The 113,804-nt window shown below is 40.7% G+C and overlaps 5 protein-coding genes, 1 long non-coding RNA gene and 2 pseudogenes across 6 annotated transcripts; 5 read left to right on the forward strand and 3 right to left on the reverse strand.

The window, feature by feature from the left end:
• Positions 1 to 10,121: 10,121 nt before the first annotated feature.
• On the reverse strand, positions 10,122 to 22,348 carry LOC141338179 (ATP-dependent RNA helicase DDX42-like; annotated as a pseudogene).
• Positions 22,349 to 26,151: 3,803 nt separating this feature from the next.
• Positions 26,152 to 28,128, reverse strand: LOC141338180 (zona pellucida sperm-binding protein 3-like). Its single transcript, XM_073843734.1, has 8 exons — positions 27,568 to 28,128; positions 27,368 to 27,489; positions 27,189 to 27,292; positions 26,945 to 27,122; positions 26,606 to 26,723; positions 26,441 to 26,532; positions 26,289 to 26,371; positions 26,152 to 26,219 (listed from the first exon to the last, which is right to left on the reverse strand). Exons 1-8 carry the CDS (start codon positions 28,126 to 28,128, stop codon positions 26,152 to 26,154), a joined length of 1,326 nt encoding a protein of 441 aa, XP_073699835.1.
• Positions 28,129 to 30,682: 2,554 nt separating this feature from the next.
• LOC141338181 (zona pellucida sperm-binding protein 3-like) lies at positions 30,683 to 32,659 on the forward strand. The gene is made up of 8 exons (XM_073843735.1): positions 30,683 to 31,243; positions 31,322 to 31,443; positions 31,519 to 31,622; positions 31,689 to 31,866; positions 32,088 to 32,205; positions 32,279 to 32,370; positions 32,440 to 32,522; positions 32,592 to 32,659. Exons 1-8 carry the CDS (start codon positions 30,683 to 30,685, stop codon positions 32,657 to 32,659), a joined length of 1,326 nt encoding a protein of 441 aa, XP_073699836.1.
• A 12,697-nt stretch (positions 32,660 to 45,356) lies between these two features.
• Positions 45,357 to 52,919, forward strand: LOC141338182 (ATP-dependent RNA helicase DDX42-like; annotated as a pseudogene).
• Positions 52,920 to 56,750: 3,831 nt separating this feature from the next.
• On the forward strand, positions 56,751 to 58,730 carry LOC141338183 (zona pellucida sperm-binding protein 3-like). The gene is made up of 8 exons (XM_073843736.1): positions 56,751 to 57,311; positions 57,397 to 57,518; positions 57,594 to 57,697; positions 57,764 to 57,941; positions 58,153 to 58,270; positions 58,344 to 58,435; positions 58,505 to 58,593; positions 58,663 to 58,730. Exons 1-8 carry the CDS (start codon positions 56,751 to 56,753, stop codon positions 58,728 to 58,730), a joined length of 1,332 nt encoding a protein of 443 aa, XP_073699837.1.
• Positions 58,731 to 65,664: 6,934 nt separating this feature from the next.
• On the forward strand, positions 65,665 to 69,544 carry ahsg1 (alpha-2-HS-glycoprotein 1). Its single transcript, XM_073844952.1, has 7 exons — positions 65,665 to 65,920; positions 66,038 to 66,145; positions 66,270 to 66,354; positions 66,491 to 66,657; positions 68,406 to 68,522; positions 68,712 to 68,786; positions 68,883 to 69,544. Exons 1-7 carry the CDS (start codon positions 65,708 to 65,710, stop codon positions 69,402 to 69,404), a joined length of 1,287 nt encoding a protein of 428 aa, XP_073701053.1. The 5' UTR covers positions 65,665 to 65,707; the 3' UTR covers positions 69,405 to 69,544.
• A 23,056-nt stretch (positions 69,545 to 92,600) lies between these two features.
• Positions 92,601 to 97,854, forward strand: fetub (fetuin B). Its single transcript, XM_073844953.1, has 7 exons — positions 92,601 to 92,856; positions 93,301 to 93,414; positions 93,502 to 93,589; positions 93,675 to 93,841; positions 93,929 to 94,042; positions 94,139 to 94,225; positions 97,077 to 97,854. The coding sequence occupies exons 1-7, from the start codon at positions 92,659 to 92,661 to the stop codon at positions 97,767 to 97,769; spliced, it is 1,461 nt and encodes a 486-aa protein (XP_073701054.1). The 5' UTR covers positions 92,601 to 92,658; the 3' UTR covers positions 97,770 to 97,854.
• Positions 97,855 to 103,026: 5,172 nt separating this feature from the next.
• Positions 103,027 to 108,284, reverse strand: LOC141338437 (uncharacterized). Its single transcript, XR_012355853.1, has 3 exons — positions 108,157 to 108,284; positions 106,919 to 107,000; positions 103,027 to 103,198 (listed from the first exon to the last, which is right to left on the reverse strand). It is a non-coding gene; the product is annotated as an uncharacterized lncRNA (long non-coding RNA).
• Between the last annotated feature and the right edge of the window lie 5,520 nt (positions 108,285 to 113,804).

Here is a 113,804-nt window from a genome sequence, read left to right on the forward strand (position 1 = left end):
AGACATATTTATGTCGATTACACTATATATATATATATATATATATATATATATATATATATATATATATATATATATATATATATATATGTGTGTGTGTGTGTGTGTATTTCTTCCTCAAAGATGGTCTATTGCAAAACAGTTTCACTCTCTCTATCTCCCTTTCACCCCTCCCCCCTGCACTCTCTCACTCAGACTGTAATTCTGTGGTGACTGAACACACACACATAATGACATTCAGCCTGCTGAGTGACAGCAGGTTTCTGATTTATTTTTTAATTTTCTTTAATTCATAGAAGCTTGTATAAAATTTATATTAACAGCACTTGCTCAGAATGATAAGATCTCTGTGTGAAAAAAGTTTTAAAGAGTTTGGATGCTGCACTTTAAAGATATAAAAAAAAACTACGCTCATCTTTTTTACTATATCTTTAAAAAATCACCACGTCAACACCGTTCAAGATATCCCAAATCCGCTCGCAATTTAACATCTTCAGAATCTTCTCTTCATGTTAAAAAAGTTTGGTGTGAAAAGCTTGTTGTTCTTAGAAGTAGTGTGAATTTGTTTACAGCCTGATTTTCAAAAAATCCACATTCAAATCAAAATAGCCGGCTTCCTGTTGGTCTTAGCTAATGAGTTTGATTTAGAAAGTTGTCCAGATTGATGAGAACAATATATGTACAGATTTTGGTGACTGTAGGAAAAACTAACCCCCCAACTTTTGTCAAAAGATGGCGCTATAGAGTGCCTGCTCCACGCCCATTTATGACCTTTCGCCAGTGTCTAACTATCCTTAATATTGATGTGTGTGTTGAGTTTCATGAAATTCTAAGCATGTTATCTGCCTCGAAAAGACAGGAATCTAATTTTAAAGTTTGACACGTTGCCATGGCAACAGCATTCGATTTATCATCGACCCCTTTACATATTCTTATCGGCCGTGTTTTGACATGATTTTGATGAAGTTTAAAGAAAATCGAGTAAAATTAAGAGGCTGATTTCAAAGCATTTTGAAAATGACACACTTCCTGCTCCCAGTTGGTGGCGCTATAACTTTGACTCATAATAGTCACATTTATGGAATCGGCATCATACAAGGAACAAACTGGTGAAGTTTCATCAGAATCAGGCAATGTGTGCAACAGTTATTAGACACTTCCTGTTTCTCATTTCTCGCCATAACTTTGTCGCCTTGCCACGGCCAAACCGTTCGAGATATCAAAAATCTCCTCGCAATTTAGCGTCCCCAATGTCTTGAGATCATGCTGACCGAGTTTGGTGACAATCCCATGGAATTCCTGGGAGGAGTACGTTAAATTCCAGAGCATGCACTTTTTAAACAGCCCTAAATATCTCACTTCCTGTCAGGTGGAGCCTATGACATAGAGTACAAAAGTTGTTTGGCTCAGTGAGATCTATATGTGTACCGAGTTTCATATCAATACATGCAAGTATGTGTGCGCAGTACATCAAGTTTTCAAACTGTGTTCCAGGGGGCGCTGTAGAGGCCCTGAACCATGCCCGGGTCCCAGCCTCTGTGGCGTCCTGATGGCCGCAGATTCCGACGTGTGTGCAAATTTTCAAGAGTTTTTGAGTATGTTAAGGCCCCCAAAAGTGCCCGGAAGGTGTAAAAAAAAAAAAAAAAAAAAAAAAAAAATTAAAGCTGCAAGCAGCGTTGACCGGGCCCTCGCCGTCTGGCAGTCGCCATCCCGATAGCATCAGGAAAACGGTGCCCAGTTGGCACATGCATTCACAATAACCCTTTGGACTAACCCTAACTGTCTCTCCTCCTGTCTGACTCTTTCTCTTACCACCCATCCCACCTCCTTACACTCAGCCACTTACCACACAAACACACACATAGAGTGCAGAGCAGAGTGAGATCAGATTTGTTTTTTAATTTTCTTTCATTCGTGGAGTTTTGTATAATTATGAAATGAACTGTGTTTAATCAGAATGAATAGTTATTTGTATGAAAAAAGTTTCAAAGAGTTAGGATGCTGCACTTTAAATATATAATAAATCATTGAAAATTGAAAATGGAAAATAAAATTCTAGGCACGCTATCTGCCTCAAAAACACAGGAAACAAATATTTGAATGTATTTTGTATTTTTATTTATTTGCCATGGCAACAGCATTTGATGCATCAGGGACGCCTTTACAGACTCTCATCGGCCGTGTTTTTACATCATTCTGATGAAGTTTGAAGAAAATCGAGTACAAATATATTGTTCGTTGTTCGTTCGTGTTTGTTAGTTCATTAACCATTGTTAACAAAAGAGACCCTATTTTAAATATTTACCATGTTTTATGATCTACAACCATTTTTAAATATTATTTTAATGATCTATAAGCATCTGTGAAATAATTATAAACAAATATGTTAAAAATAAATACATATTAACTTAGTTGATGTATTTGTTTCTCATTCTAATTAAGTGAACTGAGCAGTATAGTGTCATACTTATAAGATTTTTTGTTCTATCAGTGAGAGTGTATATATGTATTTAAATATATAATTTTTCCTTAAAAGATGAAAAAAAGATTTTAATGCTCTTTAAGCACCTATACAAAATAATTATGTATAAGTACACTGACAATACAGTATATATCAACTGATTCTATGGATTATTGTCATTCTTATACACTGAGAATGAGCTAAATAGCATTAGAGGTCAAACGATTCCTTATCTTATGAGGACCTCTAGTGTTCATCCCTGGTACTAGAGCTTTAATTAGACAAATTTATATGACACTTTTAATGTTTTTGGGGCCTCTGAGCATGATAACATTTTGAAACTACACGTATTTCCTAAGAATTTCTTGTTCTTATTATGTAAAAAGTTTTGATGAGTTAGAATAATGCAATTTAAAGATATATGAATATAACTCTTCATCTTTTTTTAAATCACCACATCAACACAGTTCAAGATATCCCAAAGCCGTTCACAATATAGGGAAAATTTTCCCAATATTCTGATGATGACGATAAGAACATGTAATTCATGAGGATAACAAAATGTTATTATTGCTTGCTTTACGTCCACCACTTCTGCTTAAATGTCATCGTTACCTATCTGTTCAATATGTGTGTGGATATTGCTTTGCAGGTGACTCCTGTTATAAGACATCACTTTTAAGCGCTACATAACTAAGAATCAATTAGGAAAACGGTGCCCAGTTGGCACATGCATTCACAGTAACCCTCAGCCAGTTTGGATTTAAAGTTTACAGAATTGAAAGGGTTACATTTTAAAATCAACACACAGACACATACACACTAAATATACAATTTTACCATCCAGTTTCATTTGTTAACATTGTTAACATGAACAACAATTAAATAGCATTTATTAATGTTAATTAATATTAACCTAAAAAAGTACTCATATATTGTTTAAAGGTAAATTAGTATCTTTTAACATTAGTTTATGTACTGTGAATTAACATGAACATGAACACAGTTCATGTGGGTGTACAGCAATACACAATAAAGTGCTCAATAAACGCTTCATTCTTTCAAAATATCTTTCAAAATCAAGTTGGGTATTGTAATGGGGCGATATATAAATATAACTCATCTTAAAATGGTACAATTTTCAGATGTTTCGAACAGATAACAGCAAAGTTTGTTTTGTTGTCAAAGTTTGTCTTGAAATTGTTAGTGTTTTTTTTATTGAATCTAAAATTTAAATTATGAAAATAAATGTCTATCAATGAAGATAAATCGCTCATGCTAAAAAGTTGTATGTTTCTTAATCTTTTGCTATGTGACTGAATAGGACAAGTTCATGGTACAGTTCAGTAAAAAATAAATAAAAAAACAACAACTGCAATATACAAAGAATGAAAGAGTTCGTGACCCTTTATATTTTCTCAAAGATCAGACTCTCAAAGTTCAGACATATTAATGTAGATTGCACATTGCACATTGCTGTAGTTTAATGTGCATCTTCCTCAAAGATGGTCTTAAGCAAAACAGCATGTTCCACTGGTCTCTCTCCCTTTCACCCCTCCCCCCTTCAGTCACTCTTAGTGTCAACACAGACTGTCAGCCCAGTGACAGCAGGTTACTGAGTTCTTTTTTTAATTTTCTTTAATTCATAGAAGCTTGAATAAGTATTACATTACCAGCACTTGCTCATAATGATTAGATCTCTGTGTGAAAAAAGTTTTAAAGAGTTTGGATGCTGCACTTTAAAGATATAAAAAATTAGGGTTATGTTTTTTACTACATCTTTAAAAAATCACCACGTCAACACCGTTCAAGATATCCCAGATCCGCTCGCAATTTAACATCTTCAGAATCTTCTCTTCATGTTAAAAAAGTTTGGTGTGAATACCTTGTTATTCTTAGAAGGAGTGTGAATTTGTTTACAGCCTGATTTTTCAAAAAATCCACATTCAAATCAAAATAGCCGGCTTCCTGTTGGTCTTAGCTAATGAGTTTAATTTAGAAAGTTGTCCAGATTGATGAGATCAATATATGTACAGAGTTTGGTGACTGTAGGTAAAACTAACCCCCCAACTTTTGTCAAAAGATGGCGCTATAGAGTGCCTGCTCCACGCCCATTTATGACCTTTTGCCAGTGTCTAACTATCATTAATATTGATGTGTGTGTTGAGTTTCATGAAATTCTAAGCATGTTATCTGCCTCGAAAAGACAGGAATCTAATTTTAAAGTTTGACACGTTGCCATGGCAACAGCATTTGATTTATCATCGACCCCTTTACATATTCTTATCGGCCGTGTTTTGACATGATTTTGATGAAGTTTAAAGAAAATCGAGTAAAATTAAGAGGCTGATTTCGAAGCATTTTGAAAATGACACACTTCCTGCTGCCAGTTGGTGGCGCTATAAATTTGACTCATAATAGTCACATTTATGGAATCGGCATCATACAAGGAACAAACTGGTGAAGTTTCATCAGAATCAGGCAATGTGTGCAACAGTTATTAGACACTTCCTGTTTCTCATTTCTCGCCATAACTTTGTCGCCTTGCCACGGCCAAACCGTTCGAGATATCAAAAATCTCCTCGCAATTTAGCGTCCCCAATGTCTTGAGATCATGCTGACCTAGTTTGGTGACAATCCCATGGAATTCCTGGGAGGAGTACGTTAAATTCCAGAGCATGCGCTTTTTAAACAGCCCTAAATATCTCACTTCCTGTTGCGTGGAGCCCATGACATAGAGTACAAAAGTTGTTCAGCTCGATGAGTTCTATATGTGTACCGAGTTTCATATCAATACGCGCAAGTATGTGTGCGCAGTACATCAAGTTTTCAAACTGTGTTCCAGGGGGCGCTGTAGAGGCCCTGAACCACGCCCGGGTCCCAGCCTCTGTGGCGTCCGGACGACGGCAGATTCCGACGTGTGTGCAAATTTTCAAGAGTTTTTGAGTATGTTAAGGCCCCCAAAAGTGCCCCAACGGTTGAAAAAAAAAAAAAAAAAAAAAAAAATAAGAATCCTTAGAAGAACAATAGGGCCTTCGCCCTTTTGGGCTCGGGCCCTAATAAGAACCCTTAGAAGAACAATAGGGCCTTCGCCCTTTTGGGCTCGGGCCCTAATAACCCTTAGAAGAACAATAGGGCCTTCGCCCTTTTGGGCTCGGGCCCTAATAATAAACGGAGCAATTCCAATAGGGTCCTCGCACTGTAGTGCTCGGGCCCTAATAATAAACGGAGCAATTCCAATAGGGTCCTCACACCATCGGTGCTCGGGCCCTAATAAACGAAGCAGATCCAATAGGGTCCTCACACCATCGGTGCTCGGGCCCTAATAATAATAATAAACGAAGCAGATCCAATAGGGTCCTCACACCATCGGTGCTCGGGCCCTAATAATAATAAACGGAGCAGATCCAATAGGGTCCTCACACCATCGGTGCTCGGGCCCTAATAATGATCTCATTACAAAAGAAAAGATAATTTGTTGCCTTTCTTACCTGTTTGAAGGTGTATATGCATCTAGTGAACGGGGCAAACCGAGCCTCGCAGGTGACGTCACTGCCGTAGAAGATGCTGCGTGCTATTTGTACGCATCTGCTCTCCACAGAAGTTAATGGGAAGGATTGGCGTATCATATGCACGCGAAATTGGACTTTGGCGTATGTATTACACGCAACTGGAAAGTGTAAAGTCGTGTTATTTATACGCAAATTGATGAGAACGGGTTGCATCATCATATAACTCCAATATGTCATATGTGTATTGTAAAGTGTGTGTTTCCTCCTTTTTGCTGCCATTGTGTTACTCCTAACTAGGTTAGGAGACCTCTCCAACTCTCTTAAATAATTTAGGAGCTGAGACCTAGTCTTAACACTTAAGAACTTTTATGAATCATTCTTTATCTTAAGTCCAGAAATAAGAGTAAAATGACGTCACTCTTAGAATTTTGAAACACTTAAGACTAAAATTTGACTCTGAGAAGCTTTATACATACGGCCCCTGGATTGTGCAATACTGCTCTTGGAGAGCTGGACCCGTAATCACAAAACATTTTATCTTAGCACTAAGGCTACGTTTACATTAATCCGGATACATTTAAAAACGGAGTTTTCATTTTAAAACGCTCTCCGTCCACACTAGCGTTTCCAAAAGTTTCTCATCCACACTGAAACGTAGAAAAACATCAAATTCGCCTTACTGCGCATGCGTAAAGCCTCCAAAATTATACAGACGTAATAAGTTTTCGTGCAATTCTTCTGGCGGGATAATTATGGAAATATCTCATCATCCACTGACGCATATATATATCGTGCTCATTCATATTTTATCTGAAAAGCAGTTGTCGTCATATGTTTTGCAGGACAGCAAAAGTAAATTTTCTGTCATAATTCTAGGACTGTAATTTGAAGAGTGTACAAGGTAAATCTCTTTAGCAGCAGTGTGACAGTGAATAGCACAGGCACAATTAACGTTACTGGTGTAAACATAGATATCTATTGGTACAATATGCGTCACATGACTATAAATATGCGTCATCGTTTTCAAAAGCCTCCGTTTTCACAGTCCACACTACAATGTGAAAACGGCGTTTTCAAATTTATCCACTTTGGCCGGAGTTTTTAGAAATAATCGTTTTCTGTGATAAAAACGGGGTTTTCGTGTAAATGAGAGGCCAAACCGCAGGGAAATATCTGTGTCTTCCCTTCGTGTAAACGGGGTCTAAGACTTCTCCTAAATAGCAGTAAAAGTTTTTGGCTAAGAGTTTTCTCTTAAAACCTATTTACAAAGCTGCTGAGACAAACTTTTACTAAGGAATAGAGAGAATTCTTAAACTAAGAGTAAGGGTGGGGTTGACCTCGTTGCTATGGATGATGTCAGCAAACCTACTAACTATGCACACTGTGATTGGCTGATAGGGAAGAGGTCAGAGATTTATTTTTATTTCATAAAAAAATATTGTAGAGCACAATATTATTTTGCCAAATTCAAATAAAGTTTTAAAAATAAAAATGTGTTTTTAAAAATAAAGTTTTTAAAATGCAGGCTACATGTCACTTTAAACAACTATATGTTCAGCTAATTGTCAGCCTCTTAAATGTGTGCTTCTCGTAAACAATTTGAAGATATATGAACACCCTTTTACTAATAGTAGAAGGATCATTGCTGAATGCATGTAAACGTAAAAGACAACCAAACTGGATGCAAGGACAATTGTTACGCCAGACCCTTGCAGACTGAGTCCGAATTTGTTTTGTGTGCATTTTTTTTTTTTTTTTTTTTTTGTTTGGTATTCATCATTTTAAAAAATTGTCACACACTGAAATATTTCACACTAGTCACATAGTAAATCATTCATTGCAAAAAAAAAAAAAAAGTAAATAAAAAGTCAAATAAAAAATATCGCAAAACAATACAAAATGGAATGTTCAAGCAGTGAGGATGATTTTGTTGTCCACTTTCTTCTTAAAAAGAGAAAAAAGAAAGGAAATAATGGGTCCGTCCAGTTATAAGATATAAAGAGGAAGGAGAGAATACTTTGTGTGTGCACCTTCTCGAAGGATCTCTGGGATTTTCCTCAGGTAATTCAAAGTTTACTTAAGAATGTCAGTAAACTTTGATGCTTTGCCAGAATTACTGGAGCCACATATTATAAAGAAGACCACTAATTTCTGAGAATTCAAGTGTACTTTGTGCTTCAAGACCAAGTGGATGAACTTGTCAGACTCATTTCTGGATTTTGGTGTTCGCTTGTATGGTGGCTCTAACTGACAAGACACATCTCAAAATGCTTGCTACGGATGCAAAAACCCCAGAAAATCAAACCCGCTCCGATTTTTTTTATTTTTATGATGGACAAAAAATGTTTTACCCGATGAAAATTCCGGACAATGACCTTTCAAATGGACAAATTTGGAGATAACCTCCAAAATAAAATAAAAAGATGCGTGGAAAAACAGCCTATGTGTGCAAATAAATACAGTGTGTTTATAAAAAGTTTACATTCTGAGGCATATTACCGGCAATAGCCAATTTTGGATATAGGATTTGGTCTTAGTGACTTAGGAGTCCTCTTCACTACTCCTAATATTTCACAGGTTTAGTAGCTAGTTTTTTTGTGCTAAAATGCTTTGTGAAATACTCTTAGAGCAAAAATTTAGGAGTCCTAAATTTAGGACGGATACGCCCATTATTTTTAAGATTTTCTCCTAAATCAAGCTACAGAGTGTAGCTTTAACTTGCCTCAACACAACTGCCGGGAAGTTTCTAGTATGCACTTGCTTGGCTGGTTCAGGTGTGTCTGTTTGGGGTTGGTGCTCCAAGGATCCTTCCTGATTAAGTTTAGGCACCCCTGTACTATATATACTAGAAACACCCAGGCAGATGTTTTGAGGCAAGGTGCAGCTAAAGCAGAACCCCGGACCCCCACGACCGAGTTTTGGAGACCTGAGCTGAACCAAATGTTTATTTTATATTCAAATGACTTCAGTTCTCTGAAACACAACCTTTAAGCCTTTTTATGTCCTTCTTTTTTTATTATTAATTCATAAACATGACAACAGATAGAATTGTACACTAGAGTATCCAAAATAATAAAGATTATGATGTTCTACATTGTAAATGTTTAAATTGTGACACAATGTTCCTCCCTTCAGCACATCAATCTTCACAAGAGATGTAAATGGAGCAAATTCAAGATCATAACATAGTAAATATATTTTATTGTAGATTCACTGATATATTTCCCCCATTGCAAATGTGTTATGACTAGGCTGATCAGTGTGTGGATTTACAGTAGACTTATTTTTTTCAACTTGAGCTGTACTATACACTGGGCAGCTCAGAAAGAAAATCTGAACAGAGGACTAAAAAAACATGTCAATTCAAAATATTAACAGGTATGAGCAAAAGCTAAGCTCATTAATGGACATTAAGAACTTAAAAAATGGTATTTGAAACATGACAGCACACATTAAAACACACTGGGAAATCTTAAAGAAAGACTCCAAAAAATATACACCGGGTGGGCCATTTATATGGATACACCTTAATAAAATGGGATTGGTTGGTGATATTAACGTCCTGTTTGTGGCACATTAGTATATGTGAGGGGGCAAACTTTTCAAGATACGTTAAAACCAAGCACACCATTGTTTTTGTTTTTTGTGAAATTCCCAATAAGTTTGATGTGTCACGTGACCCTCTTCCTATTGAAAAAACAAAAGTTGGATCCAAGGTGGCCGACTTCAAAATGGCCACCATGGTCACCACCCATCTTGAAAAGTTTGCCCCCTCACATATACTAATGTGCCACAAACAGGACGTTAATATCACCAACCATTCCCATTTTATTAAGGTGTATCCATATAAATGGCACACCCTGTAGTTCACAAAGAGTTTGTGAAGCAGCACACAGTAATAAAAACTATTAACAGAGTTTTCAAATCAATTTTGTTATTATTTTGTTACACAGCCAGAGTCAATATTTATCATCCTATTAGTTTCTTCAGAAAGAAACAATTTGTGTGCCTACTTTAACACAACACTTAGGCTCAAGGTGCATGTTATTAATCTAGCCAATTCACAGATCTAAATGGCTGAAACAGCCTATATTGGATGTATTTATTTCTTTTAAATGACAAGGGTGGTTGAGTTTCCCAGCTTCATCTCACATATGAACAAAAACACAAGCAGACAGGTAAAGACACTGCTGGGGAGGCTGATCTAAGAACAGTAGTCCGGTTCTATCCTGTACACTTTTATTGTCCCATCTGCTTTTCTTACGTTTGGGGGGATCAGGAACTGCAAAGCTCTCTTTATGACTCCCTGACCTCTCACCCCCATCTCTTTCTGACCGTCCCTCTCTGTCCCTATGGCTCCCTTCACCGTTTCAGCTATCGCTATGACAGTCTCGGTCACTATACCTGTCACCATGACGATGATAATGACTATCTCCTCTTTTGAAGACGAGCTAGAGTAAGAGTCTGAAACTGAGCTCAGGGAGCCTGCACCACTGAATCCACTCATTTTGGTGCCCGAGCTCAGGGCAGGAGGCTGCGGCATCAGGGAAAACGAGGAAGAGGGCGATGGTGTGTAGGACAGATGAGTTCTGTCAGGCCCCTCTGGTGCTCCTGAAGGCAAAGAACTTAGACTTCCCGCACTGGTCCACCCAGAGGAGCTGCTGGACTTTGTGGTGAGTTTAGGTGGAACACCAGATGCTGTCACAAAGTGGTTTTTATACTGAGCCTGAGAAAAAAAAAAAAAAAAGGTACATACATCTATATATGTTTAGTGAAGAACTTGAGGAAAGCAAAGAAAACTATTAGTTCACTCCTGAATTAATTTCTTGATCCTTTACTCACCCATGTAATCCAAGATGTTCATGTCTTTTCTACTTTAGTCAAAAATAAGTTGAGGAAAACATTACAGGATCTTTCTCTATAAAGTGTACTTCAATAGGGATCAACGGGCTGAAGGTCCATATCGCAGTTTCAATGCAACTTCAAAAGGCTTTGCATAATCCCAGCCGAGGAGTAAGGGTTTTATCTAGTGTAACGATCAGTCAGTTTCTGAAAAGAAACATTTTTATACCTTTTTTAACCACATATGCTCTGCGATGCATGAATCAATTATGTTGGAAAGGTTACGCACAATTAGTTCTTAGTCTGTGCACTCTATTTCAAAAAAGTAGGGTATGGCGAAAAACTCTCATTTTCTTCTCCAACTTCAAAATAATCTGACATCATTGTTTTAACTTTTTGTAAAGGCGGTTTGACTTTCTTTGCATGTCAACACTGGGTCGGGTACTTCTGCCTACATCACGCATGAACTTTTCAATGTGATTACGTAATGTGTAAAGTCAAACTAGTGCAAGACAAGCATTTGTGTTTAAAATTATACAATTTTCTTTTCTTTTTTTACAGAATGACAGATCATTTCGCTAGGTAAAACCCTTACTCCTCGGCTGGGATCGTGTAGAGAAAAATCCTAGAATGTTTTCCTCAAAAATCTTATTTTCTTTTCGACTGATGAAAGAAAGACATGAACATCTTGGATAACATGGGGTGAGTAAATTATCAGGAAATTTTCATTCAGGAGTGAACTAATCCTTTAAGACAAAAATGAAAAACTAGGTAGATTGTTTTACCTGAAATGCTTGCTTTAGGGCAGACATACGGTCTCCCATTGCTCCAGTAGAGGGTTTGTAGGCTTCATAAATTACCAAGAGCAGCAGCAGCACCACTGCATTCCTGCAATCGCAAATAAGACAAAAAAATGTTTTACTCTAATAAACTTTTTAAATTAATAAATAAATGAATAAAGCAAGCAAGCAACAGCCAAACTAACAGTGGATTCAGATCCAAGGCCTGGTCGCTCTCTGTAACCCAGGCCTCCACCTCCAATATTTAGCTTCTTCCCTTTCCCTCCCTTAAAGCGGGATTTCCTGAACCAGGGATTCTAGAAAAAAAAAAAAAAAAAGAAAAGAATAGTCGATAAAGTCTGTGAAACATGTTGTACTATAAAAGGTGTGTGTATTGTAATTCAGGTCATTGTTTTACCTGCATTGCCAGGTCCATTAGGTATTTTGAAACACTCTGATTGGCCCCCTCTAAATTTCGAACCAAGTCACCAGCAAATGAAGTGTCTTTAGTGGTGACCAGTGTGTAAGCTACACCTTTCTCTCCTGCACGACCAGTTCTACCAATTCAATGTGTATCAGAATCAGAATCAGAATCAGAATGAGCTTTATTGCCAGGTATGTTTGCACATACTAGGAATTTGTTTTTGTGACAGAGCTCCACAGTGCTACAGAATGACAGTGACAAGACGATACATATTATAAAAAGAACAATATACAAGTATACAAGACAGACAATGTGCAAAAATAGCAAAGACATTTGAATGGAAGTAAGTATGTGCTTTAAATAAATAACGGAAAAATGAATAAAGAATGTATAGTGTTGTATGTTCCACGATCAAGTGTTCATGAGATGGATTGCCTGAGGAAAGAAACTGTTTCGGTGTCTGGTCGTTCTAGTGCTCAGTGCTCTGTAGCGCCGACCAGATGGTAACAGTTCAAAAAGTGAGTGTGCTGGATGTGAGGGGTCCAGAGTAATTTTGGCAGCCCTTTTTCGTACTCTGGATAAGTAGAGATCTTGAAGGGTAGGGAGGGTTGTACCAATGATTCGTTCAGCAGTCCGGACTATGCGACATAGTCTTCTGAGATCAGAATTGGTAGCTGAGCTGAACCAGATGGTAATTGAAGTGCAGAGGACGGATTCAATGATGGCAGAGTAAAACTGTTTCAGCAGTTCCTGTGGCAGGTTGAGCTTCCTCAGCTGGCGGAGGAAGTACAGCCTCTGCTGGGCCTTTTTCACAATGGTGTCTATGTGAATGTCCCACTTCAGGTCCTGAGAGATGGTTTTGCCAAGGAACCTGAATGACTCCACTGTGTTTACAGTGCTGTTCATGATGGTGAGTGGGGGGAGAGCAGGGGGGTTTTTCCAGAAGTCTATGATCATCTCCACAGTTTTGAGCGTGTTGAGCTCCAGGTTGTTATGACTGCACCAGACAGCCAGCTCTTTTACCTCCTGTCTGTAAGCAGACTCGTCACCGTCCTGAATGGGGCCGATGATTGTGGTGTCGTCTGCAAACTTCAGGAGCTTGACAGAGGGGTCTTTGGAGGTACAGTCATTAGTATACAGGGAGAAGAGCAGTGGGGAGAGGACACAACCCTGAGGGGCGCCAGTGCTGATAGTACGGGTGCTGGATGAGAATTTTCCCAGCCTCACTAGCTGCTGCCTGTCTGTCAGGAAGCTGTTGATCCACTGACAGAGAGCGGTGGGCACAGAGAGCTGAGTTAGTTTGGGCAGGAGGAGGTTTGGCATGATAGTGTTGAAGGCTGAACTGAAGTCCACAAACAGGATCCTCACATAAGTCCCTGATTTGTCCAGATGCTGCAGTATGAAATGTAGACTCATGTTCACTGCATCATCTACAGACCTGTTTGCTCGATAAGCAAACTGCAGGGGGTCCAGTAAGGGTCCGGTGATGTCCTTCAGATAAGCCAAAACCAGTTTTTCAAACGACTTCATGACGACAGATGTTAGCGCCACAGGTCTGTAGTCGTTACGTCCTGTTATTTTGGGTTTCTTTGGAATGGGGATGATTTCCGAGCGTTTCAGAGAGGCGGGGACTTCACACAACTCCAAAGACCTATTGAAGATCTGTGAGAAAATGGGGGCCAGCTGGTCAGCACAGGTTTTCAGACAGGCTGGTGTCACACCGTCAGGGCCTGGTGCCTTTCTTCTTTTGTTCCTTTTGAAGACCTTGCGCACATCATCTTCACTGATTTGAATGGGAGTTGCAGGAGTGGGGGAGAGGGGTGATGTTGGAGGTGTAAATGGTGTCTTTTCAAACCGACAATAGAACTCGTTCAGATCGTCTGCCAGTTGCTGATTCTGCAAAATGCTGGGGGATGATGTCTTGTAATTGGTGATGTGTTTTAGACCTTTCCACACTGATGAAGAGTCACTGGAATGAAATTGGTTCCTTATCTTTTCGGAATAATTTCTCTTTGCCACTTTGATCTCCTTTTCCAGTGTGTATTTGGCCTCTTTATACAAGACTTTGTCCCCTTTCCTATAAGCATCATCTTTGGCATGACGAAGCTGTCTGAGTTTTGCAGTGAACCATGGTTTGTCGTTGTTGTAAGTTAAACGAGTCCTGGTAGGAATGCATAAATCCTCACAGAAACTGATATATGAAGTAACAGACTCTGTAAGCTCGTCCAGATCAGTAGCAGCAGCTTCAAAAACACTCCAATCAGTACAATCAAAACATGCCTGTAAAACTTGCTCTGTTTCGCTGGTCCGTCTCTTTACAGACTTTGCTACAGGTTTAGCAGATTTAAGTTGTTGCCTGTAGGTTGGTATAAGATGAACCAGGCAGTGATCAGAGAGTCCCAAAGCTGCCCGTGAGACAGAGTGATATGCATTCCTTATTGTGGTGTAACAGTGGTCCAATATATTACTATCTCTGGTCGGACATGTGACGTGCTGTCTGTATTTTGGCAGTTCACGGGAGAGATTTGCTCTATTAAAATCCCCAAGAATGATTAAAACAGAGTCCGGGTGTTGTTGTTCTGTCTCTGTGATGTGATCGGCGAGTTTCTGTAATGCCAGGCTCACGTGCGCTTGCGGTGGAATGTACACACTCACGAGAATGAACGAGCAAAACTCTCGCGGCGAATAGAACGGCTTACAGTTTATGAAAAGCGCTTCAACATCAGAACAGCATATTTTCTTTAACACTGTTACATCAGTACACCACCTCTCATTGATGTAAAAATGTATGTGTATCAATGTCTGTACGGATAGATGGAATATCCAACCCACGAGCTGAGAAATACAAGATAATTTTTAATTAATACAAAAAACAAAAAAGAATATTTATAATAAAAGTAACAAGTAGTAACAAATGTGACCCTGTACCACAAACCCAGTCATAAGGGTAAGTTTTTAAAATTGAGATTTATACATCAATAAATAAATAAATAATCAATAACTATTTGAAAATCTGGAGGGTACAGAAAAATCTAAATATCTCATTTAAAGTTGTCCAAATGATGTTCTTAGCAATGCATATTACTAATCAAAAATTAAGTTTTGATATATTTGTGGTAGGAAATTATTTAATATCCTTATGACTTTTGGCATTAAAAAAAAACAAAACAAAAATGTTGGCCCATACAATCTATTGTTGGCTACTGCTACAAATACACGGTGTGCATAATTATTAGGCATGTTGATATTGTGGTCATTTTTTTCCCCAAGGACATTTGACCAATTCCAAACCACATCAATCTTAATAACTATTCAGTTTGTATTTAATTATTATATTTATAAGTGATATATAATTGTCCATGAAGGCTGGAAATGAAAAACTCCCTATATTCCGGTGTGCAGAATTATTAGGCACATTTTCTTTTACAGATAAAATGAGCCAAAAAAAAAAAAAAAAAGAGATTCACCTCAAAATGTAAAAAACTATTAAATGCCCATGAGAAGGATGCAATACTAATGCAATATTGGAATTTGCTAAGTTAAAGCATGACCACCGGACAGAAAAACGCTCGTTACGTCTGCATTGTCAGAAAAAAAAACAAGTGGAGGAGAAAAGATGCATGTTAATTGCAAAAAAAAAGAAGAAAGAATTAATGTTAAGAATTAGATATGAAACCATCAGGAACCATTTAGTCTCCAGTGTAGTGAATTTTACAGGAGACTCATTTCATTTTAACTTGGCCCACATAAGGATGCCAATTATGTAGTGAGTTCTGCTTTCGCCCACTAGGAAGGCGAAATAGTGTAGTGATGGGTACTCGTATCACCGATGACGTTATGATTCTTGGATCACATGTCACTTAATGTGCGGTTATGAGTACATCACATAAGAAAGATTGGTGGGATATCTAGCTTGTAGAACCTCTCACTGTATTATCAACACAAGGAAGACACAAGTGTAATAAAATAAATTTATTAACAAATGATAGACAAGAGTAATCAACTATTAAATGAATACAATAAATGCAAAAGGAATAAAGTGCATAAGATGCATAAAATGTGATTCAGTTGGGTGTTACTATGTCATAGCTATGTTATCTTATGGAAAGATAAACTGTTGCTACTCTGAAACAAATAAGGTGAAGAACCTTATTTTGCATCAAACAAATAAATGAGCTATTATTTGTTATCAACTGCAATCAGCTATACACTATCTAATGTAAATTAGAAAAATCATATACTGATAGTACACAACAATGCCAAGGTCTCTGGAAGAGGATTGGAAGTGATATTTACGTTCTCTGTGGTTGATTTAGCAGTCCGGTAGCGGTGAATTCTTCCACTGGTTGTGCTGGGAGCAGTCAGTGGGAAAAGGAGCAGGAATCCGTTTCGACAGCCTTGAGCATGAAGCGCTGTAGGATGCTGTTCTCCTGGAGCACCAAAGGGTCCTAAGATCTGGAACACGCAGATGTGGCCCTGGTGTAGGTGCTGAAGGCCCTTAGCTTGGAACACGCAAGCAAAGGTACCTGAAGTGAAGGTTTGCTTGCTGGAGCTCAACCTTGTTGCAAATGTCTGTTGGTCTTCTGCCTCTCTGGGCTAGAGACTCAGAACTTGTTCAATCCGCTTTGTCTCTCTCGGATGGAGACTTAGGACGTGCTGCATCTGTTGTTGCCTCGCTGGACGAAGACTCTGAACGTGGAAAATATCTCTTTCTTCACAGACAGAACGTGGTCGTATCTGCTGCTGCCTTAAAGCTGGAGACTTGAAGCGTGGAGCATCTGTTTCTGTCTGTCTGGACAGTAGGCTCAGAATAGTTGTGTCTGTTAGTGTCTCTCTCTTGTGGAGCTGGAGACTCAGAATGGAGGTATCTGTAGCTGCCTTCCCAGTAACGGGCCACAGACTCAGAAAGAAGTTTGATCTGTTACTTTCCCCTGGACATGCTGGAGACTCAGAATGGAGGTGTAACTGTTATGTCTTTCCCCGACGGGACTCAGACTCAGTACTTTGTTGGTGCTCTGTTAGTGTCTTACCCTGCCTGGGCTCAGACTCAGAACCGTTATCTGTTGCTGCTTTCCCTGTAACGGGCCGCAGACTCAGAACAAAGTTGCTCTGTTAGTGTCCCTTCCCCTACGGGACTCAGACTCAGAACTTAGTGTAACTGTTATGTCTTTCCCCGACGGGACTCAGACTCAGTACGAAGTTTGATCTGTTAACGTCTTACCCTGCCGGGCCTCAGACTCAGAACAAGGAGTGTCTTTTGGAGAGGTACCTTTATAACTTTTCGATGAGGAGGAGATTGCAATTTGGTGCTTCTCCATTTCCATGCTGTGATTGGCTGGTTCCATCAGAGCGGGGGGACATGGGGTAGCCCACCCTTCTTTCCTCTTGTGGAAGTAATTTGCATAGTCCAAACACAAAGTTAAAAAAAAGGTGTCAATAATGTTTTACTGGTGCATTTCTCATTTTCCAAAACACAATCAGAAAACATTTGGTCATGTAATGAACACATTAAGTCCAAACATGATGGGAAAAGATTGAACTGTCATGCATGCATTCATTTGTCCATTAACAGCTGAGTTTGTGTAAGATGTTGCACTACACATCGCTGTCAGTGAGAATACTTATTTCTCTGAATAAGTATAAGATGTGTGTGTTATGGTTCGCATCAGTTCAAGGTTTGAAAACATAGTTATGAATGGATTTGGATGGATCTTTGTGATCTCTCTTTGTTTCCCCCACTGCGTGCTGCGTCTGGAGATCCTAAGGAATTTTTATGGCCACCACAGGCCAAACCTTAGGAAACAGTATCAAGGTGGGTGAAGGGCAGAAACTGCGTCTTGACCAATAGGAAGTTCTGTTCTTCCTGGGTTTTTGTCCCAAAGGTCTCTTCTTGCCCTCTAAGAGGTGTCTGGCAGTTGTCCTGGCATCCTTATCTGATGGCGTTGGACAGTTTGCATATGTTAGTCCACCAAGATCCAATCAAAATGTAGCAAACCTTTGTCCACTATTGTGGCCAGGGAGGGGCCCTTGCCCTAAACTGGCCCTGGAATGCGTGGTCCACTACACCAGTGCCACCGTTTTCCAGAACTGCAACCTACCTTGAGTCTCCAATGTGTAAGGTTCTCAAAGACTTTGCTTGGGCAAAAAATCTTAAAAAATGACCCTCAAATAATAAGAATAACATTCTGAAGTGTTGTGAAATACATAAAGAGGCTTTATAGACAGATGAGTTGAGAGTGGCTCTTGAAGGACCAGCACCACATCCTCTTGTAGCACTCTTTCGAGTTTATCCTCCAGAATCTGGCAGTAAGTTTTGGGACTTCAGTTTTAGTCCATCTCCTATCCTGAAATGTCGGTCTTGCAGGGATGGAAAATGAACTCTTAAAACTTGCTGCCAGATTCTGGAAAACATTTTTGAAAGAGTGCTACAAGAGGATGTGGTGCTGGTCCTTCAAGAGCCACTCTCAACTGATCGGTCTATAAAGCCTTTTATAAAAAAAAAAAAAAAAAAAACAACAGTCTCCATGTATTTCACAACACTTCAGAATGTTATTCGTATTAATTGAGGGTTAATTTTTAAGATTTTTTGCCCAAGCAAAGTCTCTGAGAACCTGACACATTGCACTTCTGGAGACTCAAGGTAGGTTGCAGTTCTGGAAAACGGTGGCGCTGGAGACTAAATAGTCCCTGATGAGAAGACAGACGAGAAGACAGGTAAGTAATCAGAAGGTAAGCATTCAGGAAAGTTCGATAGAGACTTGAGACCACTAGAGTGAATCTCAAATGAGTCCGCTTCGTGCAAACGAGCCCGGACAATGATGGTTGTGTGTGAGGTGCTCTTGAAGTGCTTCGGTGATTGCGTGCAGGTGCTTGGCTGATTGACTCCAGGTGACGGTGATCGGTGATGAATTGCTAGTTGAGCCTGGCTAATCCGTAACATATCGCCCCCCTCCCGGAAAGGCGCGTCCTCGCGCCTAAAAGGATACAACAGAGGAGGGTGGGTGGGGGTTCAGGAGGCGGGCATGAGGCAGGTGAAGAACAGGCGATTGAACAAGGGTCAGGACCATATAGCCAGGGTGGAGTAGACGGGAGGAGCCAGGGAGGAGCCAGAAGCAGGAGGAGCCAGATGGTGGTCCAGAGTCCATCCAGGATGACGCCTCAGGGCGGAGTCGAGGGAGGGAGGAGCCATGGTGGAGAGCTAACCAACGACACCCTGGGGCCGAGCGACGGAGATGAAGCCTCTGGTAGCAGTGAGCCAGGTGCGGCCGAGCAGACGGTGAGCCAGGGTGACACTGCAGGTCTGGAGGGCTGAGGTAACGCCGATGGCTCAGGGGACCGAGGCAGAGCTGGGGCTCCGGAAGACCGCAGTGACACCGGAGCGACAGAGGACATAGGCGGAGCCGGAGGGAAGGAGGAGCCTGACAGAGCCGGAGGGACGAGGCGGAGCCGGAGGAATGGAGTCTTGTGGCGACGGATGGTCAACGACTGACCAAGGCGGAGCAGGAGAGTCGAGGGAGCCCGGTGGAGCTGGTGGGATGACGGGCCACGGTGGAGATGAGGGATCCAGGAGCCAAGGCGGGGCCGAAGGGTCGGAGGACCGAGGTGGAGTCCAGGACTCGGAGGATGTAGGCCGGGACTGGGGAACGACACGCCTTGGCGGAGCTGGAGCCTGGATGTCCCACGATGGAACCACACTCCTAGGTGGTGCTGCCTGAGGGTGAGCTGTGGGACAGACAGGCTGTGGCAGAGACAGGGCTGAAGGACTGGCTGGCTTGCGTGGAGGCGGGAGAGGGAGGCTGGGTGGGAACTTCGGAGACATAGACGAGCTGGACGGAACCAGCGGAGATTCTGGAAGACAGGGTGAGACTGGCGGAGATTCTGGACGGCTGGGCGGAACCAGCGGGGATTCTGGAAGACAGGATGAGACTGGCGGAGATTCTGGACGGCTGAAGGGAGCTTTCGGAGACTCTGGAAGACTAGATGAGACTGGCGGAGATTCAGGACGGCTGGGCGGAACCAGCGGGGATTCTGGACGGCTGGGCGGAACCAGCGGGGACTCAGGACGGCTGGGCGGAACCAGCGGGGACTCAGGACGGCTGGGAATAATCTCGCAAAAAAAGGGAAATAAAATCCACTTCAAAAATTTCTAATAACTTCTCATAATAGCCACCACAGCTCAGTTGCAGCTCACCCTCAGGATTAGGAGTGTGGGCGGGGCTTCCCTCTAAGCCCTCGATCTCCACAAGGACTCCCACGGTGACGCACATCTCAGCCGGCTCACACACCTGGTCAGTCGCGATGTCCTGTCGCTTTAAGAGCGGCAGATCGTGGCGCTGCGGCGGGCTCTGGCTGGTGCTCCGTGCTGCAGGGTGGTGACAGCCGGCTGGGCTCTGGATCGGGGTTGCACATGTTGCTCTGCTGACACTGTATTGGTCCGGGCTTCTGTTACGGAAGCAGACCAGAAGACAGAGGTAAATGATAATATCAACAGGTTTATTCACAGCAGAGCAGGATGACGATGATAGCGTGCAAAACAGGGTAAGTAAACAGTCCAGGGATGTGATTCTTGAGATTCAGACAGGTCGGGATGACTTTGATACTTTTCCTTTCCAGGAACGACGGGAGGAGGACCGGTGAAGGTTGACACACTCACACTGCTTGAGTTCAGTAGACAGACTTATGGCTGACACACCGTTGACTGGAGACAGAGACTTGACTTAAACTGGAACAGACGAGAAGACAGGTAAGTAATCAGAAGGTAAGCATTCAGGAAAGTTCGATAGAGACTTGAGACCACTAGAGTGAAGCTCAAATGAGTCCGCTTCGTGCAAACGAGCCCGGACAATGATGACTGTGTGTGAGGTGCTCTTGAAGTGCTTCGGTGATTGCGTGCAGGTGCTTGGCTGATTGACTCCAGGTGACGGTGATCGGTGATGAATTGCTGGTTGAGCCTGGCTAATCCGTAACAATAAGGAGTTTTTCACTTCCCGCCTTCATGGACAATTATATATCACTTATAAATAAGTCCATACAAACTGAATAGTGGTTATTAGGATTGATGTGGTTTGGAATTGGTCGAATGTGCTTGGAAAAAAAAAATATGACCACAATATCAACGTGCCTAATAATTATGCACACACACTATAACTGTGCAACTTATGACTGGTTTTGTGGTCCAGGGTCACAAACGTACATACTTCATTTGTCCTGAACAGATGCAGCTAGACAAAATAAGCCCTACGAACCAGCAACATCAGTAACTACTAATACAGGCAGATTTTTCTTCTTAAAGTCAGCGATGACTTTGTTCCTCTCACTCTGATCCATGTCTCCATGCAGCAGCCCTAGGCTATAACCTTCTTGATTGAGATTTGTAGCCAGCTCCTCACAGCTAGCCTTTTAAGTGACAAAGACCAGCACGGAGCCAGCTGAGGTGAACTCAACCAGCCTGCGTGTCAGCCAACCCCACTTCTCCCCAGACGGCAGCACTTCCACTATCTGAGTGACATCTTCATTAGCCTGAGAAGATCAGACAAAACGTTTAAACAGACTTTCAAAAACAGTGTGCATATTCAAATACTTGTATAAGAAATTAAGTACACACCTCTCCTATGTCTCCCTGCACAACATGAATAGGGTCAACCAAAATGTCTCGTGCCAGCTTTTCAATTTTCTTCCGAAATGTTGCGCTGAATAACAGAACTGTGAGAGATCAGAGGTCATGAAGAGCATAAGTACAATAAATGCACTGGATTGGGTTAAAGCTGGAATACAGAAATTATTTAAAGCAGCACATTAATATAAATATGAGATAGTCTTACTCTGACGATCAGGTCTAACATGGCTGGCAATGGATCTCACTTGGTATTCTGTATAAAACAGATCAAGTTTAAATGAGACAAGTTCATCACAATTGTACTTATGTTCCTTGAAGGAGAAGTTCACTTCCAGAACAAATATTTACAGATAATATACTCAATCCCTTGTCATCCAAGATGTTCATGTCTTTCTTTAGTCATAAAGAAATAGTTTTTTGAGGAAAACATTTCAGATTTTTTTTCCATATAGTGGACTTCTATGCTGTCTGCAAGTTTGAACTTCCAAAATGCAGTTTAAATGCAGCTTCAAAGGGCCTTAAATGATTCCAGCAGAGAAAGAAGGGTCTTATCTAGTGAAATTATAATTTATACACTTTTTAACCTTAAGTGCTCGTCTTGTCAGCTTCTTCCTTGACTGGGACAGGATGACGCAACTCAAAAGGACGATCTGGCTGTTGTGGTTCTTCTGGTTGTGTTGGAAAGCTCAATGTCAGTTTTGCCACTGGACCCATCAACTGCTCTTTTGACTAAACACCAAAACACCAGCATCTTTTAAAACCTAATGGGATTCTGGAAGTTTTGACCAAAATGTTTTTCTCAGTTGCTTTGGTAGCCTACATTTCTCAGATCAGAATTGAAATTTGCAAAACTTTAAGTGCATTTCTCAAAACATGTGTACAAATAGCAAAACACCATGGATTGCCTGCAAAAGCCAGTCTCTTCCTCAAAATCCTTAGTTCATCTCTCAAAAATAAATATCTGTGTCAATGAACATGTCAGTGCCATCAGAATGACAAGTCCTTTTGTCATTGTGTACGGATAAGACAGTCAAATTGGTTAGTCATATTGTCAATATAACAACATAACAACATGTACTCTGGAGGGATGTTCTGATGTAAACTATGGCTAAAGTTTTGATGACAATTTGTTTTTCTGAATTGCTAAAACACATTTTTGAAACCATCACTCATTTTCTCAAAACCTTAAACACAAATACAAATGTTCAAACCAATTTTACAGAACCCATGACTCTCCTGGCAAAATCAAACAATCCCTTAAAAACCATTTCACCTGTACTCAAAATCAAACAAAGCTTTCAAATCATACATACACACATTAGTCAATACTATATGCACTACAGGTCATTCACTACATCAAACGTACACGGATCACAGTGTCCAGTGCATGTAGTTACAAAAAAAGAATGTGTGCAGTATATAGTAATTACTTTTGCAAGAAAAAAATACATAAACACTCTAACAACATACACATACTCGAAAGAAATCAAGTTTGTTGAATATACAAAAAAAATAATACACACACATATACTGTATATATATATATATATATATATATATATATATATATATATATGTATATGTGTGTGTGTGTGTGTGTGTGTGTGTGTGTGTGTGTGTGTGTGTATATATATATATATATATATATATATATATATATATATATATAAATCTGAGTCAGACCAGCGACTCCCCGCGATACGATGCAACATGGATGATATCACCACCTTCCTGCAGACAGCAGCATCCACCAACAGGTTGCTGAAAAAGCTTGAGGAATTGTTAAACTGTGCCCGGATGAAGATAAAACCAGCCAAGTCACACAGGGGCGCCGCTCGCAATTTTTGGGTCCTATGACAAAATATGAGGTTGGGCCCCACCACCACACCAAAGCAGATCTTTGGGGGCCCCTAAAGGGCGTGGGCCCTTATAATTGTCCCAATTTCCGATGGCCTGGAAAAGATTGATCAAAGCTTACTGCCCAGCAATCTAAAGGTTTGGTGTTACCAAATTTACCTTATACTATCGCTTGATGTGTCCCCTCAAACTGTGCGACATCGTCTCATCAGTAGTTCAGAAAATGACTCTACAGCTAACAACTACATTCGGAAGTGGCTGGGCCTTCCCCGATGTCTGTCAAATGCAGACCTTTTCGGAAGCGACACCTTGAGGCTCCCATTGAAATCCATCAGCTTGGGCTACAAGCTAGAGAAAGTGAGGCTGGTGTTCAAGATAAAGGACTTACCAGATCCGACAGTGCAAAACACCAATGCCCAAGTAAAGACTGGAAAGAAATGGAAAGCAACAGATGCAGTGCACCAGGCCATTAACTGCCTGAAACATCAAGAAGTTGTTGGTTTCGTGCAACAAGGCAGAGCAGGCCTGGGTCGGGGAACATCACCTAGGATGTGGTCTTAAGCCTCAAATTCAGAAAGGAATAAACTGGTGATATCCGAAGTCGTGAGGGAGGAAAAAGAGAGGTATAAGATCAAGGCCGTAAGCCAGTCCCAACAAGGGAGATGGACAACCTGGGATGCTGTTGTTGACAGGGTTGTGACGTGGACGGATTTGTGGAGAATGCCACAAGCAAGGTTGAGCTTCCTATGAGCAACATATGATACTCTCCCAAGTCCCAAGAATATGCATCTCTGGTACGGCGCAGAGGAAAGCTGCCAGCTCAGCGGCCATCCGAATCCCAGTTTACAGCACATCCTGGCCAGCTGCAAGGCAGCATTGAGTCAAGGACGATACAGATGGCGTCATGACCAGGTCCTGCGGAAACTAGCAGAAGTCATCGAGGCTCGCAGACTGGAAGCCAACAGGGCCACACCAGTAACATTTTCATGGTCTTTTCCAGTTTGTGAGTGCAAGGGGTGAGGCGCTTAGCAGCACCACAAAGACGTGGTTGCTGCTGTCACCTGGAAGCAACTGGGAGTTGAGAGCAGATCTGGATCATCAGCTGAAGTTCCCACAGCAAATTGCTATAACCTCCCTCCGGTCAGATATTTTGCTCTGGTCCACCGTCGCAAAAACAGTCATCATGGTCGAACTAACAGTGCCATGGGAAGACGGACTGGAGGCTGCGTTTTAGAGGAAGAAGGAGAGATATGCAGACCTTGCAGACACGTGTAATGATGCAGGGTGGCGCGCTGTCACTTATCCAGTGGAAATTGGCTGCCGAGGCTTCTCTGGAACCTCCATCCAACGGCTCCTGAAGTCTATTGGTGTCAGAGGCACCAAATTATCAAGGGCACTAAAAGAGTTGGCAGAGGAGGCAGAGAAAGGGAGCTTCTGGCTATGGCTTCAGAGAAAAGACAAGTCATGGGGGAGAGAAGGATCCTAGGGTTGCCTGCAGGGGGTGGTAGGGAGACATCCCTACCGCTGCTCCACCACCCCGAGATGTTCCACGATTAAAGGGGCGAAACATCAACGATGGGAGGCTTCCGGCTGAGGACCCTGCAGCCAGCCTAAATGGCACCGGTGGAGGTGTGTCAGGCAGAAATGCCTTGCAGGTAGTCCTACCTGTGCTGTGAACATAGGACATTCTCCTTAGTGAAAACTGTACATGCAGTGCTGTAGGAATTACAGTGCAGTCTTCCTACACCTCCTGACATTCCTGTCTGTTGGGCCACAAATTCTCATCCACATCACAACAAACATCTTCTCTTGCAATGCAGCGTGGAAAGAATCACAGGACAGATTTAGAAAAAAAAAAAAAGTCTAATGGAAATGTATAGAAATATGCTTGACATGAACTTGTTCAACCATTTTGCATGTAAAGACTTATATGAACCAATGCCTAAATGTTGTGGGGGATGAGACTATTCAACAGAGACCCATTATAAACACATTTTGATCAACATGACATAAGCAATTGATAATATAGGAAACAGTGAATTATACATAATCATTTGCATGGATGTACCAAAGCATTTGCAACTTGTTCAAAGAAATGAGAAACTGCTTTTTTGATGTGCACAAGTGACAATGATCTGGAGATTGAACTAATTGAGAATTTCAAAAAAAAAAAAAAAAAAAAGCAACTGAGAAAACCTAACAAAGTAGCACCTTGTAAACCTTAAACTAATAAAAACCCTGTCTTTAACACTTTAAGGTACATCAATTTTGTGAAACCAGAGCTTTTTTTTTTTTTTTTTTTATAAATGTGGCAGCCTCGCAAATGTAGCCAGTGACTTGTGTCTGTAAGTATCAGGGAATTACGGTTTATGGCAACCAGTAAAGATATTAGTGCATGCATATTTTCTAGGTGCTACATTTTTGTGGAGCACTGAGAACACTTGAAACTAAAACCCAGTTGCCACATACACAAATGCAGTACTCACTGCTCGCTAGTTACAATGCACTTCAAATGAGGCCTTATCCAGTATGCTACATAAGTTAGATGGTCACCATTAGTCATCAGTCCCACCCCATGTCCTTCTAGTCCCATTTGTCAGTGTACAAGTAATCAGAAGCTCACAAAACATTAAGACCAATTCTTTTTATTAAGTCAACAGTTATGTTCGGCCATAGCCGAATTCCTTAACATTGATGGGTCCAACAGAAGCTCTTTCCCACCGCAGATCTGAGGAACAAACCAAGTGAGAAAAGCAGTGCATGACAACCATAAAATGTTAAAAAGTTAATTCCAGACCTTTAAGCAGTTGATCACTTCCGACACTACAGATGGTGTCACAGCAGGCACACACCTGGTCAGAACCATCTGCAGAGACCCAACTGACAAGACAGAAACCCTTAGGTTAAGGCAAACCTAACACCTATACACTTATTTATGAGCCAACATACCCATTAGCAGAGAACGAACAAGCTTTCTTTTCAGGTCTTGTTAGAGTAAGGCTAGTTGCTGCAGCCACGTTTAAAAGGCATGTGATGTAGATCTGCAAAGACAGTAGTTTATAGACCATTGTAGCGTAACATCATATGAAGTGTTGCACAACTTGTTACACATACCAGTCCACTGTCTGCTTGTTGGAACCTGAATGCCTCCAGCTGAAACTGCAGCTTATTATCTTGAGTTCGGGGCATAAAGTGAGACCTGGCACCTGTGAGCTTGGCATCAACCAGGCACCTAGGAAAGAACCCAGTTAGACAGCTTATAATACTTGACAAGCAGGGCAACTGTCCTACAAACTCCAAATCAAACACCTTTAGCTTTCTAGTGATCTTGAAGACATTGATTAGCTTGCTCAGGTTTGATTACGTTTGAAGCTAAACTCTGCAGCACAGTGGCACTCCAGGACTGATGTTTCCCAGCCCTGTTCCTGAGGGAACGACATGGGCACCACTTACCCATTGTTCTCAATAAAGGAGTATCTGGGGACAGAGGTGACATCAGGAGTTGTTGTAGCCACACAGCTGTCCACAAACACACGGACAGGAACGTGATTGTATGAAAGCACAGATGCTTCAAGATTGAGCAGGTCACCCAGGAAATACTGGTTAGAAGGCCTCTCAAATTGCCAGTCATCTGCAGAAACAACTTTTAGCACAGGTTCTCAAGCACTGGAGTGTTATGAAAGCCTGTTATACCAACCAGTCATAAGCTTGAGGGAAAAGACAAAGACCTCCTCTGCAACTTCAGTAGATGCATATGGAACCCAAGTGGGCATCAAGGCGTCGCTGCTCACATTATTCAATCTGCAGAGAAATTGCATAGTCAAGTCATCTTACGGTGGCCTTCATACAGCCAGCAAACTTGAACTTTGCCCTCACCTTGAATAGTGACACTCGATACCAACCACCGCACTACTACTCCTAACAATAGGAACGCCATATGAAACCTCTTGTGGGGTGTAGAGAAGGTTGAACGAATAGACAAGCTCCTCTTCAGTCACCTAAATTGCGTGGCATGTTAATCATGGAAACCATTCAGAAGCATAAGTTGTTAAGAAGAAGAAATTTAAACACCTCACCGTTATTGTACTACCACATCCATGCAGTTCAGACTCAAAGATGAGCACTTGAGCAGAAGGGTCTTCTCCAGTTGCACCACAGCCTCCCAGTGTGAAAGCAGATGAGCTCAGTATCTTCCCAGTCCCAAAGAAGTCTTCCATCACCTCCACATACACAGAGCTCTCAGCACACTGAGCTGCCACACTGCTGGCAGGAACAGGATGACGCAACTCAAAAGGAATATCTGGCTGCTGTGGTTCTTCTGGCAGGCTTGGAAAGCTCCATGTCAGTTTAGCCACTGGACCCATCATCATCTCTTTTGACTGAACACCAAAGAGATCTTGAGAAGGCCTTCCTGCTGGTGCTTGGGCAGAAAATAGAGCAGGAAACCTTTGTGGTGCAAATGTAGGGCTACCAGGGCCATATCTTAGAGGCATCCCAGAGTCAGTCTGCGGAACCTGTGACAGCGACCTAGCTTTAATGTTGACTGGGGGCAAATTGTTTGCTGCTCTGGCTCTCCATTTTGTGTCAGAGAAGCCCAGTGCAAGAAAAACCACCAATCCAACATGCCAAAACACCATTATTGCTCAGCTTGTAGTTCAATAATGCACTAGGGCTCTACCATCCAAATTTATACAGCTGAAAATCAGCATGGCTCCACCTCTCTAATGACAAGCATAATTGTTCTCTGGGCCTGCTAATTTACTTAATCAATATGCCACATGTGAAAGTCATTGATTCCTTGTTACTCAGAATAAATTAGACGTCCATATAAGGACATGTTGTATTATGAGCTATACCAGGGGCCGTATGTATAAAGCTTCTCAGAGTCAAATTTTAGTCTAAAGTATTTCAAATTTCTAAGAGTGACGTAATTTTACTCTTATTTCTGGACTTAAGATAAAGAGTGATTCATAAAAGTTCTTAAGTGTTAAGACTAGGTCTCAGATCCTAAATTATTTAAGAGAGTTGGAGAGGTCTCCTAACCTAGTTAGGAGTAACACAATGGCAGTAAAAAGGAGGAAACACACACATGACATATTGGAGTTATATGATGATATGGAGTTGATAAAATTATACAATCGTGACCATCAAGCATTCTTTAATGAATTTATTTTTGTAATTGACCAAGTAATAAGAATAATAACTTAATCCACTCTACAAATCAATGCTCTAGCTGCAATAATATGTTTGTTTGTTTATTTATTTTCACTGGAAAATTTGAAAGATTGTAAAAATGCAGCAAAGCACTGGTGATGACACAGTAAGCAGGGTCTTAAATATTGTGACCCTAACCTCACCAAACACATCAGTGACCAAAAGTGATGTGTGGAGGGTTTTAATGACCTCACATTTCACTTAAACCATCAAAATATGAAAAAAACACTGATCAATGTTGCTAACTGCTTTCAATTGAAAGTAGTTAAAACAGTCACACAATGTAGCTGATGAGGATGAGGACATAATGGTGAGTTCACTGATCTATATAATATAAATATATCAGTGGGAGAGTGTTGTAATCTAAATAAGGTTTAGTCTCAAAAGGGGGAAGGACGTAAACTGTCAACATTGACATTGAATACAACATAATCAGTTATTAATTTTGTGTTGGGCCTCTCTTGTTTTTGCATGTGTTCATAATTTCTTTTTAGGACAGCAATGCCAAAAAATATGACACATTTTACTGCATTATTATCAAAAAAATTAAAGTAAAACAATTGACTCCAAGCAAATATGCAATATGCTTACAAAATCAGTAACACTTTTTTCTCTCTCTTGGCCACAACTTAAAGGCAGTTTATTGACTTTCCAACTGACCGTCAAACCATGCTGCAAAACAAGAAACTTTTAAGTTTGTGGGCTTTCTTTGAGTTCTTGGAGCTGTTCACATCATTGCTCCAACTGTAAATGAGGAGACATGGATTTCAAAGCATTAATAATAATTTGTGATAATTTTCCACAATGCAAGGCATTTGTTTAAATACACTGAAATATTAAATAGTGTCTTAATTAAATGTTTGTATTGAAGTTCCATCAAATAATTGGTGTTGTGCTGCTGTGACTCACATGAGCAGGCTCACTATTGGCTGATTCAGAGCTCAAGGGCAGCCATTTTGTGTTTCAATCATTGTAGTCCTTAATTTACAACACTTAAGTCAGAACTTAAGAATCAGTCTCAAACTTTACTGAAAGCTGCTTTTAGATGCTTTATAAAAGCCTCCTACTCTTAAAAAAGTCCTACTTCTTACTAAGAATTTTTTGACACTTAAGTCAAAGTTTAAGACTACTCTTAAAAGCATTTCTTAGAAGTTTTATACATACGGCATAAGTTTTTGATTAATTTAAGCTGACTAAAGTCATAATCGAAGTAAACACAAATCGAATTAAGACAGATGAAGTATTCCTATTTTAGTCGCATTATCATAGACATGTACAAACCTTAATCACACTATTCCCATTGTGTTGGACTTTTTGCCACATTTTGTGACAGGATACACACTAACGCTCATAACCTATCAAATACATTAAATACAACATTAACAGCGGGATAAATAAAAATATATATAAACATATCAAATATATAAACTTATATAATGTGTGTGTGTGGTAGTGCGGTAAAACAGGAACAATTATGCCTATAATTTCAAAGTGAAGGCTTAAACTAGACCCTACACTTAAAAGTGCTCTTTTATTTCCTTCTTGGACAACCAACCAATCACAGCCTTCAAAAGGCTGTGTCATAGCTAGCAATAGGATCAACCAACTAAGATAAAAGTTTTTGTCTTTTCTTTACTCAGAGTTGCTCTTAGATTGATCCTGAATCACTCTTAAGCTAAGACTCCTATGTAGGAATTTTTAAGCTAAATTAAAAGCTTTCTGAGACGATTCTTAGAATCTTTAAGAATACTGGCCCTGGTATAGCTCATAATACAACATGTCCTTATATGGACGTCTAATTTATTCTGAGTAACAAGGAATCAATGACTTTCACATGTGGCATATTGATTAAGTAAATTAGCAGGCCCAGAGAACAATTATGCTTGTCATTAGAGAGGTGGAACCATGCTGATTTTCAGCTGTATAAATTTGGATGGTAGAGCCCTAGTGCATTATTGAACTACAAGCTGAGCAATAATGGCGTTTTGGCATGTTGGATTGGTGGTTTTTCTTGCACTGGGCTTCTCTGACACAAAATGGAGAGCCAGAGCAGCAAACAATTTGCCCCCAGTCAACTTTAAAACTAGGTCGCTGTCACAGGTTCCGCAGACTGACTCTGGGATGCCTCTGAGATATGGCCCTGGTAGCCCTACATTTGCACCACAAAGGTTTCCTGCTCCGTTTTCTGCCCAAGCACCAGCAGGAAGGCCTTCTCAAGATCTCTTTGGTGTTCAGTCAAAAGAGATGATGATGGGTCCAGTGGCTAAACTGACATGGAGCTTTCCAAGCCTGCCAGAAGAACCACAGCAGCCAGATATTCCTTTTGAGTTGCGTCATCCTGTTCCTGCCAGCAGTGTGGCAGCTCAGTGTGCTGAGAGCTCTGTGTATGTGGAGGTGATGGAAGACTTCTTTGGGACTGGGAAGATACTGAGCTCATCTGCTTTCACACTGGGAGGCTGTGGTGCAACTGGAAAAGACCCTTCTGCTCAAGTGCTCATCTTTGAGTCTGAACTGCATGGATGTGGTAGTACAATAACGGTGAGGTGTTTAAATTTCTTCCTCTTAACAACTTATGCTTCTGAATGGTTTCCACGATTAACATGCCACACAATTTAGGTGACTGAAGAGGAGCTTGTCTATTCGTTCAACCTTCTCTACACCCCACAAGAGGTTTCATATGGCGTTCCTATTGTTAGGAGTAGTAGTGCGGTGGTTGGTATCGAGTGTCACTATTCAAAGTGAGGGCTAAGTTCAAGTTTGCTGGCTGTATGAAGGCCACCGTAAGATGACTGGACTATGCAATTTCTCTGCAGATTGAATAATGTGAGCAGCGACGCCTTGATGCCCACTTGGGTTCCATATGCATCTACTGAAGTTGCAGAGGAGGTCTTTGTCTTTTCCCTCAAGCTTATGACTGGTTGGTATAACAGGCTTTCATAACACTCCAGTGCTTGAGAACCTGTGCTAAAAGTTGTTTCTGCAGATGACTGGCAATTTGAGAGGCCTTCTAACCGGTATTTCCTGGGTGACCTGCTCAATCTTGAAGCATCTGTGCTTTCATACAGTCACGTTCCTGTCCGTGTGTTTGTGGACAGCTGTGTGGCTACAACAACTCCTGATGTCACCTCTGTCCCCAGATACTCCTTTATTGAGAACAATGGGTAAGTGGTGCCCATGTCGTTCCCTCAAGAACAGGGCTGGGAAACATCAGTCCTGGAGTGCCACTGTGCTGCAGAGTTTAGCTTCAAACGTAATCAAACCTGAGCAAGCTAATCAATGTCTTCAAGATCACTAGAAAGCTAAAGGTGTTTGATTTGGAGTTTGTAGGACAGTTGCCCTGCTTGTCAAGTATTATAAGCTGTCTAACTGGGTTCTTTCCTAGGTGCCTGGTTGATGCCAAGCTCACAGGTGCCAGGTCTCACTTTATGCCCCGAACTCAAGATAATAAGCTGCAGTTTCAGCTGGAGGCATTCAGGTTCCAACAAGCAGACAGTGGACTGGTATGTGTGACAAGTTGTGCAACACTTCATATGATGTTACGCTACCATGGTCTATAAACTACTGTCTTTGCAGATCTACATCACATGCCTTTTAAACGTGGCTGCAGCAACTAGCCATACTCTAACAAGACCTGAAAAGAAAGCTTGTTCGTTCTCTGCTAATGGGTATGTTGGCTCATAAATGAGTGTATAGGTGTTAGGTTTGCCTTAACCTAAGGGTTTCTGTCTTGTCAGTTGGGTATCTGCAGATGGTTCTGACCAGGTGTGTGCCTGCTGTGACACCATCTGTAGTGTCGGAAGTGATCAACTGCTTAAAGGTCTGGAATTAACTTTTTAACGTTTTATGGTTGTCATGCACTGCTTTTCTCACTTGGTTTGTTCCTCAGATCTGCGGTGGGAAAGAGCTTCTGTTGGACCCATCAATGTTAAGGAATTTGGCTATGGCCGAACATAATTGGAAATGCCATGTCACTTCTGTTGACTTAATAAAAAGAATTGGTCTTAATGTTTTGTGAGCTTCTGATTACTTGTACACTGACAAATGGGACTAGAAGGACATGGGGTGGGACTGATGACTAATGGTGACCATCTAACTTATGTAGCATACTGGATAAGGCCTCATTTGAAGTGCATTGTAACTAGCGAGCAGTGAGTACTGCATTTCCCTGCTGAAAAAACCAGCATATGCTGGTTTTTTCAGCAGGGTTGTGTATGTGGCAACTGGGTTTTAGTTTCAAGTGTTCTCAGTGCTCCACAAAAATGTAGCACCTAGAAAATATGCATGCACTAATATCTTTACTGGTTGCCATAAACCATAATTCCCTGATACTTGCAGACACAAGTCACTGGCTACATTTGCGAGGCTGCCACATTAAAAAAAAAACAAGCTCTGGTTTCACAAAATTGATGTAGCTTAAAGTGTTAAAGACAGGGTTTTTATTAGTTTAAGGTTTACAAGGTGCTACTTTGTTAGGTTTTCTCAGGTGTGTTTTTTTTTTTGTTTGTTTTTTTTTTCTCAACTAGTTCAATCTTCAGATCATTGTCACTTGTGCACATCAAAAAAGCAGTTTCTCATTTCTTTGAACAAGTTGCAAATGCTTTGGTACATCCATGCAAATGATTATAATTCACTGTTTCCTATATTATCAATTGCTTATGTCATGTTGATCAAAATGTGTTATAATGGGTCTCTGTTGAATAGTCTCCCCCACAACATTTAGGCATTGGTTCATGTTTTAGTATGGTTTCTGTTTGTATTCAAAACTTTATGTGAGACCAGTGTGGTGTGTATCGACAAGGGGAGGTGCCAATAAAAGGTCCGTACACCATACTAATCAAGCAATACAACTGTTTATTCGATGTAAAATACAGCTGATCAGATTATGATAATAATAATACTCAATAATGAAGTCAATAATAATCAACAAGTAAAAGCATAAAAGGATAGACAAAGCTGGATAGTTATATGCTGAACCCCAAGCAAAATAGGAAAATAAAGCCCATATTTACAACTCAGAGACGTGCCATCATCTCCACTCTCTAAGACTGGGGAGCCCGTTGCAGTCACCGTAGAAGACCAACACGTATGTCCGAGAAATGCCGGGCGATGTGCACTAATCCCACGGCTGAGCTTCCACTGTGCCAGCAAGAAGTCCCATCTTATATACTTTAAATTTAGGTGCAGTTAAAGACAACCTCCAAGTGAGAGAGAGCATCAAGTTGATCAGGCTTGATCATCTCCCCACGTGGGTGCACATCATTCTAATTTCAAGAAATGATGGTCCGCTACTGGCTATTTCAAAAACCTGTAGCCATACCCCATAAAGCGTCATAATAAACTGTTTGTTCTAAACTAGTGATAAGAACTTATCTACCCGAGGGCCGAGGCCGACTCTTTCCCAGGAGGCCAGATGTCCTCAGGAGAATAGCGGTGCTGATTTGCACCAGTCATTCTCCTTGAAGCCCCCCTCCCACTGTGCTCACACTCCTTTCACATTGTTTATCTCCGTTGAGCGCACAGAAGCACACAGAAGCACAGCATAAAAATGACCCATCTCTTACATTCGGTCCCTCGCTCAACGGAGAATCAAACTACGAATACATTTTATGCGTATTCTCCTAACATAACAGAAAATATAAAGGTTAAATGCTGTGAGTAAAACAAAAAGGATTAATACAATTACTATAGGGTGAATCACTACATTAAGGAGATGTCGTGCCCGTGGAGACCAGCCTTCAAAGATGGACCACCAGTTATCATAAGCAGTATCCTCAATCACCTTACTCAAATGGGCAATCCCATCAGATGTAATTACGGTGCTAATCACCAATTTAGATACATTATGAAAATGTTGCGTTGCCATGTGTTCCAATTCAACTGACGCTTTTAATAACTGGGCTTGTTTTCCCAAAGAGATCCCTAAATTAGAATGCAAAATTTTCCACTGAAAATGCGCCAAATTATGTGTGCTGGTCGAATTGGTTAACCAATAAGTCTTATTATGCCAAGTCCAGATGTATACATTTTGAAGACATCCGGAAAATGGAAAATAAGGTAACTTAGGATGTGGATTCAATGTGGTAATACATAGAGTATGAGGTCCAATTTCAAAGAGGATATCAGTTGGCATGGAATGGTCCCACTGACAGACACCAACTTCATCTGTAAGGCATGGATTAGAATGACCTGTTTGCAAGGAGCAAATCATTCCTTGATCAGTGTTATCACAATCAGTAGTTTCATAAGTTTGATTATCATAAGGATTAAACCAATCACCATTCAAATGCATTGTCCAGTAAAATCCCTTAGCAATAACAGGTAGGACATGATATTTACATAGTACGTTAACCTCAGTTACATTAAACTGTTCCCATTCCCCAACACACATAGTATCATTACAAATGGTACTATGGGCACTTAACTTAAGCCAATATTCTTGACTGATGTTCCACAACTTCCTCCAAGCATGGTAATTGGAGGACATCACTATTTGTTGTACATTACGAAGTTGCATTTTTGCTGAAAGCATATTGAGATTGCATTCTGTCCAATTTAACCATTCTGATACATTATTCCAGCGGAAATCATTAATAGAATGTTTCAATATACGAGCAGAAACCATATCCCAATAAGCTTGATACTTTTGTGATTTCATCCCTTGTGGCAGCCATTGCCCTATTTTCTGTAAGGCATCATGTGTGTATTTACCCACTTTTGACAATTTGCTAGCGGTTACCTGTCCATCAATAGTATTAAGGACTCCTAAACCAGCACCTGCCCCTCCCAACACCGTATCATACCATGCTCGTTTGTTCCTACACTTCGGCATTGGAGGGAAAACGATGGTCCAAAATACAATTGTGTGCTTGGTGGCATGAGCAACCTGTGTACAGGTGTGTGGTATCGGTATAACATGTCGGTCTAAATGTTGTGGTTTACGAACCCATGGTATTACTGTGGCATAAGTGGATCTATTGTGAATTTCAGTTGAATTTAGCAGTACAAATGGTCTTGTATTGTTGGTAACTATACTTTGTGACCCTGTAAAATTCAAACCATCACATTTCCATTCAGCATACTCTGCCACACACAGTGAAACATTCGTCTGTACCTCTACTGAAAGATCTGCTGGGCAGTCAAATATCCAGCGATTACACTGATGCAAAAGACAGAGATTAGACTTGTATATCATACAACCCCCTGTTGGCTTCAATATGCCAAATGGACATGAAGTATTGGCAGCACAAACAATATCATTCTGTTGTTTGGGTCGCGGACTCGGCTTCCATCGTAAGATCAGTCCTCCATACGAGTGTACTTCTACTCCAGGTGCTCGAGCTGAAGACCTAGTAATTAAGCACAAGTCAATTAGTTCAATCAGCAAAATGATGATGATGATGATCCTCATGGTGACCCTGGTGTGTTTTCTTTTAACCAATGTTTTATGGGCAAAATATCTTGCCACAAAACGGAACCTGCAAGACTGATTTGAACAGGTGTAATGATTGCAGATCTGTATGTAGACCACGCACGTCGCTCTTTGCCTCTGCCCACGATGACTTTCAGCTCTTGGCGCACATGAACAACGGCAGACTTTATCAGGATTCCCGTGCTGTGTGGATAGGTGTCTTGTTGTTTCCACCACTCACTCTGTTGGACGCAGTGGTATCGCATCACCTTCCACACCTGATGATTAGCCAGCCTCCTCTGGTTACGCCAAGTGATGTTGTAGTCGAACTGCAGCCTCTCCCTCTGGTTACCCACAGCTCGGGGTGGATTGCATCTCATCAGCAGGATGAGCCCATCCTTGTGTATCGGCAACAGCGGTGGCAGGTCAGTGGTAGATTGGATCAGCTCCGTCCCTCTTTCCTCTTCCAGCCACTCATAAGGTTCACCTCCGGACATGCTCAGGTATCTCGCCAGTCATCATTTCCTGCGCACAAAAGAAAAAAGACACACATCCTTTTCCAAAGGTTATTATGATTCTCTGAGATAACATTTACTAGCAGGGACATTTTTCCAACATTCTTCTCCTGCTCCCATCACTGCAACGGTGTTGTCTTTTCCCATTGCTATTATTTCTGCTGGTTTTGGGGGACCATCATGCTGTTCAACCCAAACTTTAGCACCACTTTTGTCAGTTGACCCAAATCCCCCCTCCCCCCTTGTTGTTATCACTGAGGGTTTAGGTATTTCTGTCACACTTCCCATATGAACTGGTTTAATGAGAATTTGGGCTACTTTACTCCCCTTGTCTAAGGGTAGTGGCACTTCTGAAGTGTTTTGGAGGACTACTTTAATAGTCCCTTGGTAATCAGAATCAATTACCCCCGCCAACACAATGATCCCCTTCAAAGCCAAACTTGATCGAGGACAAATTTGTCCGTAGTGTCCCGGAGGACACTGTACACCCACTCCAGTCTCCACTGTGGTAACTTCCTGTGGATTTAAGGTTATGGTGGTTAGTGAAAACAAATCTAAACCTGCTGAGCCTGGTGTACCCCTGATGGGTAGTCTCGCCTCTGAATCAGTGAGCCAGAATCGAACAGGTTGTGATTGGCACTCTTCCACAATTACAGGTTGGACCTTAAGTCTCATGAGAGGAGTCTGACCTTTAGTAAGAGGGCGATTATTTAACACCATTACAGCATCTCCTAAACGGTCCCTCCACCCTGTCAAATCTCCCTTATCCCCTGACATTTTCAGTTGTTTTTTGAGCAATCCATTAAGCCGTTCAATTAACCCTGCGGCCTGCGGGTAATAGGGTGTATGATACACCCACTCAACCCCACGGCTTGATGCCCAATCTTTTATCTTATTACCTGTGAAGTGTGTACCATTATCAGTCTGAATTTGTATAGGCATACCGTAATACTGTTCAATCAACCGTAAGGTGTTTAAGGTGGAAACCTGATTCGCCTTTTTGCAAGGGAATGTTACCAGCACCCCTGAATATGTGTCTACGGCCGTACACACATATCTACACCCTTTGCTGTAAGGTAAAGGACCTATAAAATCCATTTGCCACACCTGTGCAGGTTCAGCGCCTCTGGATATCTGCCCGCTGACTACCTGTGGCACATCTTTCTTAGTGTAATGCTGACAGATGGAGCATTGATGAGTAACTGTACGTGCCTCATCCATAGTGATACTGATACCTCGATCTGTGGCCCATTGATAGGTTGCAGCTGCTCCCAGATGCCCACTTTTCACATGAGCCCATGTAGCAGCTGACAACCCCATGGTTGGAGGTTGAACCGTGTTCGAATTAATTCTAGTGTGAGCATCAACTGTGGCATTAAACAGAGCTTCTGCGGACTGTTGTACAGTGTGAGCATCAACATGTGAAACATAAGTCTTTACAACTTTCACTTTTTCCCATATCAAATTCCACAAATCTTTGCCCCACACCTCTTTTGTCCGAATTTGCCAATTTTGTTGCTGCCATGTACCCATCCACACAGCCATGCCATTAGCAACTGACCATGAATCTGTGTAGATGTGACACTCACTAATTCCCTCCTGCTCTAACACCATAGCCACTGCTTGTAATTCAGCCCACTGACTGCTCCGCCCCTCCCCTGTCATTTCTAAAATCTGCTCTTTCTTGGGGTTGAAAGCAACTGCTTTCCATCGTCTTTTGCCCCCCACATATTTAGCAGAACCGTCTGTGAACCAAGCATGATCTTTTTCCTGGTCTGTCAACTCATTATATGGTTTTCCCCATTTCACTGGGGAATCTTGCACAGGGGTAAGTGTAACCATCTCTTCCCCTCGCTCTGGAGCATCAGCTACTTGCTCATGCAATACTGAAACTCCAGATTGCCCTGGCTTTGCTCTGTCTGATACATACCACTTCCACTTCAGTATGCTGGACTCCTGAGCTCCCCCTATCCTATGGGTTTTTGGATTACTGTTAACCCATGACATGATAGGTATTCTTGGTCTAATCAAAACAGTATGATTAAGAGTTAGCTGTTCAGTTTCTAGGAGGGCCCAATAGCATGCCAACAATTGCTTTTCAAATGGAGTGTAACGTACTCCAGGATCAGGAAGTTTGCGAGACCAAAACCCCAAAGGTCGTCTCTTTCCCTCCTGTTTCTGCCACAAACTCCAATTAGCATACATATCTGAAGCTGACACTTGCAACTCAACTGGACCGTTCATCAGCCTGGCAAGACTCATTGCTTGCTGTATGGCCTCTTTAGCTAGATCAAATGCCATCTGCTGTTCAGGGCCCCACACAAAATCATACTTTTTCCTAGTTACCTTGTAAAGGGGACTCAAAATCTGAGAGAGATGAGGAATGTGGTGTCTCCAATACCCAAACAGACCGATAAACTTCTGCACATCTGTTTTGGTTTGTGGAGTGGCAAACTCCGTTATCTTCTGTCTGGCCTTGGGAACAATCTCCCTCTCTCCCTTATTCCACTGAATTCCTAAAAACTTAACCGTTTGAGCTGGCCCTTGAATCTTGTTGGAATTAATTTCCCACCCCTTAGATTTCATGTGTGAAATTATTTTGTCCAACTCTGACTGCACTACCTGCTGGCTAGTGCCCTGTATCAAAATATCATCAATGTAGTGTGAAACTTGCACATCAGGAGAACAACTTACTTCATCCAGATGTTCAGCCACAATTCTGTGACAGATTGTTGCGCTATGTAAATAGCCTTGGGGTAAGCGAGTAAATGTATACTGCCTACCATCCCACGTGAATGAAAACTGTTCCTGTCTGTCTTCAGGAATGGGTATGGTGAAGAAAGCATTAGCTAAATCTATCGCAGCATACCACTCCCCTTCATGACTCTGAATTCTTTCAATGAGGGTGATCGTGTCTGGTACTGCAGCAGTCAGAGGAGGAGTGTGTTTATTTAAAACCCTATAGTCTACTGTCATCCTCCATGACCCATCTGACTTTCTTACAGGCCAAATGGGATTGTTCCATTGTGTAGTTATGGGTTTCAACACCCCTGCTGCTACATAGTCTTTAACAGTATCTGTTATTTCCTGATGACCCCCAGGAATTCTATACTGTTTCATTTGTATCACTCTGTCTGCCAACGGAATTGGAAAAGGTGGCATTTTTACTTTTCCTACTTGAACCGGTCTAGCTTGAATCATGCCCCCAAATTTAAAGCATCCATCATCAAGATGCAATGTCATCCCCCTTAAAATATCCATCCCAATTATCCATTCCCTAACAGGGGTGACGAGTACTTCATATTCACGGGTAGGTAAATGACCTATTTTTAATCTCACCCGAGTGGCCACCGCCTGTATTGGTTTTCCTCCTATCCCCATCACAATCATTCGTTCTCCCTTAAATTTAGCTGGATTCCCATGTATCAGAGTGGCCTCCGCCCCCGTATCAATAAGGGCCCTAACATTTTGGACATTTTTAGTTTTCCAATGAATTTCAAGGGGCACATAAGGTCTGATATCTTCCTGCGACCAAGCAGTCGCACGAATTGCGGGGGCTCGACCTGATTCCTAGTAGTGACTACGCTGAGCTAATTCGCTCAGTTCTTTACACGGGTAAAGACTCTTTTTCTTATTTTTCCCCTTCTTACCTTTCTTTTTCCCTTTCGCTTTCACTTTGGACTCAGGGACTTTTTCTTCCTCCTCCGACTCCCTCTCCGAGGAGGAGGACTCAGAGGAAGAAGAAGAAGAAGGCACCCTTTGCTTCTTTTTCGGCTGAGAGACAGAGTGATTACATTTGCAGACAGGTTCATTAAAGGACATGCGCTCACAACACTGCACCATGCTTATCTGTTTCACTGGCTGTGGCGGATCCCCCTTAACCAGCCCTTTTTTGCGAGCCATCCTGATTAACTCACTAGTAGGCTTCCCATCCATACTATCTCTACTAACCCCTGCCTGCCGTAACAAAGCCCATAGCTGTCTTCTAGAAAGCCCTTCCTGAGTCCCCTCCCCAGTATTCCCTGCTGTGTTACCGTTATGGGGAGTATGTCGTGGTTTTTCAACCTTTTCCCATTCCCCTAAATCACCTAACTCCCGCAATTTGGTGACTGTAGCCCCTATTGTCCAGTCCTCCGCTGCTAAAAGGACAGCCATCACCGGTCCTTTATACTGTAAAGGGGCATGCTTTATGATGGCATTTCTCAATGTAACAGTTAGCGGAGTATCATCCAAATCTCCCGCATGCCCTGTCAAAATAGCTGTTCGAATCGCTAGCTCTCTCAATCGTGAGACTGCCTCATTCAAAGTATGCCATTGTCCTTCCTTAGAAGGCCAACTTCCCTCATCTGGAAAGCGCCGATACATTGCATTAGCAATAATCATTAGCAAGCTAGTGTCACCTCCATCAAGAGCTTCTGCTTCAGTTTTCATACTAGCTCGGACAACGGGATCATTACACAGATCCAAGAAATGCATGCTATCAACACCATCTACTCTGACCTGATTTGCTCCCTGATCGTAAAGGCGCACGAGCCAACGATCAAGAGGTTCGCCCGATTTCTGCTTCATTCGTTCTCTTATGTCTGAAAGTTCACTGTGAGTGTAATCTTCCATTACATCTTGCCTGTTATTACCTAGCGCTCCCTGCACTAATCTCCTTCTCTGAATAGGTTTAGCCTGAACAGCTGGAGGGTCGATTTCAGATCCCTCATCGGGACCGACATCTTCGTCCGGTCCCGTGTTATAATCATCATCAGAATCCCAAATATTCCCATCCCAAGTGGACGGGTCCCACCCTTCTGCATTTGCATTAGCTACGAATGCTCGTACCTTACGTACATTTGGTCTACGTTTCTTTTTGGCATTAACTTTGGCTACCTGTAAAGCAGCTTTTTCTGCCACACCAGTCATTTGACCAAGACGCTGGCGTAAAATTTCTGCTTGACCTTGCGCTAATGAGGCGCGCCCTAAGGCATCAGACATTTCTTTCATCATATTTTCAATCTCTTTAGCTTTCTGATCTGCACGCTCATGCTGCTTTCTGTAAGCAGTTAACACGATCCACAAGCGGCTCTGCAAGCCCTTCAATGGATCCTTTTCCGAGACGGCAACCTTTTTCAAGCATTTCTCAACTTGATTCGGGTCTGCGTCCCTTAGCGCACCAGACCAGTACTGAGGTAACCCTCCGCCCTTTCTGAGTTCTCTGGCCACTGACTCATACAAAGTGTCATCCCACTCGGGAAGCACATCAGGCTCGGGCTCCTGCCCTTTCTTACGAAACATCTTATCAAACTACTCTCAAACCACCCTTGAAACCACCTCTTGTCTAACACCAAAATCACTTTAAAGTCTCACAAAATTCTTTTTATCCTGCCGACAACGCCAATAATGTTTTAGTATGGTTTCTGTTTGTATTCAAAACTTTATGTGAGACCAGTGTGGTGTGTATCGACAAGGGGAGGTGCCAATAAAAGGTCCGTACACCATACTAATCAAGCAATACAACTGTTTATTCGATGTAAAATACAGCTGATCAGATTATGATAATAATAATACTCAATAATGAAGTCAATAATAATCAACAAGTAAAAGCATAAAAGGATAGACAAAGCTGGATAGTTATATGCTGAACCCCAAGCAAAATAGGAAAATAAAGCCCATATTTACAACTCAGAGACGTGCCATCATCTCCACTCTCTAAGACTGGGGAGCCCGTTGCAGTCACCGTAGAAGACCAACACGTATGTCCGAGAAATGCCGGGCGATGTGCACTAATCCCACGGCTGAGCTTCCACTGTGCCAGCAAGAAGTCCCATCTTATATACTTTAAATTTAGGTGCAGTTAAAGACAACCTCCAAGTGAGAGAGAGCATCAAGTTGATCAGGCTTGATCATCTCCCCACGTGGGTGCACATCATTCTAATTTCAAGAAATGATGGTCCGCTACTGGCTATTTCAAAAACCTGTAGCCATACCCCATAAAGCGTCATAATAAACTGTTTGTTCTAAACTAGTGATAAAAACTTATCTACCCGAGGGCCGAGGCCGACTCTTTCCCAGGAGGCCAGATGTCCTCAGGAGAATAGCGGTGCTGATTTGCACCAGTCATTCTCCTTGAAGCCCCCCTCCCTCTGTGCTCACACTCCTTTCACATTGTTTATCTCCGTTGAGCGCACAGAAGCACACAGAAGCACAGCATAAAAATGACCCATCTCTTACAGTTCATATAAGTCTTTACATGCAAAATGGTTGAACAAGTTCATGTCAAGCATATTTCTATACATTTCCATTAGACTTTTTTTTTTTTTCTAAATCTGTCCTGTGATTCTTTCCACGCTGCATTGCAAGAGAAGATGTTTGTTGTGATGTGGATGAGAATTTGTGGCCCAACAGACAGGAATGTCAGGAGGTGTAGGAAGACTGCACTGTAATTCCTACAGCACTGCATGTACAGTTTTCACTAAGGAGAATGTCCTATGTTCACAGCACAGGTAGGACTACCTGCAAGGCATTTCTGCCTGACACACCTCCACCGGTGCCATTTAGGCTGGCTGCAGGGTCCTCAGCCGGAAAACACCCATCGTTGATGTTTGCCCCTTTAATTGTGGAACATCTCGGGGTGGTGGAGCAGCGGTAGGGATGTCTCCCTACCACCCCCTGCAGGCAACCCTAGGATCCTTCTCTCCCCCATGACTTGTCTTTTCTCCGAAGCCATAGCCAGAAGCTCCCTTTCTCTGCCTCCTCTGCCAACTCTTTTAGTGCCCTTGATAATTTGGTGCCTCTGACACCAATAGACTTCAGGAGCCATTGGATGGAGGTTCCAGAGAAGCCTCGGCAGCCAATTTCCACTGGATAAGTGACAGCGCGCCACCCTGCATCATTACACGTGTCTGCAAGGTCTGCATATCTCTCCTTCTTCCTCTAAAACGCAGCCTCCAGTCCGTCTTCCCATGGCACTGTTAGTTCGACCATGATGACTGTTTTTGCGACGGTGGACCAGAGCAAAATATCGGGCCGGAGGGAGGTTATAGCAATTTGCTGTGGGAACTTCAGCTGATGATCCAGATCTGCTCTCAACTCCCAGTTGCTTCCAGGTGACAGCAGCAACCACGTCTTTGTGGTGCTGCTAAGCGCCTCACCCCTTGCACTCACAAACTGGAAAAGACCATGAAAATGTTACTGGTGTGGCCCTGTTGGCTTCCAGTCTGCGAGCCTCGATGACTTCTGCTAGTTTCCGCAGGACCTGGTCATGACGCCATCTGTATCGTCCTTGACTCAATGCTGCCTTGCAGCTGGCCAGGATGTGCTGTAAACTGGGATTCGGATGGCCGCTGAGCTGGCAGCTTTCCTCTGCGCCGTACCAGAGATGCATATTCTTGGGACTTGGGAGAGTATCATATGTTGCCCTGATTAGGAAGCTCAACCTTGCTTGTGGCATTCTCCACAAATCCGTCCACGTCACAACCCTGTCAACAACAGCATCCCAGGTTGTCCATCTCCCTTGTTGGGACTGGCTTACGGCCTTGATCTTATACCTCTCTTTTTCCTCCCTCACGACTTTGGATATCACCAGTTTTTTCCTTTCTGAATTTGAGGCTTAAGACCACATCCTAGGTGATGTTCCCCGACCCAGGCCTGCTCTGCCTTGTTGCACGAAACCAACAACTTCTTGATGTTTCAGGCAGTTAATGGCCTGGTGCACTGCATCTGTTGCTTTCCATTTCTTTCCAGTCTTTACTTGGGCATTGGTGTTTTGCACTGTCGGATCTGGTAAGTCCTTTATCTCGAACACCAGCCTCACTTTTTCTAGCTTGTAGCCCAAGCTGATGGATTTCAATGGGAGCCTCAAGGTGTCGCTTCCGAAAAGGTCTGCATTTGACAGACATCGGGGAAGGCCCAGCCACTTCCGAATGTAGTTGTTAGCTGTAGAGTCCATTTTCTGAACTACTGATGAGACGATGTCGCACAGTTTGAGGGGACACATCAAGCGATAGTATAAGGTAAATTTGGTAACACCAAACCTTTAGCTTGCTGGGCAGTAAGCTTTGATCAATCTTTTCCAGGCCATCGGAGATTGGGACAATTATAAGGGCCCACGCCCTTTAGGGGCCCCCAAAGATCTGCTTTGGTGTGGTGGTGGGGCCCAACCTCATATTTTGTCATAGGACCCAAAATTGCGAGCGGCGCCCCTGTGTGACTTGGCTGGTTTTATCTTCATCCGGGCACAGTTTAACAATTCCTCAAGCTTTTTCAGCAACCTGTTGGTGGATGCTGCTGTCTGCAGGAAGGTGGTGATATCATCCATGTTGCATCGTATCGCGGGGAGTCGCTGGTCTGACTCAGATTTTTTTATATATATTTATACACACACACACACACACACACTGGTTTACATGTTTTATGGGGACATTCCATAGGCGTAATGGTTTTTATACTGTACAAACCGTATTTTCTATCGCCCTACACCTACCCTACACCTAAACCTAGCCCTCACAGGAGATTGTGCAAACTTTTACTTCCTCAAAAAAACTCATTAGCCGCGTTTCCACTGTCGGGCCAAAAGCGGGCGTGCTAGTGCGTGCCAGGGCCAGTCGCGTTTCCACTTTCACTTCCGGGGGCCTAATCGTGCCTCGTCGGTGCTTCCTCAGGGCCAATGGCCCGGGTTTTTCGGAAAAAAAATCTGAAATGTTTTCCTCAAAAAACTATTTCTTTATGACTAAAGAAAGACATGAACATCTTGGATGACAAGGGATTGAGTATATTGTCTGTAAATATTTGTTCTGGAAGTGAACTTCTCCTTCAAGGAACATAAGTACAATTGTGATGAACTTGTCTCATTTAAACTTGATCTGTTTTATACAGAATACCAAGTGAGATCCATTGCCAGCCATGTTAGACCTGATCGACAGAGTAAGTCTATCTCATATTTATATTAATGTGCTGCTTTAAATAATTTCTGTATTCCAGCTTTAACCCAATCCAGTGCATTTATTGTACTTATGCTCTTCATGACCTCTGATCTCTCACAGTTCTGTTATTCAGCGCAACATTTCGGAAGAAAATTGAAAAGCTGGCACGAGACATTTTGGTTGACCCTATTCATGTTGTGCAGGGAGACATAGGAGAGGTGCGTACTTAATTTCTTATACAAGTATTTGAATATGCACACTGTTTTTGAAAGTCTGTTTAAACGTTTTGTCTGATCTTCTCAGGCTAATGAAGATGTCACTCAGATAGTGGAAGTGCTGCCGTCTGGGGAGAAGTGGGGTTGGCTGACACGCAGGCTGGTTGAGTTCACCTCAGCTGGCTCCGTGCTGGTCTTTGTCACTTAAAAGGCTAACTGTGAGGAGCTGGCTACAAATCTCAATCAAGAAGGTTATAGCCTAGGGCTGCTGCATGGAGACATGGATCAGAGTGAGAGGAACAAAGTCATCGCTGACTTTAAGAAGAAAAATCTGCCTGTATTAGTAGTTACTGATGTTGCTGGTTAGTAGGGCTTATTTTGTCTAGCTGCATCTGTTCAGGACAAATGAACTATGTACGTTTGTGACCCTGGACCACAAAACCAGTCATAAGTTGCACAGTTATAGTGTGTGTGCATAATTATTAGGCACGTTGATATTGTGGTCATATTTTTTTTTTCCAAGCACATTTGACCAATTCCAAACCACATCAATCCTAATAACCACTATTCAGTTTGTATGCACTTATTTATAAGTGATATATAATTGTCCATGAAGGCGGGCAGTGAAAAACTCCTTATATTCAGGTGTGCAGAATTATTAGGCACATTTTCTTTTACAGATAAAATGAGCCAAAAACGAGATTTACCTCAGACTGAAATGTCAAAAACTATTAAATCCCAATGAGAAGGATGCAATACTGGAATTTGCAAAGTCAAGGCATGACCATCGGACAGAAAAATGCTCGCTGCGTCTGCAGTGTCAGAAAAAAATGGGTGGAGGAGAAAAGATGCATGTTAATTGCAAAAAAGTAAGAATTAATGTTAAGAATTAGACATAAAAACCATCAGGGACTATTTAGTCTCCAGTGCCACCGTTTTCCAGAACTGCAACCTACCTTGAGTCTCCAGAAGTGCAATGTGTCAGGTTCTCAGAGACTTTGCTTGGGCAAAAAATCCTAAAAAATAACCCTCAATTAATACGAATAACATTCTGAAGTGTTGTGAAATACATGGAGACTGTTTATTTTATTATTATTTTTTTATATATATAAAAGGCTTTATAGACCGATCAGTTGAGAGTGGCTCTTGAAGGACCAGCACCACATCCTCTTGTAGCACTCTTTCAAAAATGTTTTCCAGAATCTGGCAGCAAGTTTTTAAGAGTTCATTTTCCATCCCTGCAAGACCGACATTTCAGGATAGGAGATGGACTAAAACTGAAGTCCCAAAACTTACTGCCAGATTCTGGAGGATAAACTCGAAAGAGTGCTACAAGAGGATGTGGTGCTGGTCCTTCAAGAGCCACTCTCAACTCATCTGTCTATAAAGCCTCTTTATGTATTTCACAACACTTCAGAATGTTATTTTTATTAATTGAGGGTCATTTTTTAAGATTTTTTGCCCAAGCAAAGTCTTTGAGAACCTTACACATTGGAGACTCAAGGTAGGTTGCAGTTCTGGAAAACGGTGGCACTGGAGACTAAATGGTTCCTGATGGTTTCATATCTAATTCTTAACATTAATTCTTTCTTCTTTTTTTTGCAATTAACATGCATCTTTTCTCCTCCACTTGTTTTTTTTTTTCTGACAATTCAGACGCAACGAGCGTTTTTCTGTCCGGTGGTCATGCTTTAACTTAGCAAATTCCAATATTGCATTAGTATTGCATCCTTCTCATGGGCATTTAATAGTTTTTTACATTTTTCTGTCTGAGGTGAATCTCTTTTTTTTTTTTTTTTTTTTTTGGCTCATTTTATCTGTAAAAGAAAATGTGCCTAATAATTCTGCACACCTGAATATAAGGAGTTTTTCATTTCCAGCCTTCATGGACAATTATATATCACTTATAAATATAATAATTAAATACAAACTGAATAGTTATTAAGATTGATGTGGTTTGGAATTGGTCAAATGTCCTTGGGGAAAAAAATGACCACAATATCAACATGCCTAATAATTATGCACACCGTGTATTTGTAGCAGTAGCCAACAATAGATTGTATGGGCCAACATTTTTGTTTTGTTTTTTTTTAATGCCAAAAGTCATAAGGATATTAAATAATTTCCTACCACAAATATATCAAAACTTAATTTTTGATTAGTAATATGCATTGCTAAGAACATCATTTGGACAACTTTAAATGAGATATTTAGATTTTTCTGTACCCTCCAGATTTTCAAATAGTTATTGATTATTTATTTATTTATTGATGTATAAATCTCAATTTTAAAAACTTACCCTTATGACTGGGTTTGTGGTACAGGGTCACATTTGTCACTACTTGTTACTTTTATTATAAATATTCTTTTTTTTTTTTTGTATTAATTAATAATTATCTTGTATTTCTCAGCTCGTGGGTTGGATATTCCATCTATCCGTACAGTTTTTGACATTGATACACATACATTTTTACATCAATGAGAGGTGGTGTACTGATGTAACAGTGTTAAAGAAAATATGCTGTTCTGATGTTGAAGCGCTTTTCATAAACTGTAAGCCGTTCTATTCGCCGCGAGAGTTTTGCTCGTTCATTCTCGTGAGTGTGTACATTCCACCGCAAGCGCACGTGAGCCTGGCGTTACAGAAACTCGCTGATCAGATCACCGCGACGGAACAACAACACCCGGACTCTGTTTTAATCATTCTTGGGGATTTTAATAGAGCAAATCTCTCCCGTGAACTGCCAAAATACAGACAGCACGTCACATGTCCGACCAGAGATAGTAATATATTGGACCACTGTTACACCACAATAAGGAATGCATATCACTCTGTCTCACGGGCAGCTTTGGGACTCTCTGATCACTGCCTGGTTCATCTTATACCAACCTACAGGCAACAACTTAAATCTGCTAAACCTGTAGCAAAGTCTGTAAAGAGATGGACCAGCGAAACAGAGCAGGTTTTACAGGCATGTTTTGATTGTACTGATTGGAGTGTTTTTGAAGCTGCTGCTACTGATCTGGACGAGCTTACAGAGACTGTTACTTCATATATCAGTTTCTGTGAGGATTTATGCATTCCTACCAGGACTCGCTTAACTTACAACAACGACAAACCATGGTTCACTGCAAAACTCTTAAAGCTTCGTCATGCCAAAGATGATGCTTATAGGAAAGGGGACAAAGTCTTGTATAAAGAGGTCAAATACACACTGGAAAAGGAGATCAAAGTGGCAAAGAGAAATTATTCCGAAAAGATAAGGAACCAATTTCATTCCAGTGACTCTTCATCAGTGTGGAAAGGTCTAAAACACATCACCAATTACAAGACATCATCCCCCAGCATTTTGCAGAATCAGCAACTGGCAGACGATCTGAACGAGTTCTATTGTCGGTTTGAAAAGACACCATTTACACCTCCAACATCACCCCTCTCCCCCACTCCTGCAACTCCCATTCAAATCAGTGAAGATGATGTGCGCAAGGTCTTCAAAAGGAACAAAAGAAGAAAGGCACCAGGCCCTGACGGTGTGACACCAGCCTGTCTGAAAACCTGTGCTGACCAGCTGGCCCCCATTTTCTCACAGATCTTCAATAGGTCTTTGGAGTTGTGTGAAGTCCCCGCCTCTCTGAAACGCTCGGAAATCATCCCCATTCCAAAGAAACCCAAAATAACAGGACTTAACGACTACAGACCTGTGGCGCTAACATCTGTCGTCATGAAGTCGTTTGAAAAACTGGTTCTGGCTTATCTGAAGGACATCACCGGACCCTTACTGGACCCCCTGCAGTTTGCTTATCGAGCAAACAGGTCTGTAGATGATGCAGTGAACATGAGTCTACATTTCATACTGCAGCATCTGGACAAATCAGGGACTTACGTGAGGATCCTGTTTGTGGACTTCAGTTCAGCCTTCAACACTATCATCCCAAACCTCCTCCTGCCCAAACTAACTCAGCTCTCTGTCAGTGGATCAACAGCTTCCTGACAGACAGGCAGCAGCTAGTGAGGCTGGGAAAATTCTCATCCAGCACCCGTACCATCAGCACTGGCGCCCCTCAGGGTTGTGTCCTCTCCCCACTGCTCTTCTCCCTGTATACTAATGACTGTACCTCCAAAGACCCCTCTGTCAAGCTCCTGAAGTTTGCAGACAACACCACACTTATCGGCCTCATTCAGGACGGTGACGAGTCTGCTTACAGACAGGAGGTAAAAGAGCTGGCTGTCTGGTGCAGTCATAACAACCTAGAGCTCAACACGCTCAAAACTGTGGAGATGATCATAGACTTCAGGAAACCCCCCCCCCCCTGCTCTCCCCCCACTCACCATCATGAACAGCACTGTAAACACAGTGGAGTCATTCAGGTTCCTTGGCAACACCATCTCTCAGGACCTGAAGTGGGACATTCACATAGACACCATTGTGAAAAAGGCCCAGCAGAGGCTGTACTTCCTCCGCCAGCTGAGGAAGCTCAACCTGCCACAGGAACTGCTGAAACAGTTTTACTCTGCCATCATTGAATCCGTCCTCTGCACTTCAATTACCATCTGGTTCAGCTCAGCTACCAATTCTGATCTCAGAAGACTATGTCGCATAGTCCGGACTGCTGAACGAATCATTGGTACAACCCTCCCTACCCTTCAAGATCTCTACTTATCCAGAGTACGAAAAAGGGCTGCCAAAATTACTCTGGACCCCTCACATCCAGCACACTAACTTTTTGAACTGTTACCATCTGGTCGGCGCTACAGAGCACTGAGCACTAGAACGACCAGACACCGAAACAGTTTCTTTCCTCAGGCAATCCATCTCATGAACACTTGATCGTGGAACATACAACACTATACATTCTTTATTCATTTTTCCGTTATTTATTTAAAGCACATACTTACTTCCATTCAAATGTCTTTGCTATTTTTGCACATTGTCTGTCTTGTATACTTGTATATTGTTCTTTTTATAATATGTATCGTCTTGTCACTGTCATTCTGTAGCACTGTGGAGCTCTGTCACAAAAACAAATTCCTAGTATGTGCAAACATACCTGGCAATAAAGCTCATTCTGATTCTGATTCTGATACACATTGAATTGGTAGAACTGGTCGTGCAGGAGAGAAAGGTGTAGCTTACACACTGGTCACCACTAAAGACACTTCATTTGCTGGTGACTTGGTTCGAAATTTAGAGGGGGCCAATCAGAGTGTTTCAAAATACCTAATGGACCTGGCAATGCAGGTAAAACAATGACCTGAATTACAATACACACACCTTTTATAGTACAACATGTTTCACAGACTTTATCGACTATTCTTTTCTTTTCTTTTTTTTTTTTTTTTCTAGAATCCCTGGTTCAGGAAATCCCGCTTTAAGGGAGGGAAAGGGAAGAAGCTAAATATTGGAGGTGGAGGCCTGGGTTACAGAGAGCGACCAGGCCTTGGATCTGAATCCACTGTTAGTTTGGCTGTTGCTTGCTTGCTTTATTCATTTATTTATTAATTTAAAAGTTTATTAGAGTAAAACATTTTTTGTCTTATTTGCGATTTCAGGAATGCAGTGGTGGTGCTGCTGCTGCTGCTCTTGGTAATTTATGAAGCCTACAAACCCTCTACTGGAGCAATGGGAGACCGTATGTCTGCCCTAAAGCAATCATTTCAGGTAAAACAATCTACCTAGTTTTTCGTTTTTGTCTTAAAGGATTTTTGAAAATTTCCTGATAACTTACTCACCCCATGTTATCCAAGATGTTCATGTCTTTCTTTCATCAGTCAATAAGAAAATAAGATTTTTGAAGAAAAACATTCTAGGATTTTTCTCTACACGATCCCAGCCGAGGAGTAAGGGTTTTACCTAGCGAAACGATCTGTCACTCTGTAAAAAAAAAATAATAAAAAAAAATGTATAATTTTTAACCACAAATGCTTGTCTTGCACTAGTTTGACTTTACACATTACGTAATCACATTGAAAAGTTCACGCGTGATGTAGGCAGAAGTACCCGACCCAGTGTTGACATGCAAAGAAAGTCAAACCGCCTTTACAAAAAGTTAAAACAATGTTGTCGGATTATTTTAAAGTTGGAGAAGAAAATGAGAGTTTTTCGCCATAACCTACTTTTTTGAAATAGAGTACACAGACTAAGAACTAATTGTGCGTAACCTTTCCAACATAACTGATTCATGCATCGCAGAGCATATGTGGTTAAAAAAGGTATAAAAATGTTTCTTTTCAGAAACTGACTGATCGTTACACTAGATAAAACCCTTACTCCTCGGCTGGGATTATGCAAAGCCTTTTGAAGTTGCATTGAAACTGCGATTTGGACCTTCAGCCCGTTGATCCCTGTTGAAGTCCACTCTATAGAGAAAGATCCTGGAATGTTTTCCTCAAAACTTATTTTTGAATAAAGTAGAAAAGACATGAACATCTTGGATTACATGGGTGAGTAAAGGATCAAGAAATTAATTCAGGAGTGAACTAATAGTTTTCTTTGCTTTCCTCTCTTAAGTTCTTCACTAAACATATATAGATGTATGTACCAATATTTATTTTTTATTTTTTATTTATTTTTTTGCTGCTTTCCCTCAGGCTCAGTATAAAAACCACTTTGTGGCAGCATCTGGTGTTCCACCTAAACTCACCACAAAGTCCAGCAGCTCCTCTGGGTGGACCAGTGCGGGAAGTCTAAGTTCTTTGCCTTCAGGAGCACCAGAGGGGCCTGACAGAACCCATCTGTCCTACACACCATCGCCCTCTTCCTCGTTTTCCCTGACGCCGCAGCCTCCTGCCCTGAGCTCGGGCACCAAAATGAGTGGCTTCAGTGGTGCAGGCTCCCTGAGCTCAGTTTCAGACTCTTACTCTAGCTCGTCTTCAAAAGAGGAGATAGTCATTATCATCGTCATGGTGACAGGTATAGTGACCGAGACTGTCATAGCGATAGCCGAAACGGTGAAGGGAGCCATAGGGACAGAGAGGGACGGTCAGAAAGAGATGGGGGTGAGAGGTCAGGGAGTCATAAAGAGAGCTTTGCAGTTCCTGATCCCCCCAAACGTAAGAAAAGCAGATGGGACAATAAAAGTGTACAGGATAGAACCGGACAACTGTTCTTAGATCAGCCTCCCCAGCAGTGTCTTTACCTGTCTGCTTGTGTTTTTGTTCATATGTGAGATGAAGCTGGGAGACTCAACCACCCTTGTCATTTAAAAGAAATAAATACATCCAATACAGGCTGTTTCAGCCATTTAGATCTGTGAATTGGCTAGATTAATAACATGCACCTTGAGCCTAAGTGTTGTGTTAAAGTAGGCACACAAATTGTTTCTTTCTGAAGAAACTAATAGGATGATAAATATTGACTCTGGCTGTGTAACAAAATAATAACAAAAAAATTGATTTGAAAACTCTGTTAATAGTTTTTATTACTGTGTGCTGCTTCACAAACTCTATGTGAACTACAGGGTGGGCCATTTATATGGATACACCTTAATAAAATGGGAATGGTTGGTGATATTAACGTCCTGTTTGTGGCACATTAGTATATGTGAGGGGGCAAACTTTTCAAGATGGGTGGTGACCATGGTGGCCATTTTGAAGTTGGCCATCTTGGATCCAACTTTTGTTTTTTCAATAGGAAGAGGGTCATGTGACACATCAAACTTATTGGGAATTTCACAAAAAACAAAAACAATGGTGTGCTTGGTTTTAACGTATCTTGAAAAGTTTGCCCCCTCACATATACTAATGTGCCACAAACAGGACGTTAATATCACCAACCATTCCCATTTTATTAAGGTGTATCCATATAAATGGCCCACCCGGTGTATATTTTTTGGAGTCTTTCTTTAAGATTTCCCAGTGTGTTTTAATGTGTGCTGTCATGTTACAAATACCATTTTTTAAGTTCTTAATGTCCATTAATGAGCTTAGCTTTTGCTCATACCTGTTAATATTTTGAATTGACATGTTTTTTTTTAGTCCTCTGTTCAGATTTTCTTTCTGAGCTGCCCAGCATATAGTACAGCTCAAGTTGAAAAAATTAAGTCTACTGTAAATCCACACACTGATCAGCCTAGTCATAACACATTTGCAATGGGGGAAATATATCAGTGAATCTACAATAAAATATATTATGTTCTTATGTTATTATATATATGTTATGATCTTGAATTTGCTCCATTTACATCTCATCAACATTTACAATGTAGAACATCATAATCTTTATTATTTTGGATACTCTAGTGTACAATTCTATCTGTTGTCATGTTTATGAATTAATAATAAAAAAAGAAGGACATAAAAAGGCTTAAAGGTTGTGTTTCAGAGAACTGAAGTCATTTGAATATAAAATAAACATTTGGTTCAGCTCAGGTCTCCAAAACTCGGTCTTGGGGGTCCGGGGTTCTGCTTTAGCTGCACCTTGCCTCAAAACACCTGCCTGGGCGTTTCTAGTATATATAGTACAGGGGTGCCTAAACTTAATCAGGGAGGATCCTTGGAGCACCAACCCCAAACAGACACACCTGAACCAGCCAAGCAAGTGCATACTAGAAACTTCCCGGCAGTTGTGTTGAGGCAAGTTAAAGCTACACTCTGTAGCTTGATTTAGGAGAAAATCTTAAAAATAATGGGCGTGTCTATCCATTTTTGCTCTAAGAGTATTTCACAAAGCATTTTAGCACAAAAAAATAGCTACTAAACCTGTGAAATATTAGGAGTAGTGAAGAGGACTCCTAAGTCACTAAGACCAAATCCTAAACTATCCAAAATTGGCTATTGCCGGTAATATGCCTCAGAATGTAAACTTTTTATAAACACACTGTATTTATTTGCACACATAGGCTGTTTTTCCACGCATCTTTTTATTTTATTTTGGAGGTTATCTCCAAATTTGTCCATTTGAAAGGTCATTGTCCGGAATTTTCATCGGGTAAAACATTTTTTTGTCCATCATAAAAATAAAAAAAATCGGAGCGGGTTTGATTTTCCGGGGTTTTTGCATCCGTAGCAAGCATTTTGAGATGTGTCTTGTCAGTTAGAGCCACCATACAAGCGAACACCAAAATCCAGAAATGAGTCTGACAAGTTCATCCACTTGGTCTTGAAACACAAAGTACACTTGAATTCTCAGAAATTAGTGGTCTTCTTTATAATATGTGGCTCCAGTAATTCTGGCAAAGCATCAAAGTTTACTGACATTCTTAAGTAAACTTTGAATTACCTGAGAAAATCCCAGAGATCCTTTGAGAAGGTGCAACACAAAGTATTCTCTCCTTCCTCTTTATATCTTATAACTGGACGGACCCATTATTTCCTTTCCTTTTTCTCTTTTTAAGAATAAAGTGGACAACAAAATCATCCTCACTGCTTGAACATTCCATTTTGTTTTGCGATATTTTTTATTTGACTTTTTATTTACTTTTTTTTTTTTTTTTTTGCAACGAATGAATTACTATGTGACTAGTGTGAAATATTTCGGTGTGTGACACATTTTTAGAATGATGAATACCAAAAAAAAAAAAAAAAAAAAAACGCACACAAAACAAATTCGGACTCAGTCTGCAAGGGTCTGGCGTAACAATTGTCCTTGCATCCAGTTTGGTTGTCTTTTACGTTTACATGCATTCAGCAATGATCATTCTACTATTAGTAAAAGGGTGTTCATATATCTACAAATTGTTTACGAGAAGCACACATTTAAGAGGCTGACAATTAGCTGAACATATAGTTTTTTAAAGTGACATGTAGCCTGCATTTTAAAAACTTTATTTTTAAAAACACATTTTTATTTTTAAAACTTTATTTGAATTTGGCAAAATAATATTGTGCTCTACAATATTTTTTTATGAAATAAAAATAAATCTCTGACCCCTTCCCTATCAGCCAATCACAGTGTGCATAGTTAGTAGGTATGCTGACATCATCCATAGCAACGAGGTCAACCCCACCCTTACTCTTATTTTAAGAATTCTCTCTATTCCTTAGTAAAAGTTTGTCTCAGCAGCTTTGTAAATAGGTTTTAAGAGAAAACTCTTAGCCAAAAACTTTTACTGCTATTTAGGAGAAGTCTTAGACCCCGTTTACACGAAGGGAAGACACAGATATTTCCCTGCGGTTTGGCCTCTCATTTACACGAAAACCCCGTTTTTATCACAGAAAACGATTATTTCTAAAAACTCCGGCCAAAGTGGATAAATTTGAAAACGTCGTTTTCACATTGTAGTGTGGACTGTGAAAACGGAGGCTTTTGAAAACGATGACGCATATTTATAGTCATGTGACGCATATTGTACCAATAGATATCTATGTTTACACCAGTAACGTTAATTGTGCCTGTGCTATTCACTGTCACACTGCTGCTAAAGAGATTTACCTTGTACACTCTTCAAATTACAGTCCTAGAATTATGACAGAAAATTTACTTTTGCTGTCCTGCAAAACATATGACGACAACTGCTTTTCAGATAAAATATGAATGAGCACGATACATATACACAGTGGATGATGAGATATTTCCGTAAATTATCCCGCCAGAAGAATTGCGCGAAAACTTCTTACGTCTGTATAATTTTGGAGGCTTTACGCATGCGCAGTAAGGCGAATTTGATGTTTTTCTACGTTTCAGTGTGGATGAGAAACTTTTGGAAAATGCTTGGAAACACTAGTGTGGACGGAGAGCGTTTTAAAATGAAAACCGGATTAATGTAAACGTAGCCTTAGTGCTAAGATAAAATGTTTTGTGAATGCGGGTCCAGCTCTCCAAGAGCAGTATTGCACAATACTGGTTTAGCTCATAATACAACATGTCCTTATATGGACGTCATTTATTCTAAGTAACAAGGAATCAATGACTTTCACATGTGGCATATTGATTAAGTAAATTAGCAGGTCCAGAGAACAATTATGCTTGTCATTAGAGAGGTGGAGCCATGCTGATTTTCAGCTGTATAAATTTGGATGGTAGAGCCCTAGTGCATTATTGAACTACAAGCTGAACAATAATGGCATTTTGGCATGTTGGATTGGTGGTTTTTCTTGCACTGGGCTTCTCTGACACACAATGGAAAGCCAGAGCAGCAAACAACTGGCCCCCAATCAACTTTAAAACTAGGTCGCTGTCACAGGTTCCACAGACTGACTCTGGGATGCCTCTGAGATATGGCCCTGGTAGCCCTACATTTGCACCACAAAGGTTTCCTGCTCCATTTCCTGCCCAAGCACCAGCAGGAAGGCCTTCTCAAGATCTCTTTGGTGTTCAGTCAAAAGAGATGATGATGGGTCCAGTGGCTAAACTGACATGGAGCTTTCCAAGCCTGCCAGAAGAACCACCGCAGCCAGATATTCCTTTTGAGTTGCGTCATCCTGTTCCTGCCAGCAGTGTGGCAGCTCAGTGTGCTGAGAGCTCTGTGTATGTGGAGGTGATGGAAGACTTCTTTGGGACTGGGAAGATACTGAGCTCATCTGCTTTCACACTGGGAGGCTGTGGTGCAACTGGAGAAGACCCTTCTGCTCAAGTGCTCATCTTTGAGTCTGAACTGCATGGATGTGGTAGTACAATAACGGTGAGGTGTTTAAAAAAAAAAAAATCTTTTTTTCTTCATTTATGCTTCTGAATGATTTCCATGATTAACATGCCACGCTCTTTAGGTGACTGAAGAGGAGCTTGTCTATTCGTTCAAACTTCTCTACACCCCACAAGAGGTTTCATATGGCGTTCCTATTGTTAGGAGTAGTAGTGCGGTGGTTGGTATCGAGTGTCACTATTCAAGGTGAGGGCAAAGTTCAAGTTTGCTGGCTGTATGAAGGCCACCGTAAGATGACTTGACTATGCAATTTCTCTGCAGATTGAATAATGTGAGCAGCGACGCCTTGATGCCCACTTGGGTTCCATATGCATCTACTGAAGTTGCAGAGGAGGTCTTTGTCTTTTCCCTCAAGCTTATGACTGGTTGGTATAACAGGCTTTCATAACACTCCAGTGCTTGAGAACCTGTGCTAAAAGTTGTTTCTGCAGATGACTGGCAATTTGAGAGGCCTTCTAACCGGTATTTCCTGGGTGACCTGCTCAATCTTGAAGCATCTGTGCTTTCATACAGTCACGTTCCTGTCCGTGTGTTTGTGGACAGCTGTGTGGCTACAACAACTCCTGATGTCACCTCTGTCCCCAGATACTCCTTTATTGAGAACAATGGGTAAGTGGTGCCCATGTCGTTCCCTCAGGAACAGGGCTGGGCAACATCAGTCCTGGAGTGCCACTGTGCTGCAGAGTTTAGCTTCAAACCTGAGCAAGCTAATCAATGTCTTCAAGATCACTAGAAAGCTAAAGGTGTTTGATTTGGAGTTTGTAGGACAGTTGCCCTGCTTGTCAAGTATTATAAGCTGTCAAACTGGGTTCTTTCCTAGGTGCCTGGTTGATGCCAAGCTCACAGGTGCCAGGTCTCACTTTATGCCCCGAACTCAAGATAATAAGCTGCAGTTTCAGCTGGAGGCATTCAGGTTCCAACAAGCAGACAGTGGACTGGTATGTGTGACAAGTTGTGCAACACTTCATATGATGTTACGCTACAATGGTCTATAAACTACTGTCTTTGCAGATCTACATCACATGCCTTTTAAACGTGGCTGCAGCAACTAGCCATACTCTAACAAGACCTGAAAAGAAAGCTTGTTCGTTCTCTGCTAATGGGTATGTTGGCTCATAAATGAGTGTATAGGTGTTAGGTTTGCCTTAACCTAAGGGTTTCTGTCTTGTCAGTTGGGTATCTGCAGATGGTTCTGACCAGGTGTGTGCCTGCTGTGACACCATCTGTAGTGTCAGAAGTGGAAGTGATCAACTGCTTAAAGGTCTGGAATTAACTTTTTAACATTTTATGGTTGTCATGCACTGCTTTTCTCACTTGGTTTGTTCCTCAGATCTGCGGTGGGAAAGAGCCTCTGTTGGACCCATCAATGTTAAGGAATTCGGCTATGGCCGAACATAATTGGAAATGCCATGTCACTTCTGTTGACTTAATAAAAAGAATTGGTCTTAAAGTTTTGTGAGCTTCTGATTACTTGTACACTGACAAATGGGACTAGAAGGACATGGGGTGGGACTGATGACTAATGGTGACCATCTAACTTATGTAGCATACTGGATAAGGCCTCATTTGAAGTGCATTGACACTAACTAGCGAACAGTGAGTACTGCATTTGTGTATGTGGCAACTGGGTTTTAGTTTCAAGTGTTCTCAGTGCTCCACAAAAATGTAGCACCTAGAAAATATGCATGCAGTAATATCTTTACTGGTTGCCATAAACCGTAATTCCCTGATACTTGCAGACACAAGTCACTGGCTACATTTGCGAGTATTTGATTATACATATGAAAGTATCAAACAATGTCTTTCCTTTAAGGCACATGACATAAGAAAATGAAAGGTTTGACTTTATTTGCTTAATATTTTTATTATTATTTTCACTTTGATTTAAATTATTTGTTATTAAGTAATACTTTTTATATAAAAATATTTTATTTTAATATTTATGTTTAAACAGGTCACAACATGCACTTGATGGTATTAGTGTCGAGGAGTGACACTCAAATGAGCACACATATCAATATATGAACAATTTTCACGTTTTTTACAGATTCTCTCTGTAAGTCTAACTGCAGATCGGCAGATGACTGCACTGTTAAAAATTGCTGTACAAAAACGGCCAAATTTTGACAGTAACATGCTGTTTTCCATTAAAACAGTGCATTCTGGGTATTATTTGTCAATTTCGAAAAAGTAGCCTGCTGCTATGTATCGTGAATTAACAGCGTTCAAAATCGACACTCAGAGACTGTGTTTAAAATCAAACTCTACACCCTCATTCCCTATTCCCTACATGAGTTTACTAATATAGTCCACCTTACAGAGATAATGAAAACTAATGAGTGACTTCAGACACTGACGAACAGCAGCTGTTAATGAGCAGAATCACTGATTGACAGAGAAACAAGACAAACACAAGAACTATATAACTGACTTCAGCCACAGCCTTAGATGAAATCAACTGAAAATTTAAACAACTCAACACATAGCTTTACCAACTTCACGCATTTCTAACCGGACAGATTTGATTTCTGTCAGATGTCTATAGAAGATCTTATTGAGAATGAACAGATGTTTAGATGATGTTTTGTTTTGTTTGACGATACCATTGTGGAGATCAGTGTTTGCTTTAATTTAATTGGGCTCCTGACTCTTGATATTTAAGCATAGATTTTTTTTTTTTTTTTTTTTTTTTTTTTTTTTTTTTTTTGCTGTAACTGGGTTTTTATGATGCATTAGTTACAGTAATGCTGGTCAGTTGATGTTGGCTATTTTTAGTTGAGCATGAACATGATCTATAGTTGTTGTTTTTTTCCACCAAGTGTGTTACAGCACACAGCAAAATCCCCAGTGTTAATTTAACACTCTGAGTGTGGACACATATAGACACTGAAGCAGTGTTGAAGTTAACGAGATAATTAGGTGATTAACAAAGTGATGATTGATCATTATTGAAGACACCTGATGTTAATACACAGAATCACCAAAGGAGAAAACCAAAAGTTTTTGCATTAGTTAGGCTCTTGACCCGTAAATCTTCAATATAAGGGCTTGTTTGGCTGCTGTGTTTGAGTTAAAACAGCCAGACATAAGCTCATGTCATCAGGTGATGATTATGTTTTAACATATTCATTGCTTGACGTGAATCACCTAGTATCTAATCTCTTGTTTTTTTTTTTTTTTTTTGTAATAGCCTTGACAAGCCACAGAAGATCCAGCACTTCCTATACTGTTTGGAAAGATTTTTTTTACAACCTGTTTAATAAAAAAAGTGTTTCATATAGGCACACATAGACATCAAGAACCAGCCCATGAATCTCAACAATGGTGACAAACGGCATATTCAGATAAACAGATCAACTCTGAACTCTCATCATTTATTCATGCCGCAATGCATGATGGGAGTCATGGATGAGTTCTGATTGGTTACAACACGCTTTTTGATGATCACCGTTGTTGTGATTCTCACGCTGATTCTTCATGTCTGTGTGTCTAAATTAAAATAAACTCTTTTTTCATCATCTGTCTGATTATGCCAAAACTGATTGCTCTTTTGTTCACAGTTTCTTGTAGTCTGTAAGGAAATCCTATGACAAATACTCAAGTCACTTTATGATGATTATGTCAAGCACAGTCAAGGCCACCTGATGACTTTTGCTCTTGGCTTGTCTGGCTGTTATAAGTCAGTAATTGCAGTCAAACAAGCCCTAATATTGAAGATTTAAGGGTCAAGAGCCCAACTAATGCAAACACTGACCACTATAATGGTTGCTTAAAAATGTTGGTTTTCTCCTTTGGTGATTCTGCTTATTACAGTTTTTCTTGATTGCTTTGATGTAGCCGTCAACTCAAACTCCACATTTTCAAAACAGTTAACACACAGGCCTAAACAGTGGCACTCATGGTCAAAAAGAGTGAACAAGTATATGAGCTCTTTCAGTCAGTCATTACCAGAGGTGGGACCAAGTCTTTCTATTCAAGTCACAAGTCAAAGCCCAAGTTCTCAAATAGTTAAAGGTAATGCGATAATTAAGTGACTAATTAAATGATGATTGTGCATTAGTGACAAACACCTGCTGTTATCGAGAATTACAGAGGATCAGATGTTGATGCTTTATTGGTTAAAATGATGCTACCATCATGAAGATCAGTGTTTGCTTTAGTTGTACTCTTGACCCTTTTAGTAATTCAAAGTAAATTGCTTTTAAGCAATTGCAATATTGTTTCAAAGCAAGAGTTTGCACATAACTGAATCAAAAGCTTGTGGTAGCAGTTTAGTTTTTGTTGTCTTTCGATATAGGCTGTGTCAAATTTGCCTTTTTGCTAAGAAATGGATCCAGAGTAAGAAATGATTTGATGCATTTTTTCTTGATTCCATGACATTCATTTTTTTCAAACCGTGTCTGAAAACTGAAATACTGTAAATATTACAGAGGATAAATGTAAACCAAAATACAGTAAAATCTACTGGAGTATAAGAAATTAAGAAAATAAAAATAAAATATATTACAGTAAAGTATAAACAATCACTGCTTCCCTGATTTCACGCAGTCTCATGGCATTGTTTGCCACAACCATGTTTACAATGGCCTGCTCAGCACAATGGATGCAACAGTGTTTCTGTTTAGAACAGGTTGGACTCTTTGTCCAGCCTCTCTAAGAGAAAGGCCATGATTGATAACAGTTGCCTGAATTTCATCTGAAACTTGAGCCCTTCCAACTACACCTCCACCTCGCACACGGACTTCCTCAGAATCTTCTTCCTCGGACCCCTCTACCTCTTACTCTCACTCTCATCTGCATTACACCTCCATCCATGCTGGCAAAGAACAACACAGATGTGGCACATTTTTTATAAGGCCTGCAGACTGATTGCTAATTGAAGATTTGTGTGAAGGAGTGTAAAACGGGTGCTTCAGTGATTTCATAGTGATCTAGGTAGTTTCTAATAGTTAGGTTTCTGTTTGGTTCTATAGCTAAAACAATGGAGTTTGGACTTCTTGAATGACATCTGTGTTAACTGTTTTGCAAAATTTGTCAATTTCACTTTGCAGTTTGATTGGCCCATTTTTGCTGATCAGCTGGTCCATTTCACCTGAACACTGCTATCTCAAACCTAATGTTTCAAAACCTGCAGGGCCTGTACAAATATATTTTATTGCATCAATTCAACACAAAAAAATAAATAAATAAAAAATAGTCCTTATTAATCATAAGAACATGTTTAAATGTCCTACCTGGGTTTTTTTTTTGTTAGTGTCCCATGCGATTAACCAAAAAGTAGCCTAGTTTACCTAATATCACCCTATATAAATTGTCTTTTTTTTTCAGAAAATATCCAATCATTATTTCTAGATTAGACCCTTTATCATCAGCTGGGATCATTTATAGCCCTTTGAAGCTGCATTTAAATGGCATTTCGAAAGTTCAAACTCGTGGCCACCATAGAAAACATTAAAAAACATAATTTGTTCACGACTGAAGAAAAAAAAGACATGGACGTGTTTACAAAGGTCAAATGTAGCAAAAATTGACAATATGCGAGCTATTCACAATGTTAAAAGGAAGAAGAAACATATCCCTAGTTTCACAGACAAGGCTTAAGCCTAGTCCTTGACTAAAACATACTGTAATTCTGAGCTGTTTTAACTGAAATAAAATTGATTAATCTTAAAATATATTACTGTGTTTGTTTTATCTCAAGACCCGTAATGTTTATAAGAAATATTTAAATGTCCTAATTGAACTATGACTTAATACTGGCTTAGTCTAAACCCTGTCTGTAGACCAAGCCATAATGTCATGGAATAGGTTTAATGGTTATTAATTAGCAATTTAAATAACCCATTTCATTTTTTTTGCAGTTTTTTAAACACATTAATAATAAAATAAATTATTATATCAATATATTTAAATTAATTTTTGGGCTGCTTTCAGTTTCTATAAAACTTTTAGTGCTGTTTCAACAAAGGACACTAGGTGACACTCCTGTCCCATTAATGATTTCCAAAGGACACTTACCACTTGATCTAACACAACACAAACTGAGATCCCTTTTCAAAATGAAAAACATTATACAAATGATATAGATGGCTTTTAAACCATTACTAACAGGGTATACATTGCTTTTGACATCAACGCAAACACTCGCCAAAAAACTGGATGAGAGAATCGGACAGATTCATTCCACTCATTCCATGTTCCTGTTTGGAAAATAAATGGGACATATTCAAAATAATAAATCTAAATCTTATCTCAAATCAAACAGCAAAGTCAATGCATTAAAAATAAAAACACATGTGCACAACACTTCTCACTGCATATCTGAATATATGCAGCTCATCTGTTGTATAGGCCTTATAGCCAGCACAAATGCAAACAGTGCAATGTAATTTTCTTGAAAGACCTGATCATCCATTAGTGACATGATAGATTCCTAGCTCAGCTCATTGGTTTGTTGGCTCTGTGCTATACGAGAATTTGCCTTAATAAATAAAGGGAGGGGTATAAAACCAAACCAAAACAAAACAAAACGAAAAGATATGCCTAGAGATTATACTCCTTTTGATGGCTTGTCCTTGTGGTACTGCTTTATATGGCTGCACACCCTCACTAATTATAGTAAGAGGCCATGATCATATTGTTTTTAATAAATCAGACAGTGTTAAATATTAAGTGTATATAATAAAAAGATCAGATTTCGATGGATTGATTGCATCATGGACAAATAAAGAAGAGGCTAATAAGGCAACTCACCCTCACATGGGCAAAGTCCATGAGTTCAGCAAATAGTTGCTGTCCATATGATGCAAGTGCCCCACTTTTCATTGGCTGTTTGGAGGTGAACTTTACCTTCACTTTACCCAGTTTGGATAAAACATTGATTTTTTTTATTTTTTATTTTTCATCTGTCAGTGCTGACCACTCACTTTTAACACCCCACAGTTAAGAAAAACACCGAAACAATTGTTGTATGTATGATTGTATGGTTGTATGTGTTTTCTTTGGTAATCAGTATTATGCAACAGTCACTGTCTATAAAGCTTCTTCTTCTTCCTCTTCTGTTTCTAATTACATAGGTCATAGGTAAATAATTGTAGTATAAAAAGTAATTGCTTTTTTTTTTCATTTTGTCAGTGAAAGACTCCACTGACAGATAAATTGACTTTAAACACAAAAATATTGTGTAGAAACCTTATAACACATAAAACTTGACTCGATTAAATAATTCTAAGCAACTCAAGCTTTAAATACCAGCCTCATGAGTCCAAAGTCAGTGCTTGATTGCAAAATAGATTAACATGGACTCCAGACCACTGATAGGCATACATTGGATGAAATTAAAATTAAATAAAGTTTATATTGATTTCTAATATCTTGATTCATCTGATGCAATAATGTTAGGTTTTAGAAATACCTTAATTGTTTTCTTAATTTTGTCAGCAAATTTTTTTTGTGCTTAATTGCAGTTATTTTTATTGACAACTTTATGTAATTTAATCAGCACAGTGTAAAACAAACATAATAATTAAAAAAAATACATTTCTAGCATTTTCAAATTGTGCCAACACAACATTAAATGAGTGACTCTTATTTAATGCTAAATAAAAAATGAATTTCATTTTGTGTCAAAATCTACATGATTGAAAAGACTATCATAAATTAATTATATCAAAAGTTTGAAATAATTCAATTTTTTAGATTTTATTTTAAATAAAAAGAAGTCTCTTATGCTCACTGAGACTGCATTTATTTAACCAGAAACACATTAAAACAGTCATTATTTTCCCTAATTTCTTCTTATTATTCTTATCAATGTTAAAAACAGATTTTGCTGTTTAATATTTTTGTGCAAACTATACTACAATTTAATTGTTTAATAAAACCCTAAAGGTTTGTAATAATTAAACTGATCAAAAGTGACAGTATGCACATTAAAAACATTACAAACATTGCAAATGAATACTGTTCTTTTAAACTTCTATTCAGCTAAGAATCCTGAAAAACACTTTCTAACATTTCTTATAATGAGAACCAATATTATAAAAAAATGAGCATTAAATTTGCATTTCAAAATGATTTCTGAAAGATTTTGTGACACGTGACACAGAATGCCCTATTAATCATAATACAGAAACTACTTTAATTCCAACAAAACATCAATGTGATGGTAAATTCCGCTAATAGTGTGAGTTAACTGTGTCCTCTGACATGACATTCCCTCACGTCCCTCTTTTATATTTGTTTTTGATGTCATTTACATTGGCAAGCATCTCTGGCACTTAATTGTTTGCTTATTTCCCCCTGCAGTGTATATTATAAAGGTCTGGACAAGAGAGGAGGACTTTTTCTTGGTTGAAGATTTACCGTTCGTGTCCATGTGCAGCATGAGAGAGCTGGTGATATTAGCAGCTTTGGTCTCGGCTCTACACGCAGCCAGTCTCCCGGCAGACAGTGATGTGGAATATAAGTGCCAAAAAGATCAGGACAAAATTGCTGCATTAGAAGCTGAGAGGTTCATTAATGACCATCACCGTCATGGATACAAATTCAAATTTGTCTCACTGGATAGTCGCAGTGCAGATGAGAAGGTGAGGTTTTGGGATTCTTCCTTCCTATGGATGTTTTCATATCTACCTTAGGTGTAAATGCATTTTAACTACAATTTATGATGTTCAAATGTTATAAATTGCCTTGTTTCTGTGCAGGCGAAACCTTGTGAGGTCATCTTGGGAATAACCCTAGAGGAAACTGAATGCCACATTGTGAATCCCAAACCTTTAGATCAGTGTACAATTAGAGCGGAATCAGAGACGGTGAGCTGAACATCACAGATTTTCCAACTATAATTTCAGAGGACTGCCTTTAACCACTTGGCATAGAGTGACTTCTGTGAATTGTGCATCAATTTAACAGCTTTTTTAATGTCTTCCTTAAAAGAAAGTGACAGCAAAATGTAATGTGACCATCTCCAGTGTTGAGAAAAAAGCAGCTGTGAAGCGCTACATCTGTGACACTGAACCAGGTAAAGAAACCAATTAGACATATCTAGCCTTTCAAAGAACCCACAGTAATGTTTAAGGTCATTTTATCAAAGAGTACAGAAAGGTAAGTTATGAATCTTATTTTTATTGTATTATGTGCCTGTATTTTTGTCCTAGGTTCACATGAAATGCTTGTGAAAATATGCCCTGACTGCCCCAGTCTGCTGCCCTTGCATGACCCGACGGCTCTGGAGAGTGTGAAAAGTGCCCTGCAGAAATTCAACAAAGAATCTAATCACAAGTCTTACTTTAAACTGATGGAAGTGGGAAGGATCAGCACACAGGTGATTTCTCTCAAACTTGGGTTAATCTTGAATATTTTATGCAAGTACATGAGCGGAAATGCATATAGTGACACAAGCCTGATTGCATGCACCATTTTATTCCAAAGTTTTGTCAAAATGCAACTCATTAAGGCCTTGATATATGGCGAAGTACTTTTGAGAAAAAAAAAAATATATAAATAAAATTAATAACACATCTGATCATATCAATGTGGATAGTTTGGTAGTTATTTGCAGAGACATTGTTTGGAAAGCAGCTTTAAACTTTTAAAAATTCTAAACTAACTTTGTATTCCACTTGAATATTGAATTTATTGACTCATACAACCGAAGGTAAAGGCTGAGACACACCACACTGGCATAAATAGACATCTTTGTCTGAGCCCAAAAGTTGAGCTTTAACTTGGTCTTGGATGAAAGCATATTTGCCCCACATGTTTTTTTTTTTTTTTTTTTTTTTTTTTTTTTTTTTTATGTAGCACTTTTTACAATACAGACTGTATCAAAGCAGCTTTACAGTATTAAATAGTAAAACAGTGTGCTGATAATGCAAAAGCACAAGAGTAAACACTGAATTTTCAAGTCAGTTCATTATTGTTCATTACAGTTCATCATTGTCCAAGCTCAGTTTAGTTCAAATAGTATTTGTGCAATCAAGTTGACAATATTGCCAGAAATGAAGCATCCCCAACTAAGCAAGCCAGAGGGGACAATGACAAGGAGGCAAAACTCCATTGGTGACAGAAATCGAGAAAAAAACCTTGGGAGAAACCAAGCTCAGCCAGTTTTCCTCTGGACAGACGAAACCATCAGTTTAATTCCAGACTGCAACAAAAGTAAGATTGTGCAGAGGAGTCATCAGGTTCCTATGGTCTTGTGCCGATGTCCGAGCAGTCTGAGACTAAATCCTGACTGGAAATCCTCACAGATACCATTTTTCTCTAAGACGGAATAAAGTTGTAAGGATACTACCTTTTCTAGTACCTTTGACAGAAAAGGGAGATTTGAGATCGGTCTGTAATTAACAAGTTATTTAGGGTCAAGTTGTGTTTTTTTTTTTTTTTTTTTTTAATGAAAGAATAACAGCCAGTTTGAAGGTTTGTGGAGACATATCCTAATGACACTGACAAATTGTTAATTTTTAGGAGAGGATCTATGACTTTTGGAAACACCTCTTTTAGTAGCTTAGATGGAATAGGTTCTAACATTTATGTTGTTGGTTTAGAAGATGAAATTATTCCTAAGGGGATCTATAGCACATCTGATGTGATACTGTAGCTGATGGCTGCATGATTGCAGTTTTTAAGGCTTTTCTGAAGGAGAAAGTACTTTCCCTCTATGCAATACAAAATACCTCTAGTTTTGTTCTCTTCCAGCTGCACTCCATTTTCCGAGCTCCTCTCTTTAGGGCATGAGTGTGCTCGTTACACCATGGTGTCTGATTTTTTTTTCTTAAAGATCAGCTTAAAATCAGCAAATTCTTTGATAAAGTCTGTATGGTACCCTGGTAGCCTGTATACTGTATGCTTGCAAATTACTCTAATGTGGAATTTGACAGTGTTTTCTGTTAAACAGACACTTGCACAAGAATGCATATTAAGTGTTTTAAGTAATTCTGTTGTATCAGACACTTATTGTGACATCAACAGACAACTTGACAATCAATCACAGACAAAATGAATATGATCATTATGCTCTTTGCTTGTAAGTGGTTTGCATGTTAACAGAACATTTGTCTGTTTTCGTAGTGGATGTTTTCAGGTCAAAGCTACTTTGCTGAGTTTGCCATTATGGAGACAAACTGTACAAACAAGGAGGCACCTCAGAAAGAAGAAGCATGCAATGCTTTGTGTGGGGATCAGGCTGTAAGTGCACAAGCAGTTCATTACTTTATAACTTATTTCTTTGATTATTAAATGCAGGTAAGACACTACAGGCACATTAATTGATTTTTTTTTCTTCAGGTCCTATTCACCTGTAGTGTCTTGCCTTAACAGCAGGCAACTTAAGTTTCTTCAATCTTTGAAGTTTTGAATACCTCTCTTTTTCTTTAGCGGTATGGCTTCTGTAAGTCCTCCAAGGTTGGAACTGAGGAAATAGAAGTGGAATGTGAGATTTACGAAGCTCAGGTATAAATTTCAATAACATGTTCTTAAATTGGACCTGTAAGAGTTAGTTATTTTATCCGTCTAGCTATAAAATGCCTTTGCTTTATTTGTTTTCAGAACATAACTCATCCAATGAAACACCCTGCTCAGTCAAGAAAAGACTGTAAATCCCATCGTCCCCTGCCCCCCCACCATCCAGGACATGTTCACCCACATCGCCCAGAACACGCAGGCCATGACCACAAGGACAAAACACCTGGTCGTAGAGGCCCTCCAGAACACGCAGGCCATGACCACAAGGACAAAACACCTGGTCGTAGAGGCCCTCCAGAACACGTAGGCCATGACCACAAGGACAAAAAACATGATCACAGGGGCCCTCCTGAACATGCAGGCCATGACCACAAGGACAAAAAACATGATCATAGGGGCCGTCCAGAACATCCACACCTCTGTCCAAAAGGCCCTTCAGGAGTTCCAGAATCGGTGCCTGAGGGCCGCCATGAGTTCCCATGCCATGGCTTTGTAAAAATACCCCCTTCTATTTATCCAATCTGCCCCTTCCCTCCGCCACGTCACTGCTGGACCCCTCCAGGCCTTGGACTCCCTGGACCTCCTCCACCACCTCCTCCTCAGTAACTAACACTAAAATCTGTGGAGGATCATTCAGATTTCATCTTATGTTGTCGGGTTTCAAAGGAAAAAAAACATTCAAACCTAAACAACATAAAAGTGTTAATGTTTCCAGAATGTTCAGTCCAATAAATATTCTTTTCTGACCAGTGTGGCTGACTGATAATGGTCTCAAAACACAGCTGAGATCACAGCTGGCATTTTTTAAATGGGTATTGCAATATTACAAAATCAGTTGTGATAAGAAAATCAAATCATATGTAACTATAAGGAAAGGAAAGGACGTGAGGCCAAGTATGGAGACCCATACTCAGAATTTGTGCTCTGAATTTAACCCATCCAAGTGCACACACACAGTAGTTAATACACACACACACACCATGAAGACACATATTGCTATTGCCACAATACTGCTATCGCTGCGGTGCCCAGGGAGCAGTTGGGGGTTCGGTGTCTTGCTCAAGGGATTCACCTTGACAATCCCTGCCGGACCTGAGACTCAAACCTGCAACCTTTGGGTTACAAGTCCGACTCTCTAACCAGCTGCCCTGTAGGTTAGGATACCTGTACAAGTTAAAGTTTTCGTATAAACAAAGCAGAAGATTTGAAAACATCAGCAAACATTTTTACACTCTACATAAAAAAAAATGTGTGAAGTGTAGACAAAGTATGGTGACCCATGCTTGGAATATCCAAATGCACACATACAGCAGTAAGTAGTGAACACACACACACACACACACACACACACACACACACACACACACACACACACACACACCCTGAGGGGAGCAATGGGGGTTTGGACGGGAGGAAGATGGTAGCGAGGTTTGTGTTTCCTTTTGGTTGCCTTTGGGGTTGGGGAGGCTCGGTGGAGAGGTTAGGTGGTTGCATATTTTTGTATAAGTCATATAATTCTGCTTTGTTTAGCTTGTGTGAAGGCTGTGTGAACCTTGTTAATGGAACATCATTAAAAGTTTAGAATTAAAGTCATAAACATTGTACAGTACATCTCCTGGCTGTGAAATATCTTTCTTTGCACAAATGTGTCTGAAGAATCCCAAGCATTGGAAATAAGTGGCTGAAGTTTCTCTGATCATTTCAGTTTTATTTTAACAGTTTGTTCAGCATATCTGACTGTGGACTAACACAATGTAAAGTAAACTTCGTTCAGTTAAAGGGTTCAGTTAAAATCTGTATTAAAAACTTAATTAATACATTGTATAATATACAGCACAAGCTTGTGCAGCTCATGTAAAGGGGATGTTTCTTAAACTAACTTTATTGGCATTAGATGCAGACGATATATGATATATATATATAGATGATATATCATATCACATGACCCTTTTAATCATACAAAACATTATGCTCACAACATCTCTACAACAACATGATATTGACTTTGCAGCTCCAAGTAGCACAGTCCAGAGATCACTGGGACATAATGTTATGTTTACATGGAAGAGTTAAAAAAAATACATGCAAAGTTTAGAAATCAATATACATGATAAATACAATTAAAATGTAGTGTTCTTCACCTTTTTTAAGTTTCCGAGTCACGGTTCTAAGAACAAAGAAATCATAAACACATCACTTCTTTGGTAGTTTAATAGCAGAAGTTTCATTTATCTATTCGTTTATCTAACAAAATTGGATCAAAAGGCAAGGTTTCAAGGTTTCATTCTCAGAAAACAGTGTCCTAAAATACACACACACACACACACATGTTGGGTTTACATGTTTTATGGGGACATTCCATAGGCATAATGGTTTTTATACTGTACAAACCGTACTTTCTATCGCCCTACACCTACCCTACACCTAAACCTAGCCCTCACAGGAGATTGTGCACACTTTTACTTACTCAAAAAAAACTCATTGTGCATGATTTATAAGCCTGTTTCCTCATGGGGACCTAAGAAATGTCCCCATAAGGTCAAAATCTACTGGTATTCCTATCCTTGTGGGGACATTTGGTCCCCACAACGTGATGAATACCAGGTACACACACACACACACACACACACACACACCAACGTATCAAGTTATTTACTAAATACTAAACCTTAAACCTTAAAACTATTGTGGGTTTGAGGAGGTGCCCAGAGCATAGCGAGGGATTTTGCACCTAATTTCAATCTCTAGGCGGTAGCATGGCCTGGGAGCGGAGTCTAGGAGAGGGGAGGCTTTAGCTGAACGACTCTCTAGAGCGAGAGAAAGCCTACGACGCTCAATCCTTAGGAAACTCTTAGAGTGGAGGTCTCAGTACTGACCCTGCTTGAGGGGAGACCTGACTACACTCAACACTCAGATAGATGACAGGACTCACAGGACAGCTCAGATGCTGAAAGCAAAGCTATATAAGTGGAGGCTCCGAGATTGAGTCTCTCAAGGAGAGAAGCCTGCAACACTAGGTTTTGGTGAGTGGTAGTTAGCACTCCCCCAAAAATAGTCAGTGAGGCACAAAGGGGCTAGCTGTTGTCACTGTGAGGATGGGCCTGGAAATTGAGTTTTAAGGGTGAAGGTCTTAAGACAACTCTCACAGAGAGGAGACCTGATACACCGTGCTACAAAAATGGAGTTGGAAACTTAAAGGTTTTTTAGACCAACTCGAAAAAGGGAGATTCGAAGGATTCCCTTGGTAGCAGATTACTCACAAACGGCCTATCTGGAGAGCGGAGGCTTCAACAGAGACCTACAAGCGAGGGAGCTTAGCGACGCTCGATCCATCTGGGAAAGCTCTAAAGAGTGGAGGTCTACCAAAATGATCCTCTATCGAGTGGAGAAGTACTGGAAGCGGAGTCTCTGGAGAGCGGAGGCTTGATACAAACCTTCTCGAGATGAGGAAGCCTGACAACGCTCAATCCACTAACTCTTAGGAGTGGAGGTCTCAAACAATAACCCTCGGATGAGGGGAGACCTAGCTACACTCACGCTTAAATGTACTAGAAGCGAACTCTCTACATGAGAGGAAGCCTGCCAAGTTCAATCCACTGGCTCTGGGGAGTGAAGGTCTCAATAATACCTTTTCGGTGAGGGGAGACCTGCTATACTCCACGCTCCACGGTACATGAGCTCACAGAAGAAGTCTACACGTAAGACTCTGTAGAGTGGAGGCTTCAAGAGAATCTCTTAGGAGACAACAGCCTAACAACACTCGGGCTTGGCAGAGGGGCACTTAGCACAATACCAAAAGTAGTTAGCGAGGCCTAATGGGGCCTACAGCTATATACTGTGAGAATGTACTGGAAGCGGAGCTTTAACCATGGCAGGAAGTCTGGGAGTGGAGGTCTAACAACACAACTCACTAGAGTGAGGGGAGACCTGGCTACACTCAGCCCCTATATCAGCACACGTTTAGTGTAAGTAGCGAGGCTCAGGAAAGAGCCTACAAGCTACTAGAGCTGCTTTTTATTACAGGGTTTTTTTCTAAACTTCCCTACCTTTAATTTATTTTAGAAGCAGAGCCCTGGGGAGCGAAGGCTTCAGTGCACTAGCTCGATCGAGTGGCAGCCTAGAGCACTCAGACCCGGGATGTTTGCTTCATTGAAAGAGGGTGGAGATCTCAACCCAACATCCCAGATTACACTCAGGTAAAGAGCGGAGTCTCTGCACGACTCTTACTGCGGAATGAGGAGTCTACCGTACCCAATAACATTATAAACATGTATAGGCATGTATAATGATTTTTAAGCCGAGCTCACAATAGCGTAGGCTTCAAAGGATGACTCTCCAGGAAGGAGAGGAAGCCTGACAACGCTAAACCCCAACAGGAGTTACTACGAGTGGAGGTCTCAGTACACTACCTCAGAAACGAGGGAAGACCTGGCTACACTCGACACTCGGAGCTCAGTGTGGAGCTCAAATACGAAAGTCTCACCCAAGCGGAGCTGGTAGACAAACATTATACCTACATATACATATATGCACATTTTCATGTATGTTTCAGTTCATGTACCGGGCCAACAGATTGAGTTTATCAATCTAACATCGGCCCGGCCCCAGAGAGTTATGGGGGTAAAAGGGCAGGCGGCCGAACGATAGTGAAGGGGAAGGGAGAGGATCGTTTCCTTACGATCCCCTCTCCTAAACCGCGCATCACGTCTCCTCTGAGACCTACCCCTCCCAGGAGGGGGGGTCTCGAGTGGCCACACAAACCGCCTGGCCCTGCCTCCGGCCCACAGGCCAAGAGGGGCCAGGCTCCCCGTGCGTTTGGGTGGGGATGAAGACCGGTGAGGAATAACAGACCCAAAGGATCCACGGGTCTTCATCCTGTAGTGTTTGTATGCAGTCCTGTTCCATGTTTTCTGTTCAGCACCCTACCTCTGATGTAAGCACGTAAGCACGTCGAGAGTGAGGAAGTAATCAAGCTTGTGTAATGGATATAGAGCATGTGAAGGATATAGAAAGTAAACTGCACGTTCGATAACAACCCTGTCTGTCTACGCATCTTTCTTTTCTTATACCAAAGAATGCTACAACTTGGCGACGAGTGATAAACAGATCTGAACCCAAACGAAAAAAAAAAAAAACGCTGGTTGGATCAAAAAGACAATAAAAATGACGACTCTTCCACATTTTCCGATGTTCGATTTCCACTCCGAACCCAGCTCAGTCGGCTCGCGATGGAAAAAATGGCAGAGTCGATTCGACAATTACCTAAAAGCGTTCAACATAGAAGAGGACAAGCAGAAAAGAGCACTCTTACTTCATCACGCGGGATCTGAGGTGTTTGACATTTTTGAAACGCTGCCAGAAACTGGAGAAGACTACGCTACTGCGGTAAGCAAGCTAGACGCGTATTTCTGTCCAAAAGCAAATCCAGAGTATGAAACATACTTATTCAGGCAAGCAAGACAACATGAAGATGAAACACTGGATGCGTATCACACAAGATTGAGACAGATGGCAACAAAATGCGAGTTCCTGAACGTGGACAAAGAGATCAAATCACAAATAATTCTAAGCTGCAGTTCATCGCGTCTCCGAAAGATGGCACTACGAGACGGCACAATGACGCTACAACAATTACTAGACGCAGGAAGAGCTCAAGAAACAGCAGATAAACAAGCAGCAGGCATAGAAGAGATGCATGCAAAGTCGTCTAAATCATTTACAACACACGCAATAAGTAAAACAACTCTTAACAAACACAAGCAAAGAAATTATAAAACAACTACTCGGTCTGGAAACACGACATGCAACAATTGCGGAGGACATTTTCCACATGAAGGTGGACAGAAAAATTGCCCAGCAAAAGGAAAAATCTGCAAAGGCTGTGGAAAGCTAAATCATTTTCAAAAATGCTGCAGGTCAACACGCTATACAACCAGTAATTCAAATCCATGGAAGCCCAAATTTCAAAAGGTAAACACTGTGCACACAGATGACACGGCATGCAACACACATCCTGCAGCATCAGCAAGTTCAGATGAAGACTACGTATATGTCATACACACAGTTCAACATACACAACAACCTCAGTTACAAGTGGAGATCGCAGGAGTGCCAGTGAAGGTCATCATAGACTCTGGCGCAAGCGTAAATATTGTCGATACCGCTGCATATCAAAAGCTAAGACGCAACATCACAATAAACCCATCTGATGCAAAGATTTTTGCATATGGCTCATCCACTCCACTGCCACTGAAAGGAAAGTTTCAAGCCAAAATTAAATCCAACAACCAAGACGCAGTAACTACATTCTACGTAATCGATGGTCACTCTGGTTCTCTGCTGAGCTACAGCACCGCAACAGAACTTGGAATTCTTCAAATAGCCAGAGCAGTGTCTAATCAACCAGTTGAAATTCCCACTGTCAATCAACTACTAGAAGAGTACAAAGACCTTTTTCAAGGCATCGGAAAGCTAAAAGATCTTCAAGTGAAGCTACACATAGATGAGTCTGTAAAGCCAGCCACGCAACCACACAGACGAATTCCGTTCCATATCAGAAAGAAAGTAGAACAAGAACTTGAAAAACTTGAAAAACAAGGTATCATTGAAAAAGTCAGTGGTCCAACGCCCTGGGTATCACCCATAGTTGTGACACCGAAACCTAAAAATCCTGACAGTGTGCGCATATGCGTGGACATGCGACTGCCCAATTGCGCCATCCAAAGAGAACGTCATATCACCCCGACAGTGGATGATCTGATACATGATTTAAATGGAGCTGTATGTTTCACAAAACTGGATCTGAATGCTGGATATCATCAGCTTGAACTACATCCAGACTCCAGGTACATAACGACATTTACAACTCATGTAGGGCTCTGGAGGTACACTCGTTTGAATTTTGGAATTAGCTCAGCTGCCGAGGTTTTCCAAAATACAATTCAGCAAGTTCTTCATGGCATCCCAAATGTCAGGAACATGAGTGATGACATCATAGTCTACGGAAAAACCAGAGAAGAACACAACGCCAGTCTGCAAGCTGTATTCAAAAGACTCAGAGAGAAAAATCTCACCCTCAATGAAGATAAGTGTGAGTACAGCAAGAAGAAACTAGATTTCTTTGGATATGTGTTTTCAGACAAAGGAATTTCTGCAGATCCGAAAAAAATAATAGCCATCGAGAACCTTTCAGCCCCCCAGAATGTGTCCGAAGTACGCAGTCTGCTTGGAATGACAACATACTGTTCACGGTTCGTTCAGGACTATGCAACAACCACACAGCCGCTGCGTGAACTTATTCGGAAAGATCACATTTGGAACTGGGGACCGGAACAACAAGCAGCCCTGGACAAGTTGAAATCTCAACTCATCCAGAATGCTACAATGTCATACTTTGATCCAAGGAAGACATCAACACTTCTTGTTGATGCAAGCCCAGTTGGTCTTGGTGCGATACTGAGTCAGCCAGGCACAGACAGGTCTGGTGACAAAGTAATTGCGTATGCCAGTAGAGCGCTCACATCTGTAGAACAACGCTATTCACAAACAGAAAGGGAAGCTCTAGCAATAGTCTGGGCATGTGAACACTTCCACTTATACCTATATGGCTCACACTTCACAGTCATTACAGACCACAAACCATTGGAGCTCATTTTCAATAACCCTCGAGCATCTCCACCAGCCAGGCTTGAACGCTGGAGGCTGAGATTGCAACAGTACACATTTACAGTCCAGTACAAAGCGGGAAGAGGCAATCCTGCTGATTACATGTCGAGGCATCCTGTGGACGGACAACACACAGACTGTTCAGAAAATGCAGAAAGTTACGTCAACTTCATAATTGACAACACAGTTCCAAAAGCAATGACCTTGGATGAAGTGCGACGTGAAACAGGAAAAGACTTCATCCTGCAGACAGTGATAAAAGAGCTGAAAGGAAAAGCCTGGACACATGTGAAACAGACCATGTCAGATGCAGAACACGTAAAGCTAAAATCGTTCCATAAGCTGAGACATGAGCTCACAGTCAATGCATTGCAAGATATTGTCCTCAGGGGAAACAGACTCGTGTTACCTGCCTCTCTGTATCAAAAAGCCATCCAACTTGCACATGTGGGACACATGGGCATCGTGAAGACTAAACAGTTGATAAGAGAAAAGGTATGGTTCCCCGGTATCGATGCAGAAGTGGAGAAAGCTGTGCAAGGATGTATTCCATGTCAAGCAGCCACACTCCAACATCATACAGAACCCCTTAAGATGTCTGATCTTCCAGCAGAGCCATGGATGGAAGTCTCAGTAGATTTTACTGGTCCCTTTCCGTCTGGTGACTACTTGCTGGTAGTAGTTGATGATCATTCCAGATATCCAGAAGTGGAGATAGTCAAGTCTACAGCAGCCAGTGCTGTGATTCCCAAACTGGATAAGATATTCTCAACCTTTGGCATACCTGAAATAGTCAAAACCGACAATGGCCCACCATTCAATAGTCACTGCTTTGCAGATTTCAGTGCGTATCTTGGTTTCAAACACAGAAAAGTAACTCCTTATTGGCCTAAAGCTAACGGAGAAGTTGAACGGTTCATGCGAACACTCAAAAAGACAATCATGACCACGAATGCAGAAGGCAAACCATGGAAGCAGTGCCTGTATAGTTTCCTAAGAAATTACAGAGCAACACCACATGGAACCACCCAAAAGTCACCAGCAGAATTACTATTCGGCAGAAAGATCAGTACCACACTACCCTCAAATCCACAGGGCAGGCAAAACACTGACCTCAGCAACACTGACCACACTGCAAAACAACGAATGAAAAGATATGCAGATCTTCGGAACAGAGCAAAAGAATCCAGGATCAAAGCAGGTGACGCTGTACTCTGCCGACAACCCGTGACAGGAAAGCTGACAACTCCGTATGAGATGAAACCGTACAAAGTGATCAAGGTCAAAGGGTCGATGGTGACAGCAAGTCACCCAGGAAGATGCATTACGAGAAATTCTTCATTTTTCAAAAGACTTCCATCTCATCTCACAGTTGAGCGGAATGAAACCTCTGATGATGAAGATGACATCAGAGTACAAACACCAGATTCAGATGTGCTCCAGGACAATGTACCACAAGACACACGGCACACTACCACCAATCTGAGACACTCTGAATTTTCAGATACCCCTCGATACTTCCTTAGGCCAAATCATAGGGCCCCAAGATATCTGATTGATGAAATTTGAAATGTTGTTTCTTTCAACATGCTGCTACTTGTAGTTCATAAGTATTGATTCGCTTTGTTGAACGTTTCAGTTCTCATGTTTTAACAGTGGTAGCTTGATCTAATATAAGGACCTTAATCCTAGTTTGTAATTTGATTATATTGCATGTAATCTGCAATTTAAGATTCTGTGTTGCAAGTACATTCTCGATCTTGAATAAGGGAGGGATGTAGTGTTTGTATGCAGTCCTGTTCCATGTTTTCTGTTCAGCACCCTACCTCTGATGTAAGCACGTAAGCACGTCGAGAGTGAGGAAGTAATCAAGCTTGTGTAATGGATATAGAGCATGTGAAGGATATAGAAAGTAAACTGCACGTTCGATAACAACCCTGTCTGTCTACGCATCTTTCTTTTCTTATACCAAAGAATGCTACACATCCTCCAGCAGATCAGCCTGGTACGCCTGCAACACTGCCACTGTGTGCAGGCGGCACCAGGCTGAACCGCTGCCGCGTATGCCCTCAGCTTTTTTTTTTTTTTTTTTTTTTTATGGCACCGACGGCCTGCCATACTCATAGATGAGTGCGGGCTGGCTATGGTTTATCCTATGCCTTCCCGATCTTATTATATAGATCAGGAAGGAATGGGATGCACATGGGGACTGGTCTGTTATGGCCAGGGAGAAATTGCCAGCATAAACTGCTATGCGCAACCTCCCCCTGCACATACTTTGAACGCAGATCAAAGCAGACCGCAGCGCGGTTCATAGCAGACAGCAGCTCATCATACGCGGGGCAGGCAGGCTGTGAGAGCTCATAACAGCCACATCCTACTTGTCTGGCTTAAAACCAGTAGAGCACTTGCTGCTATATCAAAAGGATGTCAGTTTCTTAGAACAACACAACCTTCGGCCGCAGCTCGCCCTCGTCCGCGGCTGACGAGCGCGAGAGATTACACATCTCTCAACTCGTGACCGCGCTTCATCTGTAACCGCCGCGGGCTCATTCTCCGTGCAGCCTCGGCTGCCACGGGACCCGAGCCACGCCGGGCAGGTAAATGTCCCAATTCCCTCGGGAAAAGGGACAACGAGAGCAGAGTTTCCTTAGAGGGAAACTCTCACAATGAACGCGCTCTGCACTCTCAAGTACAGAGCGCGCGTGCTCTTCACCCAAACACATAACAAACAGATTGTGCACGTCATCTGGTGTCAGATTTCTCTGACACGGAATCCGCACACTTCCTGAACTGTTTACTCTAGGAATCGTCATTCTACTCACGCTTAGAACAAGGCCAGTCTGAAGGACAAAAAGATGGTTGATGTATTTACAAGTGCCCCTTTATACTGGTAGGCGCCTTGTGATGATGTCATAGGCTGGCGCCGGCCAATGTCAGTGGCTGCGTCCGAAATCGCCTACTCAATGAGTAGGTACTTAATTTCAATAAGTACTTACTTAAGGAGCGCTAAAAGAGTACCTACTCAACAGCCAAATCTTGTTGAGTATGGATGCGTTCCGCCATGTTGACGTTATCATGTGACCTATGACGTTATAACAAGCGCAACATGAAATGATATGAGCGACGGATTTAATTCATCTATCTGTAAACATTTTGATGTTGATGAAATTTGCTTATTTTGGATTGATTGAAGTTTTTATATTTTTAACAATACTAAAATGACTAAAACCCCCAAATGTGTTGTCTTGAATATGTTAATGGGCAAAATTGTGAAAAACTAGCTTAGATCTCATTTGTTTTCCTTTTTCTTGCTGAATTTCTCTCTCCTTTCATCCCTGAAACTTAAAATAATAATAAATAAATAACAAAAACAACAAATGCAATTTTTAATTCATTGCGATTTTATGAATATTCAAATATATTCAATAATTTTTTCTGTATCTAATCTTGTACTATACGCAAACCTATTAGAGTTATGTTTTCTGTCATGATTGTTCTTTGTTAAAAATACTTAAGTCTTTCCCTGAGTTTGTATGGAATTATAAATTCTGCAGTAATAATAATACAAAAATTTGAGCGACAGCGACACCTCATGGCATCAGTAACACGACAACCCTACCTAGTACGCTTTCCTCTATGTTTGCAACATCTGCACAAAGGAGACGTCGATCAGTTGCTCAAAGATCTTACCTTTGGAGAAGACTTGATTTTACACTCGGAAAATGTAAGTATTACTTAGAAATTAAAATAACTTTAGACTGCATTGCTAGCCCACTCCAACACTTACCAACAATAATAAAGATAAATGCTGACTAATAATTAATGATATTTTTAGTTAAACAAGCATAAAGTTGTTTTTTTTTCAATGAAGTAATGAATAAATGCATACGCTTATGAAAATGTTATATTTTATTTACTGACAACATCAGGAAACATGAATAAATTAGTAAAATAATAAAATTAACCATGAACATAAATAAATACACATGGAACAAAACTTTATTTAAACATATTGGTATTTTAGTCTTTTTCTACTTAGGATGAAGAGACCACAGCAACATCTGGTCCAGATGAGACAATGGGCAGGTGGAGTGATGGAGGGTCTCATCGATGGCACTAGACCATTTCCAGGATGCTGCTGTGGATTTCTCCTTTCTCACTGCACACACCAATCTGCAGACGTTTCAGATCATACAAAGATGCTCAAATATAATACAAAAGCTGTCATTTTAACAGCACAATGTCATTAGATCTCTGTACTGGAAGTTACAAAATGATCAATCTTTATATTAAGTTTCGGATTTTACTTTTCCCCACAAATGCTGCAGTCACCTTTCCTTTCAGGTCCTGCTCCACCACAAAAGATCTGCAACAAAGGCACATAAATCAAGAATCAGTAAAGTTCTGTTATAGCTCTGTTTGAAATGAGTTTGAAGTTCAGTTAGGCCTACTATATGTACATGTGTTTATTTACATTACTTACATTAATGTAAAGCAGTGACAGTGAATTCTCACATAACGTCCATCACTCACGCAGATGTTTGGTGTTGTGATGTCCTCTAGAACATTTTCCTGTCATTTGTTAAATAGACATTTATTAAACGTCTTTAAAATGTATATGTAAATCCGCTTTTGAAGACGTGCGTGTGCTACCTGAAGCTTAATGTTCGCTATACGTCATAAAACATGTTTTAACAGCGAAATCACAAATATACTATACTGTATAACACCTTGGCACCTTATGCAAATCAACAGTTTACGATAAAGTAGCTCAACAAATATGATTTTTAAGACAGGGAACCGTGTTTTGGTTGTAATACTCACATTTGTAAACACCCTCGTCGCGGTTCCCAATCACGTTCGATGATGACGTTTTGGCCTCCTATGGACTCCTGGGATTGTATCCATCGATGAAGACTTCAGAATCTGAGCTGAAGCAGTAGGACATCCGGGGATTTCTCGCCTACTCTTTTATGAATACTGAGGCTTCGAACGTACTTCTGTCTTCACGTACTCATTTTTCCTACTATATAGTAGGTATATTCGGACGCACTTTAAGTAGACGTACGCCCGAATCTCGCGAGAATTAGTGCATTCGCCTACTAATTCTCGCCTACTCTTTTATAAATACTAAGGATTCGGACATACTTATTCGCTCGCCTACTACTTTTCCCTACTATTTAGTAGAGAAGTAGGCGATTTCGGACGCAGCCAAAGTTCATTGTCGTTGTTCTACAAGAGCTTCAGAGCCGGTCACGCTGAAGGCAGTTCCCATAGTGTCCACCAGGACGCAGCATAGAGTTCCCTCCGGAAGGGAAACTCAAATACACAATATATGATATTTGTGAATCATTAGAACGCTCTCTGTCAACAAAACGCTGTCTGTCAATTATGTAACATAAAAGAATAAAGTGACTTTTTTTCTGAACATCCCATTGTGACTTAGGCCACTTAAAAACTGAATAAAACTTCTCTTTAATAACAGTGCAAACTCAAAACTCAAAAAGTTAGTGTTAGCTAAATTAAAACAATTTGTCCTCACACAGATTATCCCCAGTGGGTATGTGGGTCTAAATCAGGGTTGGGCAGCCCTGGGGTTTAAACAAGTTTACCAAATAAGTCAGGCTTATTTCAGTTAGTCTGACTTATTTTGAGCCAAATCAAGTGACAATAAGTCAGACTAACTAATATAAGCCTGACTTATTTGGTAAACTTGTTTTATGGAAACCCATCTGGTCTAGATCCAGACTACTACTTAACATCCCACAACTTAACCCTGCCCCTTTGGCACAAATCATCCCAGCTCGACAATTTTGAAAGACTAGCATGATCCCGCAGTTTAGAGATAACATTATGCTAACTGTATAGATTCACTGTGTAGCCTACTAGAGCACTAAAACATGTGTGAAATATTTTCAAACTTGTCTTTAATTGTTCAAACGCAACAATAAAAAAACCTTGATCATATAAATTTTACTTTGAAAACTGTTTCAAACTGTTTTTTTTTTTTAGCTAAAATGTGCTTAGCACATGCCATGTGTCTCTCTTCTTTGGGGGATGAGTTAATTGGATGGCTCTTCAAATGTATGTGATCACATGACCAATTTCTTCTGTGGTTTTCTAGAAACAAGGGGTGGAACTACTTCCCCCTGGCACAAATCACCCCACTCTCCCCTATATATTTATATTTTTATTTTAAGATTTTATTACACAAAAGAGAATATATATATATATATATATTAGGGATGCAACAATACAGTTAGTCCACGGTTCAATACTTACCTCGGTTTTTAACCACGGTTTTCGGTTCGGTTCTGATATCTTGCCACTTCAGTGTGGGTTTTTTTTGGAACAAATTAACAAAATACTCCTGTAAACATCTGCACACTAGATAAAGTGTGGTTTAGTATGTGTCAGCTTAATTTTTCTTTTGAGAGAGGTATAATTTTTTAGATTTTTACGCAAAATAGAATGGGTTTCATTCATACTGGATGCCAGAGGGCGCCCTTGTGCATAAAAAAAAAAAACATGTCATATGCATCAAAGAAGTAGCCCTAATAACGTTCCGTTCCAGCTTCTCTAATATGGATAAAAGCCTCGCTATTGCTGTAACTTATTAAAAACAAGATATAACGGTAAACGTTTTGAATGATGAAATCTAAGGACAATAAACACTCGTCTGCAATAATATATGGTTTATCTGTGTTCTTCAAGCCATCTCGGTATTTTCATAAGCCATTGCTAATCAACATACATTGAATATGAGTATAGAATTTCGTCTGCCTCATTCTGTGATGAGAATCCACATCAGATCACAACATAAGGAAGTTATTTCAAACACTCGACTGATGTTGTGAATTAAAAACAAGTTATAATGTTTTTGTGACTTGTTTTTATAACTTTTGTTGGACAACAGGTTTAGAAAGGCTTATCATTGCATGTCATTAGAATGGAAGATGCTCTGCGTGTTGCGTTATTTTTTTCAAATATAAGTGGGGACGCGTTTTCTCATTTCAGCACATGAAATCGTAGGCAAACATACAGCAAATTCCAAGATATTTAGATGCAAAACCGAAAAAACGCAATTCACAAGCGCGTATTGAACCGTGGATGTCGTACCGAACGGTTCAATATTATATTGAGTATTGTGACATCCCTAATATATATATATATATATATATATATATATATATATACAGTCGTGGCCAAAACTTTTGAGAATTACATAAATATTGGAAATTGGAAAAGTTACTGCTTAAGTTTTTATAATAGCAATTTGCATATACTCCAGAATGTTATGAAGAGTGATCAAAGAGTGATCAGATGAATTGCATAGTCCGTCTTTGGCATGAAAATTTACTTAATCCCAAAAAACGTCTCAGGTTACGTATGTAACCCTGGTTCCCTGAGGGAACGAGACACTGCATCCTGAAACGCTATGGGGGGCCGCACTTCTGAGTCATAGTCCAACAACCAATAGAATGATGGGAGTGACATCACAGGCGCGATGACGTCAGCGACCGGGAAGTATAAAAGCACGTGCGTTTGAAGCCGGCGTCAGCTCATAGGAATGAAGCGAGCGCCGCAGGGTGCGGGAATTATGGTCCGAGACGCAGTGTCTCGTTCCCTCAGGGAACCAGGGTTACATATGTAACCTGAGACGTTCCCTTCCGGGAACTCTACACTGCGTCCTGAAACGCTATGGGGAACGAGGTATCAACGCCCCCATAATTCCAAATCCCTGCGCAGTGTCTGTGCTGCTAGGCCAAGGGAAAGGAAAGCGTTTTTGAGTCTCTGGTGTACCACTCCAGAGAAGAGGTTCCCTCTGTCTGGTGACACTAGGGTGCCAGAACAAGAAGGAAACAGTGTCTGGAATACTTACCTGCCAAGACACTGGATGACTCCGCCTGGGGGTTGCCAGGACACGAGTGGTAACACATCTCTGTCTGTGATCAGCCACCAGACAAGAGAGATATCTGAACCTCGGCCCTCAGGCACACGAGGAGAAGTGGTAGTCCTTTGCCTGCGCTACGGCCAGAACAAGAGGGACACAAGAAGTGCCTGGTGATCTTGCCAGGGCACTGGAATTCATCTCTGTCTGTGATCAGCCACCAGACAAGAGGGATAAATGAACCTCGGCCCTCAGGCACACGAGGGGAAATAGTGGTCCTTTGTCTGCATTACAGCTAGTACAAGAGGGACACAAGAAGTGCCTGGTGATCTTGCCAGGGCACTGGAATTCATCTCTGTCTGTGATCAACCACCAGACAAGAGGGATAAATGAACCTCGGCCCTCAGGCACACGAGGGGAAATAGTGGTCCTTTGTCTGCATTACAACCAGTACAAGAGGGACACAAGAAGTGCCTGGTGATCTTGCCAGGGCACTGGAATTCATCTCTGTCTGTGATCAACCACCAGACAAGAGGGATAAATGAACCTCGGCCCTCGGGCACACGAGGAGAAATGGTGGTCCGTTGTCTGCGTTACAGCCAGTACAAGAGGGACTCGAGAAGTGCCTGGTAACACCTTGCCAGGGCACTGGAATTCATCTCTGTCTGTGATCAGCCACCAGACAAGAGGGATATATGGACCTCGGCCCTCAGGCACGCGAGGATAGGGTTCTCAACCGCTGCCTGTCATATGACCAGTGCAGGGGGAGAAATGCTCCTCGGCCCTTAGGCACACGAGGAGAGATAGTGGTCCTTTGTCTGCATTACAGCCAGTACAAGAGGGACTCGAGAAGTGTCTGGTAAAGCTTGCCAGGACACTGGAATTCATCTCTGTCTGTGATCAGCCACCAGACAAGAGGGATATCTGAACCTCGGCCCTCAGGCACACGAGGAGAAGTGGTAGTCCTTTGTCTGCGCTACGGCCAGAACAAGAGGGACACAAGAAGTGCCTGGTGATCTTGCCAGGGCACTGGAATTCATCTCTGTCTGTGATCAACCACCAGACAAGAGGGATAAATGAACCTCGGCCCTCAGGCACACGGGGAACAATGGTAGTCCTTTGTCTGCGTTAAAGCCAGAACAAGAGGGACGTAAGAAGTGCCTGGTGAACTTGCCAGGGCACTGGAATTCATCTCTGTCTGTGATCAGCCACCAGACAAGAGGGATAGAATAGACCTCGGCCCTCAGGCACACGAGGATAGGGTTCTCGACCGCTGCCTGTCATGAGACCAGCGCAGGGGGAGAAATGCTCCTCGGCCCTCAGGCACGCGAGGAGAGATAGTGGTCCTTTGTCTGCATTACAGCCAGTACAAGAGGGACGCAAGGAGTGCCTGGTGAACTTGCCAGGACACTGGAATTCATCTCTGTCTGTGATCAACCACCAGACACGAGGGAGATATATTCCTCTGCCCTTAGGCACACGAGGAAAGTGGTAGACCTCTGTCTGGTCGCCAGCCAGAGCAAGAGGTACTCCTCGGCCCTCGGGCACACGAGGAGTCTTAGTCCTTCGTCTGGTCTCGCCAGACGTGAAGGAGACAGCGTCTAGAATACTTACCTGCTGAGACACTGTGGTAACTCCGCCTGGTGATCTTGCCAGGACGTGAGTGGTAATACATCTCTGTCTGTGATCAACCACCAGACAAGAGGGATATATGAGCCTCGGCCCTCAGGCACTCGAGGAGAAGTGGTAGTCCTTTGTCTGCGTTACAGCCAGAACAAGAGGGACTGGGAATGACTCGGCCTGGTGACCTTGCCAGGACGCGAGAGGTATGAGCCTTTGTCTAGTATTCCATGGACAAGAGGGCAATATGATCCTCGGCCCTTAGGCACACGAGGATAGGGTTCTCGACCTCTGCCTGTCATTTGACCAGTGCAGAGGGAAAAACAGTCCTTAGCCCAGAACGTTCCTCGGCCTTGCGGCACATGAGGAAAACGGTAGACCTCTGTCTGGTTGCCAGCCAGAGCAAGAGGTACTCCTCGGCCCTCGGGCTCACGAGGAGTCTTAGTCCTTTGTCTGGGAAGAGCCAGAACAAGGGGGACTGGAAATGACTCGGCCTGGTGATCTTGCCAGGACGCGAGAGGTATGAGCCTTTGTCCAGTATTCCATGGACAAGAGGGCAGTGTGATCCTCGGCCCTTAGGCACACGAGGATGCAATTCTCTACCGCTGCTTGTCATGCGACCAACGCAGGGGGAGAAGTACTCCTCGGCCCTCAGGCACTCGAGGAGAAATTGGCGAAAGGACTTCTCTTCTCTCTGAAAGAAAGAGTGCGCCTTGAGAAGTCCCCTCCTGGCTAGGGAGGGGCTGAATCTCTCCGGGCTTAGCCTTACTGAGGCGAGAGGACAAAGGAGCCAGGAGTGGCTCAGCTTTTTTTTTTTTTTTTTTTGTACATGGAATCTGACGAAAGTCAGAGGTGAGGACCAACCCGCAGCACTGCAGATGTCCTGGCTAGGGACACCTGCCACCAGAGCTTTTAGAGGCAAACAGCCTCAGGAGGAGTGAGTCTTGGCTCCCCATGGGGATGGGAGACCAGAGGACTTGAAATTAGTAGAAATAGCATCTATGCTTCATCTACTGATAGCTCTGTTTATGCCACAAGCTCTTGTGCTCACACTGGACACATGCAGTTATACTTCCAATTTGGTCGCTTCGCTCCAAGAATGGAGGAATAGAGGCTTGGGACCCCCCAGGGTCTCAACCTGAGTGCACCGCAGAGCGATCGGGGAAATGCGTACGGACGAAGCCTTGGCCACGTCTGTACCATGGCGTCCAGTCCGTACTTAGCGGAACTGGAGGCACCAAGGAGAACCAGAGGGAACATTGCGATATCTCTCAAGTCGCAAGAGGTCCAACTGAGTCTGGATAAGAATTCTCCATGCTTCATTACTTCCTGATGAAGCATTGATTCCCCGCCCCTGCGTCAGCAGTACGTCTGCTCTCGAGGACCGGCTAGGTCACCAGGTGCACTGTGGAGGAAAACGTATGACCAAGGGGACTCTACCCACTAGCAGGCACCTAATGGGAGTGGCAGGCCAATACCGCTGCTGCATCCACCATCAGGGTGGAGTGGGTTGGCCCTGCGGAAAGCGGGACTGCAGAGACTCCAGTACTGTACCAATCGGGCAGTAAACTGGGTCAAACTGGTGCTGGTTACACCGTGTAGCAGACCACTTCCTCTTAAGGTCATAGGGTTTCCTTATAGGAGGAGCTCTGTAGCGAAGGATGGTCTCAGCAACCTTGGTTGAGAGACTGACCTCTATGAGATGTGTCCCGAAGGGGTCACTCTCATTCCTGAGCTCCCGGGAGCAGAACGATTGGGGAAAGGGCATACAGACGAGGCCTCGGCCATGTCTGTGCCATAGCATCCAGTCACGCAGGAGCTGGAAGCAGTAGAGAGCACCAGAGGGGTCATTGCGATGTCTTATGAGTCGCAAATGAGTCCCCTGAATCTGGTTTCCAGACACTCTCTAAGTCTGCTTCACTCATTCTGGGTGAAGCATACATCCCCGGGCCTTGGCCCCTGCCTCGACAGGACGTCTGCTCTCATAAAACACCAAGATTTCCTCCACATGTCCAGGGCACGTAGGCATTGCCGCGTGACCTTGAACTTGCGGAATGAATTTCCCCCTCGGGGAAAATCCCTTGGTCTTGAGCCACCACTGTAGCGGCCTCATGTGCAGCAGGCCAAAAGGTATCACGTTGGCTGCTGCTGCCATAAGATCTAACAGTACTTGAAACTGTTTGACAGTGAGTGACAGGCCTAGCTTGACCGCATTTGCTGCAGTAAGGATCGACTCGATCCGAGCAGGAGACAACCGTGCCTGCATCGTGGTCGAATCCCATACGACACCTAGATAAGTGGTTCTCTGTAATGGAGACAGCACACTTTTCTTGGCGTTGAGCCTCAACCCCAGCTTTTTCGAGGTGAGAGCGCTAGGCCGAACGGAAGAACTCTGTATTGGTAAGCTTTGCCCCTGAAAGCGAACCTGAGAAACTTCCTGTGTTGAGGAAGGAAAATATGCGTCTTTTAGATCCATCGTGACAAACCAGTCCTCGGACCTGATTTGAGACACGACATGTCTGACAGTCAACATTTTGAACTTCAGTCTTCTGACTGAGAGGTTTAGCTGTCTGAGATCTAGAATGGGCCGCAGCCCTCCATCCTTCTTGGGAACAATGAAGTACCGGCTGTAGAGCCCGGATTCTCAGTGTTGAGGAGGGACCACCTCGATGGCCTCCTTCCTCAGGAGAGTTTTTACTTCCTGCTCCATTACCAGACCCTGCTCGGGGTTTACGAGAGTAGGAAATACCCCGCTGAAAGGTGGCGGCTTGGCGCCGAATTGAGTGCAATAGCCTTTCTCTACAGTGTGCAGGACCCACATAGAAATGTTTGGCAGTAGTTTCCACGCTGCCAGAAATTCTACTAAGGGAAGCAGCCTCTCGAGACTGGTTTCTGGATTTATTTGAGGAGCTAACTCGGTGACCTGTAACAGTGAACTGGCAGGATGCACCTGAAGTATACGCTCTAAGAGCCCCCGTGGGGGTGGTGAACTCTCTGGTTCCGCTACGTCTCCGGGCGGAGAGACCGGAGAATGATGTTCGCGGGAGACTGACGCGCCCTGTAACACTGGCAGGGTTAGCTGATGAATCTCCTGAGGGCCCTGAGGAGAGGTGGCCACCGCAAAAGGCGGTGGTGCACCTGACTCCTCGAGAGGGGCTGCCCTCATTGGCCCTGTGGTACCGCCATCAGGGCCGTTTAGCCGAGGACCTCTTAGACTAAAGCACGACCCTCAGATCGGGCTTAGTCTTTGAAGCCCCCAGTCAGGAGTGTTGCCAATCCCGGCCTCTAGGTCTCACCGGAGGGAAACGGGCTGCAATGCTCCTAATATGAGCCTCTTATGTGAGGAGCTGGTACACGGCTGGGGTTTTTATGCTCCCGTCCAGCAACCCCGAGACGTGTGCAATTTGCCCATCAAGCCTGAAGTTATTTTAGGCGGCCTGGAAAGCAAAGACGGAACTTTTAAGGATGATGCCAGGCTGGGTGACAGATAGCTGACTAGCGTCTGTTCAACCCGCGGCATCATCTTTTTCTTTCTAGTTTTTCCCCTGATCTAGACAGCTCAGTGTGCAGATCGGGGAAGAACAGAAAGCTCCGCTTTAGAAGTGCTAACTTAGCTACTGCATTAGTCAGCACGTCCAACAGCTCCTCATACCGAGGCGATCAGAGGGGGCGGTTGAATACTTTTGACAACATTCTCCACATCAACCTCCTCGGAGGAAGATAGGGGAAGTGTTGAAAACTCTTTCTGGATGGAAGTAACCGCATTGCGGGCTTCCTTATCCAGTAGGAGGTTTACCGATCCACCAGATAGGGAAGGAGATAGGGGATCACCCGTCTCACTACCTCTAGTAGATCTAGCTGCGATCCCCACGAGTGCAGCTGCCGCTCCGCCTCAGCGGAAGCGGGGCCGGACCCGCGAGGAACGCTGGTGAAGGCTCTCTCCTCAAAGAGAGCCTTCCGGGGATGGAGCACCCGCAGTGGAAGAAGTTCACACTGTGGACAGTCAGCCTTTTCGAGGGCTGACTGTGCGTGCTCCGCACCCAAGCAGACTACACATAGACTGTGTGTATCCCAACAACAATGAAGCGTTGGCAGGGAAAAACACACTATCTATGTGGCTGCTGTACCGCCTAGTTTCTTTTAACTTTCTTTACCCCCCTTGGTTGACATATTGCTCAAAATAAAGGTGTGCAAACTGGCACAAAAAACAGCAATATGTTATAAAGACAGACAGACACAGAGTGCTCTCGCTGAATGACAAAAGCTGACGCCGGCTTCAAACGCACGTGCTTTTATACTTCCCGGTCGCTGACGTCATTGCGCCTGTGACGTCACTCCCGTCATTCTATTGGTTGTTGGACTATGACTCAGAAGTGCGGCCCGCCAATGGCGTTCCCCATAGCGTTTCAGGACGCAGTGTAGAGTTCCCGGAAGGGAACTTTCCACTGCATTGTTAAGAAGGCTTCAGGGCGTCCAAGAAAGTCCGGCAAGCGCCAGGATGATCTCCTAAAGAGGATTCAGCTGCGGGATCGGAGTGCCACCAGTGCAGAGCTTGCTCAGGAATGGCAGCAGGCAGGTGTGAGCGCATCTGAACGCACAGTGAGGCCAAGACTTTTGGAAGATGGCCTGGTGTCAAGAAGGGCAGCAAAGAAGCCACTTCTCTCCAAAAAAAAACAAAACATCAGGGACAGATTGATCTTCTGCAAAAAGTATGGTGAATGGACTGCTGAGGACTGGGGCAAAGTCATATTCTCCGATGAAGCCTCTTTTTGATTGTTTGGGGCATCTGGAAAAGGCTTGTCCGGAGAAGAAAAGGTGAGCGCTACCATCAGTCCTGTGTCATGCCAACAGTAAAGCATCCTGAGACCATTCATGTGTGGGGTTGCTTCTCATCCAAGGGAGTGGGCTCACTCACAATTTTGCCCAAAAACACAGCCATGAATAAAGAATGGTACCAAAACACCCTCCAACAGCAACTTCTTCCAACAATCCAACAACAGTTTGGTGAAGAACAATGCATTTTCCAGCACGATGGAGCAACGTGCCATAAGGCAAAAGTGATAACTAAGTGGCTCGGGGACCAAAACGTTGATTTTTTGGGTCCATGGCCTGGAAACTCCCCAGATCTTAATCCCATTGAGAACTTGTGGACAATCCTCAAGAGGCGGGTGGACAAACAAAAACTCACTAATTCTGACAAACTCCAAGAAGTGATTATGAAAGAATGGGTTGCTATCAGTCAGGATTTGGCCCAGAAGTTGATTGAGAGCATGTCCAGTCGAATTGCAGAGGTCCTGAAAAAGAAAGGCCAACACTGCAAATACTGACTCTTTGCATAAATGTCATGTAATTGTCGATAAAAGCCTTTGAAACGTATGAAGTGCTTGTAATTATATTTCAGTACATCACAGAAACAACTGAAACAAAGATCTAAAAGCAGTTGAGCAGCAAACTTTGTGAAAACTAATTATTGTATATTTATTTATTTATTTGATCAAAATACAAATAATAATAATAATAATAATAATAATAATAAATGTTATTACAACATAAGAGATGATAAAAAAGTTTGTTACTAGCATAATTTTAGTTGCTAGGCATAGATAGATAGATAGATAAATTTTGGAAACAGTTGTGCTGCCAAATAATTTTTTTGGAACCTGTGATACTTGTTTTTGTGATTCTTTGATGAATAAAAAGAACAGCATTTATTCCAAATATAAATCTTTCCGAACAATATATCTTTGCTATCACTTTTTATGAATCCTTGCTGAAAAAAGAAATAATTTCTTTTAAAAACAAAGAATACAAATGTACTTACTCTAAACATTTAAACAGTGTATTCTGTTGGAAAAGCTTTCTACTTTAAATAAATGCTGTTTTTTTTTTTACTTTTTATACATCAAAGAATCCTGAAAAAAGTATCACAGGTTCCAAAAAATATGATTTTCCAACACTGATAATAAACCAGTAAATTAGAATGATTTCTGAAGGATCATGTGACGCTGAATACTGGAGTAATGATGCTGAAAATTCAGCTTTAATCACATAAATACGTTAGATTTTTAGTATATTAAAACTGAAAAAATGTTAATTTACATCATAATACTATTTTACAATTACATTTTTTCAGTATTTTTGATCAAATAAACACAGCCTTGACGAGCATAAGAAACTTCTTTAAAATACATTAAATATCACACACATCATACACTAAAAAAGGACAATTGTTATCCTGTATCCTGTTAATTAAATCATCTAGATCAATCATAGCATGGAACTGGCTTTGGTTACTCAGAAGGACCCTCTAAAAATTTCAGTGCAGCAAGATAAAACCACTCGCCTCATGTTGCAACAAGTGTTACAAAATCCTCATTTGCATTGATCAGGCTACAGCAGAACTTCGCAAACATTGGAGGTATTTGAACTCATCATCCAACAGTAAGCCATAGAGGACTATAGCATGTTGCAACCTGCCCTCTCCTTGAATCAATCATCCATATGATTACAGTCATTGTGGAACCCACTGATAAGAGTGATGTTGACTGAAACTAAATCATGTGACAGTAACCTATCAGGAGAAGACAGAAGGGTTTGTGGCTTTTATATGGCATATATAAAACCTTCCATGGACCATCTAGAATTCGTTGCTGTGTCTGGGAGAAAGACTGCAGCTCCACCATGAAGCAGTGTGTGGTATTGATGATGGCCTTTCTGTGCATCCACGGGGCTCCTGTGGACGTTTTGACCCCTGGATCCTGCAAAGATGCGGTAGCCAGCGGTGCTGCCGCTGAAGCTCTGAACAAAATCAATCTGGACCGAACAGAGGGCTACGTTTTCAGCCTTGATCGTCTCAGCAATGTCCATTACATGAAGCATGTGAGTTATTTTCAGGTTCTCATGTTCTTACAGATACTTTTATATCTCACATTAACAAAATAGTAATCATTTAAAGTCATTTAGTAGACATTTAATCTCAGATTTGTTTCTAGGGAACCTATTCCCTGCTGAAAAACTAGGCTGGTTTTAGCTGGTCAGCAAGCTGGTTTTAGAGGGGTTTTGGCCACTTTCCCAGCCAGGCTGGTAAGGCTGGGAGACCAGATAAAACCAGCTACTTCCAGCTTAAACCAGCTAAGACCAGCCAACCAGCCTAGGCTGGTTTCAGCTTTTTTTTTTTTTTTTTTTTTTTTTCAGCAGGGTTAGTACAAAGCAATAATGTAAGAATCAAATAAAATATGTGATCAGAAATAGTTTGGAAGGATGCAATACCTTTGCATTTTTTCTGTAGATTTTTACAAATGCTTATTAAACTTTCTCTTTTAGGGAGAGTCAGGCATTGTCTTCTACCTCACATTGGATGTTTTGGAGACCAAGTGTCATGTCATCAGCAAGAAAAACTGGAGAAACTGTGAAATCCGAAACCCTGAAGAGTACCCGGTAGGGTTTTGATAATACTTAAAAACATCAAATAATTTGATGTGAATGTATTTGTTCTTCATTTTAACAACTTTTTTTAATTGACAGGTCTATGGACAGTGCAAAGCAGTTATGTACTTGAACAGAGTTCACAGAGTGGCCCGCTTGTACAAATACAGCTGCACCGTGAGACCAGGTAAAAACCAAGCACCAGCCAGCTGTTTTTTTTTTTTTTTTTATCTTAGAGAGGCAAATCTCCTAAAATGACTATTCCTTGGCAGTTTCCGCATCCAAAATCAGAGAACGGTGCCCAGATTGCCCTGTGCAGCTCCCTGAGGATCATGAAGCAGCCTTGAAGACAGCAAAGATGGGCATTGAGAAGTACAACAAAGAAAGTGGCTTGTCAAACTACTTTGTTCCTCTGAACATTACAAGAGTTTTCTCTCAGGTAAGCAAATGAGCAGGAAAAAGAATGAGGAAGAACACTGTTTTTGTACAGCTTCATCACTCTATATGGATATGATTATTTTTGTAGCTTCACTTCGGAAGATTCTACAGTGTGGAGTTCACCATCCAAGAGACGGTCTGCTCTTCTAAAACCGACATCGCTGATGTCTCTAAATGCGAGGTCATGGGATGCAAGTTTGCGGTAAGTGAAAAGAAGTACAGTTATCACATGTTGTGTTTGTCTTTGCCAATACAAAGGAATGTTGATCACATCTGATGATGATCTTTCATTGTTTAGCACAAAGGATTCTGCAAAGCCTCTCACACTGTCACAGTCACCGGTGAGGAGCACCTTAGTGTTCAGTGTGACATCTTTGAAGCAGAGGTAAGATTACTCACTTACAGCAGCACTTTTCTCAAATGGCTAATTCGCTGTCGTTTTATTAAAACTTGGCTGTCAATGCAGTAGAAAGATTTCTATGTCCTAAAAATGTCCTAAAAGCACGGTTTTAGGACATTCTAAAACGCTTAATGTAAAACACTGGAGGACTAGTACACACCTTACGGCATACAAAATATGAACTGAAAGCGCTCAATTACACGTTATAGGGTTTCCTCCCATAAAGATTACGGAAGATGTTTTTTTTTCTACGGGGGAGAAAAACATTAAAATGTGGTTTAATGGATTATCTCTACATATTTTTAAGAAAGAAATTTGGGCTTTTTTTTACAGTCTTCTCATATTAAGCCACGTTAAGTAAGGTTTTATATGGAGAAGAAAACGCTTATCCCGAAATTCAGCATCTGCTTCCATATGCACAGAATATAGGCCAATTTTTTAAATAATTTATATAGCATATTCGGTCTTTTTTATCACCGTCTTCATTAAGACGCAAATTCGTTATGGGAGGAAACCTTATAACGTGCAATTGAGTGCTTTCTGTTTATATTTTGTATGCTGTAAGGTGTGTACTGGTCCTCCAGTGTTTTACATTATGCATTTTAGAATGTCCTAAAACCATGCTTTGAACTAAGCACTGACTGTATTTATTAATACCTGAGTCCAAGTTCAAAATAAAGCTCTATGAACTGCTCCATTGTGAACATTTGGAGCTGTATGAATCACTGCAAGCTGTAAAGTAAACAGGAAGTGTTTGTCCGAACTCAGCTGCTTTGCGAGAGAACGCAAAAGTTTTGCGAGGCAATGCAAAAAAAAAAAATGTAAAATATATTTTTTCCCACCACCCCAATTTTTTTCTACCCACCCCGAAATTTTTTTCCACCACTCCGATTTTTTTTCTACCCACCCTGATTTTTTTCTACCCACCCCAATTTTTTTTTCCACCACCCAGATTTTTTTTCTACCCGCCCTGAATTTTTTTTCCACCACCCAGATTTTTTTTCTACCCACCCTGAATTTTTTTTCCACCACCCAGATTTTTTTTCTACCCGCCCTGAATTTTTTTTTCCACCACCCAGATTTTTTTTCTACCCACCCTGAATTTTTTTTTCACCACCCCGATTTTTTTCCACCCACCCCTAATTTTTTTCCACCACCATGAACTTTTAGGGGCTCCGTAGAATCATCCTTAAACAAAGTTTGGTATAAAAAAATCCTGAGACCTAAAAATTGATTGGTGATTAAAAAAAAAAATCCAATTGTTTTGCCTTTTTTATGTCTCTTCATGTAATTTTATTTTTTAGAAAAAAAAAATAGAATAAAATACTAACCAAATATATTTTTTAAAAAATGCAAATGTTCTGTTCATCTTCGGACCACAAATTAAGATTTTTTTTTATGCATTCTGACAGCTCTCTGGCCCTCCCATAGACAGCCATGCAATTACCAAAATCAACATCCAGAAACGTAGCAAGGAGATTGGTAAAATAATCCATGTGACATCAGGGGTTCAACCGTCATTTTACAAAGCTACGAGAATGCTATTTTGTACACAAAGTAAACAAAAATAACGACTTCATTCAACAAATCGTCTCCTTCGCATCACCCTAGCGCTATTTTGGAGAGTGTCGCCTGAATGCAAACAGCGTATGCTGTTTTGTGTCAGCTGCGCCGTATGTAGATATGTTTTTTACATTTATTTACGCTTTGATTTGAATGAAAACTATGTATCTGTGTGTTGAGGCTGACAGAGAACAGCGTACATTGTAGGCGTTCAGGTAATACTCAACAAAATGCTGCTAGGGTGATGCAGAGGAGACAAATTGTTGCATAAAGTCGTTGTTCTCTTTTCTTTGTATACAAAAAGTATTCTCGTAGCGTTGTAAAATTATGCTTTGTTGTTGTTCTGTCTCTTTAGTTTGTTTTCTACTGTGAAACTACGTCCCGGGACAGTGTTGTCACCTTGTGGAACAAATGATTACTGCAAATTGACTTAAATGCGCATGTGTGAACTGCATGTACAAAGTACTATTCTGATGACAAAATTTGCATCATGCGCACTGTACGCTGGCCCTAATGTACATGTAAAAAGTAAAGTAGGGTACAATGGGACTGAAGGCGCTTTGAGGTAAAAGGTGCCTTTGATATTACCTTCCTCTAAACCACTAGATGGCAGAAAAACGTGCCGTAGCACTTTCCAAAACATCCGCTTTTCAAGATACACGTGCAAATTTGACTGATGTTTGATGCGATTGCGGGCAGCAGTGCATCAATTCTGTGCTTACTTGATGTAATATTTGACATTTTAAGAAATGTTGTAGCAAATGAGAATGGCTAAAATTATTGAATATATCTTGAGACAAGGCTCTTAATGATTTTCAGTTTTGTTTAAGAAAATTAAAGCAACATTTTTTAAATAATGAAAGAATATGTAAAATTATGGTATTTGGAGTACACTTAGGGTGTGCCTTTTGCCCCGCTGTACCCTATACTTTGGGCTTTAGTACCAGTTTATAACCAACTAAGGACTGGCTTAAACCAGCTACCATCCTTCAAACCAGACCTAACCAGCATATGCTGGTTTTTTAAACAGAGACGACATACCCTTTTGCCAAAAAGGTCGAAAAACTTCTACACCTAATAATGCACTGAATTTGACTGTCTGTGAGCAGGTATACAAAATTACATGTAATATGGAGAAACAATACACATTGCTTTACATATACTACCAACATTATAATGATGCAAGGCTGGTAAAAAAATCAGCTTAATCAGTTCCTTCAGTTATTCTTTATGGCATATTCTTATTTTGATAACAATTTATTGTTGTTTTTAGGCTGCTGAAGAGGAGAAGAAAAAACACTTGATTGGAGGTGAACTGGACCACAGCCATAGCAGCACAAGTGGCTCATCTACTGGACACGACCATGACCATGACCACACCAAACCCCACACACACAAACATGATCATGAACACACCCCAGGCCACCACCACACACACGGCAAGGGCCATGGACACTCCCCCTCTCACGATCATGACCACTCTCACGATCATGACCACGCTCACGCCCATCACGCTAAAGCCCATGAGCACGGTCAGGACGAGTGGGAGCACCATCACCACCAGTATGGTCACAAAAAGGGAGAGACCCATGAACATGACCATGAGCTGGCCCTGGACCATGAGCACAAACACAGACATCTCCATGAGCACGAGCACCATCACCACCACCACCATGATCATGAGAATCAAACCACAGTGAGGCATCCTGATGGCATGGTCAATATCCTTCCTGCACTGGACAAGCCCATGACCCTTCCATCCTTCCCTGACAAGCCTGCAGCAGGACCAGAGCAGCCCTCCACCCTCCCGTTCCACCCTGACCCCCAGATTCCGGGACAAAGGGAACCCACCATTCATCCCTTCCCTAACGGCATGTCCCCTGAGTGTCCTGCACAGTCCAACATCCAAAACGGACTCCTCAAGGAGGTCATCAGTGAGGATCCGCTCTTTAAACCCACTGTGTAGAGAACTTTGAATATTTAATTGACTTTGTAATAAATACTGCAATAGGTAATTTTATGCTTTGTGCAATAAAGCATGTTTAGCAGTCGTTGTTGCTTGTGTGATTAAGTGTATCTTCATTGAGGTATGGTGAAGTCGTGAGAATACATTACCTAAAATGAGTAACCTAAAAGAGTTTTCATCATGTAATCTGTAATCAGTAATGATAATGCATTATAGATCTCCTGAGGAACAATTCCACTCATTCTCTACTATAGGAGAGGAAGAATTGTATACAATTGTTAAATCATCTGAACCAACAAAGACCCTATTCCATCTAAGATACTAAAAGAGGTGCTTCCAAAAGTCATAAATCCTCTTCTGAATAGTATTAATTCATCATTGTCATTAGGATATGTCCCAAAAATCTTTTAACTGGTTGTTATGAAGCCACAACTTGACCCCAACTAATTAATTAATTACAGACCAATCTCAAATCTCCTTTTTCTGTCAAAGATACTAGAAAAGGTCGTATCCTCACAATTATGTTCCTTCTTACAGAAAAATTGTATCTGTGATGATTTCCAGTCAGGATTTAGATGGAATCATAGTACTGAGACTGCTCTTATTAGAGTTACAAATGACCTGCTCTTATTATCCGATTGTGGTTGTATCTCTCTATTAGTGCTGCTGGATCTTAGTGCTGCATTTGACACGATTGACCACAACAGACTTGAAAATTATGTTGGCATTAGTTGAATTGCATTGGTATGGTTCAAATTGTACTTATCTGACCGCCATCAATTCGTGGCAACAAATGAAGAGGTATCATATCGATCACAAGTGCAGTATGGAGTACCTTAAGGCTCAGCACTAGGGCCATTACTGTCCAAACACCTAGTCTTTCCCTCTCTATAGCAATCCATGGTATTTGGGCACTCCATGAAGGAGGCACTGGTTCTGATAGCATGGTGAGATTTACATTTCAATGTTTGATCAGTATGTTGGATCAGCATTGAAATTTTGATGAAAGTCGACAGCACACATGGGTAAAGACAGTGACATTAAACTAACAGTGATTTCTAGTTGATACCCACAAGATCCTTCAGGCATGTATTTCTGCAGAACACTAGTGATGTGTCAAACGATGATGGGCATTTTCAGTTGCTTTAGCTGATTTGGTCTAATCTACTGGAGGCTTGATTTAAGGTTTGGCCTTCCTGATTTTAGTAAGGCTTTTTAAAAAATGGTTGAAAAACACCAATTGTAGTTTGAAAGCGCACACTGATTGATAAAGCACCCATTTTGGTTCTGTATGTGCACTTCTAAGTAGTCTAATTGATGCTTCCTTATTAGGAAAAAAAAAAAAAAAACAAAACATAGGTGCATCCTATACAAAAGTCTTGTTTTTTGAACAACCGGACATGCATAACTTTTCTGGGTTTCAAACAATGATGCATCTATCTTATTATTTCTTTGTTCTGTTGTTTTGCTTGTTATTTGGATTTGATTTATTGTTCCTAAATATTAGATATATAAATTAAAAAAGTTTTTTTAAGTAAATAAACCATTCAATTTTCTAAATTAAAATGAGAAGCACCCTCCTGATATTGGTTTATTATCAGGATTAATTATATGTTGGGTTGTATTTGACATGGGATTTGATGCTTTATGTCCTGCTCCTGATTACTGCTTAACCAGGTAATCATTCATATTCCAGAATCTGTATTAAATTTGAGGAATGTAACGGATCTTCATTCAGTTTGGCCTGTTCCCACTGAAACACAATCACAAATAAAACTACACCTTGTGTTTATTACAAAATATTGATAGCTATGCTGTGATATTTAAATAGAGAGAGGTCTACATAAGGTGAATTTGCAGTTTTAAAGAAATTCTCACTGGAAAACAAAAAAACGAAGCTTTTGATTCTCAGTTTCATAGAAAATTATATTTATGCAATGGCCACAGTTCGGAGGCATTTATTGCTCTTCATGTAGAGTTTAGCTCTAACACAACTAACTAGAAGTTTTCATTGAGCCTAATGATATTGATTAGCTACTTCAGGTGTGTTTAATGAGGACTGGAGATAAACTTGCCACAAACTCAGCCTGCATCCCAATGTGAGCAAACTCAGAGTTTGCTCAAACTAAAGACAAACTTACTTGGATAAAAACATTCTATAACGTTACTAAAGAAATGTTTGTTCCTAAATAACCTTGCCAGAAGATTAGCCAAAGTTATGAGTAGGTTCCTTGTGGGGAACAGCTTTTTGATTTGAAAACCTGACTTGAATTCTTTCAGTTTCAGAAAAAAATACTGTGCTCTCCTTCACATTGTTTAATTCCACTTTTGCATTCATCACACATGGTGGAGTTTCTCATTGCTTACAGTGTAGCCTGTAAAGTTGTAGAGAGCAATTCTTGGTTTTTGTGAGGTCAAGAGAGTTCTACACTTCATTAACCCTTCCACTCTGACTAGCAAATGTCCAGGAAGTCTTCCAAAAGGATGTCATACTTCTGATATATTCTTGATTTCACTGTTCCAAGAAACTGCACTTTCCAAGAATCAGAACTTCAAAAAGTGTGTTAAACCATAATGAGGCAAGAGTTTAAAACCATATACAGTGGCATGCGAAAGTCTGGGAACCCCTTGCAGAATCTGTGGAAATGTGAATAATTTTAACAAAATAAGAGAGATCATATTAAATGCATGTTAGCTTTTTTATTTAGTACTGTCCTGAGTCAGATATTTTACATAAAAGATGTTTACATATAGTCCACAAGACAAAAAATAGCTAAAATTATTAAAATAACCCCCTTCAAAAGTTTGGGAACCCTTGGTTCTTAATACTGTGTGTGGTTACCTGGATGATCTACAACTGTTTTTATTGTTTTGTGATGGTTGTCCGTGAGTCCCTTGTTTGTTCTGAACAGTTACAGTTTTTTACAGACGCTAGGACACATTTCTCAATACTTAGGTTACTTTTGCAAAACTCTTCACACAGTGAGCACACCAGAAGTCTATGTGGGCTAAACTGAGGATCAATTATCATTGTTTTGGCACAAAATGCATTCAATGACTACATCTCTCAAATTTCATGAATTCTTTTCTCACTCAGACACAACAACTGCCAAAGATCTTTGTACGTACAGGACATTTTGCACATGCTTACATACTGTTTTCAAAACTGTTAAACTTATGTTCAAAACAATAACATAATGCAAAACTGAATAAGACAGCAAAATTCAACAGCAATATTTTATTGAAACATATTTTAAATCTAAAAATGCGAGTAGTTTAGCATTACTATTGTATCTGTATCAGTGGATGGTGTCTATACAAATTCTTGTATTTTGGAATTACTTAGTGCAAAAAAATAAAAATAAATAAACAACATAAAATATTGACGAATTCTGCATACTGTCTGATTCATTCCAGTAACATATATTGCAGTTATAAACAATATATATTGCAATTATAAACAGAAATGTGTCCTTGTTTTACACAAGAAAACACTGTGTAATGCTACATGTTGTTAGTGTTTTTTAGGCCATTGTTTTTTGGGTGACAAAGTGTGTTTGTCGGCTGTCAACCTTTGCAAGTGTTCTGGAAGAATGAGTTTATTTGAGACCAGAATAAAATGTTTTGGTAATTGTAGTGCATTTTGAATGTGAAATGAACTAATTTCCCAAGCTGAAAGTCGGTTAGGAGAATTGTGTGAAGAGTTTTGCAAAAGTGACCTAAGTATTGAGAAATGTGTCCTAGCGTCTGTAAAAAAACTGCAAACTGAGCACTGCTTTTCAGAAAAAAAATCCTCCAGGTCCTGCAGTTTCTTACGTTTTTTTTTCCAGCAAAAAAAAGGTTAAATATTCACTGATGCTCCAGAAGGAAACATGATGAATCATTACAGTTTTTTACAATCGTTTTTGCACTAATAACTGAACCTTAATGTAATTTTTCAAAACTCTAGATACAAAACTCAAAACAGTCATTATTTGTAACACAGGCTGTCCAGTGTTTAAAACTTTGCATATTGCGTTCATATCTTTAAAGAAGCCTTGTATTAGCAGAAGTATTGTTTCAAAAAACGAATTTATTATGAAATATTTTAGGAACATTACTTTAGATCACCCATACACAAGTTACCCATAGTTTCAATGTGTTTTTGCTAGTACAATCATTAAATATAGTTGTACAAAATATGTGATTCAGGTTTCATTTTTTTTTTAACTTTAGACTAAGAACAGTACACCCAGCTAACAAATTTTTGTTCTGGGAACGTTTTGCAAACGTTATTTGGAATGTTACAAAAACGTGGAAATGTCCAGTTTGTTTAACGTTACTAGAACGTGATTTTATGGTTAGCATAACGTTCCTACAACGTTCTTGCAACCTAAATATCACTAAAAATTTAACGTTCTATTAACGTTTATTTGGAACATTCCAAAAACGTTAAAATGTCCAGTTTGCTTAACGTTACTAGAACGTTATTTTATGGTTAGCATAACGTTCCTACAACGTTCTAGCAACCTAAATTTCATAAAAAATATAACGTTCTATGAACGTTTATTTGGAACATTCCAAGAACGTTAAAATGTCCAGTTTGCTTAACGTTACTAGAACGTTATTTTATGGTTAGCATAACGTTCCTACAATGTTCTAGCAACCTAAATTTCATTAAAACTATAACGTTCTATGAACGTTTATTTGGAACATTGCAAGAACGTTAAAATGTCCAGTTTGCTTAACGTTACTAGAACGTTATTTTATGGTTAGCATAACGTTCCTACAACGTTCTAGCAACCTAAATTTCATTAAAATATAACATTCTATGAACGTTTATTTGGAACATTCCAAGAACGTTAAAATGTCCATTTTGCTTAATGTTACTAAAACGTTATTTTATGGTTAGCATAACATTCCTACAACGTTCTTGCAACCTAAATTTCATTAAAAATATAACATTCTATGAACATTTATTTGAAACATTCCAGGAAAGTTAAAATGTCCAGTTAGCATAACATTCCTACATTACTTCAACCTACATTTTATTAAAAATACAAAGTTCTAAAAACAATTATTTGGAACTTCACAAAGTATAGTTTAATAAAATGTTATTTTAAGATTAGCAGTGTTGCAACATCATCTTTCAACATCATTATTAGAACACTCCAGATACAAGCACATTGCATGCATTTCAGGTATTTAAATTATTAAAGATGCACACTTTCAAAATAACTCATTAACAGATTAAACAGATCAGTGGAAATTGCAGATCATGTAAAAAAAAAAATACATTTAGTTTAATATTCATGACAAGGACAACTTCACAGGTAAATGTAAACTATCATATTAACATTTAATCAGTGAGAACTTCTGAATTGTGTGTGGGTTCTGAAAAACTAGTACTGCAGGAACTGTGGTCCATGGCCTGTCTCTTCACACTCTATCTGTAAAGTAAACAGATTGGCTGATGTTACAAACTGTGTTATTACAAAATGCTTATGAAGTAATTAGTGTGGCTATGCAAAACAATTTATTAGGATCTGTGCTGCAAGTTCTACAAAAATTAAATCACTCAAAAGTCAAAACCAGTTTACAAAAAACGTTATACAATAGGATGGTTCCTATTGTAAAAGAGTACACCCCAAAATGAAAACTCAGAAAATAAGGTAAATGCTGTAGATGCCAAACTCATTTGAGTTTATACTCATTTGACTTGGCATACACTACTTTTTAAAACAGCAGCATTAAGAAAAACATCTTCTGAAGCATCATGAAATTACATATATAAAAAAATAAGCATTCAAATAATACATTTTCATCACATCATTTTTAAAAACTATATTTAAGTCATCTTAAATCAGGGGTGGGGAATGCTGGAGGGCCACTCTCCTGCAGAGTTTAGCTCCAATCCTAATCAAACACACTTAAAAAAGCTAATCAAGGTCTTCAGAATTACTAGGGCTACAGTCAGGTGAGGTGTGTTTTTTTTCTCTCTAAGTTTGGAGATAAACTCTGCAGGAGTGTGGCCCTCCAGGATCAACGTTCCCCATCCCTAACTTAAACTAACAATTTATTCATCTTGATTTGTATACATGCACACGACTGAAATATAGTCATAATAGGGTAGTTAAGTCAAATGCAGTTTCCATTTTACACCAATCTTAAACAGGAAAAAACACTCAAAATATTAACTTTTAGAAGTTATTAATAAAGTTAACAAATAACAAATGTTGCCTTGTAACATGTAATTGGCTGATAAACTATCACATGACCTCAATCAGGGTAGCAAATTCAGAGATAAAACATTTGAAAATGAAAAAAATAAAAATAAATAAATGCTACATGGATTAATTTTTTTTTTTTTATCTCCAGGGTCAAAAAGAAAAGAGGAAAAAAGGAAGGGGAAGTTATTCATAAGTTGTTAGGTTATCCTTTAAATTGTACCAGTATTCTGAAACAAGACATAACAGATAATATAAGTAGCTATAAAACTACAATACAAAGTTATTTACACAATTACAAATGAAAACACATTATAAATGGCATTTATTATAAATGACAAATAATTATCTAGCCAAAATGAATTTACTTAAAACAATTGAAACATACATCTCTCATTGAGCACAAATACATATGTTTTAATATTTGCGATGTAACACTAGTTTTGTCATGGGTGTATGCAGGACTAGACGAGACGATAGACGATATTCACAAATACAATATATTTAATATAATTCTCCAAGAGGAACAAGGCAGGAACACGAAGAGCTTTCACACACATCAAACGTTAAGGACCGACAATACACTGAACTCAAAGACTGACTCTTAAAGACAAACTAATCAAGAAACACAGGTGACATTGATGACTGATAATAAAACACAGGTGTAACAGATGACGGTGACGAAGGCTAAACCAAATGACAGATCAACGGGGGGAAGACAAATGGGAAAAACCAATGACAAGACAGACAGAACTGTGACATTACGCCCCCCTCCGGAAAGGCGCGTCCTCGCGCCGTGGAAAAAACGAAAAAACGAGAGGTGGCGGAAAACCAGGAAACCAAAGTCAATGAGGGAGGGGGCTCCGGCGGAGGACGCAACCCCCGGAGGAGGACCAGAACAAAAGTCCAGGTAACACAGAAGACAGTCCATGGGGGCGACGACGGAGGGAGGAGCCAGGGAAGACACAGGAGGGACCTGGAGCAGGAGGAAATCCACAGGACCCAGACCACAGCCATGATGACGGCCCACGGTGGAGCCGACGGAGGGAGGAGCCATGGTGGAGGGAGGACCGCCGACTCCATGGGGCCGACCGACAGAGGCGGAGCAGATGGAGGAGGAGCCCGAGGCGGAGACGGAGAGCCGATGATCCGGGGTGACGCCGAGGATCCGGAGGGCCAAGGTGGAACAGGCTCTGGCGCCCGAGGCGGAGTCCCGGAGATCCGCGGCGGAGCCAGAGCGACAGAGGATGGAGGCTGTGCCCGCAGGAAGGAGGAGTCCCAAGGAGCCGGTGGGACGGCGCGACGAGGCACAGCCGGAGGAGCAGAGTCCTGAGGAGCCGATGGGGTGACGACTGACCAGGGCGGAGCCGGAAAGACGATGGAGCCCGGTGGAGCTGGTGGATCGACGGGTGACGATGTAGAGGAGGGCGTCGAGAGCCGTGGTGGAACCGCGGGGTCGAAGGGCCGAGGCGGAGTCCAGGACTCGGAGGCTGGAGGCGGAGCTGAGGAATCCTCCAGCCGAGACGCCGATGGAAGCTGGCAGTCCCGCGGCGAGCCCACTGCACAGGTGGTGGGCTGAGGGTGAGCTGAGGGGCTGTCAGGGGACAGCGGCGGCCAGACAAACATGGCATCAGATGACAGAGGGTGGGTGGGTGGGAATTCCGGGCAGACAGGACAGACGGATATTTCCATATCAAAGTCAATTAAGTTACCAGAGTTATCTTGGGCAAGATCCGAGAAGAAGTCTATTAAATCCCCAGAAATAGATCCAAGCTCACCCTCAGCGGTGGTGCAGTGGGCAGGGCTCTCTGTAGCCCTCTCTAGCTCCACGTCATACTCCACCGTCACGGATGTTGCAGTCGGCTCTCGCACCTGGTCCGATGTGTCCGGCTCTGGCTCTGTCGCTCTTGGCTCTGGCTCTCCATCGTCGGTGGGCTCGGGCTGCAACTCCGCTTGTCGGGGTGATGTTGGGCTGGGTTCTGGGTCAGGTGTGGGGCTGGTGTCGTCCTCCGCGTTCGACGAAGATCTGCTGGACACCAGCACCCACACGATGAAATCAGCGATGCTCTCTCGAGGACCTTCCCCGGACAACTGCCTCTTGATGGTGTTGTTCAGTCCCTTACGGAAGAAGGTACAGAGGCAGTAGTCCGGGTAGTGCGTGTAAGGCACGAGGTGGACGAAGTCTCTGGTGTAGTCCTCGAGAGAGCGATCCCCCTGCTCCAGGAGAATGATGCTCACAGCAGGGTCCATGATAAAAACCAAAAAATAAACACTGAGAAAAACGAAAAATAAAGCAGGGGAAACACGCTGGGGAACTGTTTAGGTCGGTCCTTCTGTCATGGGTGTATGCAGGACTAGACGAGACGATAGACGATATTCACAAATACAATATATTTAATATAATTCTCCAAGAGGAACAAGGCAGGAACACGAAGAGCTTTCACACACATCAAACGTTAAGGACCGACAATACACTGAACTCAAAAACTGACTCTTAAAGACAAACTAATCAAGAAACACAGGTGACATTGATGACTGATAATAAAACACAGGTGTAACAGATGACGGTGACGAAGGCTAAACCAAATGACAGATCAACGGGGGGAAGACAAATGGGAAAAACCAATGACAAGACAGACAGAACTGTGACAAGTTTGCTAAACTATTATTTATTATGTAGGCAAGGCTTTATAGTTCACTCATGTTCCAGTATTATTGTAAAACATTATCTTTCACATGCACAAAAATGTATTGGCAAATGCAGTGAGTCGGTGCTCACACGTACAGACATAGATTGTACAACTGTCCGTTAAAATGAAACAATGCCTGAAAGTATCAAGTATACCTAATAAGACCTTAATGATAATGTGTTATTTAAACAAAACATTTTGTGTTGAACCATTTATATTATTAGTTGTGTCATGATTCTGGGGTGTGACTCACCCTTGACTCACGATGGGGAGCATACTTCAAGGTGTCTGCAATGAACTCTTCTAACACCTTAACTGGCACTTTTGGCAAGCCTCTAAAAAAGGACGTTTGGCATAATTTAAGAAACATGTAAGTAACAAGTATTTTCTTTTAAAAGTGACATTTCTTAATGAAGTCGTGGTTTAGTAAAAACTTCACAAATTTGTGGGAAAAATTATGTGGACCTCAAAGAAAAATATCTATTTCATGACCCCCTTTCTATGAAGCCCCTATTTATAATACATTATAAGGGTATTTATAAGGCATTTATAATGAATGCATAACGCATTGAAAAAAAAAAAAACACCTTATAATATGTTATATCATCTCATGAATAATCAAAAACATTTGTAATACATTATAATATTTGAGTATTTGAGGTTATAACTTTTACGATTATGATTATTTATAACACACAATGGACATCATATTAAATCTACTTAATTTATAATGGACTATATCATATTACATTTATTTTTTTACATTATATTACATTTTATTTTGATGGTCCCCTTAGTCTTATTAACTATAAGCTGAAACTTTCCAACTGCATGTCAACTAACAATTAGAGTATTAGTAGACTTAGGCTAAGGTTGGGCTATAGGTAGAAGGTTCACGTACTTGCAAAGTTACTTATAAAATAATAGTTTACCTTTTGGAGAAACATTAAAATACAGTGTTAGCATATATTTAGTATACTACTAATAATGATTGCTGCTAGCGGACATGGAGTTGCAGAGTTACTTATCAAAAGCTGTCTAAAAGGTACCATCAAAATAATCAAACTGATAATACAAATGTGTCATCACACATTCATCTGATCTGATGCCTGATCTTAGGGTTTTTTGGGAAATATTATTATAATTACTTATAAGTGGTCTTTGTATGCTTTAAGTAAAGTGAAATGAGTAACATGGCAAGATATGAGACTTATAATACATTATAACTATGAGCAGGTAATCATACTCTTAAAAGCTATAACCACAAATGAGTAAAAATTATAATCTTATGAATACTCATGAGATGATATAACATTATAAGGTTTTTTAAAGTGCATTATGCATTCATTATAATGCCTTAAGAATAACATTATAATTTGTTATAAATACGGGCTTCGTTGAAATACCGAAATATTTCTTAAAACAAGAGGTGATGCTTGGTCTGAGTAATGTCTTTGTGTTAATTCTGTCAGTTAGAAATGTAATACTTACGAATGATCACGCCGCAATGTCCAGCTCTTCCCCCGTTCCTTCCTTTAATGCGGTACTGACACTGTTCCAACTGTTCGCAACACCATCCGGATGGCATCTCAGGTGCTTTGCCTCCAAGGAGGCTTAGGTGATAAATCTACAAAAATGTAATATAATGTATATACAGTGGTGGCCAAATTATTAGAACACAAGTATTTTCAGCAGATAATTGATTTTAATTTGGTTTTAAGTCAGTAATTTCTATTTTTTGCTGTAGTGTGTCCGTTGGAAATATCGGTTTACATTAGTAATTGTAATAGTCCAGTGAGTCTGACAAAAGTCAGTGCTCCACACAAAGATCTGATCTCATCATCATTGGGTCTGTCTGACTGACAAAAAGAAACAAAACAAACTGAGACAGACTAAATCCAGAACTGGATTCTGAAGAATCCTACCTGCAAAGCTACCTGTAAAACTAGACAAGTGCACCTAGGGCAAAAGCTGCTTTAAAATCAAAGGATAGTCACACCAAATGTTGATTAAATTTAGTTAATAGAAGTTCATTGATAAAGAAGATCTATTTATGACATTATTTTTGACAGCATCCTCATTTTACTACATTTTCACACAAGTGTCTAAAACTTTTAACAGTACTGTACCTTTGCAGATAGGTCTCTTGAAGCATCTTAAAGACTTTGCCGCAGATCTTCTGGATTTAATCTGTCTCCGTTCGTTCTGTTTCTTCATGTCATTCCAGACAAACTGGATGATGATGAGATCAGATCTGTGTCTGTGGAGCAAACAAAAATCTCATTGGACTTTTACAATTAATGGCAAAATGAATGTTTGGAAATGTAAACTGATATTTCAAGCGGACACAGATAGAAATAACTGATTTAAAACCATCATTTGGTTTCATCTGGTTACAACTATTCTAGTAATGTTGGCCACCACTTTATAATGTATAGCAGTTATAACACAAGATTGTTGTACAATAACAGATGAGCGACAGCTTTAGTGATTATAAAGGAAGTGTTCTCACTGTCTAGGCTATAAGAATTTGAATAAATGCATTCATAGATTCGCTCTCAAAATTACAGTGATTGACATAACCATAACAATTAACAAAATTTAGACACACAAAAGAAATACATTTAAATGGAAAAAACGTTTACATATGTAATTTTAATCATCAAAGATGAGTTTCAAGTAATAGAATTGGTGACTGCAAGGAAACTAACATTTAGACAGAAGCAGGATTATTATGCTGCTGTCACTAAAACCTAAAGCACAGATAACTGACAAACTTTGGTTTTCAACAACTGTTTAGGTAAGACAAACCTGACTTAATTTACATGATTACACTATTAATGAGCCTTTTAATACAATTTTGAGTGTATTTGAAATTAAAATGGAATAACTGAACCACAAAAGAGATAACATTTTGGTTGCACGTTTTAAGGCCTGTGTCGTTCACTAAGACCTTTATTAAAAATTATTAGATTGAATAATTATGCCTATTTTTAGCATCATGCAAGTCCTGCTCCTAATTATATTAAGGCATGCATATATTTTCAAAATGAACTGAACTTACCGGTAACCGACCAAACTCAAAGGACCCTCAGGAAAGCAGTGTCCACAACCAGTTTAATGTTAGGACGACACTACTGGTCGGGAACATTAGAAATCAATTGGAACATACAAAATTATAATTTGCAAGAATAAAAATGTCTTAAAATTAATTAAAATATATTGTTTTACCTCAAAACAATCCCTCAGTATTACACCAATTTATTGTCAATACTATAGTAATACTATAATACTAAAAAAATTGGTCAGATATACATTATATGGTGACTAAATATGCTATTTTAAATAATGGTAATTAAACAAAGCTAACACTTAACATTAAATACGAAAATAAATCACTGGCACTTACCGTTTCTTGTGATGTGTGTGTTCAAAGTTGTTTTGTGCGTCCGTGAATGACGACGATCAAATGCTGACTTTCATCACAATTTAAATACACACAATAAATCGACTATGTTGCACAGACACAGACATCATTCAAGAATCACCCCATAACTGATTGAAGTCATTGAACCGCGAATGAATGACCCTCACAAAATGGCGACCAGCTAAAGACTTGTTTCATGCTCATCATCACGCGTGTCCGTAAAGACGAATTAGTCCCGCCTTCTAAATGAATGAGCCAGTCGTTAATTAGGAAACTCATCACGTCACTGCAGCGGCCGTTAGAAGCTCCGGTTCCTATAGAAACAGGCAGTGTTTGAAAGCTCGTGCTCATGACTGCGCATGTGTATATTGGATAGTCTAGCATTAAAAAGATTTTTTTAAATGTATTTGAACATAAGAAATACATCTTATGTTGTTTTCAGATTTCATGTGTTTTCGAATGTGAAATTTAATAGAAAGCTTAATGAACAGTTTTGCAGAATTTGATGTTTCCTTATTCAATAAGTTATTAATTAAACTTTTTTAACTGCATAAAAAAAAATAACTGCAGTTTAAACATGCACATAACATAACATAAATAAAAGTCTTGGTTTCATTTGTTACTGTTGTGCCATTTAAAAAAAAAAATGGATATTGTGATAAAATGTCACCTGAATTTTAAATAAATGAAAAAAAAATCTTATTTTTTTGTATTATAGAATAATTGATCAAAATCACAAGCAAGACTGTTGTTTATAAAGAGCACAATTAATAATTGTGTATAATGATGTTTAATTGTTAAATATATTAAATATATTTTATAATTTGGCCTATATTAATAATATAACAGGAACATTCTAAGAGTGTTCTGCTAAAAATGTTTTCTCTCAATATTATGAGAACATTCATTAAAAATCCACTGAAGTCCCTTGAAACACGCAGCGTTATTCTATGTGGTGACGTACTTTTAACAAAAACATATCGCCTAGCCCCGCCCACTTATTTTGAATAGCTAATAGCGTTCAGTTGCATGTTTACCCACCACACAAAGCACGCAATTGCGTGGGGCCCCGCGAGCCAGGGGGCCTCGCGACTTTTCCCCAAGTCCCCACGCGACCGATTTCTCCCACGATGGTAATTTTTTCAGATGGGAACGCGATCTCCTGAAGGGGATTCCCCCTCAGATCACGATCACAATTTCTCCCGGAACCTGATCGCTGGCCCCCTCCAGGAGGTTTGCTTAGGGCCCCCCCTAACGTAAACACGCCCCTGATAGCGTTCCATTTATAGCCGCATTTGTAAGCTTATGACAGCCACAGTCCAATAAATTACTCCTCAGATTCAATATGAAACTTTTTCTAAAACAAAATAGTGATCATAATCATGCTGAGGCTGTGTAGTTTAATACATGCCGATATCACATATGATCTGCTCCGTGCGATCGCGTCTCTGGACTGGAGCCAAGACCGGAGTAGACTGCGCGCTGCCGCAGTTCGCGTGACAGAACCAGTCTGAATCGTTCTCTATCGCCTACATTGCGCACCACATGCCATTCACCAAACAGAAAACACTTAAGCCGCGGTCACACTAGACTTTGATCATGCGAAATTCCCTCGGATCCTGCTGCAACGGTCGTGATATGACGTCATGCTATGCAGTCTTTTTAAAAAGTTAAATTCAGCACATGACAACTAATTGTACATTTCAAATGTAAAAACATGCAATCTACTACACTTTACCGCAGTACTGGAGTTTTAAATGTTTAAATTTAAGGTTATTTTCATTCAGCTAGAGGTCAAGCTGTGACATATCGATCTCCTGTTGGTCACACTGAGTCATGTGATATGATTTCGCAGGTTAGAGTTCACCCAGCTTGAACTTTCAAACGCAGCGAAATTCGAAATGTTTCGCACGGGCTTGTGTTTCCGGTCTAACGCATTCGCATGCGTGTGAATGGAAGTCAATGGAACGAAAAGTGAAGTGTGACCGCGCCTTTACACTGAACAAGTGAACAATCTCAGCCGCAGATTCAGTAGTGATGGGTCGTTCTTGAACGATTCGTTCATTTTGAACAAATTTTAATGTGACTCGAGAAGAACGAGCCGTCTCGAGGAGTGATTCGTTCAGTCGCGCATGCGCAATTGCGCAACTATGAACGAAGGACTCAAACACGAAGACTCGAGAGATGAACTAATCAATTCTGTTTCCGGCTCAGGCAGCATAGGTTAAGCTTATGGGGTTGTCACGTAATGAACGAACGACTCGAACCGGGACAGATAGAAGTGAGGGAGCTAATCATGAAGATCTACACTGTTAAAAAAAAAACTAATTTTGCAGAAAATAACTGTAACTTTTTTACAGTAGTTTTCTGTAATTTCAAGTTACATTCAAAACTTAGTAAGATTACTAACAATATCTGTAAACTTACAACTTGACTGTTATTTTAGGTCCTTTTTCATTAAAGACAAATGACAGTATTTTTTCTTTTTTATACAGAAAAAATACTGTATTATTTTTACAGTATTTTTTGTGTTATTTTAAATTATGTTAAAAACTTTGTAAAATTACAAACAATATCTGTAAATTAACAACTTAATTGTTATTTTAAGTATTACTCCATTAATGACAAATTACAGGAATTCTCATTTTTTTTGTACAAAAAATTATTGTATTTTTTACAGTATTTTTTCTGTTTTCTACTTACATATTGATGTAAAATTACAAAAACAATCTGTAATTAAATAATGTTGCTCATTAAGGTTTATGTCCATACTAACAATTTAATGTTCTTTTTGTAATTTGAAAGTAAATCTTATTAGTTTTATATTTAAGGTGTATTTTGCATTAAAACTCTGTAATTTTAAATAAAACAGAAGTAGAATATATATAAAATAGAAAATCAGTCTTAAAATCCACAAATCCTGTAACCATGCACTAAAAATCTATTGCATTAAAAATTGTTTATTTTTATAAAGAACAAATTAACCAATAAAGAGCGAGTGTATAATTTATTTGCAGAAGTCAAGTCAAAAAGCAATACCACAGTAGTCCAAATGACAATACGTTTGCAGTCGCAGTCCTCTCTGGTGGAATATACAGTAGGATAATAATGTAGTGTGAGGAGCAGGGCATCATTTAAGTTGTTAAACGCTCAAAACACTAGTATCCCGAATTCACTAATCACTATCGCTCAGTTGACGCGTTTTTCCTTTTTAAAACACGCATTACCGGTGGAAACACTGCAAGTCGCAATCTATGACGGTACCGGCGGCGACAGCCAATGAGCGTTTGATTATCGCTGCCGTTAATTATTCTGGCCAATGACTAGTAGGGAGCCGTTTCCCGGTCAAATTTGAATATGCTGCTGATCGGCTGATTCGGCTTCTTGTACAGTGACAGTCTGCTTCTCCTCAAGCAACGGCTTTCACGTGGATTATTTTACGTCTGACTGCTTAATTCATATTTTGAGCGAGTTTTGGTTGTGGAATGAAGATTGAGAACAAACAAATGCGAATATGGACTTTTTCCAGCAGCTAAAGATCATGCAAACTGCAAAAGGTAAGTATCCTTTACTATTATATAAAGTTCTATAGACTGTAACGCTAGTTATATTAAGATACAGTTTACTGAAGAAGTGATATACTAATCGCGATTACATATCTTAGTATCCTACCAGTGTGTGTTACTGTGTTTTGTTAGTATGAGCTAATACT

The sequence above is a fragment of the Garra rufa genome, chromosome 7 (assembly GCF_049309525.1).
Source record: "Garra rufa chromosome 7, GarRuf1.0, whole genome shotgun sequence".
In the NCBI taxonomy this organism is placed as follows: Eukaryota; Metazoa; Chordata; class Actinopteri; order Cypriniformes; family Cyprinidae; genus Garra; species Garra rufa.

What these genes read in the sequence shown, in the direction of transcription:
- LOC141338180 (XM_073843734.1), bottom strand. Translation starts at nt 28,128, where the DNA reads ATGGTGTTTTGGCATGTTGGATTGGTGGTTTTTCTTGCACTGGGCTTC. An exon ending in AACAAGCAGACAGTGGACTG is followed by an intron (nt 26,533 to 26,605) that starts GTATGTGTAACA and finishes CTGTCTTTGCAG; the next exon opens with ATCTACATCACATGCCTTTT. An exon ending in AAGTGATCAACTGCTTAAAG is followed by an intron (nt 26,220 to 26,288) that starts GTCTGGAATTAA and finishes TTTGTTCCTCAG; the next exon opens with ATCTGCGGTGGGAAAGAGCT.
- LOC141338181 (XM_073843735.1), top strand. Translation starts at nt 30,683, where the DNA reads ATGGCGTTTTGGCATGTTGGATTGGTGGTTTTTCTTGCACTGGGCTTC. An exon ending in TTCCCTCAAGCTTATGACTG is followed by an intron (nt 31,623 to 31,688) that starts GTTGGTATAACA and finishes TTGTTTCTGCAG; the next exon opens with ATGACTGGCAATTTGAGAGG. An exon ending in AAGTGATCAACTGCTTAAAG is followed by an intron (nt 32,523 to 32,591) that starts GTCTGGAATTAA and finishes TTTGTTCCTCAG; the next exon opens with ATCTGCGGTGGGAAAGAGCT.
- fetub (XM_073844953.1), top strand. Translation starts at nt 92,659, where the DNA reads ATGAAGCAGTGTGTGGTATTGATGATGGCCTTTCTGTGCATCCACGGG. An exon ending in CAGCTGCACCGTGAGACCAG is followed by an intron (nt 93,590 to 93,674) that starts GTAAAAACCAAG and finishes ATTCCTTGGCAG; the next exon opens with TTTCCGCATCCAAAATCAGA. An exon ending in GTGACATCTTTGAAGCAGAG is followed by an intron (nt 94,226 to 97,076) that starts GTAAGATTACTC and finishes TGTTGTTTTTAG; the next exon opens with GCTGCTGAAGAGGAGAAGAA.
- LOC141338183 (XM_073843736.1), top strand. Translation starts at nt 56,751, where the DNA reads ATGGCATTTTGGCATGTTGGATTGGTGGTTTTTCTTGCACTGGGCTTC. An exon ending in GATGTGGTAGTACAATAACG is followed by an intron (nt 57,312 to 57,396) that starts GTGAGGTGTTTA and finishes CACGCTCTTTAG; the next exon opens with GTGACTGAAGAGGAGCTTGT. An exon ending in AACAAGCAGACAGTGGACTG is followed by an intron (nt 58,271 to 58,343) that starts GTATGTGTGACA and finishes CTGTCTTTGCAG; the next exon opens with ATCTACATCACATGCCTTTT.
- ahsg1 (XM_073844952.1), top strand. Translation starts at nt 65,708, where the DNA reads ATGTGCAGCATGAGAGAGCTGGTGATATTAGCAGCTTTGGTCTCGGCT. An exon ending in TTAGAGCGGAATCAGAGACG is followed by an intron (nt 66,146 to 66,269) that starts GTGAGCTGAACA and finishes CTTCCTTAAAAG; the next exon opens with AAAGTGACAGCAAAATGTAA. An exon ending in CTTTGTGTGGGGATCAGGCT is followed by an intron (nt 68,523 to 68,711) that starts GTAAGTGCACAA and finishes CTTTTTCTTTAG; the next exon opens with CGGTATGGCTTCTGTAAGTC.